Source organism: Haemorhous mexicanus, chromosome 15 (assembly GCF_027477595.1).
Source record: "Haemorhous mexicanus isolate bHaeMex1 chromosome 15, bHaeMex1.pri, whole genome shotgun sequence".
In the NCBI taxonomy this organism is placed as follows: domain Eukaryota; kingdom Metazoa; phylum Chordata; class Aves; order Passeriformes; family Fringillidae; genus Haemorhous; species Haemorhous mexicanus.
In genome coordinates this window covers 7,675,779-7,797,674 of record NC_082355.1, presented here as the reverse complement: position 1 = coordinate 7,797,674, position 121,896 = coordinate 7,675,779, and the positions used below count along the sequence as shown (strand labels likewise).

The 121,896-nt window shown below is 43.9% G+C and overlaps 2 protein-coding genes across 5 annotated transcripts; both read right to left on the bottom strand.

Annotated features, from left to right (window-relative positions):
* Nucleotides 1–631: 631 nt before the first annotated feature.
* CLK4 (CDC like kinase 4) lies at nt 632–10,665 on the bottom strand. The gene is made up of 14 exons (XM_059860235.1): nt 10,528–10,665; nt 8,597–8,656; nt 7,822–7,979; nt 6,612–6,837; nt 5,348–5,438; nt 4,892–4,958; nt 3,517–3,633; nt 3,254–3,420; nt 3,054–3,148; nt 2,565–2,694; nt 2,186–2,268; nt 1,626–1,705; nt 1,070–1,157; nt 632–987 (listed from the first exon to the last, which is right to left on the bottom strand). Exons 2-14 carry the CDS (start codon nt 8,648–8,650, stop codon nt 850–852), a joined length of 1,494 nt encoding a protein of 497 aa, XP_059716218.1. The 5' UTR covers nt 8,651–8,656; nt 10,528–10,665; the 3' UTR covers nt 632–849.
* Nucleotides 10,666–10,814: 149 nt separating this feature from the next.
* RASGEF1C (RasGEF domain family member 1C) lies at nt 10,815–89,509 on the bottom strand. Of its 4 annotated transcripts, XM_059860239.1 has the most exons (15): nt 86,968–87,121; nt 84,878–85,019; nt 46,509–46,691; nt 44,758–44,880; nt 42,142–42,279; nt 37,481–37,693; nt 35,301–35,375; nt 31,859–31,954; nt 30,682–30,784; nt 30,502–30,581; nt 29,815–29,910; nt 24,815–24,910; nt 24,544–24,667; nt 22,499–22,571; nt 14,444–22,103 (listed from the first exon to the last, which is right to left on the bottom strand). In XM_059860239.1, the coding sequence occupies exons 3-15, from the start codon at nt 46,683–46,685 to the stop codon at nt 22,079–22,081; spliced, it is 1,419 nt and encodes a 472-aa protein (XP_059716222.1). In that variant the 5' UTR covers nt 46,686–46,691; nt 84,878–85,019; nt 86,968–87,121; the 3' UTR covers nt 14,444–22,078. The 4 variants fall into 4 exon arrangements, with proteins under 4 accessions (XP_059716220.1, XP_059716222.1, XP_059716219.1 ...); XM_059860237.1 differs by lacking the exons at nt 14,444–22,103; nt 84,878–85,019; nt 86,968–87,121 and adding exons at nt 10,815–11,041; nt 89,393–89,506; XM_059860236.1 differs by lacking the exons at nt 84,878–85,019; nt 86,968–87,121 and adding an exon at nt 89,393–89,509.
* Between the last annotated feature and the right edge of the window lie 32,387 nt (nt 89,510–121,896).

Sequence of the window (121,896 nt, the reverse complement as noted above, 5' to 3'; positions counted from 1 at the left end):
CTCAGGCACCACAATTGAGAACCCGGCCACCTCCATCCTGTACAGTCTCAATGCCAGCACTTCTCAGTTCCCAAGGCCACTTCATTTACCAGTAACTACAAAAAAAAGCTACACAGAAATACACATTGAAGGCTTCAATGAGAATGATCTCACTACTGCAAGAGCTTAAATATGCCACAATTTTGTGGCACACCATATTTCTCTGCAGCAGCACAGTCTAAAAACTTAACACAAAGATATTAATCTTCAATGACTAGAAACAAAATTGAAAATATGAAATGTTACTTTACAGATCTTAACTAAAAAGATTAGCTATGAATACTTGAAACTGAAAGCATCAGACAAGTTTCCAAGAGTTAATTACCTCTCTGGGGAGCAATGCACACTATGTAACAATATCTGGGAAAAAGGTGACCCACAAAAGCCACCTACTCAGGATATACGTTGTTTCCATCCATGTTTCAAATGACATCAAACTGTTACATACAGCATAACTAGGGGGATCTTTTCTTCAAGACTAACAAAAGAAAATTTTAGGGAATGTTTCCAGAAATCCTTCAGCTAGCCCAGATGCCTCACCTACAGTCAGAGGGTCCACTAGCATCATCTGTAAAAGGAGACTGGTGCAGGCTTTCAAAAATGAAAATTACTTTTATTTTTCACTTTGATACCCATAAGACTACAACTGCTCAACAAGGTAAACGTAACAGTTATACAAAACATATGTAATTATTTACAGACTTAACTGTACAAAATAATTTAAAGCTTACAAAAGTTTCATGCAACTTCTGCTGACTGACTGACACAGTCTAGGAAATCTCCTTGAAGAAGCATAGAAGATCTTTGAATTTATTTATTTAATGGATCAAAAAAAGGATGCTGCAAGGCTTCATCAAGAGTAATTCTTTTGGCTGGGTCATATTCCAGCATTCTGCGAACAAGGTCAAACAGACTTTGATGATCTGTGTCTTGGCAGTGCATGAATTCCTGAAAGAAAAAAGCAGAAGGTATTTTAGAGAGAGCTTTCAGAACTGCAGTCAAACAGAGCAATAAAAATGCTGTCTCCTACCTTCAGAGGCTTACAGCGTCTCCTGACGTACCGGCCCGCAGAGCTGTGCTCATCCCAGTCCAACTGGTCATGGTGAAAATAATGTTTTCTGCAGGACAAGGGAAATAACAGGAAGTTGGTGTCAGTGCACACAGCATTTGGAAGCTAACATTTCTTTTAGTGTGTATTTATTCACAGAGATCTGCTGGGTTTTTATTATTGCTGCCACAGTAATTAGAACACAGTAGCTGTTTTTTTTATCACTTGAACCTATTGCAATTGCTGCTTTCCAAGCCTTTTCCTGTTTTTCAAAATGCACTATAATCAACTGGACAACTGTAACAAACAATACACATTAACCAACTCAGCTTTAAAGGGTTAGAAATATCCATACCCAAGTTACAGTTCAAGAGGCTGACAATTCATACTAAAATCAGAAAAGAGGACTACTGTCAACTAATTACGGTTGCCTATGAATCACGGTTGATCTGCAAGAACTCGGCTTACAATTGCAACTTTGCAATTTCTCTTGTAAGAGACAATATTTGGCAACTTACCACTTCTACAATGAACATACCTAGATTTCTTGATCATGTGAGTGGGCAGAGGCCCCAGTATTCTTTCCATCATTGCCAGGTGTTCTTTACTGTCATGAGTCTGTGTGGAAATAGCAATGAAAGCACTTAGCACATTTTTCTCCTCTGAGCCACTTGGTAACAACAATCAAACTGCAAACAAGTTTTTGCCAGATCACTGTCACAATATCTTCAAAGTTTGCCACTTTCAATTATTAAAAACAGATTATGCAATGTAGATTATACAACACTTTCCACAGTGAGGATAACCCTTGAACAGTTCATAAACCAAGTACTGTACAAGTGTTCTCTTTACTCTTAATTCCAGCAGTAACATGACATTCTTCTTCACTCAAAATGCCAGAAAAGATCATCTTAGATACTCTGAAGGAGATATCCAAGATGTAACATTTTGCTGTATGGATGCTGGTTTTCCAATCTCATCTATATCATCCTTAAAAGCCCATGGGGTTCTGCCTTTTACATAGTTACGTGCATGTCATTAAAAGATTAAAATCAGTAATCTGTAATAAACACATTCTATTTAAGCTTACATACACACCTGAAACACTGTAAATCCCAGGTAATACTCAATCAGAATACAACCAATACTCCACACATCACATGGCTGAGACCATCCCAGTGCTGCAAAAAAGGCAGTTTGTTTTACTTTTTAGCATATTTTCAAAATGTGTAACCCACAAAGCACATGTCCAGTTTCCAAATATTTATTGATGCCCAACTTATTCCCCATGCCCTCCTCAAACCCTGCTGCTTGTTTCTGGTTTTAGAGTATTTCTTCTACTGTTTACTCTCAATTTTACCCCCACCACCTGAGAGATGACTGATTACCAGAACCATGAACAACTTCTCCAGTTTATGAAGTAAAGACATCTGAATGAACTGCAACGAACTTCCAAAAGGTTTAAGTCTTTACTGACCTAAAATAACCTCAGGAGCTCTATAATGTCTTGTAGACACTAACGTGCTATGATGCTCATCATCAAAAGTCGCACTTCCAAAATCAACAACTTTGATGTCTGTGTTTTTTAAAGTGCGTTCATCTCGTTTCTGCAAGAAACCAAAATGCTGTTAATACTTTTAAAAAGTATGCTTAGGCAAAAAGCATTATCACATTATCTTCAAAGTACCAGCTAGCATAAAATGTGTAACAAAACACTTCCTCCAAATACTTTTATTCCTGTGCAGCTCGATGCTCCAAGAAAGAAGAGCAGGTAACAAAGTGATTTAATCTCAATACCCAAAACAGCTGAGTAAAGACCATTCACAGTAACAAGAGTTCTTTTCCTCTTTTGTTAACCTGAAGTTAACTTCAGTTACTTGTTATCTCTTTTTCTTTTTTTATGAAAAGTTTCAATGAAGACAGAAGTAGTGCAACTCAAGTTTGGAGAAACAAAGAACAAACGTACCATTTTGGCATTGTACTTCACTATGTAATCAGACTCCACAAACAAGATATTTTCAGGCTTTAAATCTGTGTGAGTTAGTTTATTATGGTGTAGAACTACAAGAAAAAAGAGAACAGTATTCCATAATTTACACAATAAATTCCTAAAGGAAAAACCAAAACACACCCATATACTTGAAAGGAGTATTGAAATTTACTTACAGTTTATAGACTGGCAAATTTGATAGGCCATGTTTCTAATGTCATTAATATGAAATGGCAGAAAGCTGTTTTCCTTAATAAAGTCATAAGTACTGAGCCCCAGTAGCTCAAAAACAATACAGACATGGCCATGGTGATCAAACCACTCCAGCATCTGGACACAGCGGCTTAAAAGAGAAAAAAAGAGAACAAATGAAAAACTATTGAATAAAATCACCTTTCTAAAATTGTTGGTATGCTGACTACTCAAATTTCATACTTACAAATTGCTGCTTGGATCCATGTTGTTCAAGTGTTCCAACACCTGTATTTCTGAACGGGCTGCCTCCCGGTATCGACCAACATTTTTCACTATTTTAACTGCTACATGCATTCCTCTCCTTGGAAAGAAAGTAAAGCACAGCAAACTGAATCAATTATTCTTAAATACCCACAACCCCAAAGCAGCTTGATTTTAATAAAAGAAACACAGGAAGATTAAAGGTCATGGAGAATTATGAGTTGGATTAGGGGAATTTGATTTAAGCATGCTGCACTCAACCAGAACAGTTTTTACAAAAAAAAAAGTAATCCTGATCCTTCATTTCTCAAATACTTCTCAAATGTCAAATAGGACATGCTTTATTAATGACTTCTCAGTGTTATCATCTGAAGCAGAATAAACAATAGGAATCTGCCAGCGGAATGATTAAAAAATAAACAAAGTTCTCATTTGAACAAAAATACTACCAAAATATGATTTTTTTTTTCCTGCAACTTGCTCAACTTTTGCTGGCTCTTTTCCAGTGTTCTTATGGAATCAGGGGAATTGAGCAATTTCTGAAGTTTGGATTATGAGCAGTTTATACCAGTGAGAATTGCCCTGCACTGAATGCCTGCATGCACTCAGACTGTAAGGCTGTTACTTGAATGGAACACAGACACAGCTCCTTCTGTCCCATTCACTCTTAGACAACTTTTGTCTCTGTAGAGCTTTCAATTTTAACAACTTCAGAACACTCTCTGCCCTCACAACATGACCTCAAACTCCAGAACAGACTTCACTTATGAAATGACAGAACGAACAAACCAAAGGTAGAGGAAAAAGTACTAAAACCATGTCATAGAACTGCTGATATAAAACATACAGTTAAACAGTCTGAGTTCTAACAACTGTTAGAACATACAGAATTAACAGAAATACAGTTAAGTTTATTCTCCTTCACCAGACATGCCCCCCACATGGAAGCAATCATTTAGTTAAAAATGTACTCGATACTAGGTTACTGTTGATTAAAAAAACCTTTAAAGGATAATTTTGATTATGAAAACTGAGGATAGCAATTTACAGCTCAAGCAATTCCAAGCAACTGCTTTCCAGAAACTGCTTCCACTAAGAAGCGAAACTACTTTCTCTGTATTTCACTGTACCACCTTTAAAGTCTCCCAAACTAGCTCTGCACTCTTCACCTGCTCTCACATTCTCCAGTTACAGCAGCAGTACTTGAGAAACAGAAAAAGGAAACAAAACAGTTCTCAATCATTAAAAAGGGCATTTAGGCTGCAACCTTCTCTTAAATAAAATGTCCTTGAGCTTTTATTTCTGAACTAAGTATCTTTTATCATGATATCCACTGATAAAGATAACCCAACACTTACATATCATGATCTATGCACTCCACTACTTTTCCAAAAGCTCCTTCTCCTAAAGTCGCAACAATTTCATCTAAAAAGAACAAAGATAAGTTAGAATTATACAACTACTTAAAGGAGAATGAACATATTAATGTAGATTTTAAAATGTGCCATTACAAAAGCAAAATTACTTTAAATTTCAGCATCAGAATGCATTATTTTATTGGACAGGAGTCATGAAAACAGTTAGCCAAAAAACTATCTCTTGTTCTAATCTCAAGTTCATTTACTAATTGGAACTTTTTGAACACAGTATTTAAATTCTACAGAAAAGAAGATATGCAAAAAAACAAAAAAGCACAAAAAAAAAACAGAACAAAAAGAGCAATGAGATTTCTTTAGCCCCCCTCCTCTGACATACTACTCTAAACAGATTTTTTTCTGAAAAGTTTTTTAAAAGTGTTGAAAAATGTTCTATACATCTTGCTCTTAGAACGTCTCCACTTTCACAGATCAGGTGACCCTCCTCATCATCCTCTACACTCCTGGATCTTTTCCTTCGGTGACTCTTCTGGGAACGGCACCAAGATCGTCCAGCCAATCAATATATCAGAGTGAATTCAGGGCAGAATACGCAATTCATTCAGCGGGGAGATATTCAGGCATTCAGTTACACACCAGGCCACGAACAGTTGGCAGGAGCAATTTCAAATTCAGTCCCCAGAAATTCACAGGGCACAGTTTATGTTACAGAAGAAAAACATGGCAAGGAACAGATTTTCAGATAAATACTTAAAGTGATACAAGCAACAGAAAAAAAAAACAACACAATTTTGTCTCTCAAACAGTGGCTTAATTGAAGACAGATTAAGACTGCAACACTGCTATTTCTAATTTTTTGCTATCAAATAGCAGAAACCAGTATTTATGTACATACCTAAGCTCTCAGTCAGGTGAAATGTTTCTATTCTTAAAACATACACTCATGTAAACAATTCTACTTCCCCCATGTTTAGGGAGGGGAGAAAAATTACTCTGAAGTCCTTAATATGCAGTATATAATCTAATATACCCTGCTGTTCTACTGCAAAAAAGTGGTATAAAACACCTGGAACTGTAGATGCATCAGTGGGCATCACAACAATCATGAGAAATTCAGAGAGCACACCTTCAAAGAAGGCAAGCAGCAAACTTATCCCATCTCATAAGACATTAGGTGCCATTAGCTGGGCACAGGGCTTATCAAAACTTTTTGGAATTAGGTGTAAAATTGTTCATATCCATTTACCAGACATGCACATTCATACTTTCAATTCATGTTAAAAAGGCATGTCATCTCAATTACTTTTAGCAATAGGGAGGAGAGCATCTCACAATCTACCTGGAAAAACAGAGCTCACTACGCTGCAAAGCTAAGTGACAACTGTACTTTAAAAGAAGACAGCTGCCTGTCTTCAATTTCCAGATAACATTTTTCAGACCAACCCCAGTGATTTTGACTACCAATCACCTACATTCCCAGCGTACAGCTAGTACTGATGATCCCACCCCCCACCCAACAATGATCCAAGAATCTCAACTAACAACATATTCACATGCTCCACAAACAGACTCAAATAAATACAAATCCTTTTTAATAATGTATTTCTTAAAGTACCGTGGATCAGGAATTGCAGCTCTAGCACTCATTTAAGAAGTCTATTACCACTAATTCATGAATAATAAAGTTAAAAATTACTCATACCGAATGCGATTGGTGACTGGAGCAATGATGTCTCTTATGCTTCCTTTTATGACTACTTTTCCTGCTCCGACCAGAGGATTTGCTATAGTGATGATGGTGACTCTTTTCATAGTCTCTGTGATAATGCCTGTGGTCATACACTTCACAGAAGTCATTTCTGTATTCCTCAACATATCTCCGGTCATGATGGTCTCTTTCATTTATGGCTCTATCGTCCAAATAATGACTGAAAATATATTTTAAGTGAATGTTCTCCACTTCAAAAACTTGAGGTTCCAACAAGATAAGTGACCTGAGCTGAGTTACACAGTATCTGTCTTTACAGCACAAATGTTCTTTAATTGACTCCCTCCCCAAAAATAGTGGAGCTTTTGATGTTACTTTATTCGGAATTTAACAACATTGTCAGTCTCAAATACATGGCAGCCATCCACATGAACAATGTACGATCTGACCACAGTTTGCATACTAAGAAACTCATACTTAAAAAGGAGAAACACTTCCTAAAATATACTGAGCAACTTCATTACAACCTTAAGTCACATGACAAACCACCTTCAATACAGAAATCATCCCTTCTATGCTTTCAAAGCTCCAGGTTCAAGTAAAACCTAGAGACAGAGAGAGCAGGAGAGAAGTAGCACAGAAAACAGACCATTAAGAAAGCTGCTGAGGCACAGAGTTCCCTGACTGCTGTACGCCTACTCCTTCCCGCATTTTAATAAGCATGGGTATGAGCTTTTAAAAGAATTCCATTGCATCTTTTCAAGGGAAAAAAAAAAAAACAAGACAAAACAGAAAATACATCTTTCCAGTGACAGCAGTGTGGGAGAAAACACAAATCACTTGCAAATTATAAGAGAAATTCATACTTACCACTGTATCAAATGATCAAACAAACCTTCTCCTCCTTTTGTTCACATTAAATGAAAAGGCATCCTTTTCACTTGAAATTTAATACTGATTGTATTCAATACAAATAGTTAACTGACACCACTGAGACAACCTAGTAACATTTACTTGCTTTTATTCAACAACTTCTATTTAATGGTTCAGATGCTGTGTTAACAACTATCTATCAGGCTTGTCTTAAGTGAGCCAAACCACAAGGAACTGACAACTCTGGGCACTCAAAAACTCCTACCCTGAAAATACATTTACTTTAGACATTGTAAGAAACATTTGCACTGCTCAGTTCAGAGTGTTATACCTTTCTGAAATGCGACTGGGTTTATAGTGCTTGCTCTCCTGGCCACTGCTGTGGGACCTCTTTCTGCGCTTGCGGCTGCTGCTGTGCTTCCTCTGATCCCAGCTCCTCCTGTCGTCCCACTCAGGACAATGAGATTGCTTTGAATGCCTCATCTCCCACTGCAAAATACAATAATAATAATTTAAAACAATCAACAAACACACATGTAGGTGCAAGTCTGCAAGTCAACAATGGCAATTTGATCAAGTGTGACAGAACTAAAAAGGCCCATTTTTCCTCAGCTCCCTTCCCCCATTATTTCAGATTGGCGAGCAGACCCAGCTCCCTCATCCCAACACTAACGCTGTTATGAAACACAAATCAAGATTAAATGGGCCAACTCATCCTCATTTAATAGCTTCAAACATGTCATTAAAGCCTGTTTTAAATAAACTCTCAAGTGACTAAGCACAATAGTATCCTTAAAGAGCCTCCTGTTGGAAGAAACCTTCCTCTCCAAACATCCTCTAACAAGAAAACCTGGATTTAGGACTTCCTACTGAATTGTAAAGTTACTACAGAAAATCAAGAATGCACAATCAGTCTAAAAACTTCTCTCACTAAACTATTTACAGAACACCAGCGAACAGTCACTTTCAGCATCAACGACCGTGAACTCTGATGGATTGACACAACTTTGGAGCACCTGGAGCCAAGTCACAACTTTTGCACCCTATTAGCATGCAGGACTGAGGGTGTTCTACAGTTCAGATGATTTGCCAAAGACAAAACCCACCAGCTTCTGTTGCTGGATGTTAGGTGCAGGAATTCTTTGTTCAAACAGGTACATGCACAACTGGAAAAAAAAAAAAAGGCAAAGTAAAACACGGCTGTAGAATTAATGAATGTGACAAAACAAACTTAATTTTTACTCATCTGCAGCAGGAGTTTTTTGAAAGTAAGAATAACCTTCTATATCTATTCCAGTATACTCCTAAGAATGAATTTATATAAGATAACAAAAAGTTTCTGCAGTAAGCAGTGACAGTGAGAACAGTAGTTTAGAGACAATGACAGCAATCGAGTAGAAAAATCATGACTGTAAATCATGTGTAAATTGTGCAAATCCGTGTAAATTTTCACAGAACAATGCCTCTATACAAAGAGAAGGCATTAAGTTGGAAACTCCTAGAACATGCAAATGACAGGCCTATTCTGAAAAAAAAGGGTTTTTTGATACTTTCAGAAGATCCGTGAAAGGCTGATAATTAAAAAAAAAAAAAACAAACCAAAAAACGACAGACATCTGCAACAATATTTTTAAAACCAAAAACATATTAACAAACTGTGCTAAAAAACTGCCTTATTTTGGGTGAGGCATGATTCACAAAAAATCTTACTCACTTGTGAGATTCTAATAAAAACAAAAAATACTAATGTAGTAAATGACTAACAAAACGACCTGAAAAATTAAAACCGACTTGGTGTTTTATTCACGTGCTTTAATTTCCTCTCTTCTCACACAGCTCCAAAGCCATATTCCTGTATTTTCACCTTACATAAATCAGGTTCTGAAGCACACTCAGGTTTCAGTTACTCCTGAGGTGCAGAGCTCCAAACACACACACTCAGTTACAGGTGAACTGAAAATTTTACTTATGGTCGTTTGGGATTTTTTTTTCTTTCCCTACTTGGAGGAAGGCAAGCTGCACTAAAGCTCTGTAATTAACAACTATCTAAATAAAATCACCATTAAATTGTCCTACAGAGCAGGGCTTGGGGGCAAGGATGGATATTTGACACAGGAAGCTGGAGAAAATGCTTGAAGACTAACTGCTGCTTATCTACAGTCAAATACACATAGCTTTAGTAAAATTAAGACCAAAATAACGAATTTTGTCCCTAAAGGAGCCAAGTAAATTTAAACGAGGAGGAAATTGCCAGAATCGGCCTGACTCCATTTTACGCTAGAAGCCACCTTAAAATTTTTTAACTACGGTGCTCTATCTGATTTTATGAGCCGAAGAACTTCACTTATGTAATACTGACAGCTGCCATGAACATATGTATTCCTGTAGCATATGGAACTAATCCATATCACAGGCAGTTTTCACTCCCACATTTTGCCATAAGGCTGCTCAGGCGGGAGCCATTCCCCTCTTAAACAGCCCCATACACATAAGGGCCACGAAAGCCCCGCCGTAAGCTGCCTACACAGCACTTTCTAAATGCCTCTCCTCAAAATCTTGGCAGGCGGAGGAGGTCAAAGGCTTATTCCTTCGGGATGGTCAAAGTCCGACACGACAGATCCTGGAGGGGACACCCGCCACCCCAAGCCATGGGCACCGAGCCCGTTTCCACGCCAACTTCCCCCGGGAGGTCTAGGGGGCCGGCGGCGGAGGAAGGGCGGGTCCCCGCTGCCACCTGGGCGGGCGCCAGGCAGGGCCGGGCCGGGTGAGCCCAGCTCCGCCCGCCTCAGCCCTCTACACCTCCGCAGAGACCCCGGCAGAGCTGCCGTGCCGAGAATCCTCCTCCCTCCTCAACACCTCCTGAAGCAGCGCTTGATGCGCCCCGCGCTGCAGAGACAACGCAAAGAGCTCTGCTACCCCACCCCACCCCCCACCTTGCCTCCCCTCCGTTTCCCTGCTGCTTCGTCCCCCCTGGAAACAGAAAGGACAGAGGAAAAAAAGCGAAGGTGAAAAGAGAAGGAAGAAGGGCGGCCCTCACCAGTTACAACTGGAACAGAAAGCGAGCGAGCTCCGTCTCCGCCCTGCGCGCACAGACAAAATGGCGGCTGCGAGCGCGGAGAAGCTGCTTCCTCCTTCTCCCTCGTTCTCGCGGCGTCTGTGCGCTGTGACGTCAGACGCAAGGCGTAAGGACCGGCAGGGCGGGAGACCCAGAAGAGGCTCCGCCCCCACGCCCCGCCCCAGAGGCGGGGCCGGCGCTATGGCAGTACCTGTGAGGGGAGCGGGGGGGGGGTTGGTGCCGTCCTGTGCCACCCCGTTCCACACGCTGGACATCTTTATCCAAATCTTCACGGCTTTGTAAGCCAACCTCATGGAGGAGGTCAAGCATGGAGGGCGAGCTCTCCTCATCAAACGCGTGTAGTAGTGCAGAAATCACCAAGTAGTCCCAACCGCCAATTCCTTCTAATGAACTCGCCAAATGCAGCGTTAAAGCAGTTTGGTGATCCCGCAGTTAGGCCTGGCTTCAGGCTCACAGCTCTCTGTGCGAGCCGTTCCTGTGTAAAAACGGTAGTAACCCAATAAGATATTTTATCTGTTGGAGCCTGCAGGCCGGCAGGGCCCACTCCGCCGTGACTCACTGTGGGGCGCGTGTGGGATGGCGGATCCGCTGAGTCACGGCCTGGCGGGGGCAAACCCCGCGTCCCGGGCCTGGGGGACTGCGCCGGCCTGCACCGGGAAACTCGGCATCGCCAACTCCCCCTGCCCTCAGCCGGGCAGAATTCAATAACCCCAAAGAGATTGTTGTAAAGTAAAGAAAAGCACACCCCAAAATAGGGAAAACTTGAAACGCAAGCTTCAGATTAAGGAGCTCATGATGGGGGAAAATAGCAATTTTGAGGTGAACTGAAAATTCTGCTTATGGTTGCTTGGGATTTTTTTACTTTCTCTCCTTGGAGGAATATAGAAATCTGGGGGAAATAGCAATCTCTGAAGGTTAATGGGTAAATTGAAAAATTCTTGGACTTACTGGCACTTTCCCAGAATAATTTTAGCAAGTGTTACGTCTAATACAGCAAGGTTTTGCAGCTGAAGCAAAATTTAGTATAGCTAAGGTATAATGGTCTCAGTCAGAGGCTTTCAGCTGACAATTGAAAGAAGAATAAACCGATCAGAAGTGAATAATTAGACCTTTTTGAAGAAGAAAAGCAGTGTATGAACGTTAAACCATCTTCATATCAAAGATACATAAAGAAATTTCCCTCTGAAGTAAAAGCCTTACTATGGATTTATAGAATGTAGCCTCTCTAGACAGATTGCAAAGCATTTTCAGCTCCTGCTCTGTGTGCTGAACAAAGCACTTTCAAAACCACCTCTGCAGACATTCAAAAGAAAAGCAAAATTGGAAGTTAATTTTCCTTCCTGTTCAGGAGGTGGCAGTGGAGACACAGCACTGAAGGAATGTCAGCTGGAATTTAGGTGGTGTCTCAGAGGAGGATAAAGTCAGGAGGAATTTGCTGCCCATGACCAGGCTAGATAGCACAAAGTGACAGTCCCTCTACAAATGGCCATTTTAAAGTCAGGAATGAGGTGAAGAACAATGAAGAATCAAACTAGAGAAATTCAGTCTTTACAAAACTCCGGAAATTCATTTGAGTGCAGTTACAGCCACTTCTGCTGTCAGCCCTTATGGTATTTACTTTTGTTTATGTGAGAGATATCCTTCTTTAATTAGACTTGCAATGCCAAACGTGTACACAGCTTGTGGAGTGAGCAACACACAATGCAACTATGTTTTAGATTGCTCTGTACAGCAAAGCACATTACAATTCAGTGTTACTGTGCTGCTGGGACACATTTGTGAGTGTATGAAAAGATACATTCAAACCATTTGCTTCAAAATGCAATTTTGTAAGGTCCCTCTTTCAAATGTCTTGCCACAGGAGGTGATCCATCCTCACAGCAGCTCTTCAGGAGATATAGATCTTAGTGAGTTTTCTCATTGTTTGGATACAAAATTTAAAGCAAGTGTTGTCTGCCTTGCCCAAAGCGTTAGAAAAACTCAGAGGCAGAGCCAAAAATTCCTGACTTTCAGTACTTCCAGTGCTGTGCTTGCTTTCTTTTAATTACAGATGTATTGGTTTTGTTTTTCCTCCCTCTGGTGTCAGAGGGTGGCTGATTAGCATTTGTGCTTTGCCTTTAGTTGTTTATGGATTTTTACAGTTCCATGATTTGATTTTTACACTGACAGAGAGATTTTCTTAGGTTCCCCCAACTGTGTTGGAGCAGCTGTGTCTTTGCTTGGGAGCTCAGGGACAGAGTAATGACAATACTGTCTCTTTATAAAGGACTGAACTGAATGGGGATGGAAAAACCACCATGAGAATTTCTAAGATACATCAGGCAAAATATATTATTCATTTCACAAATCACTGTAACTACTGATCAAGGGAGCCAGTGTCCCAGATTGTTGTGGCATATGTAAATTAAAAGAGATAATAGGAGCTTGGATGTGTGGATCAGCAGAAAGCCAAAGTGAGAACCCACTGACAGCTGCATTTCCATTCTACGAGAGTTAATTTTTATAAAGGAAAATTTTAAAATAGATTTTTTTTTAATTTTATGCAATAGAATAGAAGAAATGCAAATATACTCAGCCAGGTGAAAAAGAACAAGGTATGGTTATGCTTAGGGACACATTTTTTTAAGAGTTATTAGAATTTTTGTTAGAAAAGCAGTGACCCAGAAACTTTGTTTAAGTGTGGGCACTTGTGTTCATTCCCTGGTGGGGAGAAGTTGTGGCCAGGTAATACCTGGGCTGTGGCCAGTGGCAGACTGGAACGGGCTGTGCTGCCCTCAGTGCCCTGAGCAGAGGGCGATGGGGACACCAAGCCCTGGCAGCTCACCCGGAGCAGGGAGTGTTCCCTCCAGCAGGCAGGCTGGGTTTCACTTTGGTGATACATGGGCCAGCTGGGCTCACCTTGGGCTGAGGTGAGCTGATCCACCTCCCTTCAACTGAAAAGCTCACACGGGTTGTTGAAACTGGGACCTCTCTCACTCTCTGTGGCACAGCTGGGCCTCCTGATGATTGAAATGTTTTAGCCTAATAGAGCATTGGGGGCTTCACATGGGGAAGCCTGGATAAACCAGTTTACAGGAAATTCAGCCAGATGACTCAACAGTGCCTTTTGGCAAGAGGAGCTCTGGCACTGTGAGTAAGAACACTGCTGAGGAAGGAGGTTGCACTTCCACTTCTTCAGATTTTGGAGTCAGTGCCACCACTCACATCGAACCATTCTCCCTTGGTGACAGCAGGCAGGACCAGCTGTGCTGAACAGCAGTTACACACTCTCAGAATCATCGTGGTACAGGTGCCAAATGTTACATCAAGGGAACTCCACCACTTCTCTCTATACAAGTTTCACCTCTGAGCCTTTTTTTTCTTTATTTAAAAGAATTTTAAGCTGCTTGAACCAACGACATCTCTTGCTCTACATTGTTACTGAAATGGGCCCCTCATCTCAGTAGCACCTCTCAGTTTATTATTTGTATTGCCATCAGCAAAACAAATATTAAAATAATACATTTAAACGTCAGTTGTACCACAGAGTTTTACAGAAACAAACTAAAAATACTCAGACCCAGTCTCAGCTTTTTTCTCCTATTATCATGAAGTTTCCATTCTACAACTCCTATTTGTGAAAATACTTTATTATGGGAACTGTGAATTTGTCTCCTTTCCTTGCAGTGCACTTACTTGAACTGCATCTGTGAGGAGGAAAAAAGAAGTAGTAAAGTGGAAATGAAAAAGAGCAGAAACCACAGGTTTCTTCCTACACACGTATTCATGAATTGTTGTGCAGAGTCAGGGACATCTCTTTCAAAGCAATGTGAGTTTCTTCACATCCTATCCTGTAGAAATCTTTCCTACATATAAAACCAAACAAAAAATCCACACAGACAAGCCTCATTTTTTTAATTATTATTCTTATTTGACACTCACATTACAAAATTTAGAAACCATAGACAGTTCAGGCAAACTGTTAAAACACAGTATAAATTAGGGGGGTTTAATATATAAATTCTATACATAGGTAAGTTAGCTGGAACATGACTGACAAAAGGATTTCATAACAATCTTACCACAACTGTATAAAAAGACTTGGGAGTAGGATGGGCACTATCATCATGAATGCAGGTTAAGACATTTTCCACAACAGCTATAAAGCGTAACAATGACCATGCTATTCTCGCAGTGTTTATGTGGGCTACAGGATGCTTATTACCAATAACATTTTGCAAGATCTATGTACAGTCACAAAATCATAACAGCCACTTTCAAGTAACTTTACTGTTTCCTGCCTGTGCAATTAATAAAGTGTTGGTATTCTGGGAATTTCTAACAAAGCTACATTGTTTGAGTATTATGGATGGGTTAAAAGTTGGACTTGATGATCTTAAAGGTCCTTTCCAACCTAAATGATTCTACAATTTTATGATTCTATGGTAGAGAGATTTCAATTTGACCTGAAAATGCTGATCACAACATGAATTTTTTAATTGAATGAAAAAGATACAGGAAAAGCACAGTTCCTCATTGCTATCACTCACATGATTAATACATACCACTCTTTTAAGCCACATTTATTTCTTAGCTTGATTATTTTTAAAATCTAAAGTGATAATTTAGTTCTCATTTATCTAAGCACAGCTGTAAAAAGGACTAACACCAGAAGAAATGTAAAACTAAAGTTTGGATATCTTTTGCGTAAATTTTTTGAAAGGACATGCTTCCCAAGTAGCCTTGGGCCTGTCATGCAACCTTTGAATTTCTCAGTCTGAAAATAAAGATAGTTCTGCTTACCCATTTTTACTCTGTGCTTTTAAGTCTGTGATTAATAGTATCATTCTAATAGTTTTAGAATACTATGTTCTTGGAGTTTAGTTAAAATTGTTGATAGTCACTGTTGCTAAAAGTAAAAAAAAAAAAAAATCTTAAAATCCAATTTTTCACCTTTATAAGCTTATGAATGCTTACTAAGAGTTCTGGAACCCAGAGGATAATTTGTTTTCCATCTATGTCGTGCACTAGTAATGATGTTTTACAGACAGACTCCTAAGGGAAGTACTTGTACCTTGTAAGAATCAGACTTTGAAACACTTGAATTTAATAGTTCTGCATATGCATCTTTCACTAAGTTTTAATAATTTGGACAATTGTATTGGAACAACTCCTTCTGGTTCAAGGCAAGGACAGACAGTAAGTGATAACGCAGCTCGGGCTGCTAAAGAAACACGGATGATGTCAACAGCCTAAACTACAGCCTCAATTTTCTCCATTCTGTTTGCCCACAGACCAATCATCAAAAAACCATCACATATTCATTTCAAAAAGACTGGAATTTTAGAAGCATTATTCAATAATGAAAGCGGTGATATAGTACTGACCAGTAATTGTTCACTGAGGACGTTATGTGGCTCTGAAAGGTAGCTGGAATATGTAATTTTCTGTTCAAAGTTCCATCAGATGGAGCTTTGCACCTTTTAGAAAGAAGGTTCCTTTACAAACATTTAATTTGTAGGACTCCTGAGCTCTGAACTCCTAAGTCTTCTGCATTCTAGGAGGCCTGGGAACATTGCTACACTGCAATATTAATCCAGACTGGCAGTTTTAAGGCCATGGGGATGAAAAGAGAGAAGGACTCTTATTCTGACAGATCTGGAGTATGAATACAGAGCCTTTGTATGGCAGAAAGCTAGAAAAATGTTCCTTTGGCATTTTGCAAGAGCTGTTTGTGGAGCAAAATACCACTTCCGTGGAGGGAAAGGCATCAAGGGAGGAGTGAGCAGTCCAAGCCACTCTGAATTTACACCACTCCAGCCTTGCTGGCCATGGAGCAGGGCAGGGAGCTCGGCAGGAGTGACTCTTTCTCAGCTTCTTTCTGCAGCTGAGGCTGCTGCCTGAGTTTCAGTGTCTTGCACCCGTGCAGAGTGTATGAAATACCAGTCATACAAGCGATTTGCTCCCTAGCTACACTGGCATAATGTAACAATGCAGGATGTGATGCCTTGTATGAGCATTAGCTTTATTGTACTTAAGTGTTTTTTGCCTCTCTGAAAATATGCAGAAATAATTGTAAAAGAAATTAATACAAACCAGATTAAACTTCAGATCTGTTCCATCTAAAAAGGTAACTGGTTCAGCTGTTCCACAGAGCAGGAAGCAATGGTTTCAGGGGTAGGGACACATTCTAGCCAATATTAAAACAAAATTATAGCCAACATTTTCTGCACCAATATTTCACTGTATTCTCTCCTGCCTTCACCTGCCTAGCTTCCATTGGTATTAATAGAAGATATTTTGTTCCACTCTGCCACCATGCAGTGAAATATGAAAGTTAACTATCAAAGTATTTCTCATAATTTTAAAAATACTTATTTTTCTTAGATCTTAAAATTTCTGTCAACTAAGTAACAAATTTCTTTTAAGTCCACTAGAGAAAAATCTCTTTTAGTTCAAAGAATTTTCTCGTAATCATTCTGTTGGGTGGGTAAGGAAGCATAGTAGGCTTTGCCTTAGGTGAACTTCCAAGAACTTTCTCTCCTTCAAAAGTGATGTGTTCCAGAATCAGAAAGTAGAATGCAGGCTCAGCAGTGGATGTGCACTGAGTTTTGAGTTCTGCCTGTGCTGCCATCCTGAGAGCTGGGTACCCACACTACAGGAATGCCCCACACCACCTACAGAGGGAATTCCACCCCACAGGTAATGTTAGAACAAAAGAAAAGACAGCTTTGGCCCATACTCGAGTCTCTGAGCAGTAACAAAGGGGCTTTTCCTTGTTTCCTTGTCACTCCCTAAACCCATTCTGCAACTACAACAATGGAAATAATCAGTTCACAATCAAAGAGGGTTTAATTTCCAATGAAAGAATAACTTGAGACACTATGGCTAATTTCTACCAGTATAAAAAGAGAAAAAGATTCTTTAAACCAGAAAGTAAAATTTTGCTCTCAGACATGAATTAATTCATTGGATCAGATTTAGTCCTTGAATTTGCTGCTGAAAGTTCAACAATGTCAAAGAAAACTTTTGCTAAGGCTGGACTTTCACCCTATTAAGTGCATCTCCCATCTGAGAGTTGCACCTGGCACAGAGACTACACCAGCTGGCAATACAGTTTAATACCTTGAATAACTAAAAACTGTACTCCAGTTAATAATTGCAGGACTGCTCCAAAGCCCATCAAGATTAACTGGAGTTTTTCCTCTGGCACATTGCTGTGCTTGGAATCAGTCTAGTGCCATGGAACACAGTCATTGCTAGGCCAGAGACTGTTAACTGTCTAACATTTTTACATTGATATGCATAACTATTTTTTCTACTAACATGTCTTTTCAGTTGATAATTCCAATTACATATCAGTGATCCATTCTAAACTGTATTTAAAGTCATGTGCAAACCAGTGCTCATGTGCTTTAAAAAAAAGGTGCATTATACTATTGCAATAAAACATGATGAAATAACCAAGATATCAGGAAGGGACAGGCTTAATTTTAAGTGAGTGATTATCTTATCACCACTGACCACATCATAAAATGTTCTTGAGCTCAGAAAAATATCTCTATATTTAAATTGTTTCTTATTTGAAGTGCTTTAGCAGCTGTCCACACTTTTTTAAAGTGACACCTCACCAGAAGCTGAGATCACAGTTTGCTCTATCCTCATGGGGAGCTTCCAGAGATGTACAACAGGATTGTGTTCATTGCCTAAGAGGGGGAACAATGGCAGTCTAATCAGGGTACTCTGGTGCACAGGATGCTTGATGCTTGGCTCATTTCGATTTTCTACCATGAAAATTTAGTTGTGCCCAGCTACCCTATATCCATGCACCTTTAATTTGGTAATGCGATCAATGGAGATTTGACATGAGGGCAACACTGTACAATTAAGTGTCTTTCAAAAGGCATTGAGCAAGTTCATCTACTGACTTCACACAAGCTGAAGGCACACAATTCCCTCCTTGCTTTCCACTGAGCTTTATACACATTCCTGCATTGCAGGATGGCACACTCAAGAAAAGGAAAAATGGGACTTTTGCTATCATTCTGATTACACTGGAGGAGGTGCAGAAGTGATTTCATGTATTTGGGTCTTTTAAAATACTGCTGTATACCAGAAACTAAGTTAATGCTTCTGCAAGACTGTGTCATATTCACATCTTACAAGCTTAGGGGTTTGATACCAACAATGCAGGTCTAGCTTTGCTCTGCTCTCTGTGTAGCATTAGTTCAAGAAGCTGCCAGGGAGTGAATCCACTCAAAGAATAGATTAGAATTAGAAAGCCACAACATTACTACAAGTAACTTGTCTAGATGTTGGTCTAATGACTGCACACCTTAGAGTGGTTTAGTGCTTGGTGGGAAATGATCCTTTCTTTTCAGCATGGCAAAAGTTTTTTATGCCTTTTTAGCAAGAAAAATAGATTACTGGACATGTATATGTCCTAATTTTCATTTAATATTAATACATTTTTAGAAGAAATTTATCGCCCAAGTTGTCATTCTTTGTTATCAGTTGTTGGTGAAGCAAGGCTCTAACCCCACTCCTGCCAGGAGCTGTTCACCCTGGTTAGGCCACAGATCCATTAGAAATGCAACTGACAGCTGCATCTTAAGGCTTACATTGTTTCTGTTTATATAGGATTCAGCTACAAAATTCTGTGAAGACAAGCTATGTCTCCTGAAGTCCGTTTTTTAAAAGCACTGTCTTCTCATTTTAAGTTTTGCACTCTCATCTCCAAGTCATTTTGCAAAGAGCAGTGAATGTCTCTGGAGATCAAACACTACAGATTAATGTGCCATGCACCTCTATAAAGCAATAATTGCTTCACTGCTCCCCAAGAGATGAGGATGTTTAGCACCTCTGAAAAAAGACCTTTTGAATGTGTGACTACATAAAGGCTTAAGAATAATTTAGTGCTTCTGACAGTCCCACTAAGCCCTTAATACCCACCTAGACCTGACCTTTATGCTTCCATTTTAAGCACTGAGGTCTGAAAGTTTTGGACTACAAAAGTGGTTTAGTTTGCAACAGTGGTAAACTTTAGGAGATCTAATTTAACTTGTACTTGCAAAATTACTCAAATTCATGGAAGGTGCCACAAAATATAAGGAATTATAATAAAAATCATATTTTAATTAATTGTCACAGTCTTTAATCTCATCTGTACAGACCTCTAGTGGCTCATTAGAAAAGGAATGAGGATTTAAATTTTTAAAAGCAGGTTTTAAGTAAGAGCCCATCCACCTGCACTGGGTTTCAGATAAGCAAAACCCCCATATTTCCACTGTGAAGTCACACTGTGCCTGTCAAAAATATGCAGATAATAAGAAAAAATTACTATTTAGGAAACGCACTTAAACATTAGCATTGTTGTAGATACATTTATGGTTATCACTCTGGATTAATCTGAAATTTAACAGGCTTTTAATGGCTTCATTTTGGAAATGGTTCTGCCTGAAGGAACTATATATGTGTATAGTTTCTCTGTATAGCTCTCAGCTCCATGTAGAAAAATTAACAAACAGCAGATTCACAGTATCAGCAGAACATTCATCATTCCCTGGGTGCATTGATGCTGTACCATCCTTACACTTAGTTCTTCCACACAAAGCTGGAATAAACACATTGGAGTTTTATGTCCCCCCATCTGAATTCGTATGCTGATACAGCTACAGGAAAAGGAGACCTGAAGTTCTGCCTCAAGCCCTGTTTGCTGATCCAGAAGAATCCATCCTGCTCAGCTCAGCAAGCACAAGTGGATTCAGTGAGCCAGGCTGGGCTCCCACAGGCCATAACCCAACACAGAACTGCTCTGCAGACACATCCAAGCTCGAGTGCACCACACAGAGCATTCCCATTCCCAGCCTGCTGCCCTCAAACACCAGCCTGCCCATGCCTCCAGGTCAACAGCTGACTCAGGCATGGACAACTTTGAGGCCTGGCAGAGGGCAGGAACAGTTCCAGTTTTCTGGCTGAATAGGCCAACATAGCCAGGTTTTGTGATTACCCTAATTTTTCAAAACACCACAGCCACTTGGAATCATTCTGTGCTGAAATAAAATTATAACTGATTTCAAAGAAAGGGTTACATACTTCTGCTGTAGGGAGAGAAGGACTGGAACATCTGAAAAGGTAGCACCAAGTCAATAATAAAAATGCAAAGTTCAGTATGATGTGGCATTTAGGCTTCATTTAAGCTTTTTGAGATACTTTCTGGGGCAGTTAGGAACATTCCTTCCACACACAAACATAAAGTCTACTGTTAGGGCTTAGTTTTGAATCTAATATAGTTCGTTATAATTTAATGTATCTATTACGGTAGCACCTTGATTATTGTACAGCTTTTAACACAAGACATTGTCCCTGTTTCATGTTATCTGTAAGGAAACTGTGAACTTTACATCCTAAAAGTAAAAAAGACAAAAATGGTTATCTGCTCATGAATGACAAATTCTTTAGTGCATTCATTCCAGTCTGAAACCCTTCGTCTTCTTAAAGCACACATGTAGTTCCTAAGATCAGAGCAATTAACCCCCATCCTCCTAAGTATCATGTTACAAAATAAACAGTACCGTGTTAATTGGAACCCTATAGAAACGGTAATGCAGTACCTTTTTTCTTTGAGTGTGATAAAACCCCTTAAAAGATGCAACTCAGCATCAATAAATTTAGGGAATACACTACATACATTAAATAGAGGTAAGTTGAGTCTAGAGTAATTTGCTTCTTCATTCAACCACAGAAGTGGTGGGGGTGTCTTCAAGCAGCACCATCAACCTCTGTGCCCTCCTTAGACCGGCCCAGATTCACAGTAAGGAAAGCAACAACAGTGGTGGGAAGATTAACTAAGCAAGAGTCACACTCCAGGCTGTTCTGTAAAAATCCATGGGGTCAGGACAATGTTCCCATGCTGACGTGGCCTGTATGTGACAGATGTGTGTGTGAGCAGTGTCAGTCCTCATCTCTGCAAGCTCCAACCTGCAGCAGTCAGTGCTTTGTTCAACAAGGCTGGGGGACTGCTGATGCAAGGTTAAGTTCTTTTTTTTCTTCATTTAGCAATTAACCAGATTGCTGTTGTCTGTCTTTGATTTAATTTTACAATCCTCAAAGGTTTAAAGAACTGCTGTCTGAAGCACCTGCTTCTGAAATACTCTTGTGTATTTTTGCTTTCCTCTTTTATACTTTTCCATTCTCTTTGCAGTACCATGATTCTCCCTGCTCCTGGTTTTCTTGCATTTTCCTTCAGAAGCAAAATTACAGTGATCCTGATGCAGTTTGGGCACAGCCACAAATTGTCTGTTTGTCCTTCCTCTCTCTGTCTCATAGTTAGAAAAGCATCATTGTGCACACAGTTCTGTTGATTTCAGTGGATGAATCCAGTTCATCCATCATGTTAGGCAGTCAAAAAAACCCAACAAAAAAACTCAAACAAAAGAAATTGTCTAAATCCCAAACAGGCATCTTTGGAATCAGTAGTGCAAAATGTTTGCGAATTTCTTTTCCTTGACCTACTGCAATAACCTCTCAATCTTCAAGTCTTTCCTAAGATAGTGGATCTGTAAAAGTAAAACATAAGGACAGTTTTAAAAAAAAAACAAATTTAAAGGTTTGGGTTGTTTTAATCACTCTCTTCATATTCTCATTTATATCAAACCATTTCACATCTCTTAGAAGAGCTGTAAACTGTTGGAAGACCCAACTGACCTGAGGCATTCTTCATCTGTATCAGGCTTGTGCATGGGTACAGCAAGCTGAGGGTATTCTTTACAGGGAGGATAATTTGAGATTAAAATGAACTTTTATCACTGCAGCCTTAGCTCTGCAAATTAGTTTTAAATGGAAGACACCTCACTCAGGGGTTACAGCTTAAATGCCTGCACTTCACAAGCTTTGGTATCAGAGCAGCTGTTTGGAGGTACTTCAGAAATGAGCTGATCAAATGAGAGGTTACCTTAAGGATTTCCACCTGTCTTTTTCTGTCTGGTTTTCCGGACTTTCACTTTCATAGGAAGCCAGATACAAACCTGAAAACAGTAAATATGTGTTATTTCCAATAGCATCACTAACCCCCATCCCTCTGCATTCTTGTACATCCTTTTGTACCACACAGAAAGAGAAATTGTAAAACTTCATGGTCCCTCAGGTAGCTGGTGATCAGTGGGACACTGATGTTTGGCTCACATGTCTACCTTGGAAAGCTGTTCCGTTAATTTTGATGGAACAGTAAAGGAGCCCAGAGTTAAAATATGTTAGCATGACCTTCTCATTACAATATTAAGCAGCTGAATGGTCTCTGGTTTTGCATACAGAGATCTGGGCCCATTTCCTCCATCACAGCACTGCTACTCAAGAGTCATATGAACTTTAAAAACTAAGGATATTCTCATCACATAACACAACTTCATATTCCTCAATCTTTTTAAAGCTTATGGGAACATGGTATCGTAAATGCATACACAATACTGTCAAGGTAAGAGTGAGTTACAGAAACCAGAGAAGGAATGCAGTAGAAGTAAATAAATCTGTTCTTTTGTCCCCCCTGCAAATCCGTACACTGTCGGATATATTTTATGACACCAAAATGAGTCTAGATTGTAGAGTCTCCTCTGCAAAATCTGGCATTGCAATAATATCGCACTGTCTTCACAGAATCGCAGGCTGTAATTTGTGTTCACACACATTTCCTCATCACTGTTTCATGATGCTTTTTTTCTTTACTGCTGGAACCACCTCACCACTCAAGTCTGTGCTACAAATGCATTGTCTTTTAATATTCAAGTGTTGGCCAACATTCCTCCACATCATGACAAGCACAGTACAGCTGCATTTCACATATCACTGCTGAATCTCCCTCAGATATCTTCCCACCTTTCAATCAGGGCAGATATTTCTACTCTGCACTGCCCCCTGGGTAATGGGGGAGGTTTCCTATGGCTTCTGCAAAGGGCATTTCACAAAAGCAGCATGAATATGAGGGACATGAGGGAGAAAATCTGCATACAATTAGTGGGTTGAGGTCACTCTTTTTTAGTCCAGTAGTCTGGGAACTATACTTTTACCCTGACTTTCATTTCCTGCCCCTTTAGAGCCTAAAACAAGAAGAAATGCATTCACCCTATCTCTTTTTGATGCATATTACTTTAATCATATTAATTATTCTATTTTGGAAGTAATTCTTAAGATTTAGGCAGGATTTTAGAAGCAGTACTTTCCATTCTGAAGTAGTCTGTGAAATAAAAGCTATCTGGTCTAATTACCTTGGATTAGTACAGAAAACTGCCTACAGAATAAAGAAAAAATAAACCCACCACCAGAACAGCTTAAGGGAAGGTTGCTACAGACAATTCTGTGCGTGACAATGTATAGAGAGGCAGCTGACACAAACCAGTATGAAATGACACATACTGACATGCTGGATACCAAACTGAACAGGACAGAAAAGTATAAAAAGACAAGAGAAATAATTTCAGAACAGGGCTTTCATAGCTACAGCTGAAATGAATAGAAAAGGTTTTCTTAAAAATTCTTTTCTGTAGATAACATGTCATTGCTGTAGAGGAGGAGGTCAGCTGGGCTCTGTCGCCCTGAGCTGTGCTTACTGAAGAGATGACAGCATTGGTTTGTGAGAGAGATTAGCTCTGGTTCCATCAATCACACAATGAGTGGCTAAGGGACAGCTGACATTCACAGGAGCCCATGACAGGCTTGTGTGGCCTCAATTCACAATTAAAAAATAAGGCCACAATGGCAGCTTCCTAGACAGTGCCTTACAGAAAAGCTACAGACAAGAGAAAAGCCATCAGGCAGCAGCTTCATGAGCTAGAAGGCTGTATTTGCAAAAACACATTGATAGACTGGGCATAAACAAGCTGTTTGGCAGGAAAGCCAGGAAACAGCTGGGACAGTGAGAGAGATCACCAAAGCATGGATCAGGGTGTTAATTAGTAGTGATGAAGAGAGACCTTTTCAGTGATGAGTGATTGTACAGAGTCTTACCATCTTCAGTAAAAATGGGAGCAGTGTGCAAGTAGTGGATGATGTTAGGGTCTTGCTCAAATGGACACTCCACTTGTTTCCATGTTATAAATTCTCCTACTTGCTTAGCCAGTTCCAGGAATTTCTGTAAACATAAAATCATTCCACTCAGATACAGTAACATTACCTCATATTCAGCATTTGATGGTCTGCACTGAAAATTGCAGGCTAATAGTCTCAGATAGTCCCTCAGCTATCAATGGGATAGGTAAAAACCTTTTTCAGATCTTACTTCAAAGTTGACGTGTCCATTTGGAAGGCGATTAGCACATCCCTCATTCAAAAAATAAATGTCTTTGATCAATAGGCTGAAGAAGGGGATCACAATCTGTGGAAAGAAATGACAATACCATTATCTTTTCAGTTCAGTACTTTCCCTGCATGAAAGAACAACTCAATTGGGAGAGATGAGAATAAAGAAGTATTAACTTTTCAGTGTGCTGTGCACTTGAAAAGCAGTACAGCTACAGGCCAGCAAAAGGGCAGTAGTGTCTAGAGACCTTCAGCCACCAGGAAAATATATGCTGAGATGGAAGTGAACTGAACACAATGTTCACTGAGCACAATAACATGACTAAGAAAGTGCTAAAAGCCCAGTTTATTATCAACAACATCATTGTTTGATGACAACATCAGACAGCAAAGAGCAAAATAACACTGAAGAACTCTTCCCTTTCCTATTGTGCCCTTATACGCAGAGATGTTGAACACACAAATTGAGCAATTTAAACACAGGTGGGAACCAAAGAACCAATATTGTCCCTAGACAAGGAAAGACAGCATAAAATTTGGTGACCAAATTTGGTGACCAAGGACTTGTCTACAAACAGTTAATCAGAAGCTGTTTCATTTTGAACAGCTCTGTGCATAGCTACCTCTTGAGGCATGTAATTTCCTTCCTGGTGCCTGATTAGTACAACCTGCTTCTCCAAATTAACCTGCAGACAACAGGATTGCTGATTGACAGGAAACTGCTAGCAGTAGCCAGAGAGACCACTGTAGTTCTCGATACTAGCCCTGGCCATCATCCAGGGCAGAGTGGCATAGCAGTGACCCAAGCCTTCCCCCTAACCCATCAGAGTTGGGTCATAATTTGCTAGAAAAGAAGTCTGGGTAGGGCTCTTGAAATTGATGGAATTTCAAGCAGGGATAAATAAATTTTATGCCAAATGTTCTACAGCAGAAAGCAGTAGCAGTGCACCTGAAGTGTATCCTCAACCTCAGCAGAGATCCAGAGTGAAACAGACTCTCTCAGGGTTCTTTGTCTCACAGCTCAAAGGGAAAAGAAAGATAACACAAAGGACCAGTCCTTGAAAGCTGACAGTCAAACCTCAGTCTGCCCACCTCTCCAGCAGTGACTCTGGAACAGCAAAAGGTTGCCTGGGGGGTTTGAGCTGAAGGTCAGCAGCTGCCCCTGTGAGAATTTTCCTGTGGCAGCAATGTCTGTCTTTTAAACCACCAAGTACAAACTTAACCACCATGAACACAAATGAAAACACACTGCATGGCAGTGTCCAAATGTTTCCACTGGTCTGTTTGCATATTAACTGAGCTGGAGCTTATTAAGGAGCACCAAAGCTAAAGAGCCCTCATGGCAAGCAAGAACAGCCAAGAAAGCAATCCTTTGGTTAAGTATTTAATGTTATTCCATCTCATTAATGTTATTCCACCTCATGATGTACATCAGCTGTAACAGGATACGAAATGGATCCAGAACAGGATTGGCAGCTGTTATTTTCCAGTTTACATGGAAAATGTCTTGTTCATGTCTTGTCTTGCTCCTCATTGGAGCATCACAGCTACAATGCTGTGATGCTCCAATGAGGGTGAACAAGACATAGAAGTGAAAACACTGAGGCAAGGAGTCCAGAAGCTACTGCCAGTGTGTGTAGTGAAAATGGAAGCCAATTTCTGTTCTGGCTAAATTACCACATCCAGTAAACTTTTAAAGATCTGCATCTCTGCTGGCTTTCTTATGGGACAGCCACAGATAAACTCTGTAATGTCACTGCAAACAGCCATAAAAAAGCCTGGACTGATGCCCCAAGAGCCACTGGATACTTATCCTGATATATTCTACAGATAAAACTCAGGAATGAAAACAAAGCACAGCCTTATCCTCCCAAAATGCTGAGCCCTCCTATTATGATCAGGTGGAACAATTTCTAGTCAAACTGAGCTAAGTGTGTTTCAGGATTTATTTTCATATTACCCAAACTAGATCATCAACCTGCAGTAAAGAATACAACTCACTCTATGTGGTTTGTTTTCTACCAAAAATGATGATGACTCTGTAACCAGTGTGGTCTTAAAAGGTGGAAGTATACAGAGAGCTGGAGCCAGACACTGATCCCCAGCTAGAAATCACTGCCAGGTTGTGTCTACGCATTTTTTTTTGCAGACAGGTGTGAGCTTGTTCTGTCCTGCTCCACTGCCTGGGAGAAAGGTCAGCACCATTAGTGATACTAAACATGAAGGAAAAACCTTGCTGAGAGGAAAGGTACACAAATGTGGGCTGGATGCCAGGGTAATACAGCTACAGAGCCCCCAGTCAGCTCAGAACATGGCAGAGCTCATTCTCATCTCATCCAAAAGGTACTAAAAAGACACACCCAAGGATTCCAATTCTCTACACATTTCCATGGAATTGCTGTCTTTTGGTCCCCATTTATTTTCCCAATAAAAATATATTACCCTGTATGTTTTACTTTCCAAATGTCTGTAGGAAAAACAACAAAAGTGGTTGCAATTATACTCTAACACTGGGTTCATTCCAGGCACTTTGCTAGCATAAAACCTGGGTTAGTGCCAGAAACTCATATTTCTCTCAATTTTTATCCCCCTTCCATGCCATCCAACCCACCCACATGCTGCAGAAAGAAGACAGTTAATGAGACCTGACTTGTTCTTGCTTCACAGTATCAGACAGCAACAACACACAGTGCTGTGCTGTACACACTCCCAGCATTTCAAAGCCAGAGCTATGCCATGAGTACAATGCAGAGTTTCCCAGTGGAATGACTTCATTTTGGAGCTGTCACAGGTCATTTGACTGCCCAGACAAAACCAGACTTGCTTACTAACCAGTACACCCCTCTGCAAGCACAATTCAGTTTGAAGATAAAAATTTTCTTCAGAGTGAGCTTTGCTCTGAGTTGGCCAAGAAACAATGTAACATATATCAAAAAGAAGTCATCATGTTCTTCTGGATGTCTTCAAGTTCATTAAAACAAAAAATTATAATCTTGCTTATTAAAAGAAACAAAATTCCTTAATACCACAGAAAGCATTACATGATCTGCTGTATCTGACACTGTAAAACACCAAGTATGAGCAGCTACCAAATCATATCCTGGAGAATTTTCCTGAACTAATGTTGTCTACACAAGGAAAACAGAATATGGGCTTTTTCTGATGTAAAATAGATTCCTTTCAGTCTAATAACCTCTCTGCCATCAGTATTAACCAGCTGGGGGTAGAGATATGACAGAGATTGCTAACTTCACAGGAAATTAAGTCAAACAATAAAACAACTGGTTTGAATATCTATCATGGTTGCAGAAGAGCTAAACTGCAAAAGCGTCTCAGACCGACAGGTCCTTACTGCAGCGTGTGAGAGTTGAAATAATTGCTTTTCCAGGCACACACATCTAATGATCTCTCCTTTGCATAGAGAAGTGCTTTTCAGAACAACTCAGTGCACTCCCATTGCAGCTGAGTCAGCCTGCCACCAGATGCTGATCTCATTTCACTGTAAATGCTGTGATATTCCATTAGCTTCAGCAGATTTACATCAAATTTACAGGGGTGTGAGATTAGCATCTGGCCTGGCTCCTCCAGTGAATGAATACTAAATTCCATATTGTGCTTGTTCATGCAACATCTACTTTAGCTTTGCCATGCTTAGTGCAGAGATTACCCATTTATGACTATGGGCAATTGCAGTGTAAAACACAAACCTTTTTTCACATACCAAAAAATAAAGAATTGAATGGAGGAATAAGAAAATTAACAAGAAACACATTGGGGCACAAACCAGGAGGATCCTACACTCTAACATCTTGTCAATCTGATTTTTGCAGCATCAGTGACTTGTCAGAAAGCTCCACATCTGCCATGTACAGTGATATAACACTTCAGTTCTTCCTCACTGATGAGATGGCAGCAACAACCAAATGAGATGAAAATTCACAAGGACAGAATATCACCCCAAATTTGCTGCAATGGATTTACACTAGACTCCCTTGCAGGACTTGTGGTAAATCATCTTTCCCTAATGTAAATGGAGATCCACCTTGCCACCATTGCTGTGCCCTTTGCTCTCCATCTCACCTCACACATCACACAATAGGGGCTTCTGTGCCAGAGCCTGGGGCACAGCTGTAACAAAGCACAGCTCCACCTGCCTCTGCCAGGCTCATGCTCCATCACCAAAATAAAAGTCTTTTCAGTCTGGAATACCTGTTCCATCAGGTTTATCAATCTAAACAGTGTGGACTTTCCAGAATGTAGAGACACTTGAAACAAAGTTCTCCATGCTGCGTGTCCTGCCCTCTCTAACCCTCCCAATGTCTGACAGCAAGTCCACAAACATTTGCTTTGATCCTATCCAGACTTTCAATCACTTACCCATCCCCCCACCATTTTACATTTCTGGTTGCATTTTGAAGCACACAGGCCTTGCAGTGGTGACCCATGGAAGAGAGGAGAGCATCTGCATCAAGTGTTGGAGCCACTGACTCCCAGCAGAAATGCTCCCCACTGTCACCACATTTCTCTTCACAGAGAAAAGCAAGGCACAATTCTTCCCAAGAATATTTCTGGGTTTCACACTCTCTGAACCTCAGAGAAAGAAAAACCAATTTTTATCTCATTTATGGCGCCTGTGTTTGTTCACAAGTGGAATGCATTGTGGAAGGTTGTTTACCTGAAGGGAATTGGTGATTGGATTCTGGTGTGAGTGTTTTGATTCACTGACCACTTGAATCCAGGTGTCTGTGTCGGGACTGTGGGCTGACAGTCACGAGATGAAGTGCAGTGGAGTGCAGCTGAGTGCTTGGCAGATTCAGTTTAAATGCAATGTAAGATAGTATAGAATAATATAGTATAATAAAGTTATTAATTAGACTTCTGATAAGATGGAGTCCTCCTCATCATTTCTCCCTTCATCAGGGTTTCCCTGCAAATCCTATACCCCACCCCTGTGGGTTTGGATGGGCTGTGGTCACCCACCTTCTCCCTGTTGCTGTGAGCAGTGAGGGACCTGTGGGCAGCCCCCCGCAGCGCTGTCCGGTAGTTGTAGAAGTTGCCTGTAGGGTCCATCTGGTGCTACATGGACAAAACAACACAGTTGGTTAGAAAGTAGCCTGGGCCCTCTAAAGACAATTTTACACTCAGCTGTAGCAAACCATGAGCAGAGCAGAGCCTCCATCTTCAAAATGCACATCTTCAAAATCCACATGCCTGCAGAGCCCCATGCACCAAGGATGCAATGAGAGGTCTACAGCCCATGGCTGTTCATACCTTTGATATTTCTACTGACAGCTTACTGAGCTTTTAGGTGAAGAATAAGCACTGCACATTCTGAGTGTGCCAAACCCTGGAATTCTCAATACAAAATATTGTGGGGTCTTCACTCAATCTCCAAGGTATAGATTGGGAGCTTTACATTCAGCATTGTGCCCATGGCCAAACAAAACATGCATCCTCTTATTTATTTGAGTACTCTGAATATGCCCTACATATCATCAACTTTACACCCTCCTCACAACACCTGGGGTATTTCAGCTTAGAATGAGGCTCTCTGCCTGTGAAATGTGTCTCCAGATATCTCACACCTGGATAACAATGTAAAATTCCTAAACAAAAATATTCTGAATATAATTAAAGCAGTGCATCAGGAATTTAATTTTTTTTTACCTCCAGAATGAAAAATTTGGCTGTTTTCACTTTTGACCAAGTCTTCTTTAGCCTGGAAACTGGACTCATATTCATTCCAGCTACGAGTGAGAGAGAAGAAAACAGAGCCATTGATAAGAGCTGGGTTTGCTTTTTCAGCTGTGACAGCTGATGGAAGACCTGGTTAGAAGCTGTACTTACAAATGATTGCCATCAGTGAATTAAAATTCCCTATGTTAAAGCACTCTCGGGCAACGTCGATGAAGAATTCGATGACTTGTGCTCGCTGTTTCTTTTTTGCAGGCTGTAAATTAAAATAAATTAGTATCTGTAATGAGCATATGCAGAATTGGAGGTCATCCTAAGCATTTGTTCCATGCATAGCGTGGCTTCATGCACAGCTTGGGCCATCTGCTTTCAGTCACTGGCCCTAATTCTGTTCCAGCAATCCAGTGGATGCTGGTGACTGGCAGCCTCTGAAATCAAAGCTTTCACTGCAGTGACACAGAAGAAATTCATGGCAATTTCCAGCCCCAGTGACTGTCTCAGTGCTGGAACAGGCAGCCCAAGCACAGCCTCAGCTCCCTGCTGGCCTCCCTGAGTCCATGGGCTCATCAGCACAGACTTCCCCAAGGGCAGGATTTCACAGCCCTGTAACAGCAGCATCTTTGTCTCAGGAAAAGCTTCATTGCATTAATCACTTTCCACTCTTCTGTCCCTTTAGCAATACAGCCAGACCAAATGATAGCACTTTAAATACACATTTTAATTGGACTGGAATCACCCTGACTTTTCCAAAGATGATCTTCAAATGGCAATTCTTATGTGTCACAGGCTACTTAGGCTGTTAAAACTATTAGTATTCATCCCTTCCATACCCTTTCCAAAGAGGAAAATTTTAATTTCATTTGGATGGGACCAAGTTAAACAAACTAAAACCACTACAAGTTAAGAAACAACAGCCACAGCCACAATAATGGGCAGCAGAACAGAGAGCCATGCAGTGGGAATTCACACACACAGCAGATCTTTAGGATGACAGATAACAAATATGGCTCTGCTAGAATCTTTGCTGGCAGAAATCTCACAGGATAACTCAAGGCATTTTTTTCCTCTCTTTTCCCCTGCAGGGTTCATTATTCCACACTGTGCTTCTACTACATCAAGAGAACACTGCATTCCCCTGTGTGCCACCACCTCCGTTTTGCAATATGTTTGTCATTTATCAGGTCTCTCCTGCAAGTGCAACACTACTAAAACTTACCATCAGATGCTTAGCTGGTCATAAGAAATAAATCCCCAGGATTGCTTATTAATATAAAATCTCAGAGTGGTACTTCAGGTACGTGGTAAAATGTGGCACATACTTGTAACTTACCATGCAAATTTCTGTTGCTACCAGGTAGCAGAGTCTATTGAACCATTTCACATAGGCCTCAAGGTTACTTGTCTTCTTCTGCTCACTGAAACAAGTCTGGGGGGAAAAAAGCACAGAAAGATATAACTGTGTTCTAGTAAGTGATCTGATCACTAAGATAAATACTGCACAAAGGTAATTACTGGCCACATCTCTCTCTGGCTAATGGAAGACTGTGCATTTAAGGGCCCCTTGTAAAAATCCTGTGGATACCTGTGTGTGTCACACTGCACAATTCACACTGGTGTCCAGAAAACAGCCCCATTTTGCCTGCAGCAAGTGTTCACTGAGAGTCTGCACTGACCCTTCTTCACTGGGATACAAACAGCTGAGGCCTTGCAGGATTCTGACATCAACAAGGACATGCAGACAAAATAAGACAGGCACAGTCTTCCACAGCAGGCTCAGTTTGTGACTTTGATTCCAGGATTTCCTACACCTCAGTAAAAAAAAATCATCCACAGCCCTTTTCTGCAGGGTAGGGACTTAGTAAAGTGTACAAGAGATAAACAAGAGAAAACACAGTTCTGGTTGATTTTTTGTGGAAAAAACCCACTATTTTCCTTAGTGAGTTTTCAGAAAAACAGGTTTTTAGCAATCAGCTCTGCCTGGATGGCTGTGTTTGAACAGGTCACTTACATGCCAGAGGCATTTCACCGATAAGAGCCATTACAAGAAGCATATTTTTCACTTATTTGTATAAAACTTAACATAAATTCCCATAACCAATACAGGCTATGTGAGCAGATACTTGGCTGTATTTTTCCAGTTCCTTTGTCATCAACAGAAAATTTGACTTTAGAGGAGTGACAGGGCAGTTCACACAGCCGGAATATGTTGCTTGGGATTGTAAGAATTCAAGTGCTTTACCCAGCTTTAAACTCCTAGACAATCCATGTAGGACACTAAACTCTCTAAAGTTCAAGAGATTTGTCTGAACATTCAGGAACATCCACTAGAGGGTACCAGAGAATTCTGATTTTTGTTTTATTAGGACGATCATTTCCCAGAGGTACCATAAACACATGCCACTAAGAGGAAAATCATAATGCATAAGCAAAGATCCATTAATGTCAATGGAATCACCCATACTATGTAAAGTAAACCAGTGACTAAGAACCCCTTTGGAAATGTGGCTTAATATGATGAGGTAACTCAAAGTAAGAAAATATTCACCTGTGATTCTGCATACAGACGTGTTTAGGAATAGAAATCACAGTGCCATGCTATGGAGGAGCAAAGCCTAACAGGACTGAAATTCTGAGCCACTTTATGAATAGACTACAAACACAATAGAAGTGCATTTTTAAAGTCTCTCAAAAGTAAATGTTAGCAAGCAGCATGTAAATATCAAAAACCCAAAGGAAACCCAAATCAGCCCCAGTCTAACCATAGCAGCTGCTTTTCACATGCTCTGTTTCTTGTTTCCTATTACAGCAGAAAGTACACAAAACCCAGGTTTTGTTCTGAAAATAGTATTTCCATCTCAGAACTGCTGTCCTATGCCAGGGCGTAAGAGCCACAGCTAATAACACAAAACTTGTGAAAAATGTGCAGCAGTAAAGTGGAGCCAGACTGCTTTTTAAAGGTTAAGCTTTATAAATGGCAGCAATATTTAGCACCTCCCAAGCATCTTCCATCTGCAGCTCAGAATGCTTGATAAACATTCATAAGTGAAACCTTTTGAAGCCCTCACTCAAGAAAGATGTGATATGATCTCCAGCTGGAGGGAATTCAGACCTGAGCCAGCTCCCTGTGTCTGACAGGGATGCTCTTCATGGGTCAGGGAATATGACTCCACATAAGGTTTGTGCTACTTTGTCCAAAGATGTGTCCAGAGAAGGGCCAAGGAGCTGGGGAAGGGTAAGGGGCACAAATCTGAGGAGCACCAGCCGAGGGAGCTCAGCTTGGAGACAAAGAGGGGGAACCTTCTTGCTCTCCACAGCTCCATGGAAGGAGGTTGTAGGGCAGGGGGGAGTTGGTCTCTTCTTCCAAGTAACAAAAGGAAATGCCCTCAAGTTGTGTCAGAAGAGGTTTAGATTAGATATTAGGAGAAATTTCTTCACTGAAAGGGTTGTCAGGCATTGGAACAGGCTGCCCAGGGAAGTGGTGGAATCACCATCCCTGGAGGTGCTCAAAAAATGTATGGATGTGGCACCTGGGGACATGGTATGGTAGTGGCCTTGGCAGTGCTGGGTTGAGGGTTGGAGTGGATGATCTTGGAGGTCTTTTCCAACCTAAACTATTTTGTGATTGTGTGTGCAATGCTCTCCCCCTGGGCTATATCTTGACACAGAAGCTTTTCTAAATCAACCACATAGAGCCTGAAGAAAAGCTCCAGACTACCCCCACTGTGATCAGCCTTGCTGACCTGAAGCCCAGGTGGCTGAAATCTCACTGTGGCTGGTTTGGTATCTTGTGTTTCTGACACACATTTGCTGCCTTTGAGCTCCTTTCTAAGGAATGTGATCAATGCTCAGAATACCTGGAACTCCATCTCTGCCTATCTCCCTCATGCTGAAACAAACTGCAGAATCTCCACAAGTCCAAGGAGAGAAGGAAAAGGCCCAATGTTGCACATTTCATTCATCCGTCCGTCCATCCATCCATCCATCCATCCATCCATCCATCCATCCATCCATCCATCCATCCATCCATCTTTTCACCATTACAAGCTATTTTGGTGCTCTTTGTGCAGCACTACAGACCGAGGTCTTCCTGGTACCTTTGAGGATCCAATGAGGAAATTCAGCCACTGATGTATGATCTCAGTGGGAATGTATACACAGTTCAGGGCAAGAATTTTCCATCCTTTCTTTTCAGACAGCATGTGAAATCTCTGACTCTCCCTCTCCAGCTAGGAAGCCTCTGTCCTTATTGAGGCACTCACTGAAATGTTACTTCAAACCTCAGTGGAATCAGTGGAAAGACTCCAAGTGGCTTTCACAGCCTCTGGAGGAAGCCCTGATCAGGCACTCTGTTTCCTGTGGTGCTTTGGGTTATTGTGTAGAGAGAAAAGAGTTGATTCATGACTCACTGACTCATGGCTGTGGTGTCTGGGCACACACTGAGGCCATTACATCACAGCCAGAGCCTTCAGTCCTTCAGCAGAGCAGCAGACATTCCGTGGCTGTGTACAGCCACAAGCATCTGTCCCAGGCAAAGCAGCTTGGGAGGAACAAGCCTGAAAGCAACCAAGGCGGTGGCCAGTTTGCCAGCAGGGAGGAATGGCAGTGACCTGCCAGTGTGAGCTCTGCCAGCAGGATCCCATCCTTGCCATGACAACACAGGTCAGTTGGCCTGGCCCATGTCAGCTTGTGACTCAGGCCCTGCTCTTAGGGACCTTGTCACAACTGCACAAACTGTGATCACAAGAGACACTTTGTGTGTGGAGAGACCTTACCTTGGTGCCATCCAGAGGGTCCTTATGTACAAATGCCTGCACAAACTCCTCAGGTCCAATGTGACTCAATCTTTCCTGTTGAGAGTAGGGGAGTGGGAAGAGAGAGGGGAAGATAAGAAAGCACCCCAGAATATCTGTTTCTCTTGATTAAACAGCATCATTTTCTGTCAGCTCTGAGTGGTGTCACTGAGCTGGTACACAGCCAACTAGCTGGACATTAAAATTCATAACAACAATTAGAACCATGTCAGCAGAAAGATTAAAATTAGAATAAATAAGTCTCATTACTGACAAGCCAAAGTAAGAGTCCCCTCCACTGTGCTGGATGCACAGGGAGCCAGCAGACATCAGTTCTGTTTGGTGCTCCCTCAGACCTGCTGTGGTCCAGCATCACTCAAAAGCCAAATTGTTTCCCAGCTGTTACAATGGCAGTAATGCTGTTATCTGGAGTCCACAGCATCCCACAGCATCCCACAGCACCCCACAGCACCCCACTGCTCAGAGCCCACCCCAGGTTCTGCCCAGGCTCCTGCCCACTGACCCTCAGGTGCTGCTCCAGGGTGATGGCTCTGGGTCACTGGGGAAGGAAGGCACTGAGGATGCATGTGACACATTAAAGGCTTTGCTTACACTGGAGAGTGCCCCAGGCACTAAGCAAAACAAGAATAAATTAAGTATCCAAATCTCTCTTAATAAAAGAGAGGCCACCTCCAGCAGCTCCTGAAAAAATGTGGCAGCTCCAACAACATACTGACCTTCCTGCTAGGCTTTTTACTCTCCTTAAATGTGTTTATTAGAAAAAATAAGTATTTTCAGTAGGCTGTCAGTCACAAAGGTATTTCAGAGGAGGTATTTTGGAATTCCTACAGTCCAAACTCAGAATACTCAAGCAACAATAAAATAAATGGTAGTTCTGGTCAAGGGAGAATTTTATGTCTAGTCCTATTCTCTTTCTCTGGGCCTCTCACCCAAACACTGATAATTGTATAGTGTTCTTACTAATCAATAACTGTTTTAAATAAGTATCAAATAATTCTTACTAAGAAATAAGCATCAGACAGTTTCAGTGCAGAACACTTAATATATCAGACAGAGCAATGAAAGAGAAAGTAGAAAGAATTGATTACAGTACAGTGGAATTAAAATCTCTAGCTGCATCTGTTTTAAAAAGGCAGCGATGCCTCAGTTACAGGGAATTTACCCTTGGAAGACAGCTGCACTGTGGAAGAGGAAAAAAAACCAAAAGCAAGGAAAAACCCCATGCAAAAGGACTTCTACTCTCTGGCTTAAGTTACATAAAGCAAAGAGAGCCAAAGCTGCATGTTCTGAAAACTATCCATTCAACTTCTTGACAAACAGAATATAAACTATCTTCAGAAATCTGCATTTCTGATTTCCTACTGCTCACTCCAATCCACAATGCATTTCATGTTTTGTTTCTCCATCCTTCCCCTGAAGGATGAGCAGAGGGAAGGACAGGCAGCAGGGCACCAGAGCAGTGAGAGATCTGCAGATGGCAGCAATGTTTTATGTTCTCTGTGCACATCCAGGAGGTCTGTGGGGAGGACCTGACCCTGGGAGAAGGGTGTGCAGCCCAACAGCACAACCAAGGCTCCAGCATCGCAATTTTTCACACAAGAGCATGTTTGGGAGCAGACTGCAGCCCAGCACAGGGAGAAGAGCAGGAATTTGTGGGGGTGGTATCTGCACACCCTTGTATGTCCATGCACAAAATCCCAAAGGGAAGAATGCAAGGCACATCAGACAACCCACTGCTTTGTGTATCTGCAGAAATGGATTTGAACTGCTAAAATTTCTTCCAAATTTATAAAAGGGTTAATGACCAGCCATTTCAATAGCACCTGAAGAGCTTGTGGGGCTCTGAGCACCTTATAAAAGTGACATTCCTAGGACTTGACTTTGCTGGGATAGGATTCTCATTTCACAAATTAGCAAGCTGAAGTACAGTGACCTGCTCCAAGCTGCACAGGGACACTCTGATGTATAATTTTCTTCCCAAGCATCTCTTAACCTGTCAAACCCTGCCTCCTGCAGTGCTGATACAGCATGGAATAGGCTGCAGCAGTGCAGACATTTTTTGGTTATGTCTGAAATACTTAGCAGCTGATGGCTTAAAATAACATCTCTGGCTGCAGAAGTTGGGAACCATTCCCACTTACCAGCTCCACATGTGTCAGCTGCTGAGCCAGGGTGTAAGGGTCACTGCAGACACTCAGGATTTCTCTCTGAATTGATGGAGGTTTAGTCTTAAAGGCAACCAGCTTATCAGAGACAGCAGTACTGATCTTGACAATCCCTTCTTGCCCATGGCTGAGGGTTGCAAGCTTCTGATTCAGGGCTTGCAAAAGCTGATTCATCTTTTTCCAGTAAGCCTGGAGAGACAGGGAGAGAAACATAAGCCACCCAGAAAACTTGACATTGGAGTGGGTTTTTGTGCTGAATTTTCCTTTCTGCAAAATACTCCTAAGCCAGCAACAGGTCACCATTTTATTTCCAACAAGCCTATTTCAGAATAACCAGGAGGCTTAATTACAATTCTGTGCTCTGGACACAGAGACTGCAGTCAAGAGAAGAGGCAGGCAGGACTGGTGGGTTGGGCTGGCACTGATACTCCAGATTGCTGCCAACATCAGGCTCAAAGGAGAGGCAATGCTACCACATGAGTTACTGCAGCTTTCTGGAGCACAGCAGCTTTTGGTACCTATCTTTTTTGTCAGCTACATTTTGGCTGAGAAGTCTACCTGTTAATGCTGCTTTGTCAACTCCTATTTATTAGGAATAAGAAATGTTTCTAATGCTATTTTCTCCATCCTTTTGACCTGAATGCAGAAGAAGCTCACAATTGCTTGCTACCCAGCTGGAGTGGCTGGAGCATTGTGTAGCTTTGAGTATTTAATATCCAAATGTTAATTGCTACTGAAGGAAGATCATATTGTATTCCAGGCACAGCCATGTGCTCAGGAGGATCATCATTACCAACTTGCCAAGGTTGTTCTCAGAGCTGGAACAACTCTTTACAGACAATGAGTGGAGTCTCTGCCCATGGAGGATGGGCAGAAAGAAATTACTTCAACAGTTCATGACTGACAGATGCAGACATCACAAAACTGAGATAACAGAACTGGTGGGTAGGTTCTAAGGATAAGGTTTATTGGAAATGTCCTTGGCTAGACTGTGCCTCACCACAAAGAACAACACACACCTGTGTCCCAAGCTGGGTGCAGCTCAAGTGAGCCTTTGGGAAGTAATCCCATGGTTTAGATCCAGCCCTTGTCTCCAGAGTTTTGTAGGCTGTGGGTAGTGTTCAGTGTTGGGCATTGACAGCATTCACATTTTGAGTGTTCAAGGAACCAGAAACCAGAGTCAGTGCTGTTCTCACCTGCACAGAATCCAATCTGCACATTGGAGATAGCACCTCCTCCTACTTCACAGTGAAGAATAACTTCTCACACCTACTCTGTCTTCATGACAGGGTAGGAAAGGCTAGAGACATTTAGAACAACACAAGTGCTTCAACTTTTGCCAGACTTTGTAGCTTTGATGGAGCTTTTCTAACAAAAGGTTTCACACTGCTCTCTTGGACTGCCATTGCTCTCCTTTCACTTAAGGAAGATGCTCTCTTGAGCTGGGCTAGAACATGTACCAGAGGAGCAGGATAAGTCAGGCTCTTTTTTGCAAAACAGCTGTTAGGTCTGAAATGAAGCAAGTACCCAGAAGGCAGGAGGGAGATGTCTTGGAGAATGACAACACAAAATGTATTTAGAATCAAATCCCAAAGGTGGAGTGAAATTGACTGAGGAAAACCCCTCTCCTTCAGTTTTTATCTGTTACTGATGTATATTAGCTCCAAAAAAGGCCTTCTTCCTGTAAATCCTCATGTTAACAGATGGTCACACTTTTGATTAACAAAGACTGTTCTGGACCCAAACTACTGACCACCATCTAAATATTTCTCTGTTTTACATCCAGGTGTGTTTGCAAATCTCAACACAGCTTATGAAGCTCTGTGAACACAGTGGGGCTTTTTTAGTGGAAACTCAAATAGTGACATATCTGCCATTTTGTGAAATTATTTTGTAAACAGGAAATTCAGTTTTTTGGGGGTGGGGGTACAGCACTGAAAGCCAAGCCTTCTAATGAATAAAAAACATCTGACTAAAAGACTTGGCTGGAAACCCAGCTCCTCTATCTAAATGGAGTTTGGATGAAAAATCTTGGACCAGCTATTTCTATGCAGTATCAAATTCTTCATAGTTTGGACAAAAAGCTGCATAAAATTGCTTGAAAGACATCCATATTAGCCAGTCTTTCAATAAATCTTTATCAAGAGATCTAGTTTCACCTCATTTTGTAGGGAATATGGCACAAAAAAATAGATATAGACAACAGTAAACAAAAACTCAGGTAAGCCAACCACCTAATAAAGAAAGAAAAAAAAGAGACACACTTAAAGGACACAAACAATTACACAGAAATCAGAGCTCTTGAAGAGACTCACTGGAAATCAGTTGGGTGCACCCTTGCTTAGAAAGCTTTTCTGTGCACACTGAGAGAGAAATTTAAAAAAATTAAAAAATCCTGCTTTTGTCTTTCTAAAAGCCTTTCCTGCCTTCTTTAGACTACATCCACTAACTGAAAACAACATTGTTCATTACCTTCAACATGCTGCTAATTATCTTGCCACAAAGTGACCCCCCACTGCACAGGGGCTGCATGCTGGACTTATCAACCAATTTCACTTCACTGCCACATTAACAGTCAAAAGCAGCACACTACTATTTAATATTTAAAGAAAATGTTTCGTTCTTAACTAGGAAAGTTCCTCTGAAGACAGCAGGCCTCAGCAGGTGGCTTAGGAGCTCAAATTTTAATTAAAATTTCGAACTCTAAATGCAAATCACAGCACTTACTAAGAAATGCTTCTCAGCATGGACACCTTTATAAGCACATCACAGCCTTTAGAAAGTGGACTCCACAAAGAACAGGAGCAGACACTGCAGGGGAAAATCCTGCACTGACCTACATGGACTGGATGACATCACAAATCTTTCAGTCTTTAACTTCTGTGGTTCACAATAGGAACAAGTTTCTTCCAAAAAACTAATGGTCACCATCACTGTTCTGTGCTGTCCCTTAAAAAAAAAGGAAATTTGCATTTGGAGGATATGAGCTGTTTCTTAAATTAATTATTGATTTTGCTCAGGCATAATCACTTGCAATTACAGTGCCTAGTAATATCTGAAAAACAATGATTTGAAACTAATGTAGTCTGAGGCCCCCCCCAGGGCACCCACAAGAATTTGTACACAGCTGTGCATGCTCCAGAGCAAAGGTGGGCAGTGCTTGCTCAGGTTAGGCAAATAAACCACTGCTTTACATGCAGAAAGTTAATTTATAGCATTTATGATTCTTCATCAGGGCAACTACTGCTGTTAAAGAGCACATTCTAAGTCCCTGTTCTCCACCCTTTGGTGGACACAAACTACGGACACAATTCTGGAGGGTCTGCAGGGGTTTCTCTCACTCCTGATGCTGAAGGGCTGTAAGGCATCTTTTGCTGTGGCTGGCCAGAAGCAAGTACATTGCCTCTTTCCCTTGAGGGAATTCTACTACTCTGGTTAGTGGAACTAAAGCCACTTTGGCTCTGAGTTTTTTTGTTGCCTTCACCTCCACCATGTCTCACAGCTTCCCTGTCCTACCCCTTCTCTCCCACGGGCTGCCCAGCCCAGGCAGTCAATCCATGCCGGCCTACAGCTCTCTGAAGCTGCCAGCCCAGTCCAAGAGCAGCTGTTTCCATTTATGACATATTCCATGTGCATAGGAGAGCCCAATTTCATTTTTGTTGTGCTGCAGCCCTGCTAATTCCTTCTGTCCTCTCTCCCCTCTTCTCTCTCTCATCCTCACGGGAATCTTGCTGTTCTGCTGGACTGCACCCCTCTGTGGCTCAAGGCCAGGCCTTCATGTAGCCAGTGGAACTGAATTTTTCCACATCCCACATTTAACCTAGAAGTAATTAGAGACTCTCAGTGTACTATTTGCTTATTATTTTCATGAACTTTGTGGTCTTTTTAATGTTTCTGAATTAATTTATGGGGTTCACCCACCTGAATTTGCCTCTCCCAGAGGCTCCTTTCACTGTGACCTGCTGTGCCACACACAGAGCTCACACATTTGAACCCCAGGACCATACAGACCTCTAGCCTGAGTCTGTGCTCAGCAGGCCACACACTGCTGTATTCTGTCACCTCCATGCTCCCAGACAAGCTACATGTCCACTAATATTAGTATTTTCTTTAAATATAAGAACTTGGATCCAGAGATCTGTGGATGCCCCACCCTTGGAAGTGTTCAAGGCCAGGTTGAACAGGGCTTGAAGCAACCTCATCTAGAGAAAGGTGTCCCTGCCCATGGCAAGGATGTGGAACAAGATGGTCTTTAAGGTCCCTTCCAATCCAAAGCAGTTTGTGATTCTATAATTGTAACTTGGGAGATCACAGCTCTGCTGCTGTTTGAATTGTCACCAGTTCATTCAGTCTATGCTATGTCTTCACATATTCCTTCTATAAAATGGGAATGCTGTTATCCTCCTGTTATCCATGTGCAGGAGATAAATTCCAATGCTCACTGCTTCAGGAGCACCTAAGGAGAGATGTGGCTTTCAGGAAAGATACTACAGGTTTTTACATTATTGCAGAAACAAACTCTGGGAGTATCCAGGAAAAGGCATGGAATAGAATGTAGAAAAAAGAGGAAAAGGAGGAACCAAGTGGGAAAATGAACTTAATGTATCAGCAGAACATCCCAGGTCAGGCATCCTCACCTCATCACATGGGGCTATCCTGTGAATCATGTCTTTGAGATGGCCAATCATCCGCTCTTCCTGGAAGTCATACGGGAATGTCTCTGTCCACTCTGTCAGCAACTGTAAGATTTTGGGTCCAAACTTTCTGATTCGAGCCTGAAATGCAAACCATTGAATGATGGACAGGAACTGAAACACGTTTACTCAACTAGAGTCTCTCACACTGTGTGTCACTGAATGTGGGGCCAGGTTTTCAAAGAAGGCATTTGTGTTGCACCTGCAAAACCTGCACACATGCATACAAAGACTGTGGTGCATAAATAATACATTTTGTCATGCAAAATGTACCAGAACTCAGGTGCATGCACAACTGCCTGTTTTACATGCAGATTTAAGTATTCTGCACGTGCAATTGCCCTATTTATGGCTGGATGAACACTTTGTCCGTGCAACCTTGATACCTTTTTTTAAAACATCTGGCCTTTTTGCTGATTTGAACCATTTGTTCTTCCCTTTTGTACTTACAACCCTTCTATATTTTCATCTTTCTCTGAAAAACTGCATTGAATTTCTTGACCATCAAAGAGGTTTTTTGCTCCTTTGCTTTCTGGCTGTATGAAAAAAAAACTGCTTAGTGACCAGTGGCAGATGCACAATGAAGAAAAAGATGAACAGAACAGCAGCACTTTGTAACTTTACCTGGGCTGCTGGTAATGTTGCTCTCTTCCCACATGAGCTCAAGGTCATGATGGGACAAGGACACTCACACACATACAGCTGATGCCCACTTCTGGTGGAGATTTATCTGAGGATTGGGATGGAACAAGGAGGGAAATGCAGGGAATGGCACAACTGGTGCATTAGTGTTGTCTCAAAAGACAGCCAGTGTGGCTGCTCCCAAAGCTTTCATCCTCCATAATGTGAAAAGGGAATGGTGTTAAAAAACAAACTGCATTTTTATTTACAGAAAACACAGACTGAAACAGACTCTTCTGCATCCCCATGTACTGCAGCTGAAGTGTACCCTGTAATCAGGAAAAATTATACTCTTAAGCTCCCTGGCTCTTTGTTTTTCAACCAAGGTGGTCAAAATGCATATTTCAGCTTTCCACCAACAACAGGTTTCAATGAACCACATCTCTAAAAATAACTGCTGTCAGCTAGCATTAAGCTCAGGCTCAAAGACCAGCAGGTGTCTGCTAAAGGGAAAGCTTTACTGGAAACTACAAAGGTCTGGGGAGACTTGCTCCAGCTGTGTAAACTGCATTATGAATTGATGGAGAGGACTTTGTGCAAGTCACAGGACATGGGATGGGAGGTTGCTTGTGTACAAAGTTTCAAAATCAGCCCCACTCTCAGGAACACAAAATCAGCTGTGTCCTACCAGCCCTGTGTTGCTACAAAACCCAGATGAACTTCAGGCAGATAAGAAGTCTTCATAATAAGACAGTGGTTTTTATTTCTTAAAAGTTTAATGAGCAGCAAAACTTTGCAATGCTCACATTTAACCCTTCTAAACTTGCATCTTACAGAACTGGAGAAGAGAACCTCACACCTTAGAAAACTTGTTTTGCATGGTTCACCCCATACAGATTGTTCTATTAACACTGACTGTATGGTAACCCAAGTCTGGGGTTGCTGAGCATTCTGGAGAATGGCTCTCCACAGTGAAGGCAGAGCTCCTGCTACTCATGGAACCAGTTGCCTGTGCAAAAACAAGCACATGGTCAGATGTTGGTGATTCAGTATTTCATGCCAAACTCACGGTTTCAAAGCTGGAAAGCCTGAGCCTGAAAACCATTTCAGAACTTCTGGAAATTTCCAACAAATGCATGTTCTATCCCTCTCCCCTGCTCTGAAGGTCCATCTTTTGCTCGAGATAACATACCAAGTGTTCATCAATGCAGCAAGGAGAGCTTGGGCAGAATCCAGTGCAGCATCCAGTGGGACCCATCACCTCTGCACCGCCTGTGGCACTGCCAGAGGATGCACATGTGTTCCCATACACTGCACCAGGCTGCACAGTCCCTGGGGCAAGGTGGGAAGAGTGCTGAGGCAGGAACAGCTTGGATTTTCTCATTCTGTTCACCTGTGAGGGCCCCACTGCTGCTCCTGCCCATTCCTGGTACTCCATTGGGGCTGCTCTGAGGGCAGAGGGCAGGAGGGTGGTGGGCACCTGTTACTTGGTGCTCAAAGTGACAGAGAAGGCCAAGGGGAAATATTACTGTACCAGGAGCAAGAAAGCAAAGGGGCAGAGACAGTAAGTAAAAATGGGAGAGAGAGTAGTGTGTGGACATCTGCACTTGACAGTGTATGAGGGTTATGTCCTACCTCCTTGCATCCTGCAGGCCTCCCCAGAGCCTTAAAGAAGTTAAGAAGGAAAGTCACCTGGGAAGACTGAGACAGGGGGAAAGGGAAAATTAGAAGAAGATTTGGAGTGACTACTGCCTGAAGCATTGTTCTCAGACATGGATACAAGGATGCCTGGTATCATCAATGGCAGGATCTCAGTGGCAAATCCTTTATGAGAAAGATTCATTCCACCTAAAAAGAGGCAAGGGACACACACCAGAGCCCCAGAATCCTCTGACATTGAAAACATATCACATTTTTCTGCTGTAGACATAAACTAACCTTGTCCAGCACAGGGTCATCCAGCCGCTGCTGCTCGATGCACTTGTGACAAACTCGGGACAAAAGCTCATGGGGTTCAATGAAGAGTCTGGAACTCAGCAGGAATGTGAAGATATAGGCTTTCTGCAGGAGAAAGACAAGCAGATCTACTGTAAGCAGCCACACAGTGGGTAATATTGACTGTAAGAGCCTGAACTTCACAGCTTTTTCATTTCTACTTGGCAAGATCATTATGAACTAAAGGACATAACAATTCCTCACCCTGAATATGGAACTGGTAACACTGGGCACAGGAGGCAGCAGCATCTCCTTCCTCCACAGCATCCACTTCCAGCCTTTGGTTGCCTAAACCCTGGGCAAACATCCAGTGAAGCGAACATGCAGGAGCAAGCCCAAGTACAGGAGACAGCCCAGCCAGGATGCTGGAGACGGTAAAGCTAACTGGGCAGGAATCTCTGTGTTGTACTGGGTTGGGAGCTGCAGACACCCCCATATCAGTAACATCTTGCTATTGCCCTGCAGATATCACCCAGCCTATTTTAAGCAGTATTTCATTTATTCTATTAACTCACCAAATTTCATTTCTATCAACCAAGTCATATCATATGCAGTTCCACATCTGTGAAGCTGTGGGAAGCAGGTCTGCTGGATAAATCCTTGGATTATTCAAAGTATTCCAGCAGTGAATTTAAAATACATGCATGAACTCTCAGTTGTTGCATCCTGACCCCTCCTTGCATCCTTGCACCTGAATTACCTCCTTTCCCCCAGCCCCAGCCATGCTCCCAAGCAGCAGGTATAATATTACATATCATACATTGCCTAATGAAAATCTCCCAGTCTGATCTGCCCATTACCTATTTTTATTGCCTTTCTGTTCCTTTTTTTTTTTTTTTTTTTTTAATATAATTGAGATGCTTCTTTATTACTTATTTTTAGCTGATCAGAAACTGAGCTCCGGGTAATTTCAAACATGCTGCCTGCTCTGCATTGATAACTTTCCCAGTCTCCTCAAGTACCCAGAAGTCAATGCTCCTCTGTGCTTTGAAAAACAAGCCATGGAGATATATTAGCACTTAAAAGTCTTCCAGTCAAACTCTGTCTGAATTCCACTGAGGATGTGCAAAATCCAGTGAAGTCAATAGCTTGCAGGACCATAAACCTGCTTCCAGTTTAGATCCTCACACTCTTGGTGAGGAAACACTTAATTTCCACTGATGGAGCACAGATTAGGATCTGGATTATGCTGTCCAGTAACTGTAAAGTTGTGAACACAGTACAGGTAAATTACAAACCCACCAGAAGAAGCATCTCTGTCATCACCAAGGGAATGCTCTGTACATACAGGCAAACCTGGTGACTTCAGCAGCCACTGAAACTCAGCTAATTTAATGCCAGTTCAGACTTGGGAGTTTTTTGCTTCAGTTTTCCTCTAAACCTCTCTGGGAAGCACTGCTATTTTTGAAAAGCTCCAACTGCTACATCACTAATTCATCACCACGACAGCTCCCCCCCCCCACCCTGTTCGCTTCTTTAAAGGCAGTATCATCTTTGGGATCTGCTTTTTCATGGGAACAATTATAGAGCAGTGAAACAGCATTTAAAGCAATGCATCAATTTACCAAGCTTTAATTGTATGCAGCTTTTAAATGAGCCCTCTTAATTGAAAATTTAACACATTTGCACTTTTGCATAAAGTGCTGCCCCAATTCATCAAAATTAAACCATTTATTATACTGTGAATTGCTTACTTCAGGGTAGTAATCAGTGGTAGGTATCAGATGCTGGATTAGAGCATCCAGAGATGCTGAGGTAAGGTTTCCATCCTGGAAGATTAGTCCTCCTTGTTCACCTTCTTTTGAAGTATGTAGATGAGGGCTGAAACCACATGGGGTAAACATACTGGTAGAACTCAGTGTTTGGGGCATGCCTTCCTGCAAGAGAGACAGGGACAAAATCCATCAGATCCACAGCCACACCTGTTTCCTGGCTGATTTGAACAACACAGCCACTAATGAGAGCTCCCTGTGTACAAAATTAACATGATCCCCTCTTGATAACCCCCACGACTCAATGGGCAGAAAACAGAAAATGGGACATTTTGATTTGTGCTTTTGGGCCAGAAAGTGATGGCAGCTACTTTGGGCTCACCCCCAGTCAAGACTGGCTGTGATGATTCCCTTTTCACTGCCATCTCTGGTCAGGCCCACACAGGAGAGGGGAGATACTTGGGACAAACATCAGCAAGTTCCTGAACAGGATGAAGCAGTTTGTTTGAACCTCTGCCCTCCTGAGAATGAGGCAGGGAGAATTTAGGGTGTGAGGGAGAGAAAAGGGGTGCCACCCAGAGCTTGCTTGGGACTGGAGCCCTGTGGCTCCCATGGGACAGCAGAGGTGTCAGAGTGAGTGAGGAGACAGGAGCAGGAGTCAGCTGGGGGAGGATGGAAAATTGAAGGGAGTCGGAGGAAACAGAAAATGTGGGAGCTGATGAAAAGATTAAATAGCAAAGAAAAGAGAAATGAGGAAGAGTGAGAAGGCAGACACCTGAACTATATTTGGAGCCTGAAGTTAGTCAGTCCTAGATCTATACTTAGGTACTAAATAAATGTTTCAAAGAAATCCTGAGCGCTCATCGCTTTCACTAGAGCTGCTCAGTCCTCAGCACGTCTGAAAAGAAGGCCAGGCAGACTGAGCAATTCAAACTCCTATATTTCAATTATCTGGGTTTTTCAGGTTGCATTCTAGGTTTCATCTCGATTTTGTGGTTTACAATCAGCTTTGAATGTTCCTCTTGTTGAGCGAAGTTGTTTTGTTTTTGAATTGCTGCAGAGGGATGAGAGATTTTGCTCTGAGAGCTTTAAAGCATCTCCAGCTGCCTCTGAAATCCCTCCTGGAAGCTGCTCCTCTCTCAGCTAGAGGCAGCATTATAGGACATGGATGGGAAAAGAACAGTGTGTGCTCCCTTCCAGGTCTGCAAATGCATCATGCAGAGCAAGGGACCCCTCTGTGACGTGACTATTTGTTTTCATGTTTGATTTTACCTCATAAAAGGGGGGATAGGAAAGAGATAAGAGAAGAGCACCAGAGCCAAGCAAGATCTGCACCCTGAGCCCTGCTGAGCCAGCAGTGACCTCCCATGGCAGAAGGCCCAGGGCCCCTGTGACAGCACTGCCAGGGCTCAGGCACACACAGCCAGCAGACACACCTTGGGCTTTAATACATTCCTCTGCCCTTTTCTGTATTCTGTTCCCTCTGCTTCTCTGCCTCTTTACTCTCCCATAGCATTCCAAAAGCTGACCCATGGATTTGGCTTAGAATTTGGAGTTTGCCTTTCTCCCCCATGTATATCAGCAGCTGTGCCATGACCCAGGCAGTCAGCTCAGCCTCAGCTCCAGGTACAGCTTGGTGAGCTCACTCCTGCAAAAAACCCTTCCCTGCCTGGCACAGCCCATCTACTCCCCCAGCTCGGGGCCACCAAGGAGAAGGGAATCATTCCTGTAAGCCAGGCAGGGTGGGAAGCCCTGGGAGAGGCTGGGAGCTGAGTCCCAGCTCCGTGGGAGATCAGGCTTTACAAGCAAAACTTAGGTGACTTCATCCTTCAAAGGAGGGAGCGTTCCCTGGAGCCAGCAGTTCCATCCCTTATCTCCTCCTGGGAGGCTCATACAGGCTGTCTCTGGGATTTGCAACCAACAGAAAGGATCCCAAATGTCAAACCTGACCAATTCCTGCCTTGACTGGAAAATAAACTAGATGGTGGATTGTAATTTAAGGACCGGGATATGTAAGTGCCATCCCAGCCAGGATGAAAGTTGAAGCATTCAGCTCTAATGAATGTGCAGATGTGCCTGCTAATAAAGCTCTGAGAGCAAGTAATTGCTGCTTTTTGTAGCACATAGTTCAGGCTCTGTGTAGTAAATGGGAAGGACTGCCAAATCCCATTTGTTACTTCTAACACACTCTATGTTATGGCTTGTTTCTATGGCAATAATCCCAAGAAGGATTTCATGTCCACATAGATCAAGAAATAAATCTCATGGACATACAGCTGTCTAGATGAGGAAAAGGAAAAGTTAGAACAGCTGTGAACTTACAGGACACATCCTGGCTGCAGCATAAAACAGAACTCACAACTAATGATTTATTCAGTGCAATCTCTCACTGTCAATGCCATTTTTATTATCAAATAGAAACCATCTAAACAGGATATTGCCTGAACTTTTGCATATTATTAAATGAGAAATCTTGGTGAAATACATGGTAATGCTTTTTAAGAAAAAGTACATTTTAAAAAGGGAAATAAAACAGCTGTACAACTGTCACTGAGACATCTGTCTTGGGTATTGTCAAGAAATTAAATTTGACTTATTTATTATGAAGTTCCTGAGTAACCTCAAGTTTTCAGGCAAGGCCTGTGTCATATCTGAGCTAGTGCATGATTGCCACCTTACTTCCACCAAAGAAGACTTGAAGGCTTTAAAAGATGCCTTTTGCTCCCTTTTATGTTACATTCACAGCAGGATGAGGCCAGCTGTACAAAGGATAAAAGCCTCTTGCACTACTAAGCTCAAAAATAACTAACATTAGCATTTGGCAGACATGAATTCAGGATAGGGACTTCATACATTTCCAGAGTTCTCTTTTCAAGAGTGCTAAATAGAAACAAGATCTTTCTTTGAAAGAGCCCAAATACACAGACAAGGTTCTGCTGTCAATCACTCACAGAACACAGAAACAAGGGAAGCACCGAGAGGAAAACAAACAAGCAAACAACCAAGGAGATTTGTCTTATTGAGCTCTTTGGATGATGGAAAAGGCAGCACAGACAGAGGCAGCCCCTCCCCTGAAGAGCAGGGACAGGATGAGAGGCAGCACTCCCCGGCTGCAGCAGAGAAATTCCAGCCGAAGAGAAAATCATCCCCTGAGCACTGTGGAAGGGGGACCTGGAAAGGATGTTTAATTTCCATCCTGGGAGGTTTTCAAAACCCAAGGAGACAAGACTCTTAGCAAACTTCAAGCCCTGCTTCAAGTGGGAACTTAGACCAATGAGTGCAAGAGGTTGCTTCTGATTAGCTTTTCTGTGACTCTAACACACACATCTCCACTCAAGTATTGCCCCATTTCTGAGCTGTTTAATATAAACCCTGGCAAGTAAAAATTGAGTCCAGAATATTAGATATTTGTAAAGAAGTCTGTCTTGGCAAAAAAAGGTTTTCCTGCTTTTCCTGAAAACAACAGCTCAAATGGGGTAAAAATGACTCAAAACCTCACTTGAAAACCTCTTGGACTTAACCTGAAGCCAATGAGATTTAAGCACGTGATTCAGCAGGTGCTTCCATGAACTTTCATCCAATTCAACACACAATGTTTTGCTGTTCCTCTCATTTCAGAAGCAAACCTGATGCCAATTTCAGTTGATAAATGGTGCTCTGGAGGAAGTGAGATGGTGAGATGTTAGTGAAGGGCAAACTTCCACCCCCAACATGCAAAATGACTGATGATACATGTGGCTGCACACACAGAGCATTTAAACCACCTCTGTGCTCTGAAGAGCTGAGACCAGGAGATAGGAAAGTGTTTCTGCACTGGCTAAAAAAACAAAAAGAAAATCCAGGGGCAGACTGTTGCTGGGACTGGTCTGTGTTACACAGAACCTACCATGTGGCAGAAGGCAGGGCATGTGCCTCCTTCCTTGCCTACAGGAAAACAAGGTGATAAATTGGAAGCAAAGGCAGATTGGACTCATCACTACCTGGAAAAAGGAACACCAAATGCTGCTGGCCTGGGCTGGTAACATTTTGTATTAATTTTACCAAAATGTAATATCCACCAGCAGTGGCCAGAGCAACCACACCACCATTTAAAAAATAATGGCAACATACACCTTTTTATGTTCCTCCACTGGCCAGCACCACCCAGTATTTCAACACAGTGATAAAAGAAGACAGAGACACTTCTCACTACAAATTATGCTGCTCACACAAAATATTTCAGGACTTGATTCACTGAGCTAAAGCAGGGAACCAAAGGATCACCAGTGCTTGGGAGAAAAATTACCCACAAACTCTGCACCTATCTACATCTGCAAGTGCCTTGAAATCTGTGGAAAACCTGCTGGAAACTGTGGAAAAGTGCCCAGACCTGGAAGACTGAGGGGGCTCAAAGGAGTCCTAAGCATGCACGTGGGCCCACTGATCTGCAGCAAGAGAGGTTCAAGGTGCCAGAGGATGGCTGCAGGCTGCCAGCTCTGCCTTCCTGGGCCAGGCAGGTGACCTGCAGCACAGCCACAAGGGTAAATACACACCAGCATCCCCCAGCTCCACCACTGGCTGATACCAGGGTCCCCTTGGCAAGTGCAGTTAATGCTTACGTGGACACAAAATGCCCAGGAAACATTTCATGTGGTTTTCAGCGCCTTTGATGTGATAAGTGTTTTATCCTTTATCAAAAACCTAATCACACTGTTTACTTTTGATCTTCATTTCATCTCTGCCTTCCATCTGCTCTGCCTCTCTCTAGGGGAAACAAGAGTTGGTACCACGTGACGAAGGGAACGGGGCTGCCGACTTATCTTCCTTCCCATCCACTTAACTTTTGGATTAACCAAATAAATAAAAGCCTTCCCGCTTCAGGGATGAAAGGCACAAGCTTCTGACAATCTCCCAGCAGAACTACAGGAGCTAGAGAGGTTGGTAAGGGGAGGTGTGGAGGCTGGGGTATCCATCTGGGCCATGAGGGAGGCTCCAGTGTCACTCTAGCAAGTCAGCATTCAGGGAGCATGGGCAGGGGACAAACCAAGGGTATGGGACAGCCAAGTCAAGCATTCATTTGGCAAGGCACAGACTTTAACAAACATACCTAATCCAGAGTGAGCTGGGAATCAAGATAGGAGACATATCCCACCTCAATCCTGCAAAACTCTTTTCTGATCAAACAGTCACCAAAAGCATAACTAAAGGAAGATGGCTTGCAATAAAACATTTTGGAAAAACATCTTGATCAGTTTTAGTACCAAGGTCTACTACCCAGCCATCACTACATGGGGAACAAACCCTGTCCACAGCCCCTGTCAGAACAGCACAAGACACCTTGAGATCTCATCAGCCTCAGTACCTGCCCACTGCTGTCACACAAACCCCAAATACCACTGAGCTCAGCAGAAACTGCAGGAGCAGATGCTCATTTTTCTTTACATTACTTCCAGTAATTTTCCAGCTATTCATCTTTGCTGACAAAAAAAAAAAAAAAAAAAAAAAAAATCAGGAGATAATCATAGCAAGTTAAAATTCAGATTTTTCTCTGCTTCTTTTGTAGGGAGGGAAGCAGAGGAAAGAACAGAAAAGAATTCTGGTGTTTCAGAATACAAAAGGAAAACCACTGCAAAGTAATTGCTTCCAGTTGCCAAGGCCATGGTTAGAAACATATTTCAGCAAGAGTACATGGCATTAACAAACTCAATGTATTTGATGATGATGTAATTAGGAAAGTGGTAGCAGATGTAACTTTCTTATCACCTTTTCATCAGGCCCTAAAACATTCAATCTACAGCCCATGAAGTTGTGAGATTGCTGGAAACTCAACCTGTCAATCCCAGTACTGCTGGAAGTGGTTAAATGAGCAATATAATGAAGTCTCTACATGGGTTAGAAACACAAAGGAAGCACAAGGGATAAGAACAGTGGGGAAAAACATTTAACTGCAATATTCTCCAATCTCAATAATGATGATTACATCTCAATACAGGTTCCCTCCCCTTCCACACCCACTGCTTGCAGCAGCTGGGGACTTCACTGAGATTCCCATGAAAGAGGCTGCAAGAGCAGCAAGTAAATGTATGGCTCTGGATATCTAATCAGAATTAGACGGCAATTTTGTTTCCTTTGATCCTACCTGGTTCTCACCTCTTACTCATCCACCCACACGTATCACTTCCCTAAAGAGTTCACCCAGTGAAGCCTTCTTAGAGAGGAGGGGAAGGAAAACTCCTCACAAATCTAAACCAGCTATCACAGAGAGCAACCTTGGGTAAAGGAAGGGAAGGAGAGCTGAGTAGCAGAGAGGACAGGACAGGACAGCTCCATGATGTGTTGTGGTAAACAGCACTCAGAGCAGGGGATGTGGGCCAGGAGCCTCAGGGTGTCTGGAAAACTCTTCTTCTTTTTCTTCTGCAAAATTGAACTCCACAGAAATTACTGGGCTCTACAACTCCACAGATCCACTCCAGGCTAGAACAAGATCTTTTGTAATTCCCCAAGAAATGCACATAGGTGCATTCAAAGCTGCAACAGAGTCAGTGCATGTCTGCCTGCTGAATTCATTCCATCATGTCAGTATAATGATCCTAGAGGTAAAATGATCTTGTACTAGAGGTCTATGAGAAATACCTTGCAGTCAGAAAAACAACCATGCTAACCAATTACCTCGAAATCTGATGGACATGCCTCAGAAAGAGGCCCAATTTATAGGTAAGGAGGCATTAAATCAATTACAAGCACGGCACAAGCAAGAACAAGGTCACCTTGCTGAAGGAATATTTCTGTTTGTGCTCATGTCAGAGTATTTTGCTCAATAGAGAAAAATGAAAACCTGATTATCATTAATTTGGTAGACTGGTCTGAAGTAGAATGTAAATCAGAAAAGAGAAGATTTATGGCCAATTAAATTGAACTCCAATCAAAATCCCATTCAGGCAACAGTTCCCTGGGGGCTTCAATTTGTTAGTGCCACATTTTTTTAATAACTTTCTTTTTCATGTAACATCAGCAATAATAAAATCCCTTCAATAACAAGCAGAGCCATGAACACTTTATTTGTCTTAAAATGCCATCATTGCCTGGAATCATAAGGCATTGAAAGGATGAGCTGTAATCGCTCAAGAACAACCCCCCACAGCACTGCAATGGGTGCAAAGCTTTTTTTCTTAGTCTCAGAGCAATTTCTCTTTTCATCAATCTGGTTCAAGTCTGAAGTATTTCTCCTGAGTAACAGGGAGCTGGTGCTGACCCTGCTAGGAGAGCAACACAGCCTCTGATGTCTCAGACCCTTCCCAGCGCTGGGTGTGCACGTGGCAGACATGGCCCATGGCAAATCTGTGCCTCATCATTAGCAGATTTTTAGAATTATTAGAAGAAGAAGGCTATCAACATATTCCAGATGTCCTTGACAATATTCAAATGCATGCCAAAGGCAGCAGTCTGGATTTCTCTCTTTAGGCTAGGAAATCTATTTTCTGCTCTCTCTCCCCTTACGCCTCCCCTTCCTCCAGAGTTCCTGGTATCCTGGTAAAATCCTTAGACAATATAAGAACTATTCTGGTGCACAGAATTTTTTCTAAAGTAAAAGTTATCCTTTCTTTATCTGCTCAGAAATGATCCTTTATCCTTTTCCTCCCTTTTTTAAGGTAAGAAAGAGGCACATAATAGAACATAAATGAGAAAAGGAAAATAAGAGTGCTTAGGGTGAGAATGAATTACTGCACCTTTTGTTAAACACTAAATTGCAAACTTTGCCATGAGTGAAATCAGAGCTCAACCAGGCATGGACAGAAAGGGAAATCCCAGAACAAAACCACACAGGCAACATTCCCAGAAACCACTGACATCAACAGGAGCCTCTTGGCTCAGTTCAGTCATCACTGATGGGCCACCACTGGGACTGCCTGGAAATCAGTCAATGCTTGGATCTTCTTCCTTCAGAGTGGAAGTGGTGAGGAGAGGAAGTTATTTAAGGATAACTAACACTTGTCAGCTGCAGGGCTGTGTGGTTTTGTTGGGCAGCCTGGGCTGTGGCATCATCAAACTCACATCTAAAATCAAGAGAGCCACTGTGGAAATTGTATTTAAATCCAAATACCCGAGCATGACATTGTGACTGCCTTCAGTCCCCAGCAGCCACCTCCTCCCAGGAACAGATTCTGCCAGGCCAGGCCTGGAGGAATTAGAGAGACTAAAAAGCAGCATGGCAGAGTCTGGACCCTGCAACACCGACAGCTTTGCAGGAGCAAGGCAACCTCTCCCCAGCTAAATGAATGCTGTCTCCACCGCATGCTGTCAGAATTACAATGGAAAGCCCGTAAATAAAACAAAAATGCAGATCTCAGTCCTCCTCTCATGACATCTTGGTGAGAACAAGCCCTGACAGGAATAAAAAATCCTCCCACACTAAGCAAAGCAATTCTGCTATTTATGCAGAAGGAAGAAGGAAAGCTGTAAATCAAACAAATAATTACAAGAGCAGCTTTATCAGTCTCTGCTGATTACTCTCAGCTCGGTTTGATGATTCTGCCAGCGCTCTGCAGGTTGTTCAGAGAGGTGGATGTAACAACATTTTACTTTCAGTTCTTTCTTTCATTAGCACCTACTGCTACCTGTCTCAGTCAAAAATCTTGGCATGCATTATGAAATTGGTCTCCTGGAATCTGTCAGGGAGGTTTAAAAACCTAGAAATCATATTTTTATACTTACATCCTCAGACACCACATGTGAATATGAATGCATAATGATGTATTTTGGGTGTTACATACGTAAATGCAGTTATATATAGACACACACATTCATGTAAGTGCACCCCTCCTCCTCAATATGTAAATAGAGAAATTCAAGTAACTTCCTTACCACTGCTCCAGTTTGAGTGGGACAACATTTCTGTCGACCTATTTTATTCCCCAAATTTGCTAAGATATTAAATGGAAGAGGGTCTCATTTTTATCTCAGAAAACATCAACACATTCTGAAGAGCAGCATAAGCTCTGACTGTCACCAGTGTCAATTTATCACCACTGTTCACTACAGTGTGTTCAAGCAATGCTCAGTTACCAGATTAGGAGCAAAAATTTAAGTGACATTTGTGCAAATTGCCAGGGTCTGGAGGCATCCCTGAGATTTATGTCCACCTGCAAGGCATCCGTTGTGTGAAGCATCTCTGTGCCCCAGTGTGCAGTGCCTGGCTGAGAGGACAGACAGCCAAGCACCTGATTTGTGGTACTCACATCCCTGAGCCTCAGCTCACCTCCAGGAGCTGTGCACAGGACTGTGGGCAGGAAAACTGAGAGGTCAGGGCTGAGCCTGTCAGTGACGGATCCAGCCATGCAGGCTCCCTAGCAAAGTCCCCCCCTCAGCCCTGGGCAGGAGGGGCACTGAACACTCGGACATTCAGGCAGGGAGGGTGGACAGAGCACAGGGGCTCCACCAGCACAGCCAGCACCAGGCTCCAGCTCAGACCCAGATTCAGGTTATTTCATCCCAGCAGCCTCAGAGTGCTCCAGACTGATGAGCCGGCTCTCATCCTCTATGGGCGACATATGGACACATCTCCCTAAAAGAAATGAGCTCGTGAGCTTCTGGATTTCCCCTTCTGGAGCACCATCTGTGCCTGCTCCCATCCCACACCCGCTGCCACAGCGTGACCCGAGGCAGCCCCACACGGGCCCAGGAAGCAGCAGCAGCATCCCTGGCTGCCCCAAATTTAAACACATTCACACTGGAATATGCTCAAACCCATACAAGTTCAGCCTTCATTTGGGCAGGCAAGGAGTCTTTGGCTGACAGATTTTCTCTGGCTGCATTAAGTATTAGAAAAAAAAAGAAAGAAAGAAAGAAAAGACTGCTGACATTTAGGATAACACTGCAAGTCGGTAGCTGGAAAATAAATCCCTCTGCTTCAGAAGGAGGAAATCTGAGCTGCAGCCAGCAGCAGCACAGGTGAGGCTGCTGGGCTCACATGCTTGGGCTCCATACACCCCAGGCAAGCACCATGCTGAGCCCTGACCACCCCCTCCCCAGGGGGCCACAGGCAAGGAAGAGTCACTGCTGAGCTGACTAATTGCTCATTAGCCGAAATTAACTCTTCAAGACAATTCTGTGATCACTGCTAGAAGTCTGTCATTAAAAAAGACTGCAGACATTAGTTCTTAGCTTCCAATCAAAGCACCAGCAATGTGATGCCCTGGCTTTGGGATCAACAATCTGCTCTCAGAGAAACATGGGGATTGCCCGTGGTCCATCCAGCTCTCCCACTTGCCTCTCACGCTGGCCACCACCACTGGGGGCACCTTAGACAGGCAAGAGCACTGCAGGGGCAGAAATAGAACACTTTGCCCACCACAGCAGCCTCTTTCTGCTCCCGAGTTAGGAGAACAGTTTATACCCTGAAGCATGAAGTTTAATATCCATCCAAAACCTGCTCTTGTTAGTGATTCCCAGTGCCCATGCAGAAATTATAACTCTCAGGAACCAGCACCAGAACTCTTAGAGCTATGGCAGGCAGCTCAGTGAAATACACTCCTGGCAGAGGAGCTGATTCTAAATATTAGGAGATGAATTTTTTCTTGGCATCATTCCACTGATTTTTGTGGTATAAAACCCAGGAGTGAACATAGTCTAAGATACACACAAAATTAGCTAAATTCTGAACTGCGCTTTCTGACCTCATAACTCTTCAGCAGTTGAAATGTGGGCTACAAAGCCAATTTCCATAAGGGACATGTCCAGTTAACAGTGGGAGACTGTGCTGACTCCAGCTGTGTGAGCACACTACTGAGATATTTCCCACATGATCTACATTCATTCCATACTTTTTGGAAGTGCTCCTCGAAAGATGGTGTCAAGGGTGCAAATCCTGTAGATCAAAAAGATATAAGACCCCTCAGAAGGCACAGGGCTTTAATCACTCATTATTTTGGTGCTCTGAGAAGCCTCAAACAACACACAGGGCTTTTCTTACCCCCAGCCTCACGACTGCAGGGTAGCAGCTTGCCTAAGGTTTAGGCAGCCCAGATGGGGACATAGACACCCCTCTGGAATGCTTAGAAAAGGAAATGCTGTACAGGGACAGTGAACATCCCAATTTGTGTCTCCAGATAGCACCCAACATATAAAAACTATATTCATTCCTTCATTTTGCATATTGTTTGAGCAACAGTGATGTTTTAATAGCAGCAACTCTCACTGTTATGAAATTGCACTATTTTAATAATATAACAACCTGGCTGATACAAAATTTGAATGTACACCAGAGTTGTTACCCTGTGGCTAAATGTCTCACCCTTACTTAATCTTCTCAGGCTCCAGACCTGCACAGACAGACACAGGACTTGAAATTCCACAGGGGAATTTCTGGTAAACTATGCATCTACAGATATGCAAACAGGGAGTATTTGCAAAAGGAAGAGTCTAATGTCACCTGTAATCTACCAAGCCTGTAGATTTATACATGCAATTGAAGAAAACCCTTGACTTTCCACTCCGCATGGGAAATTGGATGAATCACAAGCTCAAATTAGGTCTGGCATCAGCTCATAGCTAGGGCCATACTCTTGCCATCTTAATTCTGTTCTGTGGCCTCAAAAAGCTCTTGAAATCAGTGTGAATATTCCACAAGGATGCTTCTGCTCGTGTGGGTAAGGGGAGTCACCTTTGCTCCCAAATACAACGGAAGGCTCACATCAATATTTACAGCAACAAGGTTAGAGATCACATCTAAAAACTCAGTCTCTGGTATTTGCAAACTTTCTAAGAGTGTTAATACCACAAGCAGAAATGTGCAACTTGTCTTGAAATGTTTAAAGTTTGAATAATTCCAAAGAAGCCGAGCCAGCATCCTGCTGCAAACAAAGAATATTGACAAGAATCCTGCTTTAGCTCAGTTTAAGGCAGTAACTAGAAAATACACACAGCCCTTCATCAACAGGATATGATCCAAGTAGGAATATGGGATAGCACAGAGTGGCCCCAAGGACTGGTTTAAGAACAGTTAGAACTTAAATAATCATAGAGATAGGGGTCAAACCAGCAGCATGTGCAAAAACCTGCACGGGTGGGTTCCCAGTACCCTCCACGGACCCAGTCTTTGGGAACAGGACTCAGGTTGTACTCACACAAACATTTACTGCTGCATGAGTTTGCAGGACAAGCACAAGTGAAGACTTCATTGCTGAATGCTTTGCTAGGATGTCCCAGCTGCAGTTATGATGGACATGGGAATCTGATTTAAAAACAATGTGAATTCCATAAAGAGAAAACCCTGGAAGGGAGGAATGTTGTGAAGTGTGCAGGGGTGAATGAAACCAGGGGGCTGAATGTTTGTAAATTACTCTAATTAGACCAGAAAATGTAAGAATGGCAGAGCCTCACACAAACCTCCATTAAAGTTTCCAGCAGTACAGCTGAGGAGCTGAAACATCACATACAAACAGCAAAGCCCTTGCTCCTGGCTTCACTACAACTCTGAGTTAAACAGAGTTATGGTTATTCTGTTCTTTGGAAGGGCACTTTCAGATCCACTAAAATTTCAAATTTTCAAATTCCCATTTCAGCAGTCTCTGCTGTACTTTCGGATGGCACTGAAATTTCACAGACTGCACTTCCCTACTGAAAGAATCTATTTAGGAGGGAAGCGGGAAGGTAACCAGCTGGAAATCCATGATGGAGGAAAGACTACTTGTTACCTCCCCAAGGGAGACAGAGGAAAGTAAAAGTTAATGGAAGGATAATCAGGAACTCTTCAGGGATATCAGTTTATTTGCCAGGAGCATATATAACTGAGACTTGTTTGCATATCAAGAAATTACAGGAGAAGGTGTCACAGCCAAATGCAGCTTATGAAAATATGGCGAGCAGTAAAGTTGATAGCTGCCTCGCATGTGAAAACCCAATCCTAACACTCAGCCTGGCAAGGGAAGGCTAAATAACATCAGCATGTCTGCTCTGGGCAGCCATGCAGTGAAATTGCTTCTTATGACATTTACAGTGTTTTCAGAAGACATGCCTGGGACTCAGAGAAACAGGCTAGTTTCTTGGGGATTTCAAGGATGCCAGCTTAAAATATCCACAAAATTTAAATGCTCATGCTTTAAAACAACATGGTAGAAGCGGGTGCCTTTTAATAGTCAGTGGAAAAAAAAACCCCAACCCAGCAACTCAGAGATTGCTTGAAGACACCACACTATGCTACATGAACAGGACAAGACATAATTCAGTTTTAGAAAGAGCTCTGCATTTTTAAGTTCTTCAAAGAGTTTTAGCAGATTAAACTCCAAAGAAGCTACAGTGTCCAAAAGCAGAGATGTATTTCTATTTATCTACTCAGCAGTGCACACTGCAGTCTTATCCCCTCACCTGGAGAGCTTCATGTATCTCAGGGGAGCCAAGAGTCCCCATCAGTCCTGGCATGGGAATCCCTTTGGAAAACAGAAGGAATTCACCCACATCTGAATTCCCTCCATAATATTACAAGCATTTTGTTCAAGAGCTATCTTCTAAAGAGAAGTGTCTGTGAAGATCCTCCCTTCACACCAATGCTCCCATTCACTTCCATCCCACACATTAAATAAAGCTCCCAGCTGGTCCCTGCAAATGCCACTGCACTCTGGCCAGATCTGTGCCCTGACCTTCCTGCCAAGACCAGCACAAAGCTCTCCTTCCCTCCCTGCTCCAGGCTGGTTGGCAGAGCTGCTACAGCCCATTAAACACTGTGAAAAGGAAGGACCACGAAAAGCCTTTCACTGGGATAAGTGATCAAATGCAGGCTTTTATTATTAGAATCTGTTTTGTCAAAAAGGAGGATATTGGCCAAGATTATCTCAGTCCATTTTGTGATGGTTTCAGTGAAATCTTTCACACTGGCCAAATCCAGTAATGTGTGGGAAATTAAGTGATTTAGCCTATTATACATCTTTTACCACACTAATGACCAACATTCTTCTTGATTGTCCAGGGCATTTTTTACTGTGTGCCTGCCATTCATAAATACATAATTGCTTTCTTATTTAAAATCTGTATTAACATAGCAGCTAGATGGCTACCACAATTACCTGGGGGCAAAAAAAAGTTCCATCTCACATATGGTACAATCCACCACCATTTCTCAGGGCTGTAGTCCATTTCGCCAGCTGAGTGACTTCTCTGTGAAAACTCCATTTCAAAATTCCCAAATCCTCTGCTTTTAAAGCTTTTCATGTTACACCAGCTCTTCATTCTGCTTCACTGCCACACCACACACCATGAGAAGACAGAGTCAAGAGGTTATTGTGGAGCTCAGTCCATCATTATTCAACACTCATTTCTACAAAAGCCTCCAGGAGCTTCCAAGTTCCAAGCAACCCTTCCACAAAGAAAGAGTTTGGTTCAGCACCACGTCTCCATCCTCTGTAGAATCCTCAAATTTTTTTCCTTCTCTCTCATATCTCCAAATCTTTGACAATTTTCACCTTCTCTAGGCAGTTCAATGACACTTTTGATTTCCAAGTGAGTTCAGGCACGCATTTTACCGGATGAGTAGTTTCACTACCTGCACTTCAGTATCACATCAGTACTGGCTTTCTTTCAACCAGGAGACTTAGAAGAACCCTGAAGAGGTCTTTGTATTTAGACCAAGCCTTCTGCTGAGCTGTAGGCACCATCTGTAAAGTGACTCTATGCAAATGACATCACCGCGTGGCCAGCGTGTTCTCCCGACAGTAAATTTGTTTGGCACACCAAGTCAAAACCAAGCTTTTTCAAATTGTCAGCATCTTGAGCTCAGTCTCACAGCTAAACACCATGTTGTGTTCCCTCTACTCCACGTCTCACACTTCAGCAACAATGCAATCTCAGCAATCAAACCTGAGCTGGCACTTTTTGTGATGACTCACAGAGGTGATGAAAATACGATTGCTCTCCCAGACTTGGGCTGGCTCAAAGCGGCACCAAAGGTATCACAGTGGTGTCTCTTAATTCCCCACCCTTTGTTCAAAGAATTAAACACACACACAGAGAAGAGACAGATGCAGCAATGAAATGGCCATTTTATTCTCATTTGTCACCAGTCTGACTCTTAACTAATGGGGCTTAATGTAGTTGTACATTATGGTTTCAGATGGGTGTCTTTACTCACACTGAGTTATGCACTTCATGAGGAGCAGCAGCAAAACCACATGCTCAACAAGCGAAGCACTGAGAAATAAGGCTGGAGTGAGACTCTGTAAGTTAAAGTGACATTTAGTAGCATAACAGCCACATAACCTCCAGATGGAGGCTCTTAACCCACAGCAGACTTATTTCTGAAGCTGCGTTTGTCACAGGTGACATGCAGCTACATGCTCCCCAGACACAGTGACACACAATAGAGAAACCTTCATTCTCTCTGAAGGCAGAAATGTTTGTCCTTGTCACCCAGTGAAAGATGGCAACTCCAGCCTGGTGTGTGCTGCAATCACACCAGCACAGTGAACCTGGCAGGAGGAAAATTAAAGCAGCCAAGAGGCAGTGCCTACCTTTTGAATCAATTTATCTCAGGGCATGCCTGCAGCCCTCCTCTGCGAGACACCACTGCCATGCACCAGCAACATCACTGAAATAGTCAACAAATATCGACCTCTGAAACACCAGCCAGGCTGTTCTGCAGGAACCCTGCATGTGACTCAGCGTGGGAATACATCTTCAAAAGCAAGAGGCACCATTCTCTTAGAAAAAACCGAAACAAAAACCCAGCTCCCAAACAAACAGTTCACTTCAAGCCACTCTTCCTCCTTCTTTTCATTTTTAATTGCACCAGGAATGAGCTTTTCTGGAGTACTGTTTTAAAAGTCTTGGAAAAGTTCTGCCAAGTCCTAGAAAAACACAATGTAATTTTAAAATTACAGTCTGACAAACTGCTGCTTTGAGAGAACAACCATCTTCTAAATGACTGAGCAGGAGGCCTCAATCTTTGCTTTACAGAGGCTAGAGAAGGGACTGCAGGAGCACATAGTGGTCATTGCTCCAGGTCCATGCAGGCCCTGAACATCACTAAACTGGTAATGAAAATCTCAAGGAATTTCTCTGCACCATCTTTGCTTGGCCTGAATTTGGTCCTGAAAACATCAGGATGGTACCACAGCATGTCTGTGTCTTGTTACAATGTCAGATTGATACCACACAACTCTATCAAATAACGATTAAATCCATTTGTGTTATTCCAGTCTGAGCTGGACGGTGCACTAGAGAATACTACACAGAGACAGGGCACACTGAGTGCAGCAATGATCATCTGAATGAGATCATGGTCCAGACAACAACCTGGATTGAAGCTGGAGGTGGGACACCAAAAGCAGTGACAGATGATCTCTGCCTCTTACCACAGATGGGAAAGTAGTTTATTTTCATTTCTACAAATCCTCTGCAGCTTTCAGACCTGTCAGTAATAAAGCACATTGCAGCAGGAGCAAAGTGGTCCAGGATAATCCTGCAACATAACTCTTCCTAATAAACTGCAGTGATGGGCAATGGCACCTTTGCTTACTAGCCCTGCTTTGGAATCCCACTCAGCACCTGTGGGACCACATCAGGCAGGGAGGATTTGGGGAGCTGTCAAAGGGCAGAGGAGACCCACTGCCACCAACCCTTTCCCTGCACAGCCACACTACAGGAGCCACAGAGATGTCCCACACAGGACAGGACGACAAAGAGCAGAAGCAGCTGGCTGAAACCCAGACCCAAGCTGCAGAATGTGATGCTACTCTGCAAAGAAAAGTGGTTTGGACAAAGTTCCAGCCACAATTCTGCCTTTCATCCCCAAATGGGCCCATGCCCTGCAGTCATCCACCCTGGGTCCAAGCAGAATGACGTGTGACATGTGTGACATGCAGCCCCCTTGCTGGCACAAGATTAAGAGCTTTGTGTTTCTGGACATGAACCCACGTCCTTCAGCTGACCCAGAGGCCATCAGACTTTGAACCTGTGTATCACCATGTCCCTATGGCCACGGCCAGCCCAGAGCCAACACCAGCACCACCTGCATCAGAGCTGCTGCCTCCAAGGAAGCTGCAGGAAAGGGTGAAAGCAAAGGAAAATATCATTTGTCTGGTGAACATTTGATTGTGGCACAAGACAATTTATCCAGGGTGGAATTCACCCCTGAATTTGCCCCATGGGGGAAGGGCAAATTCACTTTTAAGTTTTAAAAACAGACTTCAAAAAATTCTACCAGCTGGACACACCACATCCCACAGCAGGAGTGGGTCCCTGTCTTCCAGCCTTAGTGATCCACCAAGCTCTACTTGCTGCTGGCTGTAACCTAGGGCATTAACAGTATAAGATTTATGTCTAAAGCATATTAGTAACACGTTTAAACAGTGAAGGAGGCATTTTAGCAAACACTAAATTCTGCAGAAGCTCTGTTTGGCAGAGTTATTGATAATCCTATTAATGACAAGGTGCAATTTACAGCAAACTGGCAGTGGAAAGGAGATACAGGACTTATGTGAAACAAAAAGATAATGCAATATTATTCCATTGACTGTGCTTTCTCTTAATTGCCTTGTTATGTATGCTCAGGGCTCACAATCTATCACGGATGAAGCTGTTTGTTCATAAAGCAGCACACAAGAGGTTTTTAATCCAAGATCCCTCTAGCTGCATTTCAGGATTCATTTCAAAGTTGTCTTTAATTTTTCTATTTTGTGTAGGTTTATCCTAATATTAGCAAGCACTCCTCTGAAAAGAAATTGCTGTGCTCACTTGTGCTGCTTGTACTGGATTATTTGACTGCTTACTAAGGCTTTACTCAGTAAGACTGCACAAAGAGACATAACTTGCAAAGCAGACTGCAGGGCTCATGTCACTCTTCCCAGGCCCCAGGTTTGCAGAAGGGCTGCTGGCCCTCAGGCCTGAATCCAACTCATTTCTGCATTTACACAGACCTTTTGCACAAGTATGAAACAACTCTATCAAACTGAATGCATAATTCTAATGAAACAAGCAAACTTAACCTCTAAGAACATATCTATCCCTATTAACACATTAAAAAATACATTGGAAATTTTAAAGATTGCAGAAAGATGCATTTGAGGCTTTAAAAATTACTTAAATTATTTATTTTCTTTTCAAGATTATCTCATCTTCAGGTGTCTGTGTGGGAGGGCAGACAGATGGTTACTCAGCTGAGGAACTTGAGGCTGCTCTGTCTTTGTACAATGGCAGTCTGGAAGGAAGATGGGCTTCAGCCCGGGCTGAAGACCAAATTCAGGAGAAGAGACTGTGGAAACATCCTTTATGGGAACTGCTCAGATCTAGCTTTTGTGTGGTTTTGCTTCAGCCTCAATTCCCAAGACTCTCACAGATGGATTTGGTCATTACACCATGAACAGCTAAAAAACCCAAGGTGCACATTTTTATACCATATATAGTGGAAAGAATGTCAGCTATGCTGGGAATGAAGATGATGAATGAATTTATTTTATTTCTAGTTTTAATTATTGGGTAAATTCCATTTACCACCTAGAATGTGAATGTTTTTTATTACAATAATACGCTTCTGGCATGAAGCCAAGACAGAGCTTCCAAGCAAGGGGGAGGGGGCATTAAACTGTGCTGGCTGCTGTTGAAAGCACTTGACATTTCTCCATTTCATTTCCTAGGTGCCACATCATAAATAAGCTCAATAAAGTGTTACTTATAGCCCTGGCCAATTTGAAATCCTACCTGATAGATTTATTTCAAGTATACCCTGTCCTCCAAAGCTGCTGGGAAACAACAACTTGACACTGCCAGCCTGTTCTCTCTAGATCTGACATTGTCTGTACATCAGCAAAGCCATTTCCAGGGCTTGTTTGCAGAGATGCTGAAGCCTGCATTCATTGCTGAAGACACAACAGGTAAGCCAGGTGACATTCAGCTGTCCTACATCACAGGCACTGCCCAAAAATGGAGACCAAAAAATGAAGAAATAGATTTGGGTTTTTTTTCTCCATTTGTATTTCACAGTTTAGGAGAACTAGAAAACTATCCCATGCTTAGGATTAACAACATTGGCCAATCTTTATCTCTAGCTCTACTCACATTGCAACCAAGTTGATTTGCACCAGAATAACTCGAGTTTCTCAGAACTTTCCCTTATAAAAGCTATCAACTGGCATTGCCTGCCTCAGGCAAATGCAGAGCAAAAACCACCAGGTGTTTCTCTAGGTGTGTTATGGTTAAAATACACACTTGGCTGGTGTCCTCCATGCAGATGATTGATGTGAAGAGGACTGGGACTGGACTTTCCAATTTACGACAGCCTAACCTCAAAACAAACTGCAAATGAGAGTGCCACAGTCACAGTATTAATTCAGGTACATGGTGAAATTAGTGAAACCAATCAGTCCTGGGTCTGACACAGGCAGTGCAACTGTTTCATACAGCTGATGTAAGCTGGGAGCTCACATCACAAGGACCGCCTGCAACCCCACACCTTTGGGCTCCCCAACTTCGGGCTGTTTCACTTGAGCTGCTCTGGCTGAAATTTCAGCCTCAGTCAAACCCTACCCCATTCATCCCTTGACAAGGCTGTTCACCACCAGCATCCTCTACATGCCCAGAGTCCTCCAGCAGCATTTGCTTCTCACACACTCAATGCAGCTGCCTGGCCTGTGAGCCCAGCTGGAGCTGCTGGCAGAAGGAGACAGCCCAGGAGATTTCCATGTTATCATGGCTCTCCATGAATGACTTTGAAGGGATACATAGATCCTATCTTCAGGAGAGTGGCTGGAAGGGCACTGCCTGTGCAGGCAAGCTTGTTCCATCCAGTCTTTTATCCTGTAACTTGCAGGATCTCCACACTGCAGAGATAATCCAGAGCCACACTCCTACACTAGGCCTGCAGGATGGTCATTTCCAGCTGCCAGGGCTGTAAAGGCAGATGGGATAACACAGCCTTTCCTATTGGATAAAGATGTTTATTCCAACCTACACAGCAACCACCATTGTTTTCATTAATAAGTATTCAAATCTTGTCTTGTTATGAGTTCCAGAATTACTTTTACTAGTAAGTTTACACAACATACATAATTACATTTCCATGAATACAAGCCCCATTTCCTGTTGTGCTTTTCCATCCAAAGAAACAGCTCAGCAATACATTAATGCATGGCTGGAGGCTGGCAAGTCCCTGGGAGCTCTGGGTGCCTCCTGACAGGAAGGAGCTTTGCCTGCAAAGTGGGGAACAGGAGCTGCACCTGCCATGAGCAGTAAACAGCACTGTTGTGAAAGAGCACTGTGGATTCCTGTGCACAACTGTGGAGCCCAGGGGAAGCTCCACATGCTCTGAGGTATCTGGTTAGTGCTGTCAGACAGAGGCTGCTTGGCTCTGCACGAGCTGCTGGGGATGGGGCTGGGACAGTCCCAGCTCCCAGCCCTGTGGGAACACACGTGCTCTCCCACAAGGCAGGCTTCCAGCAGCACTGCAGCAGCTGCCAGGTACTCAGTGAAGCCAATCACACCGTTGCTGCTGGGTGCACTTGTAAATTTTCACAAGTGTCTCAATGTTTGGCAGACTCCCTGGATTCCCTACCACTGGGGCACCAGGCACAGAAGAAAGGCCACTCTCCACACATTTCAGCCATTGCAGAAGCTATCAGAGAGATTTCAATGAAGGAAACAGGAGCTGAGCTTCACCTCCACGTTCTGCTCATGCCAGCTGGAAAAGGAGGATCGGGCAGAGAGAGAACAAAATCACATGTCTGTGGTTTCCTTCCAACAAACGGAGCTCAGTGCAGTGGCTGCTCTGGAGCCAAACCCCTCCACTCCTCCCAGCCCCTGCACTCTCAGGGCTCCCAGCAGGGCCTGCCTGCAGGATGTTTCTGTTCCCTACACTGAGATGTGAACAATCCTCCAAGTTACAGGGTGGCAAAGATCAACATGGTGCAAGTTTCCCTCTCCCAGATGAGCCATCAGCTCGTGCCAACCGGTGCTGCATTATGCACGTCTCAAACTGCTCCAGCTCTGCATTAGCATTCTGAAGCACAGCTTTATCCTCCTGCTTCAGAGACCAGCCCCTGCTTTACATAAATCTTTAATGAAACGCTCTGCCTCAAGCACCGTGCCTATGAACAAAAGGCAGAGTTGAAGGAAAACAGTTTTACCTCCAAAAAACCAAAGCAGTTCTACAAATAGCACACAGAAATTACATTTGCTGCACCAATCTGGAGTCCCTGGAGCAGCACTATAAAGAAGGCAGAGCATTGAGACACTTGAGAAGCTGGGACAACTGTAAGTGCTTTGCAGAAAGGCAGGTAGGAGAGTCATCCAGCTGAGCTTCCTGCTAGAAACACGGCAGGACAGACTCAGTCTCTCAGTGCTTGTGTCTGGCTGATGCCCACGTGGGAGGCTGTGAAGCTGCATGTGCCAGGTTGGCACCAAATGCTCCCCCAGCAATGCAACAGGTAGGGAGACTGATGTTAAAGCCTCGAGATTTAAAAACACAAGCAGAAGTCTATCAAATTCCTATTCCCTAACCATAAGAGCGCTTATGGTTAATGCTGTCAAGTGTTTCAAGTGCTTCCCTCAGGAATTTAAAGGCTGTAAATGTTCATCACCCCCTGCAACACATGCTAAGTAGAAATAGGACTAGAAACTGAAACTGTACCGATGATGATGAGGAATTGTTATTTTAAGATAAAACTAAGTACCACGAAGCTAAAGATAAAATTGCAGGGGCTGGCAACACAGTGAGACAAGGACAGTGAGTCCTGATGCAAAACAGTGACCAGGAGATGTTACAAGATCCTCAGAGCTGAGAGCCTGCAGTTCAAAGACATTCAGCATTTAGGGCTTCACACTGCAACACTTGATGCTTTTCAAAGCAGTCTATAGGAGTTAAGGCATGTATCTTCCATTAAACTTAATGGGAAATGTTTGCTTAAATCCTCAAGACTGCCTTGGAAACACGTATTTCAGATTCACAATCTGGACTGGATGCTTTAATTTTAATTTTTAATATTCACATCTGCATGTAGGCCCCAGGTCAGTAAATCATTTAAATGTGTGCTTCAAAATGCAACAGCCAACAAAGCTACTCATGTGCTCAAAATTTAGTAAACATATAAACGTCCCACCCAGCAGAGATGGAGCTACTCAGATAGTTCTGTGTTTTGCTGAACTGATGCCTGAAGCCTGCAGAGGCTGCCAGGAGAAGTTACCATTTTGCCAACACGTATCCCAACGTTACCATGCTTAAAGCTATAAATCAAGGGAAACAGCAAAGCCAGAGACATGCTCCGAGACAGCCTGGTGTCTTGGAGACATTGGTTATCGTGCACTTTGGCTTTCTCATCCACATTTTGGGTTCCCTAATCAGGGATCTGAACTGAGTTGAAAAACTGGATCCAATTGGATGTTTTTCAATTATGCCTTTATTTTTACTGAGCAGCAGGAATCCTAGACTAGGTTTTTGTTATCACATAAACATCTGTGGAGAAGATTACAAATAAAGCACGAAAACTGTCCAAACACCCAAATCAATACCTTGAAATAACAGTAATGTAGTGTACAACAAACCCTCCTTCCCAGCTACATTTCAAATGTACAAGATAACAAATGGCTCTGGCAATTCAAAATGCCTTAGGTTTGTCTCCCCCTTAGCCCTGCAGGACAGCACGGCATGACCAGGGACAGGAACTGAACTCAAGAACTTGAGCTGAAGGCCCAGTGATGGGCAGGGAGCGTTACACCCTTCGGGATGAGGCATTTTGGGAAGGACCAACATGAATATTTGGGCCTAATCTCCAACTTGGGAACTGAGGTCTCTGAAAGCATGGAAGTATTTGGATCTCACCATCAGCTTCTCACTTACCCCAGCCAGATGAAGAGTCTGACAATAAATAATCACTACATGCACCCAACATTTTAGCTTTACAGAGCCAAACAGCTGTTTGTGGCTGCATTTTGATACTCAGAACTCAAAATTAATAATATAAAAGCTCAGCAGTTTCCACTTGCAGTCGCATCCAAGGTTAGAAGTAGGCAAGACAGCACCTGGATGTTAAACATGATATGGTGTGACTGTGCAAAGAGTGCAGGAGAGACCCTGCTCCCCCACTGCTGCCTATTGCTTTCCTTGCAGCAGACAGCAAGGAATGGGGCTGGGATGGGGCTGTTCAATCTGCTGATCTAGCAGAGAATGAAAACAGAGAGGTAAAAACCCCTCCAAGGACTGCCCTGCCCCTTAGCAAAAGCACACATTGCCCACAGAGTGAGCCCAGGGAGCCTGCTGCTCTCAGTCCCACAAGCTGCAAACATGAGGCAAGGGAGAGGGAGGAGATCCACAGCTGCAGAAGAGGGAAGACACTCCCTTTGGGCAGGGTAAAACCTTCAAGCCACTCTCTCAGTGAGCAAGTGGCATCCAGCACATGTAGGGGAGGAGACAGCACTGTGGATTTTGGGTCCTGTCAGTAGACACAGGCGGGTTTGCAGAGTAGCACACAACCAGTGCAGGCAGAGATGTGCACATAAAAATCCCAGCACGGGGCTGCCAATCTGCAAGACTGCTCCCACAGCTGTGCCAAGGCACACTCAGACAGGGGGGCACATTTGGCCTCCCCTCATACAGCTGAGCCTGGACAAAGCCCTGCCAAGCACAGAGCAGTGCCAGCTTTCACACCAAATCCCTCCCCACTCCCTGAAATCCTCTGTGTATCCTTGTCATCTGGAAGGAGAGCACACGTGAGAGAGGCGGGAGGAGCTGCCCACATGCTGAGTGCTCAGGGGCTGGCGCTGAAGGGATAAGGAGACAGACAGCAGGCTCCTGCCAGCAGGTACCAGACACAGCAGCTCACAGCTGGACAGCTGCAGTGACTTCCACCTCAGGCTGCCATCACAGTCTGAGCTGTGCCACACTGTCCTCAAGACACTCAGCTGGGCCCCAGTGAAACCATCTTCTATCCACTGTACTGGTGCTGCTGGCAGGCAGACAGCAAACTGCAGGGTTCTCTGCAGCCCTTTATTCCCATTCTCTCAGGAAGGCTATCACCCTGGCTCTTCTGCTTTGGAATCCTCATCCTCCCAAACATGCACAGACCCCTACTCCTACATTGCAGCAAGGCAAGGACTTCATGAACAGGCACTCTGAGCATGCCCTGCATAAAGAACAGGGCTCCCTTGAACTCATTTCTGTGTGAAAGACAGCTTCATTTTCAGAAAGAGCAGCTCATCTTGATCCTTCTGAGTAATTCCACTGATTGGAGCCACCAGTAGATTGCTCTGTGGCTCATTGATTAAGCTCAATGTGAATAATTGCATTACTGAAATAGATTGGCTCAGGCACCGCTGAAGATAAGTCAGAGCAGCCAGGGGTGGCAGAAGCAGTGCACCCACCTGCACAAGGGCCACCCTGGCACCCTGACTCTGGGAGGACAGGAGAAGGTGACTGTGTGGCTGCCCAGAGCTGACCTCCAGAAGGTCAGCAGCTTGCCTGTTCTTCCCTATGGCTGTATTTCACTCCCAAGTGGATGGGCCACTCCATGCCGTGGCCCCAGACACGGATTTAGTATGCATGACAGTGCTCCTGGGGGCAGTGCCTACACGGAGCAATGCTAAACATGCTGACAAAGGCAAGGCAAGTGACCTGGAAATGACAAAGTGAAGCAAGGGAAGGAGCAAAGACGAGGTGGCTGAGGAGAAGCATCTGCACGGTTATTTCTACAGAGCCCGCTGAGGAGAGAAGAGGTTTGTCTGACACAGTTGGTGCAGTGCAGGCACTGTTGATGTCTCTGCTGTGGGCAAAGCTCTGTAGATTGGCAGCCAGAAGATTAATCCCGTACCTTTCAGAAGCGGTGGGGGGTACACACAGAATAAAAAAATAGCTACTTTAGTGTAGTATTGTCCACAAGGGTCCTAGGATGAGGGAAGAGACGAGAAAGTTGACTCCATGTATCAGCAAGCTAGGTTTATTATTTTATGATAGAAAATATATTAAAACTATACTAAAAGAACAGAGAGAAAAGATTTCATCAGAAGGCTAAGCTAAGAATAGGAAAGGAATGAATAACAAAGGCTTGTCTCGGACGGAGAGACGGTCTGGACAGGTGAACTGTGGTTGGCTGTTAGTCCAAACAACCAGATGAGACCAATCACAGATTCCCCCTGTTGCATTCCACAGCAGCAGATAAGAATTGTTTACAGTTTGTTCCTGAGGCCTCTCAGCTTCTCAGGAGGGAAAAATCCTAAGGAAAGGATTTTTCCTAAAACATGTCGGTGACAACTTTAGTTTTTCATCATGTAGAAGATGATGTCGAACGGCAGAGACGCAGTGTCCTGAGCACAGTCCCAGCTTCTGGCAGCAAGCACAGAGCTGCCACACAACTCTGAGCAGCTTAAACTGTAATTCTCAAGGCTGAGGTCCCTTTTCCATAACAAGAAACAGCAGAAAAATTACTTTTTATTGGCAGAAGGAATCATTTATAAAATCAAAGATGAAATCTAGAAAACTCCTTTTGTGATAGATGAGGTTTTAAACACCACATGAGAGAAGAGACTTCCCTTAAATAGGTGCCAGTTAATTAATGAGATTTGGTAAATGAGTGCATTTCCTGCAGAACAAACTACAGGCTTCCACTTCCAAAGTACATTATGTTAAATTGGACAAAGGCCCATTATTCTGGAATAAAAGATTGCCCACTGGAGAGTTCACACTGAAATATTCCAAGAATATCTTCATCCAGGAACACAAGCTGTGTATTTGCAAGCGGAAACCAAGCAATCCTTAAAAATACCAATACCTCCTACAGCAGCTGGTACATTCAAAGATTTCGCACTTAGTAGTAAAAAAACCCCACAGTAGCTCAGCCTATTGGCACTACAAAAGCTCAGGAGACAGGGATGAGCTGCCTCCTGTGACCAGAAGGCTCTTGGGGCAGGTTTATGCTCTGCAGTATAAAGCAGTGAACTGGCCCCACACCCTGCACAGATTTCACATCTCACACTCTCAGTACCTGGGGGCACTGTGTACCTTCATGGGAACAGTGAGCCACAGTGTGAGCTGGCTTGGATGGGGTTAACAGCATTTCTGCAGTGTGCCCACTGCAGGGAATGGACAGCACAGGCTCAGCATCCCCAGCACGGGGCAGAAACCCACAGTGGCCTTGGGCACCAACAGGAAGGGTTGAGTGCTCAGCTTGAGCAAACAGAAGTGGAGGATGGATACCTGCTCCCACTGCACTCTGGAGCACACAGCCATGGCAGCTTTCCATCACAGACACCTTAAACCTGCTGGGGCAGGGCAGGGGCATCACTAACAATGTCAACAGCAGAGAGATCAGTCACAAGTGCAGAGGGGGTTATCAGGTATCTGCCCAGCTCAACCTGTAACACTCCCAAAGCCACTACCTCCAAATTCCTCCAATTCCAATTTACAGCCACAGAGTGCTCAGCCCAGATGAGGGGACATTCACAGCACTGCACACAGAGGGCTCCAAGGCAGGTAAGGCATTTGGGATAGACAACATCTTGGCCACAAAATTCCAGGTTCACTCCCCAGGTCAGCTGATCATAACCCTTAGCAGTCTGTGTGCTACTGATAAAGACTATTTGAGTTGTTCTGTGGAATAATAAGCACCAACCTGGCTGCCTCAGGAGCATCTCTGAGCACTCTCACTACAAAGAGTCAAAGTCAACTCACCAGGATGCCCAACTCTTGACTTTCATTATGGAAAATTATTCACAGCAGAAGTGTTACTTCAGCAGTGTACAATTTCTTGTCACTATAAATATTTTCATATCATTACTTTCCTTCTCCTATACCTGTGGAGTCTTAGACCACACCAATTTCTTCACCTGTGCAAAGCTTTTCCCAGACAGAGGACAGTCTTCAACTTCCCTGAACACAGAGCAAAACTCACAGGGAGCCTCTCCAGACTTTTAGAAAGATGTACAAGAACATCTCACAGCACTTTCAGTGATTTTTCCCATTTCCTAAAATACATTTTCCTTTCCTACCAGAAGACCCATCTCTGCACACACTCCACCTTCAGTATAATCAATAAATTGATAAAGAAGTGAATGCCTTGCCATACATCTTTTTACTGCTGACTTCTCCATATGGCTGTTTGAACTAAGTCCATTCTAAACCCTTAACTGTATTTCTGTACCAATGATTTCCAATTCAAAGGCTTTGCTTTGTCAATTACACACATGCATGCACACACCTACTGCATCTTCTGTTAATGCTTTAAGCAATACTTGAATCCTTTAATATTCTCTTCAAGGCCTTTTACAATTTTCCCCACAATGCCATTTAGACTAGCAATTAACCCCCCTGAAACACCACTGCTACCTAATACTCTGACAGCAGCACTCAGAGACAGGACAGTGTGACAGAAAAACACATGCACATTCTCACATGCTGGTATGAAGTCCTGGCTTGCCCACAACCATGTTTTTGTTAACTTATCTAGGGATGAAAACCCTTAGCTATCCACAGCTCTGCTTAACCTCCTCTGGTTTGGTAGCTCAGAGCAGGAGTACTGAGTCATGCTGGCAGAATCATCACTCTTTCCCCAGGGATGTTTGGCACAACCAGTGTCATCAGTTAATTTAACTCACATAATGACCTGGGCTGTGCAGCAGCAGCATAGCATGCAGGGGTGCTAGAGAAGTGGGACATTATACCTCTCCCCTCTCCAGGTGCCAGCCCTGAAGTGGCAGCAGGAAGGAGCACTGCCTTCTATTTCCAGGGCTGCTTTCATGCTGCCAACCACCCCCAGGCATGGATGTGGGCAGCAGAGGAGCCTGCCACAGACAGGACACAGCTGAAGTCTCCAAAGGGCTTATCCTCCCTGCAGCTCCTGCCAAGACAGCTGAGGACACTCCACAAGTGGAGACTCAGGCACACAGACATTGCTCATAGCCTCAGTATACAGTCAGCCTTCCAGGGAACTATTTGTGTATCTCTGGAGTCTCCAGGAACAAATTGGTTCTCACCTGTAGGAAACCAAGAGTAGAAGTTGTCCCTCCCACAAGCCATGGCTGCCCAGGTGCTCCTGCTGATAGCAAATGTTTGATTCCAGGTGGATTTTAAACTGAAGTGCACCTGCAGTGACCTGTTTGGAAAAGTATTCCCTAATGTGTCTATGGGGATAAATGCACATTTCTGCTTAAAAACTGAGACTTTTCTTATCAAAGGAACTGAAACTCCTATACTACATTAAAAAAAAAAAAAAACAAATCAAAACACACTTTTTCTTATTACGAGCATGAAAATAAAAGAGAAACCTTCCTACATAAACATGACAGAACAGACACTCAAGTCACATACTAAGCATTTTTCAGTGGTCTGGGAAAGAAAAGAAATACAAAATGTGAAATTAATATTCCTACTGGAATGAAATGAAAGATATTATTTTACGCCCTACTTGAAACATCATAGTAATTTTCATCTGCACTAATAAAAATAAATCAGCAGCTGATCTTCCATGCATTACAATTACCATTTCATGCAACAGTCACAATGCTTCTGAGATGCATTTGCCCTTTGGAACTCCTGCCACAAATAGAGCTGAGTTTAGGGATTGCCGAGTGCACAAATTCATAACATCAATTCTTTGAGGACATCGTCATGTAGAAAATGCAATGTGGGCAGCTAGAGAAAAGCATCCAACCCTGAGTAAAGATTTTTTAAGAGGAAAATAATCAGAGCTGAACAACTGAAAAAAGAAAAAGTCATCTTGCATGGCACCAACTGTTGGGTGACCAGCAGAGCCCTGTTTGGAGTAGACTCCTCGCCCAGACAGGAATTAATGAATTCCCAAGCAGCCCGCCCTGCCTGCAGCTCAGCCTCTTGCAGAGATGCTCATTTGCAGAGCACGACACAACTTGCTGTTAGACAGGAGAGGTTCAATATTCATTAACCAAGAGCCCCCACCTTGTGCTGCTGCTGCCTGCAGTACAAATCACCCACCCCTGGGTTTTATCAGTCCTGTCACTCACTGTCCCAGGAACCTGAGCCTCGAATGCAACAGCACTCCCAGCCCTCAGCTGGGGCATTTGCACAGCCAGAGCCCAAAGCTGGGAACCTGCAACCACTCTTTGAGCAACTCAGACAGAAAATGCTGGAAACACAAAAGGTTTAATCTCAAATTTGCATATTGCAACTTCTCCTTGCAATAGTTCACTGCTAAAGAAAAAAGAGCTACATGAAAAGGGAGAATGGAAGCAGGCAGCTGCAAGTTGGGAGATTTACTCCAAACCCTCCCAGGAAGCCTATGGAAGCTTGCAGCACAGGCTTTTCTTTTACAGCCCAGGACAGTAATACATTCAACTGTGCTAAAGCAAAAGTGTCAGGCACAGAGATTTAAGGAGATAATACAGTGAAGGCTCAGGGACTAGATAAAATCATAAAAAGATGCAGGCAAAAGCTGCTTCTTGCTTGCTCTTTACTACCAGGTGTCCCTTTGTATTGGATGGGGAAGGCAGAGCACAACAGCTCCAGCAGGAGGGGTGGCTGGGGTAACCTTATCCTTGGCTGCCCAAACCGAAACCCAGCTTGTCCCTGAGCACCCCTGCTCTTCTGGCTCAAAAAACCAACTCAACACCAATGCAAACATCTGCACCCAGCAGAACAGGGCACCAGATGTACAGGGGTGCAACCTGCTCCAGCCAGCACTGTCAGGCGGAAATCTACATTGCTCTAGGGGCTAACCACAGCCTTGGATTCTGCCGTGTCTGCTGAGCTCTGCAGCACTTCTTGGCAACACACAGATTATCCAAGAAGCTCAGTAAAACATGGCTAAGAAATGCCAAGGTATAGTAGAGACCTAACAGCTCATAAATTGTCAAAAAATACCACCCCAAAACAACCACCCTGCTTTCAGATAACTGGAAGCTATGAAGAAAAGATCTTCATAGCCATCTGCTTGGTGCCTGTAAGCACTTGGTCCCACTGGGAAAACCCAGCAAACTGGAAAGCCCCACAGCCATCCATCCTCCAGCAGTCCTTGGGCTGAAACTGCCCCACAACTAGGGATGATGCCCAGCCACACACTCTGCCTCTGCTGGGAGCCTGGAAACGCTCCCTTCAGGAGCCTGCTTGGCCAAATAGGTTTTCACTGTCTCCCAAATAACTCACACAAATGTCTTTCATTTTTCAAGCGGTGCCATCAAACATGGGGCTGCAGACGCCACAAACACTGACATATTTCACTAATACAATCCAGCAGCAGCATCTGGGGAGTATTTACACAGGCCTTTATTATTTTTTATGAAAGGTAAACAACCCTCTCCGAGACTGGTGACTTGTGCTGACAGCATCTTTGTTTTTAGAAAAAAATACCACTAGGGGAGGGTTGGAGTCGTTGCAAGTCTAATCCATGGGTACAAATTCCTCTTGTCCTGTTACAGGAAAAAACCCAAGCATTCTCTTCTTCCCCTGTTTTTATTGTCATTCATCTTACAAGCTGGTCTTATTCAACTTGTTACTCAACACAGTAATTAGAAGAAATAAAGATACATCTAAATAAAATTCAGACATTGGCTCTAATTAAGTCTTCTTAAGTGTTATTTTACTAGTTGGGGTGGAGCAATTTTGTCACGATTGAACTGTTGAGGAACAATTAATTAGAATGCAGCTTTAACTCCTTCCTGATCTCCTGTCAAAAGCCAACACACATCCAAACTCGTGTGAGAGAAACCAAAACCAATCACAGGTGACATTGCACGTTGTCTCAGCAGGTGAAAAGCCAGGCTGGGATGGTACCGAAACCTCAGGTCTTTGCACTGGAGCTTTGATGGGCAGCAGCAATGTCCTGGGGCAGGGGCAGTGCCAGGTCTGAGCGGGGTTTGGTTGCCCTCCCCAAGGACAAAAGCACCGTGTGGCACAAAGGATGAGCGATGCACAAGTCGTGGGACCAGTCTGGCCTTTAGGGTGCCAGCACGCAACTCCTGAGCTCTGACCCATCACACAGCAGCCCCAGAATCTCACTGTCCCTGTTTCTATCACAAGTGGAAACCAGCCCGTCTCCAGCATGGAAGGACACTTTGATAAATGCAGTAATTATCACCAGACACCCCACCCAGCCAGCACGAAAATCAAGGCCATTTATTTATCCACCTAGTTATAAAACTACTACCAGAAAACTGCAAATCAAACCCCTGGAATCCGATTTAATTAAATCAATGAGAATTATATCATTAATTCATCAGAAAGCTCAAAGCTAATAGGAAATTGTTTCTATCGACTACAAACTCCTTCCACGGAGCAGCCTGGCGGTGCCCCAGCTGTGGAACTGCCCAGCTGCACCTCTGCTGCTCCATTTGTAATCTCAAGGCACCATTTGTTCCTCCGAACACAGATCAGCTTACACAAAGCAGTTGTCATGCTTCTTCCAGCCCCTACCATCTCAAGCACTTTGCACATTCCCCTCCACACGTGCTCATAAAAATCACTTGCCGTAAGAGCTTTAAAATGGGGCTTATCAAACCATCAGGATGGAAGGTGTGCAGGAGAGGACCTCCAGTTTCCTTTGCTGAAATACCCAAACACACAGCCTGGTACCAACAGGCTTTTCTTTTCTTTCCTCAACATACCCCTGAGATGAGGCTGAGAAGAAGAATTCCGACGGGAGAGAAGGGAGACGCAACAATCTTAAAAGGAAACTTCACACGTTTAGAAGCCTACAAAAGGTAAAACCTGGATACCTTTAACAGAAACCATCAGGAAGTGATTTAAGGCAGTTTGGAAATACGATTTTAGTGGCTGGTTGAACACCTTTAGAATACAAATATTCAAGAGGCTATTTACAGTTCAAGAGGAAAAGTTTCCACCTTCCCCAACGCACAGCAGAGCACAGTCTATTATCGGTGAGGAACATAAATTTTGAAAAACTCCAACAGACATGAAGAAGCCATTGGCTTTATCTCAATTTAACTGATTTCAGGAAACTTAAGCAATACTCAAGACGAGGGCTCTCAATCTCAAAGACACTCAAACCCTGCTAGACCTGCTATTGTGTAGACAGCAGTTGCTGATTTATTGACTGCAAAGAGCTGTGGATCAAGCCTCAGTATTTGCTAATATCTCTCCTGGAATTGGCCTTTAATGGCCCGATTCAACTGCGATTAGTGAGAAAGGAACAATGCCCCTTTCCTTCAACAGACTTCGATGAAGTTGTATCACTTAGCAGCTGAACTGGAAAAATAAAACATTTGGACCAATTAAGTTTTACTGCTAAGATATTTAGCACACATTTTATCTGATATGAAAACTTCAAGTCTAGGGCTAAACCAAGGAAATTACAGTGCAATTTCCAGATTAAAAAGAAAGGTGTTGAGAAGCAGAAATCCCCCTCTCATTCCCTTGGGTGCAATTCAGAAGTAACCCCTGCGAACCCAGGGCAGCTCCGGGAACATAAATACGAAGTGACAGGGAAATCCAGCCTGCTATTCACATCACATATTCCATGGTTCTTTCTATTTCACAGTAATACACCAAGTTAAACTGCTTATTAGATGGGCACATTCTCCTAACCGCAGCCGGGCTGGTATGTTATGTTGGGCTTGCCATCGGTACTGCCCGCCCTTTAATCCTAATTCTGCTGTCATTTGTGGTTCCACTTCAGAAGATCCTTGCTCTAATACACAAACGGGGTCGCTGTTAGCACTGCTGCAGCCCAGAAGAGAGGCATGTGAGAAATGCCACGAGAGGGACTCTCTGTGACCATCCCTATTTATACACCCTCCTGCACATTTTCCGAACAGTCTATACTTTCAAATACTTCTGTTGGCCTACAGGATGTTGTGGCATATGCTTCTAAGCCCCACAGCACACCCATTAGCAAATAACGACCTTCCTAAAATGACCTGGTAACAGCTAATAACTGTTACCATCAAGCATAAAAAGGCTGTGATACAGAAGGTCTTTTATGGAATGAAAAAAAAACCCCAAATTTTTATTAGCAGAATCGCTAATGGACACAGAGTCCTCATGTGATCCATTTGCTTATAGGAAATGCCTGGTATCAGATAATGAAATTATCTCAACAAAACAAAAACAAGCCCCAAACCAGCGCTTTCAAAAAGCACGCTGCAGTCTGGCAATTCGTGAATGAAACGCTCCGTAGGTGTTTGTGTACATTTATAATTTAATACACCACGTTAAGAAATAAGACAACTGCAAACGACAAGCTGCTGCTCTCCCAGCTGTGTACACTGTGCAATGATACCTTCCACCGGGGCTCAGCCAGCCCTGCTACCAACCTTCCAGTTGGGAGAAAAACAGAAGGATCCAAAGGATCCAAATCAGTTCCAGCAACTGACTAACAAATGGCAGAAACTCTGCCTTCATAAAGTTCTGAAGCAATACACACTGAAATGCTGTTTAGCATGTGCACATGAAGGAGCAGAAGCACAAATCCCACCCCTGATACAGAGCAGCACACCTGCTCCAGACCTTGCTTTCATCCTGCACCCCAAACTTGTATAAAATCACTGCTAATCTCACACAGAGGAGTTATCCATATCTGGCAGCTCACGTAGGACCAGGTTCAGCCCTTCTGCAACAAACTCAGCCAGTCACACACCTAGCTTTACACACGTTCCCAGCTCAGAGAGAAATCTCCAGGTGCAGTTTTCAGCACGTAATTAATCCTAACAAAACACAGCAAGACCAGCTTTCCTTTATGTCCTCAGCAGAAGACTCAATGTAGCTGCACAGAAGTGTCTCACAGGATATTTTCTAACACACTTTCACCTGCTCTTGATCTTCCTACCTGAATTTCTCTATTGGACCCGGTGCTTGCAGTTGCACCTGTAATCCTGGTGAATTATTCCATGCTGGCTCATCCTAATGGCTGAATCATAAGTGACCCACATAACCATAACCCCAAACTCTTTCTGCACCCAGATAAGGAGGCTCTGCAGAGTTTCAGTTGCATGAACAAGCTGACAGATTTGAATGAAGCTATGGAAAAGACTGCAGATCTCAACAGTCATCTTTTCTCTCTGCAGATCCACTGACTACACTGAGCATCTTGTCTGTGCTCCAGTTTCAGTACAGCTGAAGTCTCCTGGCAGCACTCCAGGGACAGCCATGGATCCCTGATGCTTTCAGGGACCTTCTCCAGCCCACAGGGCACAGCAGGGGACTGTCTGAAGGCATTTCTTGCCCATTCCATACCCCTGCATGATCCCCATTCCTACACCCTGTCCTGAGCTCCTGCAGAAAGCATCAGGCCTTTCGACAGCACTGATGTGGAACATTCCAACTTCCTGCACTTGTCGCTTTCTCTTCTGTTTGTTTTTAAGCTGTGGAACATGATCCCCGAGCCAGGTGACCAGGCTGAACATGGTGTAGGATGTTTATACACATGCATTGGAACAGCCTACACCACGTTCAAAACTGCTGTAATCAGGAAATGAGCCGTGAAATGTGTAAGCGGCGGCACATTAATAATCTGGTTTATAGCTTAAATTAGAATCTTTGGAATTTCACAGCCAGACACTTTTAAATAGGTCAAAAAATGCAGTAATCACACTTAATGATCACACTGTGATGTGCACCACATCAGAGCTGGGAGTGAGGAAACCTGAGCAGAATGGATATGAACTACTGGCACACTCAAAAAAGCATTTAATGAACTTCAAGAACAAAACACATAGCTCAGGCACCAAGGTTTTTATCTTTTGATCCTGCTCTTCAGAAATGAGATGTGAGATTTCATGTGATCACAGACAACAAACGCCGGTCTCTGTATTTCCATGTTAGTTAGCACTAGTTAGCAAAGGATTTGACCACTTGCAAGTAGTGAGAGCAAAGCCTTCCCCATCTGAGAAACAGAATTTGCTATTGTACCTGTCCGCTCGTGTCACCCCCAGTGCACAGACTTGAAACACATTCCTGGGTATCAGCATTTGGGTTTCTTTTAAAGGAAAGAACAAGAATCCACAGATCAATCTCAGTAATCTTTTAGTCTCCAAACCAGGGAAACCCTTCACAATTTTGCTAAATTTAGACACACGCTTACGTTCTCTCTACACCAACTTGAATTCAGGTACAACAAACCTGATGGAAAAATTGAATAAAGAATGAGAATTTCAGCAAAAGACGCAGTCATTGACTAATTAATCCAGTCCTGTCAAGCTACTGAGGCATAACCAAAAAGGCAAACTAGAAAAAAAAAATCAGCTATATTCTGTGAAAACAAAGTCAATGTTTGTCTACTGCAAAAGTACAAAGTCAGCAGGGGAGACTGCTTGGAAGCTTCTAAGAAAGCAGAAGAGAAATGGTTTTTTGGTTTCTTTTTTCCTCCAGTCAAACTGGGCTTCTTCTAAAAAACAAAGCAAGGCAAAAGATGAAAGCCCTTCTCTTCTGAAGCCAAAGATGAAGAATACAAACAATATTAATGACTAACAAGTCTGTCTGTAAATGCCATGAGCTTAGCTGTAGAAGGGACTAAAAGGAAGAACAGCACTGCTATTAACTAATAAGTTTCTGATCTAACAAGCAGTGATGAAGGCTGATTGGGTCATTTATGGAAGGGAACATTAGCTCAGAAGAACACAGGTTCCCTTCAGAGGATAAAAGGAAAGAAGAAAAGATGCCATTATATACATGCAAAAGCTCAGGATGGCTCATTCACCCAGCACATAAAGGTAGTAAATTCCCAATTAGGGCTTGTCTGCCCCTCACACGTTTGTGTGTGCAGGTACAGCAGATGGCTGTCTTGTGGAAAACCTGAGAACTGGTGCAAATTTGTCACCAGCCTTATATTAAAGAACACTGGATTTTGTAGAATTGCACTTCCTAAAGGAAATATTCAGCAAACACAGAACCTTGCCTTTGTCACAGCAAAGCCTTATTACTGGACCCAGCATAAACCTTCCTGGCCACCACAGTTTCCCAGTGTCCTGGAATCCTGCAGTGGTCCAGGAGGGTCTCATGGACCAGGGACAAGGGAGGGAGGCAGTGGCCTCTCACCTCTGCACAAGCACAGCAAGACCAATTCAAAGCATGTGCTTCCATGTTTGAAGTTTGCCCATTCTCTTTCAAGAAATTCTTCTAATTTAAGCAAGTGAAACACAATAAAACCAGGAAGATGAAAAACAACCAACTCAGACCCAAAAGGGACGCCACGCCAAGTTCAGATTTGGAAACCGATTCATTTGCCAGCTCATAGGCACACACACCTAGTGTGTCTATATTTATCCACGTGGACTCAGGCTCCCTGCTTGGCAGAGCCACTATGAGAATTTTTAAATCAACAAGAAATCAAGAATCACTGAACTTAGAGAAGATGGAAAAATTCCCTTTTCTCTAAGCTCAGATTAGAGGAATCTTGGCTCATCAGCTCTGCCTGCAGCATCCAGCAAGGCTGAGAGCCAGCACGGACACCATTCACTCTGAGATTCCTTCCCTTAACAGGCCACTGCTCACTCCTGCAGACAGGCTGGACTCTGCACTGCAGCCTGATCCAGCAGATGACATGAGAAGCTTCTGTGTCAGGATGGAAATCTGGGAAGCATTCTGGCAGTGTGAGAGATGGCAATGCTGGACCCAGAACTCCCAGCACTGCTGCCCCTTCCAGGCTGGGAATTCACAGCCCCACATTCCATGCCCAGCTTTGTCCATAACCCACGGTGGTCTCACCAAACTCTCTCAGCATCCCCTTATGGAAAAGGGGGATAACAACATGTCTCAGCAGCACCACAAAGGTTTGTTAATGCTTGTAAGCACTTTGTAGATAAGCAACATCAAGACAGCAGTCAGCAGAGGGATTTGGGGCACAGACAGACATAAATCCAAAGCACTCATATCATACACTTCTTTCAGACAAGCATAGCAGCAGATCAGCTCCCTGCATTTAGTGGTTGTGGGCTCCATCCTCTCAACAGACTGAGCACTCTGCCTTTGATCCAAAAACTGAGTCCGTGGAGAATATTCACATGTTTAATGTTAATCATATGCTTAAATTCTCTGAATCTATAAAGAGAGTAAAAGAGAAAAGTGCTCCCCAGCTCCAAAACAAACACAAATTCCCAGAAGTTATATTTAGGATATGAGCAAACATTTGGCCAGCAAAGGAAAAGCCTTCAGTATACACCTGCTCGGCTTTTGCATCCCTCAGGAAACCTGCAGGTGGGGAAAGTGTCCAGAGTGAGTTTGCTTAGACTAAAATAACCAGCATGGTGATATTTGAAAGAAGCATCCCAGAGCATGTGACCTACTATTCTTACACACACAGAGCAGTCCTTGAGCAAGGAAATCAGAAAACAGAATACATGAAATTAATGAAGAATTTCACCACATGGATTTGAACTTCTGACTAGAAATTTATAGTTGCAAAAGAATGCATTCATTTATTAATTGTCTATTGTAAGAGAAGAGGCTTTCCTCAGAGGACAGGCACTGCCACCCAGCCCTCACAAGTTCCTTATGCCTTCAGCAGCACCTAGAAAGCTTCTTATAACTGTATCAGAAAGGAACACTGAGCAAAAGGAATGGAACCCCCTTAAAGCCTTGTTCATTCAGCACAAGCTGCTCTCACATCCTCACTATCTTAAACATCTAACTCAATTTACATCCTGCTAAACTCCTGGGCCAGCTAATGGCTTGGGGCTACCGGTCTGCTAAATCAGCTGCCCAGAGTGCCCAGGAGTCTCTGCTCCTGCAGCAACCCCAGCCTGACCCTTTCCTGCAGATGAATCGGGTCTGTGGAGCAGGGCCAGAGCTCCTCTGGTGCAGGTGAGCTGGGCAGAGAGAGAGCAGGGAGCTGCAGTGCTGGGATGCAGCGAGCTCCAGGCAGGCAGACACTCCTGCAGAGCAGAGCACTTCCAGCTGCAGCCTGGACACAGCCCTGGCCAGACGAGCATCTGCAATATAAACACAGAGCTGGCTCCCAGAGATGATTTTCAAACCCTGCTAAAGAAGCACGTACAGCAAGAAAAGCCTCAGGCAACCAAAGGGCCACTATGTAGAGCTTCCTTGCTGTAGCAGAGCCATAAACATTATCCAGCTCACTCACAGCAACATCACCTTTTGCCAGCGATGTGAAACGGACAAATCACTCTCTCACCAGCATAAATTGTCCAAGAAGTTAAATAAGGCTGCTAATTGTTTCTAAGGACTTTTAAAGAATCTTTCAAGATTACTGTCCTCAAATTTGATTTAAAAATGCTGCAAATATTTTCAACCAAACATCACTATCTGAAATTGACTTGATGGTATAGAAGAACAATTTTCTTAAGTAAAAGCTTTTTGAGAAGTGTGTTGTATTTTAACATTACACAGCACTTTTACCTTAATAATCCAGAGGGAGCTGTACTAGTCACACCTTACAAATGGTTAACAACGTGTTTATCTTCCTTGTTTGGCTGAATTACAACTACACGAAATGCCCTGACTCAAAGGAGGCAGAACAAATCCCTACCTTCACCTGCCGTGAGGGATGGAATTTGAATGCTGGGTGAGGCTCTAAGAAGTCCAAGGGAAGTTAAGACATCGCACGGAATCCTGGTTATACTTCTCCACCTCCTCTACAAGACACTTTGCTGTCCCAAGGTTTGCAGGCACTACAAAGCAACACAAAGTTCACTGCTGTTGCAGTTATCAGCATGACCCGGCAGACCGCACCTCTGGAGAGGGCTGAAAGCCCCAGACTATACATCCATCCAGACTTTCTTTCACCAATTTTCTGAAGGAGGAAGCAATGTCTCCTATGATGGGGTAAGCTCCCAACCTGTGCAGTGTAGGGCATCTCTCACAATAGGCTCAGACCTCTCAAATATCTCTGGTGCCTTTGCTTTATTCAGAGCCGCCATTAACATCACCCAGGACTTCATTACCAGGCACTTTCCACTGGCTAGAGCCTTGACTCTTCCTTTGCTCTACCACTTCCTCCTTGAAGTGCACAAAGAGCCAGAGCGTAACAAAGAAATGCACTCCCCATCCTCACTCCTGTACCAAGCCATCCTTCCCCATTCCTCAAAGGCAGCCCACCCCTACTCCCATCCTTAACAAAACAGTCAGATTATGAGTCCTGCGAAACAGAGCAGCAGCAAGGAGCATCTTTCAGTGTCCAGAAGGACAGACACACCATGAAGCACCAGGTGCCACTGGCTGCAGCACAGAGCACAGGTATCCCACAGCAAGAGCTGAACCTGGGCAAGGACTGCTGGATACACCTATTCAGCTACACTAGTTTGAGAACAATAATTAATTCCAGTCTAATTTCCTCCTGATCTACAGCTCTTACTCCTTAGTGACTCCTATTAAGCCAGTTCCCAACTGTGGTGTCACTCTGGGCATTTGCCTTAAATAAGGAGCCCAGGAAACCACTAAAACAATAACTATCTTTTTTATCTGGAAAATACTTGCACAAGAAATTTCTCCTGTGGAATACAAATGTCAGTATTTCAGGTGTCAGTAACATCATATGATGTTGGATCCAAGGTTCTAACAATGTGCCATCACCACCCTACTCAACACATGGGCAGAGACCATCAAGTCCAGAGAACACAATCAAAGCATAAATGGCTCCTCCTTTGCACTTGTGTTTTTCCTCGTCATCTCCCAGTGTTCAATGCTGTGCCAGAGGGAGCAGTGCCCAGCGTGGGTCCTCAAACAGCCACCAAAACGCCCGAGGCTATACGATGTCACCCAGGAACACCGCGGGCATTAAAGCCACACGGGCTGAGGCGGGCTGTGCAGCTGCTCCCCTGTCCTGCTAATTGGGCACTGCGGACACGCTCACGTCGTAAGCACATCTTTGACATAACACAGCATGACAATTTTTCCAGAGTCAAAGAAATGCAGAGCATACAAATAAACCTGAATGCTGAAACCATTTCATTGTTCATAAGAATATGCACGCTGCACCTGTTACGACCAAGGGCACTGTCTGCACCTCGGAGCTGATTGCTTCAGCCTCTAACAAGCCTGTCTGTCTTGGAGGACTATTAAACTCCAGGAGTTAATAAAGCACAACAAAATTATTTTGCAAAAAGAAATCATTACCGAATATACAGAGGGAGAGATCTTTAAACGTAAGATAAGGAAAGCAATCCTCAAACTGACATTCTCCTCTTAGCTTCTCACAGCTGCTGGTCAATTTAAATCAAATTCACTGAAACAAAATAACACTAAAATTGATACCGGTAAAGTCCTACCCTGAAACAAACGTTCGGGAGCCCAAGCGCAACCCCAGCCCGGGACTCCCGACAGAGGAAGGCAGGAGCGGGGAGCGCTCCCCAAGCCCCGTCCGGCGGAGGGAGCAGCCGGCGGCGGCGGCGCTCCCGCAGCCCCGAGGGGAGCCGGAGCCCGAGTCGGGGCCGGCGCGGAGAGCAGGTGGCAGAGCCGGTCCCCGCAGCCCAGCCCCGCCGCCAGCAGGCGTGGGGCGCCGGGCCGGGGTGATTTTTCGTGGAGAAGGAGACGGAGCAGCGCAGCGGAGGAGCAGCACCCGCGGCTGCGGCAGCGCGGTGCGGGCAGGGCGCGGCGGGCAGGGACGGGACCGGCACTCACCGAGCTACGCGCGGCTGCTGCTGTTGCTGCTGCTGCCCCCGCTGCCGTCCATGGGGGCGGCGGGGGGACAGGAGCCCGCTGCGGGCCACAGCCGCCCCGCGATCCGCCGCATCTGCCCGGCGCCGCCGCCGCGGAGGAGGAGGATGAGGAGGAGGAGGAGGAAGAGCGGAGCGCGCCGCCCCGGAGCCCCGCACAGCCCGGCCGCAGAGCGCCGCCTGCCCGCCGGGATGGGATGGAATGGGCTCCCCGCGGGCGCGGGGGGGCCCGGCCGCGGGGGCAGGTGCAGCCGCCCGAGGCGGGGGGCGGCGCGGAGCGGGAGCCGGGCGCGGCCCCGGGGCGGCGCAGCTGCCGGAGCGGGGCTGGCGGCGGCCGTGCGCGGAACGGGGGCGAGAAGCGGCTGGGAGCGCCTGTATGTAACGTGGCCGGGCGCGAATCCGCCCCGCGAGGGCTTTTAATGAAGTACAGATGTTCCCTAATATAATTATATCGTCCTCTCCCCGATAATTGGCTGTGGCAGGCGCGCTGATCGAATCCCCCCGCCGGCACCGCAGAGCCGGGGCCGCCCCCGACACAGCGCCCGGGCACTGCCCTGGGGACCCCGCATGGCCAGGGTCCCGCTCCTGCCTTCAGACACCTGCGATTTTTTTGGCTCACAACAGGTGAAGATGAGGGACAATGCTTATTTACTTATTTCTTAAAGTCTGTGTCCTCAGAGAGCAAGGGCTTAACTGGGCTGCCCGTAGCCAGGGAGGATGAAACACCGTGGCTGTAGGATGGAAAGGTTATTGCACACACTGGAGAAGGAGGGACCTTGTAATTGAGCAGGAGCTCAGCAGCAGAGGATGTCCTGGCTGGCTGAGCAGGACCAGCACCCCTGTGCAGCTCCCCCCAGTACCTGTGCTCTCAACGGGCCAGGTGAGCTGCAGATGGTTAAAACACCACAGTTCTCCCCAGCTTGGTTTGTCTTCAGGGAAATTGCCAATAAGGACACGCTAATACAAGTCAGATGTGTGGGCGTTTTATGCTTCTATTGTGAGGAAAATGAATCAAGCCCACAAATTCATCTTGCAGAGGACAAGCAGCCAACACAAGGTAACGATTTCTAGTCACTACAGGCCCCAGACCACACTGCTTTCACCCCATGACTCAAAGCTGAAACCCAGCCATGCCATTCCTGCTGACACCTGGACACTACGAGGTGTGTAAATACTTCAGATAAGCAGGATTAGGGAATTCTTTTAGCCCAGGGTTGCAGAGGGGAGCCACAGAGAGCTGACACACCTGTACTTCTGTCAGCTTGGGCAGCGTCTGAGGGGATGGGCAGTCCTGCTTGTTAACACAGAGTGCAGGTTGGAAGTCAGCTCCCCCATCCCCAAAAGAGATTCTGTCCTGCCCAGTCCAGGGTCTTAACCACCAGCTCTTATCAATTTAAGTGAAGGCAAGAGACTACAGTTCTTTCAAGCAATTACAAACTTCTCAGCCGGAGCCCACAACGACAGTCACACTGCCATTTCATATTTACCAGTGGTACCTAGGTGACACCTCTGAATAGAGAACCATTTTGGACCTATGGAAAGGGTAAAGGGGTGACTCTATGCAGAATCTGGAGCTACATCAGCATTAATTCTGGTCTCAGCATGAGGAGCTCTGTGCTTTTGCCTCAACAGGAACAGTAAAATGCTCCTTGTTTTCACACTTGTGCTCTGCAGATTTCTGAGGGACCAAAACAGAGGGTTTCACCAGCTGGGCAGGACATGGAGCATGCTTGGTTGGCCTTCAGCTGGGCCTCTCTGGGGTTTTGCTCACCCTGGAATATGCCCATGGCTGCTCAGGAGATAGAGAATCCAACACAATCACAGAGATATAAGTGATGCTGGTGTTCCAGACACTATTTTTAATGTCTGCTTTTTGTTCTTGATTCAGTTCTGGTCCCAGAGGTGAAGGCATGGGGAAGGTGCAGTGTCAGAGGCAGCTGAGTGTGTTCCCTGACAGCAGATGCCTCTGCAGTGGATGGCTTAGGAGGCAAAGGACAAAGAAGCTGAGACTATCTTTTCCTCCATTTTCCCTTCAGCTATAGTAGAATCTTTTCTTAGAAGGATATAAATATAGAAGAGGTGAGGGAAGCACAAAGGCAATACAACCTGGAACAACATGACTTGAAACAGAGGACAAGCAACCTGACAGACTCTGCAATTTCTCTTTCAAGCTCTTTTCTTTAAATGTTATTTTTTTTTAATTTTAAAAACCAGTCCATCATAATTACAGGCTCTCACTTAGACTTCCCAATCCTCCTTTAAAACCAACACAGAAATTACTTCACAGAGGACTAACTAGTTTAGTTTTCCTTCAAGGGCAGATGCAGAAGAACATTCACCTTAAACAGAGGAGTTCTCCAGTGGAGGTAGGAGCAAACTCTCACACTTACCTTATCCTTGCTTTTCTTTTGCTTCATGGCCGACCTCTCAGCAGGAGCTTTCTGCTCCCCCCAGCTCTACAGACACTTTCCAGCTCTCTCTCACTGACTGAATTTCTCTGCTGTCTTTCCAGGTGTTAAGCTGATAAGTGTGTGATTTCCAAGGATCAACTCTTTCAAAGAGAGGAGGAACAGTGGACTTATTCCTCTCTGACCTCTCCTATATTTCCTGTCCTCCACCCATTATTAAAGGTAGATGGTTCAGATCTGGCTCCACCTTGTTCCTCAGATATTCCAGGGTAATTTTCTTCAGGCTTTGCCCTTTTCAGTGTACTTTTTGTTTCTGTGCCCCTCTACAAATAGGTAGGTGTTGTTTCCTGAAAGCATTGTGCTTGTATTTTCCTGGAAGGAGAAAACAGGGAAACTTACTGTAGAATTCAACCAGTAACAAGTCAATCATGGATTCTGTTCTTTATTTCATAAATGTTTTCTTAAAAGGAACAAGGTAACAAAACTGTTTGATCCTGAGCAAATAAGAACAATGCCTTTTTCCCCAGTGCAAGGCACCTGTCCAGCATTTTATTAACTTTGCTAATTGCATAAAGCATCCTGCAGTGCTGAACAGCCATCAGCTGCTAAATCCCAGATCACTATAGCTGAGCTGGATGTCAAATGAGAAAAAAAAAAAAGACATTTTAGACCCAGAGTAGTAACCAAATAATCATACAGTTCTGAATTCTGCTCAGCTCCTCACAGTGATCATATTTTATGAACTACTGAAAGATGGTGTTAGGATTCACACAATAAATATGAGCTGTATGGGTGCTAGTGAGATTGATTAATAGATCTCACATGTTCAGACATTTCTACAAACAAGAAAAATTAGGTTTCTCTATGTGACTATTTTATGCAGATTTTTATGCAGATAATTTGTACCTGCTCTTTCATTTTGTTACCTGTAGTATTACATGTGAACATAATAATAATAATAATCTAAATTTACATACACAAATTACTGGAAGGTCTGGATCTGGCACACTGGGGAATAATTTCTGGCTGGAAACATCAGCAGTGTGATAACTATTTAGACAACTATATGAAATGAAATAAGCACTTGTCAAAGGAAAAATGCATTGTTATGAAAACTGGAATTGGTACAGTCTCAAATAAAAATGGAGCTTGTGAAAACTAGTTAATCAGAAATTCTCTCCTGCCACTCCCCTGCCTTACTGCCTTTTCTGTTTCTTTCCTCCTTTTGTTGGGGTGAAATCCTGCAGAGCAGAGAGCTGGGGAGGCAGAAGCAGCCAGACCATTGGGAAGATGTAGAAAAGCATAAATCCTGGCTCACTGCAGAGGGTTGGCAGGATCCCTCAGTCCAGGCTGGTGGCTCTGCCTGCAGGGATCAGACATGCCTGTGCCAGAGGGGGACCTGGCCCACACACACAGGGACTGCTGCTGCACTCACACTACATTTGACATGGGAAATCTTGGCCCTACTTTTGGTCCTGATGGTAGCCAAGACCTGAATTCTGCTCAGGAGCTAACCAGAGAAGCAGCAAGGTTAGAGAGGACAGACAGAAGAAGCTGCAGCTGTCCTGCAGGCACTGTCAGGCAGTGGGTTCCAGCTGACCTGCTTCCATTTTTAAGAAGCACAAGGGCATTTCCACCATAGTTTTGTGAAAGTAATATTATTTCTGCCTTTCCTTATTTGTTCACCAGGAAACCCATTCTACAGCCAACCAGAACAAAACTGTGTGGAAGGAAGCAGGAAAAAAAAAGAGAAATGAAAGAAAAAGCCAGTCAAGCTATTGCTAATCATATTAATTTATATATGTTGTTCATAACTAGCATTTTTAAGCATTCATTTTCTTTCTTCAGTAAAGACCACATCTCTCCAGGACCCTCACCATGCCCATTGCTTTTATGACAGGCAGTAGAGATAGGTGCCAATTACTTGGCTCTTATTTAGTGAGTACTCCAAAGTACTTTGATGCAGCAGCATTGTAAATTCCCTGTAGCAGCTAATTGTCTCATTTTAATTCATTTTTAATAAGACACCTGGGACAGTGAAGAAACATCACAAAAATCCCAGAATAGTTTTGAATTGGTCTCCCAATCTCTCTTGATTTCTGCTTTCCTACAAAAGGACTTTTTGGTAATAGCACATAAAGGTGCAGCTTCACCCAGCTGCGTGACGGCACTGCTCCCTTCATAACCTTCTCCCACAGGAGAGGTGGTAGAATCTACAAAACACCATGGAAAATATCCAGAGAGAAGTCTCTGGTCTTCAGATGTTTTATAGCTTCATCACTGCTGTGTCTCTAGACAGCTGAGCCACATCTCCTCTGCTGCCAGATGGACATGCAGGGTCCTGAAGGAAGGCTGGGGTTCCTGCTCTCATCATTTGCCATGCAGATGTGACTCTCAGACAAAAAGGTGGCAAAGAGGTATATTTTCTTCATCAGCAGCTGATTCATTGCATGCTTTTTTGTGAAAGGAAAAACGTGTCCTCTGACACTCACCAGCATGGTTTCCCCAGTCAAGAAACTCTCAGTTCTCACTCACATGGCTCAGTGTTACACTCTGGGCTAACTTCAACACCCAGATTTTATTGACTCAACAGGGGAATTAATTCCAGTAAGACAGAACTGCTCAAAACTCTTTCAGCAGTTTGGCTCCAGCAAGTCCCTGTCACAGCACCCCTGGCCTCTGTTGCTGTGCTGGCTGGGGGGAGAAGGAGTACACTCCAAGGCAGCCTTTAAGCAAATCACATGAGGAGCCCCTAGATCAAAATCAGCACTGCAAGTGGAGAAAGAGCACTGGACATTGAGAAATGCACGTGGGATGTTGCCACTTTAATTAGAAAGTACCTGTGGTGGCAGATTGATGATGCTTCCACTTAGGGATTTACCATAAACTGAAGGCACACCCAGCGAGCTGTGTGGTTTCACTAAGCCATTCCCCTCTCAATTTTGGTAATTAGCTGTGCTCTTTTGTTAGTGCTGTGATAATTTTTACCAGGTGAGGCCCATCAGCAGCCACAGGGCGGTGTGGCTGTCCACAGCCACCACAGCAGTTATCATCCCTGGGACAGAGCCCCACCTGCCCCCAGGGTCAAAGTCTGGAGCACCTGGTGGTGACTAAGCCCTATCCTTGCCCTACATTTTACCTGGCATTCCTCATCTTTAGCTCTGACACCTTAATGAGGATCTGGTGAGTGGTCAGGTCTATGGGAAAGCCCAGGAGTTCCAGCAGTGCCTGGAAAGCAGCTGTGGGTGCTGGCCCTGTGGCTGAGGACTCCCAGGCAGGCACAGCAGCAGATGTGTCCCTCTGGTTAGTGCTGGCCTGCCCAGATGCCACAGCCTGCAGTCACTGACTGCTTCCAGCAAGGGACAACTCTGTCCGAGCTCAGTTCCTTTGATCTTGAACAGTATAATGACATTTAATACTGTTAGCATGCCAAAAAACTGGCTGCTGCTTTTGACATTTTAGCTGCAATAATGCATAAAGGAGTCTTGCACTTTGGGAGCACTGGGACAAGGGGCCTGTTGATTCCAGCAGAAGAGCTCTCAAGCCTTTGCTACGGGCATGGTGGAGCACCCAGCACAAACACTCCAGGGTTTGATCCTCCTCAGCTGCAAAACTCCCATTTTGCTGCTTCTGGGAGCTGGCTAAGGGTAAGGTGAGCTGGCCCCTTGCACAGAAAGCTGCCAAGCTGCTGAATTTGTTTGCAGTGAGGGACTGGGGTCACATTGTGACCATATGGTCAGGGAGAGCACCACCTTTGGGAATGAGCATTCATGTATTGAATCTACTGTTACAGGAAAAAACCCTGAAAATCCCTTAGCATTTAAGAACTCTTTGTTGATGACGATTATTTTGACAAGAACTCCAGGAAACTTTCTTTCCCACTGAAAACCCATTTTCAGGCTATTTTTCTTTTTACTGTATTTCATCTCCTTTTCTAAGATGGATTTTTTTTCACCACAGATGAGATCCCAATTTCTTTTCAGACTTGGACAATGGTGCAGTTGAAGAGGGTGACAACAACAAGCTGCTTCTCAAACTATCACACAAAAGACTTCAGTCAGGATATTTACAATGAAAACAGGCACCAAGTGTGAGGGCTCCCGTTTCCTGGCAGCATTGCTTGACCAGTTTTTTCTCTGGAAGGAATCTATTACATCAGTGGCCTCGGGAATGTATATTGAGATGGTTTAATCAGAGCTGAAAATCACAGCACAGAAAGGGGCTTCAGTTCTCCTGGCTGAACATGATGTCCCCAATTTGGGAGCTGCTGAGGAATGTCTCTGATATCACAAAATCCTTAGCTCCTCTCTGTCCAGTGTTAAAGTGGCTGGTGGCAGCATTATGGCCCTGATTCAGCAAGGCACTGAAGCACGTGCTAAACATTAATTTCTTCAATTAGACTTAAATACATGCTTAGGGCTGAGGATATGCCACGATGCCCACAGAGATCACAGCGCTGTTCAACAGGTAATTTGTTTTGGCCAGTGAATCCCTCTGTAGATAAAGGTTCTGTCAGCTTTCCTGTGCTCCTGTCTGTTGCTGGGATCTCCCTGTTGCCTTTATCCTTACACTGCCAGGCAGTCTTTCAGGACACACCACTTCCTCCTCATTATGTATTCATACAACATCAAGTACAAATAGGGCTGTAGTTTCTGTAGCTCTCATAACACCAATAATTACAACAGGAATGGATTTAAGCATGGGCTTTATTGTCCTCCTAAATGGAGGTTTATATTTAGAGGCCTTATCTTTCTTGTGTTTTCCTCCATGTGTGAAATGGGTCTTTGCTCAATCCAGCTTGCTTTAGATCCCCACGAGGCAAAGTGTCTGTGGGTGGAATGACAGCGATTTGAAGGGAACAATATTATGTGAGGAGTAAAGATTAAAAGGTCTGGAAAACCTGTATGACTCCAGCTGACATATTGAGTAATGCCAAGGCTGTGGCCAAGTTCCTCTGTGGCTTGGAAGCTATGGAAATGCCGAATGTTTCTGCAGTATGTTAATCTGCTGATAAGAACCTGAAACAGAGTTAATTACAGAGCAGGTTCAAGGGAAAGCTGGGCTGAGCCTCCAGAGTTATTGCATCAGTGACACTGCCTGAGGTTTGTAAAGCAGCACAGAGCACAGGCAGGTGACCTGGGAGAGGTGGCCCAGGCCCACCCTGCTCCAGCAGGGTCAAAGTGATTGTCAGCAGGAGCAGATCCAGGCTGGAAACTCGGGGAGCTCCAAGAAGAGCTGGAATCAGCTGCCTAATTGCTGAGAGTTGTGAGGGAATGACAAAGGTCATTCCAACACATCATCCAACTCATCATCCAGGGGCAAGTTCTAACACTGCTGGACAAACATTTTGCTGAAGGGTCTTTCTTAGCTATCAGGTTTTTATCTGAATTCTGTCGACCGCATTCCTTGGAGGAGGAAAAAAGCCTGCAAGGGCAAACCCTCACCCAGACAACAGTATGTGTTTAATTGACAGTCATGTACATTTTTGTTTGAAATTAGATTTTTCAAAGGAGCAGGGTCAAGGGCTTTTTCTTGCAGAAGATCAAAGGTTACATCCTTTGCTCATCTAAACCAACTTGGCTGCAGTGACTCCTCTGTTGATTTGTAGCAGCTGAGCGTTTCTACCAGAAAAAATATAGCCCAGAAATGGAATCAGCAGCACACCCATGCCTGCTTTCCAACTATGAAATAAAACATGATTCATCCCCAAGCACAGAAGTGGAATGCAAAAAGCAAACAGAACACAAGGTGAAAAGAAATTATATTTCTTTAATTGCAGATTAAAAAAAAAAAAAAAGCATAACACCAAAATTGCTCATGAGATTCTTTCCTTTAAAAAACCTGTAAAACATGAAAGCAGCCTCTTCATTGAATCCTGGGTTTTGCTAGAAAAATAAATATTGTTGGAGGGATTATTGGAGCATACATCTGATTAAAATCTTCATAAAATGCACTGTAAATGCAAGAGCTATTAAGCTGGGCTGAAATATATAGATCATATTTAAGCTGAAAGGAGGTAAATAATCCATTGCTATAATATGATTGCCATTGGCAGAAAATAAAATAATGTGGAATTATGATAAATAGTGCAGCCAGTAATGGAAGCTATGGCCAGCATTCCCAAAGGAGGCACTATCCACAAGTGGCAAGTAAAAAAAGAAGTAAAGTAAATAAAGTAGTGACAAGACTGGAAGTACAAAATCTATTTTGTAAACCACAGGTTTGAATGTGGAGAGAGTTCTGATGGCTGAAATCACAGCACAGAGTAGCAGTGTGGTGGCAGAACTTTCTCTAAGTTGACATTCTGATTTGATTCTGAAATTTTAACCATTTTCTCCTGCTGTGTGACAGGCAGGGGACTGAAGGGGTGTGTGTGCATTGGGGCAAAGACTGTTCTCCACTTCAGCCCAGCCTGGAAGGTGATGGCTGGCTTTAATTAGTTTTAACTGGTTCAAATTTTGTAAACATTGATTTTCACACTTACAGGTTGAGTAAGTAGATACTGTCAAAAGAAAAATTAAAAGAAAAATGAGTGAATAAGGGTAGAAAGAGCTGAGCAGCAGAGAAGAGAAGAAAACTCTGAAGTGCTCTGCGAGAGGAACACAGCAGCCACCTTCACCAGGTATTTCCCTATTTTCTCAGTCAGAAGAGGAAGAGATTTTGATTTTTGCCACAGAAGACATTTAGGCTTGATGTCTGTGATGGAGTCTGTGTGACTTGAGAACCAGCAGAATAATACTCTGTGTGTTCAATATCATCAAAAACAATTTATTTGCCTTTTCCATCAGAAGACACTATGTTCCTGTGGGGGCATAATTTTAGAGCTCAACTCTCATGCTGGCTCTGAAAGCTTCTATTAAGACAGAAATCTCCCAGATAATAGAAAACTGTCTCAGGCCCATTCTCTTGCACATCAGGCTCTGTCTGTCCATTCGGGAGTTTATAGCAAGCTCATCTTTGCAATAATAGAGACTTAAAAAAAGGTCTTCAAAGGCCAGTGATTTCCAACACTATCCCTGTTTCCTTCCTCTGCTGCTGTCTCTTTTTTCTCCCTGGCTCTGACAATCTGTTGTATGTACTGGTAGAGAGAGGGATGTTGCACTGGGTTTGGAGGGGGGCAGGATTATTCAGTGCAGAGGATAAACTCAGAGTCCTGAGCAAAGCCCATTCTGCCAGCAAAGCTGAACCCCCCCAGGAGCAGCATTCTGTGCCTCCACATCTCCCCAAATGCAGCCAGGCTTTCCCCAGAGGGGAACCTACTCCTGCTTCTCCCAGAGGAGGGGATCACAGACCCCGGGCTCTTACAGAAGGATGAATAAATGAAAGAGGAAAGAGGAACACAGCAGGCAGCCTCATTTCATTACTTTTTGGTTTAGTCATCCAGAGTTACAAAGTGATAGTGAACACTGTTATCTCTGTGTTCTGGGTGGGTGTGAAACATAGCTTTAAAGACATACTCAAAGCTGTTATTGGCTTACTTTGTGCTCTAGACTTTTCTAATGGAGCTGAATTAACTTCTCAGTACTGTACCACAGAAAGAGACCAGGTTTATTTAATATCTAAAAATATTGGCCCAAACAGGTGGCAACACTGCCCTCCATCAGCCAGTGGAAAGGAAAAATACAGCATGTTTTTTTTTTTAGTCTATTAGTTTTTAACATTTTTCATACCCAGCATTCAATTAGTCAGCAAGGTTAATCTTTAGCCAGAGCTCGGTGGAAGGGCTGTGTTTCTTTCCTGCTTTCTGCTGGAGTTCCTTGTGCACAGAGCCCTGAGTTTGTACATCCATACACGCAGGGACTGACCTGGGGAAAAGGCAAAGCTGAGCCCTTGTCCCCCAAATTGTCCCCGAGCAGGTAAAGTAAGGCTGCCATAGCACATCCCCTCTGTCACTGTGCCTCCCACTAACCCAGTCCTAGCCCAGAACAACAGCAGCCCCAGCCAAATCACCAGCGATGTTACATTTGCTCCCAAATATCAAGCTGAGGAATTTGCCCCAGTCATGTCACTTCCTGTGCTGAAATCGAATTTCAGCAGCCTCACTGTCTGCCCCGGTCAGAACTGGCTCTTGCTGCAGCTCTCAGTGGGTTTATTGCAGCTCAAAGCTGTCGGGAGAGGCAGAGCAGAGACACTTCAGGAAAAAAACCAGTAATAAACAGCACTCATACTTCACACATTAACTCATTATTTTTTTCTGAAAAAGAAAAAAAGCTTGCTAAGCCTCAGAAGAAAGACTCCAGATTGTGAACTTCAGATCTCTTCCCAGCAGAGCTCCTTTATCTTGCCCCAGACTGAAAGGCAGCCTGAGAGCCCAGGCCAGCTGAGACGGGATCGCTCCTTCTCTTTTTGTTATGTTCGGGGAAGACCAAGCCAGGAGAGATGATTTGCTGGAGCATTAATCAGCCAAGTAACTTGTCCTCTTGCAAAACAAAACCACTACCAGCAATAATTCAGGCTCTCCGAGGAACATGCCAGGGAATGTAAAGGCTGAAGAGTGAAAGAAAAGCTGGGAGGAGGGGGAATACTTTCCTCCCTTTGACATGAGCAAAACATTCACATCACTCTCCCCACAGGGCACCGTGTCCAAGTCCATGAGAAACCTCTAAGCAAGGCTGCACGGGGCTGGGCAGAGGGGCTAAAGCACCTCAGGTGAGAGCTGTACTAACCCCAACACCTGGAAATCTCCTCTAGGAGCTTTTAAATCAGGTGAGATAACAACACCCTTCTTGATTCCACCACAGGGACCTGTGCCTTTGTATCTCAGAAATGTATTTGGGAGTTTATATTTCTTGACACATCAGAAAAATAAGCCCTGCACGACATTGTTGGTTACATACAGATGCAAAACACTGAGCAATGGGAGAGGATTTTTAAAAGTTCTTTACAGGAATTTGTTACAGGTCCTCTAAGCAAGGAGGATAACCGGACTATGAAATAACCAGTCACTACAAAAGGATGCAGAGAGGCCAAAATCCTAGCAATGCATTTTCATCCATCCAGGCAAACTAGAAAACACCATCAAGGAAAACAAGATTGGAAGTCTTTGTTTTTGGTGCTGAATCATGTTTTTAGAGTTAAAGCACATCCAGTAGGGAATGAAGTAGTGTGAAATTTAATCAAGCAATACAGGGGCCAGACTGAAGTTGGACAGAAGGGGCAGGACAAAGCACAGCCTCGAGAGATTTTAAAGGCAAACTGCACCAATGGAGAAAAACAACCCTATCTGAAAGTTAGTTAGGCAGGCAGGCAGGCAAGGTAAGTTTTCCAAAGTACATTTTCCTGCCATTAATGTAGACATGATGTTATTTATTCCCAACAACATCCAAAACTTTTATCTGCATTGTTTACAAAGTCCACAGCTATTTGGTAAACAGGACTTAAGAAGTGTCAGCTGTAAGGGGCTCCTGCTTTGAAGACAAATAGACAAGCAGACAAAGAGTCAAGGAAGGGCTCCAGTGTTTCAGCTGCGTGGCCAAGAGCCACTTCTTTGTAGCATATGGCGCACACTAACAGGTTTATTTTCCCCGAGGAGGATGTATAAACTGTCTGCAACTGCTCTTCACACTTGTCACTCTAAGTCAGATGATTTTTCCAAGGCCTCCGGCCGAAAGAGCCCCCCACCTGAAGCTGAACAAAGAACTGGTGGACGCCTTGCAAGTTGTTGGGGGGCGAAGGGCTCTGCCTGCACAGCCCGAGTGCGATAAAGCAGATGGGGAAGTGTGTCAGGGACGCGACAGCGGCGGGAGCATGAGATACCAAATGAGAGCAATTAAATGAGGAGGGGCAGGGCTGCAGGGGGGCACTGCTGGGAAGCGGAGTGAAATTCGGGTCAGGGAAGAGAAGCAGCAAGTGGCAGCGTGTCTCCGCAGCTGTCCCAGCCCCGCCAGGTCCCGTCTGCCCCGGCAGCCCTTGGGCTCCGCGCCGGCACCAGGCAGCGCCGCTGGGTGCTGGGGCTGGCCAGCACCTGCTGCCAGCCCCACCGAGCTGCAGCCTGCCCCGAGGCCCACTGCACACCGTGATTAATATGCAGAGACCGGAGCGACTGGCAAAGATAATTACACAGCGAGTCAATTGGCTGGCAAAGTTAATTATGCAGGGAGTCAAATGAGTGGCAAAGCGAGTGACTGAGGCAGAAGAAAGAAACATTTGGCAGTGACAAATGGCAAAACAAGTTGCTCAGACGGGGGGTCAAGCGGGCTGGACGCTGGATGCTCTCCCCGGCAGCAGAGGCTGGCGCGGTGTCAGCGGTGTCGCTGCCTGCCACGGCGCCCGGCCCAGGGCAGGGCAGGGGCGCTCGGCCCCGGCTCCAGCGGGACTCGTACCTCCGCGGCCTCCGCTTCAGTCACCCCCTCACCCCGAGGCACTGAACTTCCCTGCGCCCCAGGACCGAGCGCTGTCCCCATTGCGCCACACGAGGAAGTGTTTTGCATTCTCTCCAGCCGAATATTAAGCAGACGCATCGACCTGGAGAGCAGAAATATGAACTGACCCGGAGCAAGCAGTGCGCGGTGCCGGGGCCAGCACCAGCGGTGCTCTTCCTGAACAGAGGGCAGCTCTAGGGAAAGGAAAGGTTTTCCTGCTGCCATTACCAGTCCAAAGCAGGAAAACCCTTCTGACTCAGAGAGGTTTCTACTACGACAGACTAACAAGCCACATTTTATCCAGAAACCAGCTAGATCTACTTTTCCTGACTGTTGGCAAATGTGTGTTTTTCAAGGACTTAGTGAAAGAAGACGGCACAGAGCTTTGAGATCACTTTGGGAAATGTTATATACTTTAATTCTATTCTATTCTATTCTATTCTATTCTATTCTATTCTATTCTATTCTATTCTATTCTATTCTATTCTATTCTATTCTATTCTATTCTATTCTATTCTATTCTATTCTATTCTATACCCCTGAAGTGACCTTTAAAGGGCCAAAGGGAAGCAGGTAGCTCTGACCTTTTTATTCTTTACAAGGTATAACCAAACCCAGAAGCATTGATATGCTGGAGTGTTTGGGACTGTTCCTTGCTTACATGAATGCCAGAGTACCCAAAAATTGTGTTATGCCTTGATATTACTGAATAAAATCATTGAAGAAAAAAGAATGTTTAATCCTTACATCTGCAATAGTTTTATTTTGTTAGCATTTACTTCATTCTTCTGGTCAGTTTGCATGGTTGGACAATGAAGGGCTTTGAGACCACACCTGCTAGGAAAGCTCAGGGATCTATAATGTACACTTACAGACAAGTTCTCCAGTAAACTGAAAGAAATTAAAGTCAGCTTTTGTTAATTGCCTGCAAAAACAGTTTTCCCAAACTATATCTAGTGTTTGCCAGATAAATTCTGTTCTTTACACACAACACTTTCATATCTGACTCCAGCATTTTATTTGAAAGCAATGTATTTCTTCTGAGTTGTGCTACTATAATCATGAGGAAAAAAATGGAAAATAAAAAGAAGGAAAGGCAACTCCAAAACACCAGGCAGCTTAAAACAAAGAAGAACAAATAACAATAGCAGAGAGTCAACGTGGTACATGAAAAATAAGTCCTTTCTAGGTCATGCTTAAATTTGCATTAATGGCCTTCTTGTCAAATTATCTCAGGGGAACTTCAGATTAGCATGCAAAAGAAGCATGATACAAACTAGAGCAGTAATACTTGTTTTATTTACCAGACCATTTTTTCCAAAGGAACTAAATATGAGAATTTTGAGGGATCTGACTTTCATCTTTTAAAAAGAAAGCACAGTCAGGAAGAGCTCACTGTAATTAGCAGCTAGTCAAATAACATATAATTCCTCTCTGTATTTACTCAGCAGTGTGTACTTTAATCATGGCAAATATTAAACTGACCCTAGCCACCTCCTTCTATAGACTGGCTCAGGAGCCCATTTGTTCAGTTATTGGATAAGCTTTTAAGAAAACAAATGTTACCAAGTGCATTTAAAAGTAAACAAGGGGTATTCCCAAATCTGTGTCTCAAAATTTATTTGATAAATAAGATAGAGAGTGGAGGGGGGAAAAAAATAAGAAGTCATAAGGATTTGATCTGCCAGTCCAATAGAGATGTAATAGAGATGAGGTGGCTACCAAAGGTTGTTGCTGTTGTTTTGGAGGAGCAGGACAGTCTACTGGCAAGATTTGGGAGTCAGTGGAGATCCTGGCTTCTATTATTGTCTGGTGTGCCAGTGAGCAGTGAGGAACCTCAAATTCCTGCTGCTTCAGCAGATTGTGTGGGACCCTCACCCAGTGGGTTTTGGCTCACACACTCCATCAGCATCCAGAGGCCTTCGGCCCTCTCTGCCTCCCCTTGTCAGCAGCCGTGCTGGAAGCATTTACTGAGGATGCTCCACACCCCCAGGGCTGGCAGGAGGTGGAATCTGGAGGTGGTTTCATGCTGCAGCCTCACGCTGGGAGGGTCAGGGTACCACACATCAACTCGGTTTTTATTTAGCAAATCTGCTAAGGTTTGCTGCAAAACCAACCTGCTACTTGCACAAAGGCAGCCTGGAGATAACAAATGGACTTCTGCACCCAGCTCTGAAGGATGAGTGAGCACACAGACATAAAGGCTGTCTGACCTCCAAAGGCAGTATCACTCATGCCATCAAATCTCTGCTGTCAGAGCAGGGAAGTGCACCAGAAAACCTCTTCTCAAACGCTGAAATCTCAACACTGGCCTAGCAATATACCAGATACAAGAACAGTGCCATTGTCATTACTTCAGGATGAGAAAAGTGAAACAAATCTTTTGAATTAACACTCATCTTTACAAATAGCCCAGAGCAGTCAAATTCTGGGAGTTTCTTGAAACTCCTCTGAATTTTAAAGCTCATCAAGACTTTGCAGCTGGAGTGGGAGCAGATAATCCAGCCCAGACAGTGCTATGGGAAAGAAACTCAACAGGGTGAGACAAGACACTTCAGCTGGCAGAAACTATTTACACCCACTTCATGGAGTCACCAATTGCTACAGGGAGCACAAAGTACTGGAAAAATCATGCATTTAAGGCACCCAGGGCAAGAGACAAGCAAGCTGCTAAAATGATGGTTTTTATAGATGGTGTCTACATTGAATACACAGTTACCAATATATCCTGGTATATTCAAATGCTGATTTTCTGAATTACAAGACCTACATATTAACGTGGTTTGATCCGCAGTTTTACACTGCTCAGCCACGGCTGCTTTCATTATCTGCCACCCATCTGTACTGTTGGTATGCTTGGCTCTTTTACAGTGTTGATCATGTCTGATTAACATGCCAGGTTACATTAACAGCTCTGAAACCCAAATGGCCACACAAGTCCTGGAAAAGCGCTTGGGCTGCTCTGCTGTTGTTACACATTACATTCCTCTCCTCATTGTCACTAAATCCAACCCGAGAAGCACTTCTAGGGGGAGAGACCATTAGCCACCAAACACCCCAGGGCATCACAGCAGTCCACAAAGCTGATACTTTCTGCCAGCCGACCAGCAGCTCTAAAATGTGCAGAGCTTGTCAGGTTTCTGGGCACCCCCCCTCCCCCCAATTAGTCATACCAGTGACTTCTCTGTACGAGGAATTAGGAAGAGGGGGGGAAAAAAAGAGCTTTTCCTCTGGCTTCCAATTTAATGAAAGGCTTAAAAGTTCAGTGAATTCAGAGAATGTAACCTTTGGGGCTCTCATGAAGAACAATGAAAATAATAAGAAAATCTTATGTTTCTTATACAAGTATAATAATGTTTCTTATACAAGAATATCTCTTAAAACTCTTACAAATCTTAGCTTTTTTGGTGGAAAAAAACAAACCAGAGGCAGATCAGAGTCTTGTCAGCCTGCTATTAGATTAAACAGTCTATTAATCAAAAATCAGATTAACAACACTTTGTTAAAACTAATTATGTGAGGAAAGTCAGCTTCTTGTTGCATTGCCAAAATATTGGATATATATATTTTTTAAATTCATTGCATCATTTTAGACCAAATGTTTTGGCAGCTTAATTAGAGGCAGGTGGTGCCGTTGCCATAATTACACAGAATTCCTCATATTTTGTCATCATGCTTATTAGAGCCCTTGATTCAGCATGAAAAAGAAGCATCCTGGCCAACCAAATATTGCAGCAGTTTTTATGAGAAATGCAATGCACCTTTACATGAAAGCTGCCTTGCTTAGAGGATGCCAAATATTTATTTCAGCTGTGGGACAATAGTGCTTTTTCCAGTAGGAAACAGTTAAATGAGACCAAAAGCTCTCAACCCAAATGAAACCCAAAAATGGCAGCATTCCCACTGACTTAATTGGGACCAAAACCCAGCTGGCTTTCCTGAGCAGGGTAAGACTGATTTATATAGGATGGATATGGGACAAGTCCACAAATACAACTGAGATCAGAACTTGGCTCATCAATCTCTCGGGAGTTGGTCTGGCTGTGGCCAGGGAAAGCAGAGCTGGATTTGGCTGGCAGGGCAGCTCAGGATCACAGCCCACAGCCCACTCAGCTCCAAAAGGTGAGAATGCTTTTTTCACGTGGTCCTGATAAGGTTTATGCTGAGGCTGTAAAGAGAGTGGTCGTGTTCAGTTCAGGGTCACAGAGTCGTTTCTTTTACCTACACATCTGAAAAAACTGATAAAGTTTCAACTGCTACTGCCACCTTCAGAGATTTCTGCAGTTAGAACAGTCCTGAGACTTGCACTGCACCAGCTGGCACAAAGGGGGAATTCAGATCTCATGCCAGGCACAGGGCTGGTTTTTCGGAGTGACAGAGCACTTGTAGATGGCAAAGCTTGGAGTCAAATGCCCCCTCAGCCTTGGATGTCCTTCTGGGCCAGGGAAATGCTGTCATGGCACACAGAGGAGGGGCACAATCTGTATCACATCACAGTTTCCAGCATCCCAGATGCAACTCCATTCCAAGTCCCAGGTTAACAACCCAGACTGGCACCTCAACACACAGCATGCACCATAGCTGAGCCTCACTGAAATGGATCCAAAAGGTAATCCATATCTACACTTTTAACACCTTTGGCCCCTTTCCCATTTCTACCATCTTATTTTTTCCAACCACACAAATTATTTTAGGATCATGCCCCTTAGAGTGAGCTCTGGGGTCTCTGTGTGTGGAGCTCCCTCTGATCTGGATATGATGCTTCCAGCATGAGAGAGCTAATAATCAAAATCAGTGCTACAGAATGTAAGCAATAAAGTTCTTTAAGCACATTTCCCTTAAGCCTTCTCATTTATCCCTGGGACCTTTCACTGCCTGCTCAAAGTTAGAGACAGGACTGAAGCTCCCATCTGTGCTGGCCAATTTCTTGTTGATCTAAAAGGTTTTAGACCATTCAATCCATGCAGCTCTTCTACAGGGAATGGGGCCAAGACAACACATCTCAAAGAGCAAACCAGGAAATTCACTGGGAGAAAACACCCAGTTCCCCATGACTTCTTGGCCATTTGGGACTCAGTTGGAGGAAATCAATGCTGTACTTCCCTCTGCTTTGAATTTGGAGCCCACACCCCATGTAGGTAAGAGAGCAGCAGCAGCAGCTTCAGTGGGGGTTTGGTTCTCCTATCTCAGGCTTTTTCTGTGGGCCTGATCCTGTTGGTGCAGAACTGATGGGAGCTCAGCTTCCCTCAGCAAGATCAGCATTCTCCTGGTTCACCTGGGCACAGTCTTAAAGCACTGTGAATAAATTCCAGTGTAATCAATATATTTTATCCCCTTTCTAATGCATGCAACAGTTTTAAACCCTTGTGGCTACTGTTATTTTAATGCCAATAACCTGGCAATAATCATCTTATGGCTATAGTTTCAATGAAGTACTTAAGATGTCACTGAGTCTCATAAGGTGCAATCAACTCAACAGCCTGAGTAAAAGTATTACAGATGATCAGATTTTAGGGTGTTTTCTATATACAGCTAATAAATCCTGAAAGGTATTAGAAAAGACCAACAACAAATAAAGATTATGAGACCACAGAATTTATTTAAGATACTTTTGTAACTAAAAACCCAACAAGTATATCCTGGCCCCTCGTATAAACTCTAAAGCTGCAATGAAGAAAAGAATCTCCTAAAATGAATCTTTGGCCTTCTGGGTTTTCAAGAAATAGAACTTGAGCACTGGAATGAGTGTTCAGCTGAAAAGTAAAGCAAGACCAAGGGCTTGAGATGAAAACTTGTGTTATTTTTCTGCACAGAGAGAAGGGATGGAAGGACAGGATTGAGCAGTTGTCACAATCACAGCTTGTTCTGTATTTCTGCATTTCTGTTTTGGACGGACTCCAAGCTCCAAATGAAAATACTCTGCCCTACACTACAAGGGAGTTTTAATCCATCCCAAATTTAACAGCCACAGCATCTCTTCCCCTGTGGCAGTGAGCATTTAGCAGAGCACTGCTGCAGCCATTTCTCTCTTTTCCAAACCCACCACTCTGCAGGGGAAGCCTCCATGTTTCATTTTCATGATTTCCCCAGAGAAGCTCAGGGAAGTTTCCCCAAGGGAGAACTCACCTCTCTGCTGCAGGAGCTGAGCAGGGGCAGCAGCACAGCAGAGGCTCCAGCAGGAGCTGCAGTGCCCATGGGGGGCTCAGCCCTGGCACAGCTCCCCTGGCTGGGTGCTGTGCTGGCCAGGCTGGCTCAGGTGCTCCCAGGGCTGTCTGTGGATGCAGCCCAGGCAGGGAACCCTTCCCTCTCTATAAACACTCAGCTGAGCGCCTCCAGCCACAGCAGCCCTGCTGGGAAAAGGGCAAAGAGAGCTTTGGGAACTGGAGCAGAGCTGAAAGGAGACTGCAACTCCTTTAATTTCTTGGGAAGGGAGAAAGGAAACATCAGTGCTTAGCACAATCACAGCTGGATGGCACATTCCTTGCCACAGCATTTTGCTTGCCTTAATTACCCCAGACTTTCCTATTTAAATTAAAGGTGTTTCCTGGAAATGAAAGGCACAGCACAAGATTTGTTTGTAGATTTTAAGATGATACTTATGACAGTCATAGCCAAAATAGTGCAACAGATCAGAAACACTCCACATGAAGTTCTCAGCTCGTTTGGACAACTGTACCTTTAAAATATTCTGAATTTCTCTGTAATTGATGGAGAATCCAGCCCCTCCAGAGACTTTGATCAGCCCCCCTAGGACAGCATATCTCTATATTCTTACAGGGGGCATTTTCCAGATAGAAGAAATTTTTTATCAGCAGGCACTTGGAAGCCCAGCCGTAGGACTGGCTTCCCTCATGGAAGAGTCAGAAGCAAAAGCAAACATTGTGCCCAGCTCCATGGCACACCCAAGTGAACCAGGATGTTCATTATCACTCTGGCCATTGAGGTGAGATACACAGCACTTCCTGAAAAGCCTCAGTTCACATGTCAGTGAAAGTTACTTGAGACTGATTCTAAATCCATAAAATACTTTAAACAAGAAAGATTCCAATAAAGAAAATATTTTTTTACCAAAACACATCTTGCTTTGCATTCACCAGGACTCAGAGGTTCCAGCTCAGCTCAGCCCTGGCTCTTCAGTCCCTGCTTGAACTGGAGGAGCACCTGCCCCCAGCTCTCTCCCACCACTTGCCACTTATGGACTCATTTCTAGTTCTGACTTTCAGCAGCTCCTGCACTGCTCTGTGAAATGTCTGGTTTTCCCTGGCCATTTTAACACCTACACTGGTTAATGTTGGATGGAAAGTGTTTTTAGCTAAAAACCAATCAAAGCAAAACGATCCCTGTCAGTTTTATCCACTCCATATTTTAAAGGAATGGAGAGGTCTCAGTGGGTATTGCTTTGGCAATTCTTATTTCTCCCTTGCCAGCTTGAAGAAAATTGATCACTGCCACCTCACAGGTGTGCTGTGGGCTGGGCATGGCAGGTATTCCATTAATTATTGTAATGTTATCATTAGTATTCACCCTTTGATCATTCCCTATTGCCTTTTATGCTGTTTTATTCAAACTCCAGGTCAGTGATGAAAGAGCCCAGGCTTTTCCTTGATGAGGCCTTTGTCACCATGCTGGCTCTTTGCTCAGGGTGGCCCAAGCCTGGTGTCACTCATGGGAGGGTGCAGCAGCCATCCCCCCTTCTGCTGCAAGCTGCTGCCTCCCAGACCAGGCGCTGAATGAGTGGCAGGATGTGTATCATGAGTGAAGGTTATTTCTGATCCTGCTGCTGCACGTGGTGCTTGAAACAGCCAAGGGGAAGAAGATCTTCACAGTGTGCTCAGCCCTGGTGTTCCACTGCACTGTTCAAGTCAAAATGAATTAAGGCCATCCTTTACAGCCTCTGTTTTTTCCCTAATAATTTTCATTGCTGCCATCCTGGTCCAGTGCTTCTTGACACAGTTAATAGAAGTTCACAGGACAGAAGTGCTCACGAGAGGGGGGGTTCAGAAACAGCTTCTTCTCAGATAACCAGCCCAGACCTGGCTGTGACAGGGTAAACTCCTTCCCACAGCAAGGGGTGTGGGGAGATGGGGAAGCTTCAGAGCTTTCTGTGTGTGCTGCACCAGGCTGCTGCTCAGCAGCTCCCTCAGATTTCAGGGGATGGGCATTGGTCCTGCAGCCACAGGCCTGGGGAAGCACAAGAGACAGGGACTGCAGTGCTGAATGTGAGAACCTGGGTGTCCATTTACCACTCCCCCAAGCCCTGGGTCTGCCTCTTTTGTACTTCAAAGGCTTTGACCCCACAATCCTTTATCAAGGAAATCAAAAGGAATTTTACTAGATTAAATCAAAAAGCAGATTTACAGGATTAAAGACTGTAGGATCGAGAATTCAGGTTGAAAAGGAGAAACTCTGAAGTACTCATTGTACAGTAAAGAAATACAGTCATCCTTACATACCTGGGATGGGAATTTCCAAGAGGTGTGAGGCAGGAAGGCACCCAGGTCCCACTGAAATTCCTGGGAGCCTGGCACATAATTGCATTAGGGCACTTAAAAAATCTCAATCATGCTTATTAACTGTCTGTTATAACATTTAAGCTATATATTTGCCCTTCTGTTTTACAAGGCAATAACCCAATTAATGTGTGGATAAACTAGGAGGCCAAAGGGAATTGGATTATGTCTGAGGAAAACAGAGGAGCAATTAAAGCATCACTGTTCTAGGAGAGATTGAATTAACATAGTAATGAAAACATTCCTGCCTGTTTGGGAAATGGCGACTGGGTCTCCAATTCTGTGTCTAGGGATTACAAGCAGCAAGAGCCCCTTGTGATACTCTGTCAATTGACATCTCAGCCATCATTTCACTGCAGGTGAGGTGGCCCAGCAGGGAGACTGAAAGAGCAGGGATTTAAAGAGTAAAGGTTCTTGTGCTTCTTTCTGCCCCAAAGCTGCACCTTCCCACCAACCTCAGCCTCCCTCTCACATCCACACCCAGCAGCTGCTGCTCTCCTGCTCCCAAACATTATTTCAGGTGTGAGTTCAAGTGAATGTTTTAATTAACAGAGAGCAACTTCTACCTGGAGCGATCTCATTAAACAGATGAATCCAACACTGGTCATGATTTGCCCTCAAAATGAAAATGGTGCCTCCAGGAAAACATAAGACTGTCTTATAAACCCACAGAAAACTGTAACCATATACCAAAATGCCTTGGAGTAACAGGACAGCCTCACTTTGCCCAGCCTGCCAAGCCTATGGCAGGCCTGAGTTCTGTTTGGCTTTCCCAGGTGGAAAAGTGCTCACAATGGTTATTGCTGCTGTTTGGCCTCCCTTCCCCTGGGGTGCCAGTGCCAGGGGCAGGCTCTCAGCCCTGACAGTGGTGTGCACAGTGGTGGAAAATGAGTTATTACTCAGGGTAACAGGATGGCTCTGAAATCAGTGATAATGCTTAATTGTGTACTCCTCAGATGTGCTCCCCAGAGTTATAAGGATGCAAACAGTGCTGGAAATACATTAGCAGGAGAAAGAAGAGCTTCCACCCCTCTTCTGGCTTTTTTAAAACTCTGCATTTTGTATTATCCTTTTTGGCAGTGTGAGTTCAGCCATGGGAATACTGAACAAACTTACAAGCTAACCAGTTTTGCCAAGGAATGGGATTTCATATTTGAGGCTAGGGGAGGGTTTGTTTTAATTGAGGATTTTGATAAAGCCATTTTCAGTTGTGTGCTGAAAAGTACTTGCTCCACACCAGCATGGATTATTTGGTTGCTCAACCAGAAAAGTAGGAGCAGAAAATTACAACTCATACCCCAGCATGGATTATTTCATTGCTCAACCAGAAAAGTAGGAGCAGTACTCCTGATCCCCTTGTGTCAGCAACACTACAGCAACCATACAGGGACTGTATGTAAACTAGATGGCAATCATTATTGTGTGTGTTTTTTCTTTGCTTAAGACTTTTTGTTTGTCTGGCTTGGGCTTTTAGTTTTGTTGGTTTGTTTTTTAAGATGAAGACAAGCCAAATTTGAAGCCAGGTCACCTCTGTGCCCTTCCTGGGCAATGTTTTCAGTATCCAGGCTCAATTTAGCACATTAGGCTGACCATCAAAGCCAGTTTTATGGACTTGCCTACTTAACCGAAAGGCATCAGCCCAACAAAATGCACTTCTAAGACTAAAGACAATTTGTAGGTGAACAGCCCTCTTGGGGGATGACAGACTGGTCCTAATAGCTACAAGATTTTTTTTTTCTCAATTATAATATAAGGAAAAACTCTGATGTTACAGAAGTCAGGCTGGATGATTTAAATGGCTTAATTCAGTCCCTAAAATATACCGCAATCATTTTGAAAGCCAGCAACACAAATGCACGCCAGGATATTCTTTAGTTGCCTGGATATCTACATCTGCCATATCAGCCCAGCAATCTCTGGGGGTTTTGCAGAGGTTCAGAGTTCAGGGTACCTTAATTTGAGGGTCTGGTTACAGAGTCATTGCCAGCTGTCTCCTCTGACTCCTGGAGTGCCAGGGCAGAGCAAAGGGCTGTCCCAGCACAGTCTGGGGATCTGTGCCTGTGTGCTCACAGCAGCTGGGCTGGCACAGGAAATCAGCTCAGTCCCTGTGCCTGCTCCATCCCCACATCCCACTCAGGGCTCAGTGGCAGCAGCTCAGCCTGTGCTAGCACGTGTACAAGTAAGCCTTGAAATGCAAACTAGACTAGAATGGAGGCAGATTTCTGGCTTAAAATCCCATCTAAATAAGAACTATATATGAATAATACTAAAAGTCCAGGGCAAACATTCCCACTAAGTCTCCCACAGAATATGATGCATCTGTCAACAGACTTTGCCATCTGTATGCTGCTGGGAAATGAAACAGGGCCTTCTTGGGATCCCAAAGCTTACAGCTGAATGAGTGACAGTCTGCACTTCAAATATTAATAAATCCCCTTCCATATTTTCAGCTCCCCCTTCAAACTCTTAAAGCTATCCTCCTAATCCACACTGATTAACAGCAGAAGTGCCTTTAATCACATCCAATCTAATTGAATTGTTTCAATATCTGTGCCTGTAAACCCCGAAACAAGCTAAGGCTGCACACACATCAGCAGAGTTATTTCAAAGCAAAGGTGCACTGCCACCTCTGCAGAGAGTCAGCTCAGATCTGCCCCCAGGGCAGGATAGCTACTGCACAAACTTGTAACAATATCACAAGAATTAAGACACTTCACTTTACAAATCTTCCTTGTTAACTCTGCTTCCCAGTGAGGGACCAGCAGCTGAGAGAGCAGCTCTGAAGGCAGAGGTGCTGCTCCCTGCCCTCCTTCAGCTCTGAGCTCACTGGAGCCTGAGCTGAGCCAGCTCTGGGGTCATGCTGCCAAAACCAAACCAACGGAAAATCTAAACTAAACCAAAGACCATCTTTTAAAAATTAGTTTAGTTAATTTTAGTTAATTTAAAGATTCAGCGCCAGGTCCAAAACATATCAGATCCAGCCCAGGCAGAGAGAGAGGAGGGAGCAGGGCACAGGCCAAGCAGTCCTTTCCAGTGGGCTGGGCTCATGGAGAACCTGCCCCTTCCTTTAGATTGTGGCAAACACAGAGACATCCCAGGCACTTCCCCTGTGCCAGTCTTGGCAGACAAATATGGACAGGCTCTTTTTTGAGAGGACTTGCAGAGAGCAATGGCAGCTGCTGGCTGTGCTCAGCCCCACAGCTCCTAGGATAGTCCAACTGCAGCTTTCTTATCACAGAGCCTTATCACAGGATGTTCTGAGTTGGAAGGGACCCACAAGGACATCCAGTCCCACTCCTCAGTGAGTGACATGTGGGGATTGCACCACCCTGGGCTTGGCAGCACCAGGCTCCAACCAGCTGCACTCTCATCCTGAGCCTATGCCCTGCAGAGCCTGGCTGGGGGCTCTCCCAGACAGACACAGCCTGAGCTCAGCCCCTGGCCAGGCCAGCAAGCACCAGGACAGACAGACAGACACAGCCTGAGCTCAGCCTCTGCCCAGGCCAGCAAACACCAGGACAGACAGACAGACACAGCCTGAGCTCAGCCCCTGCCCAGGCCAGCAAACCCCAGGACAGACAGACAGACACAGCCTGAGCTCAGCCCCTGCCCAGGCCAGCAAACCCCAGGACAGACAGACAGACACAGCCTGAGCTCAGCCCCTGCCCAGGCCAGCAAACCCCAGGACAGACAGACAGACACAGCCTGAGCTCAGCCCCTGCCCAGGCCAGCAGACCCCAGGACAGACAGACACTTCTGTGCTTTAGAGCTGCTGGGTTTGTCCCTCATGGCTGGAGCTGATCCCATTGGTTACACCATCTGGGAAGGCTGCAGGAATGCAGAAGCCCTGGGAGAAGCCATCTCTGGAGATGCCTAACCAGAGCTGAGTGATGGCTATTTATGGCTATTTATGGCTAACGAGCAATAAATATAGAAATTGATTAATTATTGAGATAGAGAAGCCTTTTTAATGTAAAATGTCCTTATCAAAATTGAACGTATCACCCACTGCAGCCCAGATATCTGAGCACATTATCCTGGTTTTAGCTATGAGTACATCCATTATTCCTAAATATCCATCCAGTTTTGGATCCAGTTGCTGCATGAGACCATTACCAGTGCAATTAACCTGGGCTTGTGCACACCAGCTCTGGTGTCCCAATGCAGACATAAAAGACTGATGCTCATACAAGCGGCCAAACAAATTTTCTGCCTCATTTGATTTTAAAGTGTGTAACAGGAAGATCTGAAAGGACATTTATTTTTCCTCAAATTGAAGTGCTTTTAATCTTCCTTGGAAAGAAAGATTCTTCAGATGCATTCCTTACTTTCTTCTTTGCCTCCCCTCCAACAGCTGCCCCTCTGCTATTTTAACAAGCTCTCAGTCTCTTAACACTTCACTACATTCAAACATTTCTTAACAAGTGCCTAGAGAGAAAACAGGAAGAAGAAAAATTATTATTTTCAATCCAGTCCCTAGTCAAACTCTTACATTTTAACTGCACTTAAGATGAAATTAATTAGAAAATTATGGGTAAAGACTCAAAGCAGCTTCCTCAGAGATGATTCCCTGCAGTCTGCTTATTGGATATAAACATTTGTCCTTTGAAAACACTTTTTAAAAAGGCTATCCCTCCACAACAGCAACATTTCTCTCCAAATGGTTAATATTAATAATTCTCTAGTACTGAAGGGATTACAGCATTTTGTTTCATTTTTGAGCTAGAGCTTTGCTTTTATTTTTAGAGGTTCAAGTCAGCCAGCATATAGCTGACATTATGTCCACAGAACAAGACTGAGATCATTCTGCAGTTAAGGCCCTGCTAATTCTCAGGAGCTGTAAGTTCAATTCTGCTTCTGGAGTACATGTGAGACCCTGGCGAAGTCATTTAATGGGTTTGTTCTCAAGGGCACATTTCCTCCACCTTTTCTATTAGGTGATAAATAGAGCTCACCAGAAAACAAGACTTCAACAAACAAAGCAAAAAACAACAACACAAATTCCCAGGATCATTTTTGTCCAAGACCTCCAGCCTTTAAATGAAACTGAAAGCCTGTATTATTTATTCCATTTGTGTGGGATTTTGGAAGGGCTGGGGCTTCTAGGAAAGCAGGAAACAGTGGCCATTCAGGCATGGATGTGCTCTGTCAGAGGCCTAGGAAGTCAGGACATTTCCACAAAACCACTTAGGTCTGACAACTGGAAAATTCCCCATCCAAGAAGTTCCCTGTGAGTCCTGTGCACAAGCTCAAGCTGCAAGTTCTTCAGGACAGAGATGAGCTCTGACTACCCAAATGTGCAGCTGTCAGCACAGGGACACCTGCCTTTTGCTGATACCTCCCTGTGCTAAATGACAGTGTGTCATTCCTAAATGAGGAACAGCTTCAAGATGAAGGATTTGCACCATGGAATCAGGAGGAACTTGCTGGCAGCAGCCTCTCATTTCCTCTGTAAAAGCTGCTGCTTCCTGCAGCAATCAGGAGGGAGAGGAGGCAAAGCCCAAGTAAGCTGATCCCCTCCCCCAGGTGCCCATACACACAGCACAGCAGGGCCACATGAGGCTGAGGGCAGGACTGCTCCACAGAGAACCCACTGGAGCAGCCCTGTGCACAGCCAGGACCTGGAGCAGCCCTTGTGCTCAGCCAGGACATGGAGCACTCCTTGTGCTCAGCCAGGACCTGGAGCACTCCTTGTGCACAGCCAGGACCTGGAGCAGCCCTTGTGCTCAGCCAGGACATGGAGCACTCCTTGTGCACAGCCAGGACCTGGAGCACTCCTTGTGCACAGCCAGGACCTGGAGCACTCCTTGTGCACAGCCAGGACCTGGAGCACTCCTTGTGCACAGCCAGGACCTGGAGCACTCCTTGTGCTCAGCCAGGACCCAGCAGGTCTCTCTGATGTGTGACAGCAGCAGATAAAAGAACAAGGGCAGAGCTGACAAAGTTTTAGTATGGGTGGGAAAGAGTTACCAGCTCAGGGTAGGCTGAATGAAACTTCTGTGCTTTTCTGAGAGAGCCCAGACCCCTCTCAGCCATGAAATGATGCAAACAAAGACACACTTTTCTGTGTAAGAGAAAGAGAGAATTTAAATCCAATTTTAAAAAAAACTAAATAAAATTTAGGTTGCTTGTGAAGATTCTTCCTAAATAAATTATTTTCTGCTCCTCTTAAAGATGTGATTGATTTGGGAGAAAGAATATGATTACTGAATGCACCTGTTAACAGCTCTGAATCAGCCTTCAGTGAGTGACCTAATGCTGGTTTAACCTTCTTCATCCCACAGAAATCACCAGCAGGACAGTTCTGGCCATCAGCATCAGCTCCAGGAGAGAAGGGAGGAAACCAGCTTGACATGGTAGATGGTAAATAATGGCAGCTAGCTCCCCCCCATCTGAGACCATCTCTGCCTTTGATACTGAAAAATTCCTGGTACAACTGCAACTGTCATTTACAGCAGATGACAACTTTTTAAAATAAATTTTGACACCCTGACAAACTTCAGTTTCAGACATGGAGCTACAAAATAGTCCTAGGAGACTACTCTGCATGAGCATAAATCTAATTATAACCTTGGCCTTGTCCAATTAGCTTTTAAAACACAGTTTTAAAACCACAGAATACATTTGTTTGAAAGGAAAAGGATTCTTTAAATAACAAGATGTCTATCATACAGTTTTAACAAACTTCACACAAGAGGATGCCAACACTTTTCTGAGCCATATGTGGATTTCTGTTGTCAGTTAAAAATCTTGAATACCCCATGTAGTAACTACTGAATAAAGCTGTTTATACTATAGAAGTAAACAGAAAAAATTTGGATGGTTCTCTGTGTTTCATCATCATTAACAACTTAGGCACTTTCAAACACATTAAAGTTTGTTATGTCCAAAACCCATCAAGTTTCATGAATAGGAGCAGGCACAGATTTAATGTGAGCCTTTGAGCCAGCACAGCTGTAGCTGACTGCAGAGCTAAAGCCTGTCAAGCCAAGAGCCATCTTCCCACGTTGTGATCACACAGTGCCTCTCTCCAGGAGTTTATCCTTAAACCCCTCACTCCTCTGATGGAGGTTTCACCTTTAGGAGCAATCTGGCACAGAATTGACCAGCCCCATGTTCCCCTCAAGCAAGTTCCTGGGACCCTGGTGTCCTAGGAAGGCTGAGGATTCAAACTTGCCAGAAGTTTGAATCACAGAAAAATCCTGAAAATAATAAACTGGGTGTCAATTCTATTCCCATCATCATAAACACACAGGAGCAAGGGCCAGCACCACAGCCCACTGGAACTGAAAGATGAAAGCCACAATCCAGCTGCTCTGGCTGGTGCAGCCCTTGAGGATCTCTGGAATTCCCCAGGCACTGCTCTCTCTTCGGAGTGGGATGAGCCTTATTTGTGCTCAGCCCCACACTCAGCACACAGTGTCCCCAGCATAGAACCAGTTCAGCTGGGGTAAAACCCACCCACAAGAGCAGGGAACACTCCTTGGGCTCTAACACCACTTTCCTTGCACAGCTCATTATCTGTTCTTCTGTTTTCCTGGGACAGCTCAGCTCATCCCTGAGTGCTGGTAGCACTGGGAGCTGCTCCAGGGGCACATTAAGTGAAATTGCTGGCAGCATTCAGGGCAGCTGCCCCTGCACTGATGGACTTTGCAGACACCAGAGGTTTCAAAAGAGGTTTTTAAAGTCCCATGGTGGGATTTTAGCAGAAGCCACTCCCCTGCACCAGTGCTCACCTCAGATGTGGGGGCACATTTCTGCTGGAGCAGACCAGACTGAGGTTAAACAGAGCTGTAAAAGGTCTCAGCTTGTGTTTGTGAAATGAGAGCACTGGGATTAGCATCCTGGTGGATACCTGGCTCTGCTGCCAGTGTTCTTCCTGCTCCAACTATGCCCTGTGGTGTCTGGGGGATGTGAATGGGTCTTTCCTGTGCTGGGCAGTGATTATTATCCCAGCTCTGGGCCAAGCTACAGAAAGGACCACTCCTAGTTACATTCTTGGGCTGGGTCTGATGTTTCTGAGATGTTGCTGGCACGCAGGTGCTCCCAAAACAGGAGCACCTGAGCTTCATTTCCAGGGCTCCCACTGACATCTGATGTTCTTGGTCACAAACACTTCTCCATGCACCATGGGCCTCCTCTTCCTCCACGGCACAGCTCAGTGCCACAGGACTACCCCTCCTCAATTCTCCAGCTCATCTTCTTCTCCATCCTCAGACATGCAGCTCCTGTGAGCTTCCAGCTCAGTCTGCATCATGGGCATTAAGTTACAGCAGTAAACCAAGGGCTTTATACAGTGGATGCTGCAGGTAAAGTTTAGAGTCACTGTTTCAAATTCCTCTCCTGAACTAAAAAAAAATCCTTCTGAATTTCTGCTTTTTAAAGAATTTTCACTGACAACAGCTTCATTCCTTCCTTCAAAAAGGAATATAGATTTTTATCAAAACCTACTAAAATGCAAATCAATGAATCTTAGCTATTTTGGAGAATGATAGTTATGAGTTGACAAACAGTCTACTCATCATCTGAGAGAGCTTGTCACAACACACATAAATTAACTCTCCCCCACAACAAAGTATGGTAATCTCAAAAAATGGATTTTTCTTTTCTTTTCTTCAACTACAGCCCATGGAGAATTATCTTCTTTGCAGAGCTTCTTGTGATGTATTGCTGCTCAATCATGCACACACCTTTGAAACAGCATCACAAGTTCTTCCTGACAGAAAGGAATGTGTTCCTACTCCAAGGTTACCTTTGTTCAAAATAGACAATAGAAACTAGATGCTAATGAGAAAATAAATGCACAGCACAGTCTTTGGAAATGGCACTGCTGCAGCCATCACCTTGCCTGAAGCAATAAATTCCAGGCAAGCACAGACTGTATTCCTAAAATTTATCACCACACAGATGAGCAAGCACTCATTGATTACATGTTTTCCTTTGAGTAATTGCCAATATCATTAATGTGTTCAAAATTACACTTAAAAAGAAAACACAATCTGAACGCTCTCACAAAGGAGAATATGTTTGAAGAGCAAAGACTAAAATGTCTCTGTCAGAGGAGGATCCTGACAAGTCCCCAGCTATAGTTAACTGGGACAAGCTCAGTAAGGAAGCAAGATCATCACTGAAGTAAAGAGCAGTGAGAGCAGGGAAAGCGCCCAATGCCCGCACTGGGCCAGGCACCTCCCTGGTGTTGTAGCCAAGTCCCCTCAGCAGCCCCAGGCTGCTCAGGACCTTGGGGGAAACAGAGAGCAGCAGCTCTGCAAGCGCTTCCAAAGCAGGAGAGCCCATCTCCCACAGCTCCTTCACCTTCTAGTGGAAGTGGGTTGTGTTTTTCCTATTACTACCTAATTTCCATCCAGCTAACATACCCAAAAATTGTTCTGAGGGCTTCCTTCCCCTTCATTCAGTGCAGAGAAGCCAGAGTAAAACTCCCCTTCAGAGCTGATCCTGTAATGGCATTTAGCACTTAGGTCAGCACAACCCTGCACTGCAAGGCAAGGCAAGGGCAGGGCACAGCAGTGGCTCAGCTCCCAGCTGCAGCCAAGAACAGCTCAGGAACAAAGCAAGGAGAGGAAAGCACCTAATTTCTCCTGCGTTTCAGAGGTGTTCCCAGGTCTCTGCTATGCCAAGGAATATCTGTACACAGCTGCCACATGCCTCCATCTGGCTGGCAAAGAATTGACTCTCAAGTAGTACAGAGGGTACTGGTTAAAATTCCAGATCAAGCAGGCTCTCACCTCTGGGAGAACAGAATTAACAGCAGTTCTCAGGGGAAGGGCTTGCCCTGCCTTCCTTAGGAAATTCTGGGGATGCCCTTGGGTCAGTGAGACAGATACTTAGTAGAAAGAGGCTGTGTGGAAGCCCAACTTCATAACTCTCATTAACTCTAATCAGAAGGGCCCCTCTTGATCCTTCACACACCCTGCCCGCTTCACCAGGGCTTACAGAAGGAAAATGAGACCTGGAGTAGCATTTGTTGCACCTGCCTCTGTCATATTTCTCATACTGCCACAGGATGTTTCCATTGAGATGCTTAAATCCTGTCTCAAAGAGGCAGCAAAAACAGGAAAGCTCTGGATAGGACTAACAAATTTTTCTCCACACAGCATTATAGGTAAGAAATGAGCTGTTCATTTCTTGATTTTCACCACTGTATGAATGCTAAAACTCTTTAATTTCTGAAAATTATCATTAAACATGTCCTGAACAACTCATTAGTATAAAAAGAGCAAATTAGCCAGTCCACAGTGCAGACAAGAGAAGCATCTTTGTGGAAGAGAAACCTTAAGAAATCTAAAGAACATTAGACAGAGATCACATACTCTAAATTTAAGACTGAGTGTAGTTATGTTAATGTTGAATGTTCAATCTCTGCTCACCCGACAGAGCTCCCCCCATGGATTTGAGTTTGAGCAATGTAGTAATGACAGCATTACCACTTGTAATAGAAAGAATCATTACAGCATCATTTTCAAGAAATTACTCTTGCAATTAGTAATAATTCCCACATTCACAGTCAAATAAGTAACACTTTCCCCAATAATTCCCACATTCAGTGTCAAATAAGTAACAGTTTTCTCTTTAATTTAATTTTCCCTGTAAATCTAGGGTAAGCAACTTTCATGACGGTTTTAAAACGCCTGTCTTCTACTTTGTCTAAATAGTTCCTAATCCTCTACTTTTGAAGAGTGCCATGTCTAGTCAGATAATTTCCCAAAGATCAAACTACGTGGTCTGTCAGGTTAGCAGGCAGGTAAAAACCCAAATTCCTCATGTTTGACCTGGTTCTATAATGTACTCTAAATGGGAATCACACCCTTCAGATGCATTTACAGCAGGAGAGGGATGATAGCTGAGGACAGTGTAAAACCTCATCCTGTGTACATCCAGTTGTTTGCAATGGCTCCTGACTCGTCCTGGTGAGCAGCATCTGGTGAGTGTTGCTGTGTCATTCCTGGGAACACATTCCCATTTGCAAGGGCTGATCCAAACCTGCTCAAGCTGTCAAGAAGAGCAGCCCAAGTTCAGAGTACAGGCTCAGACAGGACATGGGAAGTTTTTTTACTTGTTCTTTGGAGTCCACAAATTCCTCCAGGGAGGCCCAGTGAGGTCTTCCATCCTATTTTATCAGCCCTTCACCATGGGCTACCCTTTCCAGTGGAATATCAAAGAACAATCCATAGAGGCAGTTTTACAATATCATAGAATCATTAAGGTTGGAAAAGACCTCGAAGATCACTGAGTCCATCCATTAACTGCCAAGGACACCACTAAGCCATGTCTCTACATCTGCACTTTTCTGGAACACTTACAGAGACGTGGATTCCACCACTTCCCTGGACATCCTGTTCCAATGCCTGACCATACTTTCAGACAAGAAATTTTTCTTATAATTCAATCTAAACCTCCTCTGGCACAACTTGAAGCTGTTTGCTCTTGTCCTATCACTTGTTACATAGAGAAGAGACCAACCCCCACCTCAGTGCAACCTCCTTTCGGTGCAAGAAAGGAGGTTGCACAATGAACCATCAAGGCTCCAGATGAGGAAATCTCCATCTTACCAATACAAAGCAAGGATAAAATGCAGTGCAGAGGAAGGATGAGAGCTTTTTCTGGTACTTTCAGTTAGTCCACTGGCAGAGGTTAGCCGACAGAAACAATCTGACGTTCCCTGGTTGTTTATCCTGGACAAAAGTTTGACAATTCACTCAGGTAAATTTTTTTCATGCAAAGTTGCCCCGGTCTGTGCCATCCCACACCAGCTGTATTGAAGAAATTGCTACAGAATTCCAAACACTGCACTCCCTTTGTCCTGTAGCCAGCCTCCTCACTGCAGGCACTGGGAACCTGGAAGGGCAGGGCACTGATCTGTGCCCCATTCCTCTGGGCTGAGTGTGATGAGCAGCATTTCCCCATGCCAGAGTCAAGGAGAAAGTGCTGAGCACAGCCCCCCATTAGAGACCCTGGCTCCTATGCACAGGGCTTGAGTGGGAGCTAAAGTCTTACCCCAGATATTGATGCTGAATTTCTGAAATGCTTTTGTAAGTTCTAAGCACAGAGGGAGAACAAAACAACCAACCTTATGACACAGCCCATGCAGCACATTAGATGGATGTGCCAATCTTATGTATAATTCTATTACATTTCCCTTCATCCCCCAGCTTAACTCTGCAGAAGCCCTCCTCAGTGAGATCTTACAGCTGCTTTGTATGAAAGCTGATGAATACATTCATTGTTCTTACACAACTCCAAGGCATATAGTTCCTTAGTAAATCAGACATTCAATACACAGAAGAAAACACTGTAAAATAGTACAAGACAGAGTAAGAAGTACTTGGATTACTATCAATAATTAAATAGAAACCACTGGCTAGTAAATCTGCTGATGTTCCTCATGTAGATTTTTCCCCACTTCACTGATGTTACACAGTCTTTTTATTTCAGCTTGCATTCCCTCAGGACTACAGAGGATTTTGAGCCATCACAATTCAGCTATCACATGCTCTCACGTCATCCAATCCTTCAGATACTAATCAAAAGTCAATTTATGGCTATTTCAGGTGCTTTGCCTGAATACTGTGAGCCTTTCCCAGATCCCTGCAGCTCTGATATTTGGAATCCTCCTCATATTGAAACCAAATTTATCTCAACTTGACTGTAAGTGTTCTGCTCGAGTGCCAAGCACAGAAGTACCACAGCTACTGTGGTCCAAGACTAGAGCAAAACCAGAGTCTTCTAGGAGAAGGAACATCTTTCAATAATCCATTCATACAATGGGAAAGCACTGGGCCAACTGACAAATACATGGGCCAACAACAGAGTTCTTCTCCTTCCTGCTATCTATTCCTCTTGAATTTATAGTCAGCAAGCACATTCTCTCTTCAGCTCTCACTTCCCAAAGCAGTAAAAGCTGTTTCTCCTGTGAGAGCCTCAACCGCCCTCTCTCAGGATCAGAAATTCCTTGTTCTTCATAACAAAACCATCCCTCACAGCATACCTGTCCCAGACTGGGGTGCAAGTCTTCCTCTCTACTCTTTCAAACAGTGAACAGCTCAGGGCCCACCAGAGGAATTCTGCCTGGAGGAACCAGAATTTCAAGCATCCTCTGAATTTATTTCTTTTTGTTTTATTTGCACAGTCTTATCACAAAGGAAAACCATGACATGCTCACATTAACAATTCTAATATCAGTAACAGATGCGTGTTGTCTGAGCCTGAGTGATGATTTCCATTGCATGATACTTAAAACAGCCTTGAGTGATTTGCTTCTCCTCTGTAATAGTATTCATAATTAGGCATCCACTTCTTGCCTCTCTCATTGTGAAAAACAATGTTTCCCAGCTTTAGCATTGATAGGAAGGAGTGGTGAAGGGCCTGTCACAAAAGTGATTAATGAAACAAGTAGGAGTTCTGTTCCTGCACCACTTGTAAAAATGAATATGCAGCTTGCTTCATGGGAAGTTCTCATTCCTGGATGATTCTAACTCATTGCACTGTGTAATGCCCTGAGGTCAGGTAAGTTTTGTTGCTGTAAGTGAATGAAAAGAACTTGGCATTCCTCCAATCATAGTAAAATGGAAAACATTGAGATCTCTCAAAGCAATTTGTT

Bases quoted from the DNA above. Each gene is read 5' to 3' on its own strand.
- CLK4 (XM_059860235.1), bottom strand. From the start codon at position 8,650: ATGTACCTGTTTGAACAAAGAATTCCTGCACCTAACATCCAGCAACAG. The intron at 6,838-7,821 runs GTATAACACTCT...ATATATTTTCAG, and splicing joins CCCAGTCGCATTTCAGAAAG to TCATTATTTGGACGATAGAG. The intron at 1,706-2,185 runs GTGTGTATGTAA...ATTTCCACACAG, and splicing joins TGGGATTTACAGTGTTTCAG to ACTCATGACAGTAAAGAACA.
- RASGEF1C (XM_059860236.1), bottom strand. From the start codon at position 89,419: ATGAAGCAAAAGAAAAGCAAGGATAAG. The intron at 44,881-46,508 runs GTAAGCAATTCA...TTTCTCCTGCAG, and splicing joins CCACTGATTACTACCCTGAA to AAAGCCTATATCTTCACATT. The intron at 24,911-29,814 runs GTGGGTGACCAC...TTCTTTCCACAG, and splicing joins CTCACAGCAACAGGGAGAAG to ATTGTGATCCCCTTCTTCAG.